General features: G+C 43.7%; 3 protein-coding genes across 6 annotated transcripts in view; all 3 read right to left on the bottom strand.

Moving 5' to 3' along the window:
• Positions 1-12609: 12609 nt before the first annotated feature.
• c14h11orf96 (chromosome 14 C11orf96 homolog) lies at positions 12610-13685 on the bottom strand. The gene has a single exon (XM_068046456.1). It carries the CDS (start codon positions 13578-13580, stop codon positions 13212-13214), a length of 369 nt encoding a protein of 122 aa, XP_067902557.1. The 5' UTR covers positions 13581-13685; the 3' UTR covers positions 12610-13211.
• A 16947-nt stretch (positions 13686-30632) lies between these two features.
• On the bottom strand, positions 30633-111564 carry alkbh3 (alkB homolog 3, alpha-ketoglutarate dependent dioxygenase). 4 transcript variants are annotated; one of them, XM_068046453.1, is made up of 10 exons: positions 111258-111564; positions 110119-110235; positions 106715-106812; positions 77933-77967; positions 74689-74736; positions 71314-71417; positions 66508-66596; positions 66189-66398; positions 39911-40009; positions 30633-33012 (listed from the first exon to the last, which is right to left on the bottom strand). In XM_068046453.1, the coding sequence occupies exons 2-10, from the start codon at positions 110195-110197 to the stop codon at positions 32926-32928; spliced, it is 849 nt and encodes a 282-aa protein (XP_067902554.1). In that variant the 5' UTR covers positions 110198-110235; positions 111258-111564; the 3' UTR covers positions 30633-32925. The 4 variants fall into 4 exon arrangements, with proteins under 4 accessions (XP_067902554.1, XP_067902553.1, XP_067902555.1 ...); XM_068046452.1 differs by having other exon boundaries at positions 111269-111564; XM_068046454.1 differs by having other exon boundaries at positions 111402-111564.
• Positions 111565-131962: 20398 nt separating this feature from the next.
• The window catches only part of LOC137377123 (very-long-chain 3-oxoacyl-CoA reductase-A-like), a 223261-nt gene continuing 211044 nt past the window's right edge, over positions 131963-144179 (bottom strand). The window contains exons 10-11 of the mRNA XM_068046451.1: positions 143571-143720; positions 131963-132277 (exon numbers count right to left, since the gene is read on the bottom strand). Of these exons, the coding sequence (XP_067902552.1) occupies positions 132164-132277; positions 143571-143720 (264 nt within the window). The 3' untranslated portion in view covers positions 131963-132163. The remainder of the gene's footprint in view (positions 132278-143570; positions 143721-144179) is intronic.

Here is a 144179-nt window from a genome sequence, read left to right as displayed (position 1 = left end):
TGTTTTGTTTTGAGGAGGGGTTAGTCATGGATATTTTGAAAGGGTAGGGAGAGTGCCCAAGGAACTGATGCCCTTGGTAATGTCAACTAGTATTGGGGAGAATTAGGACTTGATTAGAAGGAACTAATTTATCAATGATTATTAGATATGTGTAATAATTTTTAACTAAAGCATGGTGCATTGATAAACACCTTTAAAAAAGAACTGGATAGATACCTGGTGAAGAACAGGTCTGAAGATGAGAAGGGTACAAAATCATTTTTAAAACAGGGATTATAGTTCGTCAATGATAAATAATGTATGATATGGTATTGGCAAAATAGTCTTGGTGTTTTACTCAGTCTGAATTCAGAGGATTGTGGAGAAAGTTTGCAAGCATTTCCTCATTAGATTAAGTCGGGTGGAGTCCATGCGGCAGTGATTATACATGATGCATGGAAGGAACCGCTTGCTGAATTGAATGGTGGCACACACGAGCTGAACTTTGAGCGAGTGGAATCCATTTTGGTTGTGCTATAGGGCAGAGTTCACATGCAGTGCCTGCAAAGCGATGTGCATGCAATCAATGACACCCTGCACCACGGGGAATCCTGCAATCCTAGTGAAACCACGACCTCACTCAACCTGTTTCTGCCACACCACTCCCTGTAGACCTTGGTGACTTGAGACAACTATAGAAAGCACCAAAAATTTGTAGAATCAAAACAACAGACAGAAAAAAATCAAACAGCAATTAACTTCTAAGTAGTTGATAATCCCTTTAAATAGTGCTGGTGGGCATCCTTTCTGCTGCTGAACACATGTTCAGCTGTGTGAGTTTAAGAGGGAGCATCAGTTACAGCATTGAGCTCCAAAATGGCACGGCTGCCATCAAATTGGTATCGCACGCTGATTGATATCGTGATCTGCCTGCTCTGTGTACTTCCGGCGGCTGTTCACTATGCATGCGCTAACACTCATCAATGTGGCATCTGGTGTGTACACACGCCACAGACACCATTTTGGATACCCAAACTACGGGCACTCGTGATCTGAATTTCACGCCAAAGGTCTTTTCAATTATACACGATTATACACATGTACACATATTTCCAAACAAATAATATACAGAAACCTGGGAAAAATAAAACAAACTCAATTAAATTCAGCAATTCTGTTGGCTTGGGCTATGTTAATAGGATTAATGAATAATTTATGAATATGGTACAGTCAGGATCTTCCTTATCTTATGGATCTCAAAAGACTTCTAAGCCATTTTGCTCATTATGTGCTTTTAAGATTTAATTTTGAATTATTTGCCAATATCACTTATTAGCAATGCATTCCAAGTAGATGCAGATGCTAGTGAGAACACAAGTTGATTATATAAGTGATGCACTATAAAACTGATATATTGTATAAATAATGTATTATGTAAATGATCTATGTTATAATATATTATGTAAATTATTTATTAAATATATAATGCATTATATAAATGATTTATTCTTAAGAATATAATTATTGCAAGGGAAAATATTTTTATTTTAATATTGCTGAAAATAGAGACATGTTGTTGCAGCTTTTCTTCTTGCACTCATCAGGACAATTGCAAGATAACCAATGTAAAGGAAAACAACAACTTATACTGCATGAAAAGAGAATGCTGATTGGTTGGCAAGTGAATTTTGATTGGTAAAGGCGTTGCCATGGAAAATGTACCAGTTTATGGTGACTGACAGTTAACTGCCAAGCTTTGTTTGAAATTTAAACCAGGCAGCTTGACTCTGATTGGTCAAGGCATTGCCCTGAGGAATAAGCCAGTGAATGGCTGTCATTTATTTTGTTCAGCTGAAACAGGCGCAAAGTTGGTACATATTCTTTCTGGCTGAAAAGAACAGAGTCCTGTGTATTAATATATGTAGCTTCCAGTATGCGCAAATGCGTCATACTGCGAGCCCTACTATCTTAAATTGGTTGTCAGCCTAATTCTTAGCACACTGTGAATTATTTAGCAAATGTTGTCCAATTGCAGAATCACATCTAATGTTGGACACTGTGTTTTGAGTTTTGCAAGCATGGGCTGGTTGGGTATGGCCTGTACCTTGCCTGTTGCGAACAGCAGAAGGGACATGTTGTTTGATACAATCTGCCAGTCTTTGGGACATACGGCCTATACACCTAGCATCACACTGACATTGAAATTCATATATCACAATACTCATTTGTGTGATAGGCAGGACATTTCTTTGGCTTGACGGCAGCATCCTGTTAGTGGCGAACACCACATGTGTTGCTACTGCATATTAGCAGCGTGAAACAGCTAGCTTTACCTGTTGCTCAAAGTTTTGGGATATATTACCCTTCCAGGATAAGTTGAGGTAGACTGAGCATTTTTCAGGGCCAAAAAAGACGGCCTTAGTCCCATTCATAAGTTTGCGTGATATACAGCGAGAAATGATCTGTTCAGGGCAGCCATTGTCACACAGGATGTCTTTGATTCACCCTATTTCAGCATCAAGCTTGCATGGTGAGCAAATGGCTCGGGCCCTATTTACAAGGCTGCCGAAAAAACCAATCTAATAGCGCGTAGAGCTGTAATAATCCTAATGCGTGTATTGACCAATGAAGGTAGGTTTCCAGTACACTGTGGTAGAGAATCCCTTAACAGATTTCTCAACTAGTACGTCAAGGAAAGGGAACTCATTTGACTGCTCCATTTCAAAGGTGAATTTGAGCACAGGATGGAGCCCATTAAGACGTGTAAGGAAATTATTACATGCAGCTACGGATTCAAATATAGCAAACGTATCATCTACATATCGGAAATATGCAAGAGGTAGGAGGCTAGGTGTCATTCCATCAAAGACATGTTTCTCATGGAACCCAAGAAAGATGTTTGCGAGAGCTGGGCCTAGAGGGGATCCCATGGCAGCACCATCTATTTGGGCATACACATTGTCATTAAAACTGAACTCAATGGCACAAGTTGCCAAGTTCATAAGTTCAATGAATACTGATTCACACAATGGTGGTGGGTCTAGATCACGATAATATGTTGTTAACATTATAAGTTGTTGTTTTCCCTTACATTGGTTATTCTTGCGATTGTCTTGATGAGTGCAAGATGAAAAGCTTCGACAAAATGTCTCTATTTTCAGCAATATTCAAGTTCTATACTACTAAACAACTATTTTGTATTTTAGTTTTGCATCTTGTCTCTCCATTTCCCACCGATGAGCATTTCTAGCACATTTCATAAATGTATGAATGATGTCCCACGCATGTGCCACATAGCTTTGGATGATGTCAGTGGATGAAATGCACTGGCATGTAGCAATGTCCCCAGATATCATCACCGGCCCAGATTTTGTGATTATAATGATACTGAAACTATCAGCGGCCCCATTATTACTCTGTGAAACTGATAGCAAGTTCTGGCATCCATACATATGCAGTTAAACATGTAAATCCAGAAGTTGCTGTCTGTGATTCCCTTGCCCTCCGCAGTGTGTGCTGTTGAAGACCCCTTTGATTTGATGTGAACTTCCACTTTTTAGGCTATCAGTCTCACTGTAGAATGAGGTGTAATTGGCTCTTCACCTGTGCACTAAGTCACAATTATTGCTGAACAACCTCTCTGGCCCTGAAAAACTTACTTTATATTTGTGGAATATCAAATTTCTCTATTATGATAGAAAAATTCTATAGGTTTTTAAAGTAATATTTTTAAAGTTTGTTTATGGTATTTCAGCGTCTACCTTAATCCCATGAGTATGTTTCAAGTTTTATTTCACTTTCTGTAAAATGATTAAAAATGTAAGAATAATCAGTGCATTTTACTTCTTGGTTTGCTGTCTGTGAGAATTCTTCAATATAATTGACTGATTAACCCGCTTGGTGGCATCACTGTTGCTGGATGCCGGAGATCCTTATAGCTGCTGCCAAAATGAAATGTTGAGAAAGGGGAAATCTATGCCACAGACATTGCTGGATCTCTGTGGGCAGTATTCTTCGAGGTCCGCGGTGAGCGCCATCACTTTGCCACTGACCACAAAATCCGAGCCACTGCCTCAAAAAGCATCAAGCAGGATGTGTATCATAACGCAGTGTTCCTACTATTGTAGGAGAGCAGGGGCCGGCTTTAGCTTCATAGAACAAATGGCACAATAGGACTCAGGCAACAAGACACTACAACCTCCAAGATTAGGTGTTCCATAGATGTAAGATGAGAGAATAATACCATGATTTATTGCAACGTTTTATGTATCAAACTGACCAAATTTAAACTGTGATTTTCTTGACAGGTTAGATAAAAAGGATTTGCACTTATATAGCATCTTTCATGACCTCAGGAAGTCTCAAAGTGTTATACTGCCAGAGGTACTTTTGAAATGTAGTCACTGCTGTATTGTTAGAAACCTTCAAATTGTATGTATACGGTAGCTGTAAGGTGGAAAATGTACCAAAATGCTTTACAGAATGTGGGGAGGGGGTCGGTGGGGAGAGGTGTAAGGAGGACAGGAAGAAACCAATGCAGGGTCACTATGTAAATGATGGTTGGTCAAAATATTGGGTTGAAAGATGGCTTTTGAAGGTGTAAAGTTCTGAAGCAGAGACATGGGGGGAATTTTATGCTCTCTCCTGTGGCGACTTTGGAGGCCGAGAGAGCATAAATTGAGTGGGATGGACGCTTCCACCTAAACTAAGTCTGGGGCAGAAAAGCCTGTGAATGGCCTAGCCACCTCACTGTCAATTGAAGCCCTTAAATGGGCAATTAATACCCACCGATCCATCAGGCAGCGGTCTGCACGGAATGTCCTCAAGGCCCTACGGGAAAAGGAGACGGTGGATCCTGTCGGATGGTTCCCCGAGCAGACCGCCAAAGTCATTTGGCGGAATGCCTCATCACCAGAACTTTCAAACAAGATGTAGCTTGGCTGGTGGTGAGAAGGGTCCTCCCGTCAGATCCTTCATGCACACCTGAGGTCTCACCCCCTCTGCACAATGCCCTCGAAGTGGCTGTGGTGGGGAAGAGACGGTTGCCCACCTCCTTCTGGAATGTGTCTTTGCAAAGCAGGTGTGGAAAAAGATACAATGGTTTTTGTCGCGGTTCATCGCAAGCATCTCTGTAATACAGGAGTCTGTGCTCTACGGGCTGTTCCAGGGGACGCACACCGAGACAAACATCAACCGCTGCTGGAGGACTATCAATTCGGTGAAAGACGCCCTTTAGTCTGCCCAAAACTTGCTGGTCTTCCAGTGCAAAGAGTTGTCCACGACCGAATATTGCAGATTGGCACATTCCAAGGTCCAGGACTACGTGCTGAGGGACGCACGAAAGCTTGGGGCAGCCGCAGCAAAGGCTCAGTGGGGAAAGACCACTGTGTAAGGTCCCCCCATCAAGCTGAATGGAGGAGCTGGATCCCTGAAAAACCTCTCGAATTGTATCAGGAAAATTTTGAGTGCTGCAAAATGTAAAAATGTAAAAGGCATGACAAATGAAATGGAAGGGTTGTGAGGCAACTCACTCCTGTATTGAAGGAAACTGACCTCCTTTGCACTGTTTGTAATTTTTGACTTGGTGCTGTTTTGAACTGTTTTGTCATGTATTTTTTACAGATTTTTATGAATAAAGTATATTTTGGAAATGAAAAATTTTTTTTTTTAAATTGATACCCAATTAAGGGCCTCATCCCACCTTCACTGGCATTAGCCCAGTGGCGGGACGAGCCTATCACTGTGAGGGGAGCACGGCAAGCAAATCCATGCAGATTGCTTGCCAGCTCTGGTGGTGGAGGTCCCTCCAAAAGGCACTTAGTGCCTGATGGAGGGACTCAGCATCGGGAAGTGGGGGGCTGGCTAAGAGCCACCCCCTGCCCTTGCTGCTGATTCCCCCTACATTCCCCCTCCCCCGCGATACCCACCCTGCGAAACTCCTCCTGCCCTGACTTATCTGTGGCCTGGGTTCCTCGCCTCTGGTGAGTCAAGTACCGGCAGCAGCCACCACCTCCATGGTGGCGCTGCTCAGTTAAACAGCTGCCAGCCTCTGATTGGCTGACAACTATCAGAGGGCGGGACACCTGTCATTGGTCCTTGATCCCGGGGAAGGCCTGCTGCTGTCCACTTAAGTGTCTAAATGGCACTTGATTTGGTGGGCCTTCGCCAGAGCTGGCAACATGGGGCCCTCACCAGCGCTTTAGTAGTTGGTCGAAAACCCTGTCGCCAACATAAAATACCGGCCATAGGGATCTAAGCAAGGAATTTCAGAGATGTAGGGCCAATGTAGTTGAAGACTCTGCTGCCAATGGTGAGACAAAGGAAGGAAGGAATGCACAGAAAACAAACTGATGAGAAGGTGAGAATTTCTGCAGGACAGGATACAGACAGCTGAATTTTAGATGAATTGGAGTTTTTGCAGGGTGAAGGTTGGGAACATGGCAAGAGGATGTTGGAGAAATTGAGCCGAGAGCTGATGAAGGAATGCATAAGAGTTTCAGCATTTTTGGGGTAAGCTGGAGGAGAACACAACTAATATTGTCGTGGTGAAAGTAAGTGGAATTGACAATGGATATAATTAGTTGGTTAGAGAGCAAGTGGAGTCAAAGACAAGGGAACATAGTTCTCTGAGAGGATGGAAAATGTCACCTTTGGTCTTCCATTGCAAGAAATTTTAACTCATTGGTTACTGAATGTTAGACAGTATAGAGATGTTTGCAGAGTTGAGAGAAGTGGTGAAAAAGGTAGGCCGGGATGTTATCAGCAAGCATAGTAGTCAACAAAAGTAATTGAGTGGTCAGAATTTCAGTGGAGAGGGAATAGAGGGAGAAAGACATGTGCCTTATGGCAATGCTGAAATGATTATGCAGCATATCAGGAATTATATTGGAGAAATGGTATTGTAGTTCGCTATCCTCATTCAAGAGGCATAATTAAAAGTGATCTTTATAGTTCTGCACATAAAGCTATATCTTTTGCAGCAAAATATATTTGTTTGGCCATATACTCCTTGAAAGATTTTAAATGGGGTAGAGGAGCAAAGGGGTCCAGGGGTACATACACAAAAATCTCCAACACTAGAGACAAATAATGAGACCATAAATAAAAGCAAACAAAGTATTGGGCTAAAATTGAAGAACAGAGAAGTTATGTTAAACTTATTGTCATGCTAGGCCCCCACCTGACATGAATGAGGCACATTAATTTTGTCATGAAGATTGATTTTAAACTGTTACTGGAGTGAAAAAAGGATTTGTTAAACAGATCAGCTGTGGCTGGAAAAGACATTTGCATATTAACAGACGGTGATTGGAAGGACAAAGGACCATTCCCTGAAACGTTCAACCCACAATGGACCTTGATCACCAGATATTGTGTGTAAGAGGAGCATTCCAGAGACTGCTAAGGTGATACAATCCAAGACGTAGTCAGACCAGTTAGTCACATGACTAACCTGCTTGGCAATCTGGGGTTTTCTGAATTGTACAGACAGTTTGAACTGAGAGTGTCTGTTTGCTCCTGGACTGAGAAGATCTCTCCTGTCTGCTACCATCTCTTTCTCACATGCCTCTGAATCCACTGAAGACACATGAACCCCAAGAGAGAAAAGTCTCCTACAGCGAACGAGATTTAAGAGGAATACTGGGCCCCAACGAAAAGAAAAATCTACCTACAATCAAGGACTCTACAGTGAACTCAAAGAACCATAACAAAAACTCTTCAGATCCTGCCTCAAACTTTTCCACTTTATTTTTCTTCTGCTCGTTTCTGTCTCTATTTGCATGGATGTGTTGCATATGCATGCTAGCGTGGGCGCGTCGTGTATCAACCGAATTAGAGCTTAAGTTTAATAAATTTCAACTTTTCATCTTGAAACTTAAGAAAGCCTGTTTGTGCTGGTTTCTTTGCCTTGTAATTGGAAAGCGGTGAAAAAGGATTCACCGAGGAGGAGCTGAAAACACAGTGTGTTTAAAATTAAACCTGTTACGGTAAGACCAGGTGAAGGCTGACAGGGACCCCTACACACCTTTCTCACCAGGTTGTAATACTTACATAGAACCATGATTACACCACACTTGAAGTATTGTGCACAATTATGGTCTCCAGACCACAAGAAAGATTTAGAGACAGTGGAGAAGCTGCAAGATTTACAAGGATGATGGAACCAGAACTGAGAGGTTACACCTATCAAGAAAGATTAATCAAGCTGGAGTTCTTTTCTCTAGCGAAGAGAAGGCTGATATATTGGGTGACCTGATAGAGGTCTTTAAAATAATGGGTGTGCTAGGCTAGACCTGGAGAAAATATTTTCATTTGTGTGGGAGATCAAATCTATGATCCATAAATATAAGATTATCACCAATAAATCCAATATGGAATTTCGGGAGGAGCTTCTTTACCCAGAAACCAGTTAGAGTGTGGAACTTGCTACCACATTTTTAAAAAATTTGTTCACGAGATGTGAGCTTCTCTGGCAATGTCAGCATTTATTGCCCATCCCTAATTGCCCTTGAGAAGGTGGTGGTGAGCTGCCTTCTTGAACCACTGCAGTCCATCTGGTATGGGTACACCCACAGTGCTGTTAGGGAGTTCCAGGTTTTTGATTCAGTGACAGTGAAAGAACGGCGATATAGTTCCAAGTCAGGATGGTGTGTGGTTTGGTAAGGAACTTGTAAGTGGTGCTGTTCCCATGCAACTGCTGCCCTTGTTCTTCTAGGTGGTAGAGATCGTGTGTTTGGAAGGTGCTGTCTAAGGTGCCTTGGTGTATTACTGCAGTGCATCTTGTGGATGATACAGACTGCTGCCACTGTACACTGGTGGTGGAGGGAGTGAATGTTTAAAGAGATGGATTGGGTGCCCATCAAGCAGGCTGCTTTGTCCTGGATGCTGTTGAGCTTCATGAGTGTCATTGGAGGTGCACTCATCCAGGCAGTGGAGGGTATTCCATCACACCCCTGACTTGTGCCTTGTAGGTGGTGGACAGGCTTTGGGGAGTTAGGAAGAGTTACTCACTGCAGAATTCCTACCCTCTGACCTGCCCTTGTAGCCACAGTATTTATATGGTTAGTCCAGTTTAGCTTCTGGTCAATGGTAGCCCCCAGGATGTTGATGGTGGGGAATTCAATGGTGGTAATGCTGTTGAATGCCATGAGAAGATGGGTGGAAGCTCTCTTATTGGAGATGGCCATTGCCTGGCACTTGTGTGGAGTGAATGTTATTTGCCACTTATCAGCCCAAGTGAAGTAGATGAGGCAAATAGCATAGATGCATTTGAGGGGAAGCTCCACATTTGTTTTGCATATACCCATCAGTGAAGCACCTTGTGACTTTTTTTTTACATTAAACGGCATTTCTATAGAGGCAAGTTGTTGTTGACATGTTTGCTGGCTTGTGATGATACTGCATTATGCATTTTCATCAGCAAATTGTTTATCAGTGCTTCTCAGTTTAAATGCAATATTCATATTAATTTCTATGAATAACTTGCATAAATAAACAGAAAAGATATCAGGAATCCTCTGGATACAATATTTTATCCACTAGGCAAATCCCTAACAAAAACAATTGCAATGTTGGTGTATTTACATTAGTCAGATTTTCTTGTTTATTAACCAAACAGATCCCAAATTATTTTTTTGTTTTAAATACACTTGTATTGGGAAATACATTATTAAAACTATGTTATATTTTCACATACTAATGAAAGTGTAGCATAAAGAAAGGACAAGAGAATTTTTTGGACAAATTATTAAAATCATACTTTTTTCATTAAAAGCATACAAATATTATTAGCAAACTATGACATTTGGTAAATAGTTTTGCAAAGCAACCATAACTTACTTGTGATTTGCCACTCGAGTTGCTAGGTCCACATCACCTATGAAGTTTACTGTATAGTGTCATTAGTCATGACACAAGTTTGACTTAGAACACTCATGCACAGTAATAACGAAGTAAGTAAGCAATTATATTTCACAGATAACACATCACAGTCACAAAAATATAGTATACATGAGACATTTTTGTATGAAGAAATTACTTTTAAAAATGTGTTTAATGTCCAAAGTATGCAAAAAAAAACTATAAATAGAAGCTTATGGTAACCTTGTGATATAACAGATATTTCCAGTCACCGAGGAGTAATCTGCAATCTGCTCAGCCTTATATGTGGGCATATGTTTAATTACACAGCTGACTACAGGATATTTGAAGATATATTGGCTGAGATTGCAGAGTACTTTTCTAGTTTATGCATTTTACTAACAATTAATATATTTTTTTGTGAATTTACTTGTATTTATTGCTCAACTTAGTACATTTCTAAAAATAAGATACACCTACATACTTAACAGGTAAGTCTGTGAAATAAAATTCTAACTGCACAATTGATTACATCAATGCTGTCCAATGTAAATCACTGAATAGCCACAGGAATGGCTACAATATCTTTTTAGCCCCACATTCTAATTTTAGTAGAAAACACCATACCCACAACACAGGTAATTGTACCTTGTGTTTATTTGCTTAAGAAATATCTACCATCATTCAGTGCAAAACTTTGCAGTCTTTCTATTGCACCAAAGTTTGGAATTGTGGTATAAATTTAGCAGACACAGCACATCTTAGTGCAGCTTCTAGGTTTTGGCCAACAGTTGCAAACAATACTTTGACTTCAGGGATACGGAAAATATTGGCTCTCACAAGAGGCACCAGATCCACCCCTGCCCTCTGACTAGATTGGGCTTGGACACTGATTGCCCTCGTCATAAAATGGCATGTTGAAGCTTCTCATTATTGGTTGAACTGTTTTCTTTAGACAGACTGCAGTGGTTACTTGGATTGGTCATGCTGACCACAAGGATAGCTCCAATCTCCATACAATATTTTGGATGTTTCTATGGTGCTGAAGTCCGGCATTTTCACCCATGTCACACCATTTTTGCTGATAGCCAGTAAGCGGTAATCAAGGAAGTACAGCACACACAATCATCAAAAAGCACTTGCACGCTCTGCTTTTCTTTTTACCAACAAATGCATAAAAAAATGTTAAAGTAGATGTGCAAATACTGTAAGAGTATTGAGATCACATGCCCAACAACTGTGTCTATTAGTAGTTTATTTACTAATCAAAAGTGGAATTAGCCACATCTGTGTTTCCAATCAGGTGGCTAATAGCTAAAGCAATGGACAACACTGGATTACGCAATGGTTCTGTTTGAATCACATGATTTAATCAGAGGCCTCTTACTTAAATTGATAAAGAACCATTGTTCTCCACTGCATATTTAGTTTGAAAGTATGACAATCAAATTAAATTATACTGTAAACCATTACTAAGTAATGCATTCCAAAACAGCCGCACATCACAAGGTTCAGACAACAAAGTCTTGCATTTATATAGCACCCTTCACGGCCTCAGGACGTCCAAAGCCCTTTAGAGCCAATGCAGTACTTATTGAAATATAGTCTCTGTTGTAATGTGAGAAATGCGACAGCCAATTTGCGCACAGCAAGATCCCACAAAGTGCAATGCGATAACGATCTGTTATTATTCATGTACATTTTGTGAAAACGTACCATTATTTTAAAAAATGTTGGAAGTTTAGGTGGGTTCTTGCAGCAGTGCTCGTGTGTTGGAAATTGACATGTGATTTCACCATCAGAGATGATCCCCTCATGGCATTTCAGACACGCGTGATTCTGTAATTCCAGTAATGATCACACGGACGCACTTTATCCGGCGTCACCAGACATCGTGACACAAGGAAATGATTGGTGCCGATCCAAATTAGGAATAGTGTTTTGGGGATTGCTTGGTTGCGTACTTATTAAAACAAAAATCGAATATAGATAATATGATAGAAGTATAAAATTGACAGCAAATAGCCCTAGTGCGTTGCATCGGCCAAAGCGCTGCATCAGATGTTAATAGGAATTGCGGTTTCATTTATACAAACACTGGTCGTATTTCAATTGGAAATATAGCGGGGGCGATCAATTATAGCCCAACAAATGGGGCGGAGGCGAGAAGGAAATCAAATGCAATCGGTGCACGTAACGGCGTTCTAGCTTCTTTATAACACGTGGGAAATGAGTTACAATCACGGCTCCTGAAGACTGCAGCAGTGGCAACCTCCCATTAAAAACTGACTGCTACAGAAACAGGCTATTCAGGCCAACAGGTCGATGCTTCAGCCCAGTCTCCTCGCACCTGCTTTCAGAGAAGCGAGGGGATAGATAGTAACATTAATTAATGTAAAATAGAAACTCAGGATTTTTTTTAAAGGGGAAAAAAGTCGAAGTTATCTAACCATTTGGGAGTACGTGCAGACTCGAGGGGGCAAACAAAGCACATGTATCAATTCTAATGTTATTTATTGACGCGAAGTGGAAAACGCAAATCCGGCACAATATGATCTAACTGCTGGCTCTACAGGAAGAGAAAATACCCTCGTGATTACATAAACATGAAACCAAACCCAGCTAGGCCAGGTTGAATAGACTGGTGGTTGAGATACATTAAAATTAAAACGAATGGGACGGTAATCACCATTATTGGCAGGCTTCACGGTCATGTGAAAAGCTCAAGCCAAACAATTGAAAAAAACATTTAAAATAATTAAAAGGATGCTAAGTGTACATTGATTTTATTAATCGCAAGGCATTACAATTTTATTTTTTTGCAACTATCACAAAAGTACAAACATATAAATTACCGATTTTAAGTATTAAAAGCATTACATAGGTGAAATTTGGCAAGAGTCCGGCCGTTTTTAAACTCAACACTTCCAGCATCTGCTGTCCGATTCGGTAACGTGTAAGAAGGAAATTTACTGGAAATAACAACATCTTGCATTTTAATTATTCTGAAAGCAGAGTAGAAAACAACCGGTTAAAAAATTAAGTTGCATTTTACATCCATATCCCAACTTCAGCGATGTCCAAAAAAGGCATAAATTGCCAGTTCGCTCGTTAACATTTCGCTCTCCAGTCACTTGGATAAACAGAGAGGGGAAAAGGTTCTGCAAAGAGCTTTCATCCACAACTTGCAAAAATCCAAGCACAAAATGACATCTCACATCAGAACTTATTCCTGGTTTGCACGAGTCAAAGCATAAAAGGTTCCCTTTTGAAAATAGACTTTTTTTTTAAACAAAATACAACTTAAAAAAACTTCATTATGAAGCACAGTACTTTTGTTTGGGGGGCGTGTGGGCCGGTGAACATGCTGATCAATGGGCCGAATCCGAGTCGCTGGAATCCAGGCTGTACCTCAGCTTTGAGTTGCTTAAACTTGACTTGTGAACTCGGGAGTTCTGCGCGCTCCTTCGGAGACACTCCAGCGACTGCAGAAAGGATTTCTTAGCTTTCTCCTCCTCCAGGGCTGACACCCCTTCCTCTTCCACCTCCTGGATTTCATCAAAGGTGACGGGCTGGGTCTTAAACCTGGCCTCCCGGGGTCTCCTCTGCTTCAGTTTGGTTTTTTGCAACTGGCGACGCAGCGACTGCGGGAATTCCTCTGTTATTCCGGCGTAGCTGGGCATCACCGCCTGGTAGCTGGTGCAGATGCCCACCACCTCGCCCTGCTTGCCCGCTGCCATCGCGCTGCCTTCTGACCGTTTCTAAACAACAACCGCACTCTCCAAGTTGACGCAACTTTGAGTCGCTGGTTACTGGAGAGGCAATTTATATATTCAACTCCTGCCCACGTGTGCGCAGGCTCCGATGACACTAGTTGCCATTTAAAGCAATCCTGCTTTTTTGGGGGGGCTGACGTACATGAAATAAAAATTATTTCATTAATGGTGTGCTACTTTATCACCGGTAGGAGTAAGTTCCGGCTGCAGCTCCCGCTGGCCATCAGCATGGAATTACTGCAATGCCGGGGTTTACTACACTTACAGAGCACAGCGTTTGCAAAGACGAATTTGCAACCTTGATGTGTCGCCCATCAGTTTTAATCTACATTCAATAAATCGGTGTATCTCATGTGGAAATGACTTTATTTTCTATTAGTGGCGCACGTTGCATGGCTGTAACGTGGGAAAGAGCTGAAATAATGGCAACAGCAAGAGTCGTACCAAGCTCAAACAACATCAGAACACGCTGGAAATACTCAACAGGTCAGGCAGCATCTGTGAAGAGAAAAACAGAGTTCACATTTCAGGTCAATGACCTTTCATTAATTATTTGTTTTGGATTTCCAGCATCCGCAGTATTTTGTTTTTGTATCAAGCTCAAGGTGCATTACTGGCTGGGAGCACACCAGACTGTGTTATGTACATTCAGATTATGGTTTCCTGTGCGTTTACCGCTAGGGGATGTCGTGGCTGAAAAGAATGGGCGGTGAATTCCCCTGATTGAATTGCATGGCTTGAGCTGAAGTCGGATATGATTTGAACATCACTGGTAAACGGAATGATTTCACTGCAGGGGAATGTTTAATTGTGTACCAGCAGATCTCTCCAAACACTGCTCACTGCAGGTCAGAGAGTTTGCTGTTTTATAATAACAGGAGCATTTTTCCATTTGAAAATATATATTATTTTGCTGTGAAAGTTCTAATGTGTGTAACCCAGTTGTCCCTCGAAGGTCACAAGTATAATTGCCGTGCCTGCCTGAGTTAGAGACTACATTTTCTTACGCTAATCCTCAGGTCAACCTGAAGTGCTGATTTTCAGTTCCCTCATGCCCATAGGACAGTGCAGCTGGAGCATAATAGTGTAAATTTGGATTTATGTAAAATAAACTCTTGCCAGTTTTGTTGAACCGGAGCATATTCCATTTTATTTATGTTAAATCTAGGAGTAGGAGTATTGCAACCACGTGGTGAGGGGTTTGGGTCCCCACTGTTCAACTTCCATCTGACCGCAGCAAATGGTTTTGTTATTAGGGTTTTAACCCCTTTATGTTTTACTTGTCAAATAGATAGTGACAGGTTTTCTTGTAGGTTTAAAAACAGAAAATTAATTATTTATTGAGCAATGTGCCTTATCCCAAAATTGTTGCAACTGCACCCACTTACGCATTTACTCACGCACAACACACAAGAGGCAGACAGGAAAAGGGGTAAGTGGATACAATACTGTGCTTCCTTCCAAGTCATTGCCCAGCAATCAGCTGATCCCCTGCATGAGTAAGCTTGGAATGAGCCTGACCGTCACTACCCCAGTGATCAACTTACTCTGCAGATAAACTTTTACTAAGGGAACTTACAAGCATTTGCCAGTAAGCCCTTTTACCAATACCATGGTATTTGTTCTACTTTCAGGTGGCATTTCTGTAAACTTGGCTGCCAGTAGGGTTTGAAAACAACTGATATCCCTGAGGATGGTTATATCTTTGCCGAGTGCCTGGGATACAAAAGAAGCCACTTTTCCTTTTGGTAAAATATTCTGGTATGTGCTCTGTTCTTGAGTTATTGTGGAACACATGCTTACTACTTTCATAGCTTCAAACACTGGCTTGACTGCAGCACCTTTTTTTTTGGATTTGTGTGGACATACCTAGATTTGCCATACTGGAAACACATCAGATATGCCCCTACTGGTTTATCACCTGAGTTCCTTCTTTTCAAAGTTGAAGCCTGATCTGGCTTTCCTTCCCTACTTTCCGTTTCTCTCTTCACCTGCATCCCTTCTATCTCTCCCTAGCCTGTAAGAGTTACTAGATCCAAATTTGAGTTAGGAATTTGTGTATTAACTCATAATTGTCGTCCATTTCTGCTGCTTCTCTTACCCTTTTAACTCTTGTTCTTTAATGTGGGTCCTTATACTAACTGGATGCTATTTTTAAATTCTTCCAGCAACATCACTTCTCTCAAATTTTCATATGAGGGTTCTAGCTTGAAAGATCGTATCCAGTGATCAAAAGTCATATGTTTAATTCTTTCAAATTCAATTTAAGTCTGTGTAGGTCTTTTCCTGGTGTGTCTGAATTTCTGTCTATAGGCTAAAGGTACTAACTCATATGCATTTAGAATTGCAGTTTTAGTTTGTTCATAGTCAGAGGAACTCTCTTATGCTAACAGAGAAAAAGCTTCACGAGCCCTATCCACGAACTTGCCTTGTAAAAGGAGAGTCCAAAATTCTTTTGGCCATTTTAGCCTGGTAGCTATTTTCTCAAATGAGATATAATATGACTCAACCCCCTCATTAAATTTTGGCATTAACTGTGAATGTCTCAGTACATCAAAGCTTTGCTCTGAATTAGGGATAAGGTTTGAGTGATTGGTAGCATTTTCATTTTAGGTTTGCAGCCTTGCTAACTCCAACTTTCTCCTTCTGAAACTCTCTTTCTTTTTCCTTTTGAAACTTAAACTCCCTTTCTTCCTTTTCCTTTTGAAACTCTCTTCCTTTCCTTCTGAAACTGCATCTCCTCTCTCTTCAACTGCAACTGTATTTCTTCCCTTTTCATCTGCACTGGATTCTAGCCTCTGATTCCATGCTTTCTTCTTCGGGTTCAGGGGTAAGTTTAAAATAGTTAGCTAGACTCTTCCCCAGTTCAGGTTTCTTAGCTTTTTGTTTGAAAGTGATTCCCATCTCTGTAGCTAAGCTTTTAACATCTTCAATACTTAACTTATTTAATTTATCATGGAATATGTCTCTCTGTTCTACAAACTCCTTAGTACTTATGTGGGCGTTTCTTTTGTTTCTAGCACCATAGAGAAAAAACAGAATACAAGAAAACTTGTTTGTTTACTTCTCCACAATTTTAGGTCAACTTTCCTCTCATTTTCAAATCTCTCATTTGTCTGCTTATTCAGATGCTGTCCTCGAGCCCCCAGTTTGTTATGGCCATGTGGTGAGGGGTGTGGATGGTCCCCACTATTCAACTCCCACCTGATCGCAGCAAATGTTTCTGTTATTAGGGTTTTAATCCCTTTGTGTTTTATTTGTCAAATAAAGGCAGCTTTCTTGTAGTTTTAAAAACAGAAGATTAATTATCTATTGAGCAATTTGCCTTATCCCAAAATTGTTGCAACCGCACCCACTCACGCATTCACTCTCTCTCTCTCACACAAACAAGAGGCAGATAGAGAGGAAAAAGGGTGAGTGGTTTGAAGTGAGGCAGGGTTTCGGGGTTCATGGTAAACCTGTTGAATTTTCTCAGAGGTCATTTTCTCTTTAGTTGCAGGCCTGGGGTGTTTGTAGATTTCTCTGTTGGTTGAAAGTTCAGTTTGAAGACAGGGGTTCACTTCCAGTTCTCTGCTGCACAAGTTGAAATGTAGAATTCATTGCAGGGCACCTTCCTTTTAGGCTTGCTGGATTTTTTCCCAGCCCACAGCTGGACAAGCTTTGGTGATGCTTTATTCTGGGTCTCTCCCTCTCTCCAGAGAGCTATCTTTGGAGCTAAACATCTCTCACATCTTGCTTCTGTTGGGAGACACAGCTCTTCCGCCCCGTGGTGACCAACAATGGCGCAAGATGTGGCTACTTCACACCTTCTTTGTTTCAGAAGAACCTATGCAATTCAAAAATGTCTCTTGATAAGTTTAGGATGGGTGCAATTGACATCCCTTATCTTGGAATGTATTTTTTTGTTCGTACCAGACAGTTTGAACATACAAGGCCAGGTCTTTTGACCTTCAGTGGTCATTTTGAAGCACATTGTCCACTTTTCTTTTGTCAATTTTTATAACTCTTCAGGTCGAGTTCTTGTATTTTCAATTGCTGCACTTTACGAGAGCATAACAAGGAGAAATGAGGAAATGCCAGGCGTGATATTGCACAATGGTGCCCACCAAACATTACCCTACCATGTGCAGATCACAGGCAGAGATGTACTTACCTTGATTTGCCAGAGGAAATCTCTCTTCATAAGCTGAGATTCACCAGTGTGACCATAACAGAGTTGTATCAAATGTAGAAATGTGACCTCTAACCAAACTTCACCATGAGTAATGTGGTGCCAGTGGCTGTCAAGATCACTTCAGCCCTTTTAGGAGGCTTCAGATTCACTTCAAGCAACATGTACTGCTATGGGGAGGGCACCCTCAGGTACCAAAGAAGACAGCCAACCTGCACCTAATTCATTCATCATTACCGCCACTTGAATAGCCATGGAACAGATGACTTGATGCTAGGCAGCTCAGTAATTTGTCCACATAGTCTATTTTGTGTCTTGTCATTCGATTTTCATTTTTGCTTTTTGAGTCTACAGTCAGCAAATAATGTCACATTTTGTATTTTATATGAACTGAAATAAACAACTGGATGAAGACTGCCAATGGCATTTAGAGAACTCGACAAAAATGAGATGAAGAAATGGGAACAAATTAAGTGGGAGAGAGGAGGAGGTGACATTTGTGAGTCAGGAATAGTTGGGGAAAGGGTAAATGGCATTGGTGCTTAGAGGGGTACAAGAGAGGTGATTGTGTAGAGAGGGGATGTTGACTACCTCAGAGATGGAATTAGGAGGTCCTGGAATCAAGTATATAACTGACAGAAAAATATTTTTAAAAAGTGAAGAGTTACACAAGACATATATATATATATCTCAATAAAATAAACAAAAGCTACCATAAAGTTAGCTATTTAATGTTAGAATTACCTTCTTCAATTTTCTTCTTTACAGTCCTGTTCTCTGAGACCTAGTACTCATGTAATGTTCTACTTCTGGAGCCGGTGCACTTTCCCTAGGCCTTCTTATTGATATTTCACAACCTACGTGAATGCACAAGGTTCAGTGCCCTCTGAAAGGCTCTTTGGAAGGTTTTTTAGTATCAGTTTGTACATTTTGAAGCCTTTCTTCTGCATTTCTCATTTGCATATGCAGATTTCAGCATCTTGATTATTAAATCTATTTTTATCCATCATTATTTACTCCTTTTTCCCATTCCCATCAATCTGAAAATTAAGGCAACCTAACTGTTGTTTATGTTTTCTTTCGTCGTTCCTTATAAAGATTGAAAGGTGTCACATGGAAGTGAGTTTCAGGAAGGCATTATCTTTGTATTCATACTACTGACCTCCACTCTTCACTCAGGGTTCTGACTCCATCAGGAAACCAGAGGTGACGAGAATGTAGCAGCATAAATACACAAGCACAATATCAACTGCAAAGACTGGAATGTCTTCATACTAGAAAACATTAGGAAAAGACTAGTGCAATAGGTCGTTTTTTAAAACTTCTGCCACAGAATAATGAAATCAGCCCAGTTGCACCTCTGCAACTACAAAATTAGTTCAGTAAATCCATTATGATAGAGATTGGGTGATCATGACACAAACAATTTTTGCTAAATAATATTTTGCTGCATAAGAAGCACAAGCTAGTCCAAATTGCTGGTTCTCTGAATTTTGTAGTATCATGGTGTCATGCTAGACCCCCACCTACCAAGAATGGCATATTTATTTTGTCATATGAACATTGATTTGAAAACTGTTGCTGAAGTGAAGAAAGGACTTGTTCAAAAAATCACCAGGCTCCTGGCAGGAAAGACATTCGCATATTAACAGACAGTGCTTGTGGAGACAAAGGGGTTACTTCCCTGATCCAATTTAACCCACAACGGACTTTGAGCACCAGGCATTGAGTGTAAGTAGAGACATTCCAGGGTCATCTAAGACCAGAGAATCCACAAACAGATGTGGTCAGACCAGCTGGTCACTGACTAGCCTGCTTGGCAACCTTTTTTTTCGGAATTGTACAAACAGTTTGAACTCAGAGTGTCTGTTTGCTCCTGGACTGAAAAGACCTCTCCTGTCTGCTCCCATCTTTTTCTCACAGAACTCTAAAGCCACTGGAGACACATGAACCCCAAGAGAGAAAAGTCTCCTACAGCGAACAAGGTTTAAGAAGAATACTGGGCCCCAATGTAAAGCAAGATCTACCTACAATCAAGGACTCTACAGTGAGCTCTAAGATACGTAACAAAAACCCTCTTCAGAGATTGCCTCAAACTTTTCCACTTTATTTCTTCTGCTCTGTTCTGTCTCTATCTGCATGTGTGTATCGCGTATGATGGGGTGGAGGAGTGGGGAAATCAATTTTTATTGGATGTGTGTATCCGTAAGTGTTAACGGAATTAGAGTTTAAATTCAATAAATTTCAACCTTTCTTCTTTAAACCTAAGAGAACCTGTTTGTGCTGGTTTCTTTGCCTTATAATTGGAAAGCATTTAACAAGGATTCACCAAGGGGGAGCTAAAAACATGGTGTGTTAAAAATTAAACCCTGTTATGATAAGACCAGGTGGAGGCTGAGAGGGATCCCTAGACCCTTTTCTCACCTGGTTGTTAACAATGGCAATACATTTTTTATTTGCTATTGTCTATAACAGTATGCAAAAAAATAAATCTGGAAACTAGTATTCAATGAAGCTCTGGCTGCTGTTTTTAAATGGTTTCAATAGATCATCAAAACTTGTGAGTAACCATGGCAAATCCTGTTTATGACTATTATTAGTTATTAGGTTTTCTAGCTTCATATCCTTACAACATGTAGGAACATTTTATAATTACCAAGATTATAAAATCTTTTGATTACAAGTAAATAGATCAGAATAATATTCAAGCAGTTTAAGCTAAATGACAAATGTTATTAACTTCATTATAAAGTGCTGCTTTGAAAAGTAGAGTTTGCTCATAAAATGAGTGTTACTGTTAAAAAACAGTTTACAGACTGATAAATTTCATATTTGTCTCAATACAGCATCCACAAAAAAGAATTCCTCAGAACATTCAAATGTTGGTTTATTTCCTTCATACCATTTTTTTAATTGCTAGTTATTGATGGTAATAGAAGCATTTTTTTGAGGTAGACAATAATTATTAATAAACCTGAATTAGGAGCATTTATTTCCTGTTAGGATTGTGTCCTTATCCAGCCCACTGTCAGTGAGGAGGAATGTGCAGCTCAGATAGCCATGCTCGAGATTTGTCAGCTTGGTAAGCCTACCTCTACACTTACATAGGCATCACATTACCCAAGGAGATCACCCCAATTACTGTAATAGTGTCAGCATCTAAAATTAATACTCTTACAAGACGACATCTGGGGACTTTCTTAGTTACATCATTGTCTCAATGCCAGTAAATATTTTATCTGCAGAATAAATCATTAAAAATACAACACTGATCTGCAAAGGAGAGTTTTAAAAAATGAAAATATTAATTTGTGCCCTTTTCAGTCAATCGAACAGTTAACATTTTGAATTAATTTTTTTAAAGACACAAACGACAAGATCCTTCGAGATAATGTTATACTGTTTGTAAGTCAAAATAGATTTCAGTAATGCACAAGGAAAACAGTTTTTTAATAGGACATTGGAATGATCAGTCTTTAAAAAAAGAACATTTGTAATGATATATCAGCTACATTTAGATATTTTCTGTATATAGGATATCTTTATAATAGTTTTTGTTGCACAAGATTTGCCAAACTTTTAAAATAAATTTTCCAAATTCTTTCTGCGGTAGATGTTTAATAAACCTAGTTTAGAAAACAGCTCCATCTGTTCTTTAATGAGAAAGAACACATCTTTTCTAAGGGTGCAGAAGCACTATTGCGATCATCCTCCATAACTCAGTTAACACTCTAAACAATTGCAAACAGTATTTCTCTTTCTTTGCCTCTGATGCATTTACAACCTGTTTTGAAGCAGAGAAACATACAAGGCCATGGGAGAAAGCAGGGCAGCGAGTGTAGTTTTGCATTGCCTTAGCAACTAGCCAGCACAGACATAATGGCCTCCTCTGTGCTGTAAATCTCTATGGTAGTAATATAAAACAATTTACTGTTTTGTATTTTCTAAAAGTTTATCCCTGTAAACTGCACATTGGTAAATCAGAAAGTGATGATCATTTTGTGACTTAGAATCATTGACCTGGCTGATTTGGGCTGTTTCAGGATTGTGGCTGGGGAGGAATCCCAATAAGAAAGTTTCAAACATGGAATTACAAGAAAGGTGGGAAGAGGTTTGGGAAATGACAACATATTCAAGGACTTTGCCGCTAACCACGAAATCTGGGCCATTGACGTTTTTTTATCCTCAGAGATGATGAGGATTGCCATGTATTTCCAGCATTTTTGTTTCATCAACTGAACATTGCTACTAGATTGCTTAACGGAACAGTCAACTCTCATTAAATTTCAATTGATAGCTCATATCAATTCTAAGTAATATATAACATTAAATAAGCGGTTCTATTTATTTCATCCATTTTTTTGTAAGCTTTTTTTTCTTGGCTTACCTATCTTATCTCAACTGAAAGAAAGCACCGATGACCTGTTTCCAGGCTAAGAGGTATCTCGCCTCTTCCCTCTTTATCTCTTCAATATCCTCCAGCATTTAACCCTTTGAGATAATTGCAGTCCTCCAATTCTGGCCTCTTGTGCATTTGCGATTTTAATCACTCCACCATTGGCAGCCGTGCCTTCAGCTGCCAAGGTCCTAAGCTCTGGAATTCCCTCCCTAAACCTTCCTGTCTCTCTTTCCTCCTTTAAAACACTCCTTAAAACCTACCTTTCATCTGCCCTGATATCTCCTTGTGTGTTTCAGTGTCAAATTTTGTTTGATAACGTTCCTATGAAGTGCCTTGGGCCATTTTACTATGTTAACGGCACTATATAAATGCAAATTGTTGTGTGAGAACATCCTCTAATGCTTTCTTCCTCAGGATAAATGTCTCCACAAATTGTCACTGCCTCCTTCAGGGGAAGGAGAGGGCAAAATGAACTCAGAAAAGCTCTCCCCATATGGCTGTAGAGGAGGATGGAATGGATAACGAGGGCAGAGAGTTTATGATGGGGAATAAGGATGATAGCTTCGGTCTTCCCATGTTTATCTAGAAGTTGTTGCAGCTCATCCAAGACTGGATGTCAGACAGTCTGACAGCATAGATGCAGTGGAGAGGTTGAGAGAGGTGGTGGAGAGGTAGTCTTCATTGTACATGTGGAAGCTGACTCTGTATCATCAGATGAGGTTGCCAAGGAGCAGCTTGTAGATGAGGAGGGGACCAAGGATAGATCTTTGAGGAACCCTGGATGTAATTATGCACAGTTAAGAGGAGAAACCATTGCTGGAGATGTTCTGGCTACAATTAGACAAGACTGGAAGCCAGTGAGGGCAGTCTCACTGAACTGGACAGCGAAGGAGAGGTATCAGAGAAGGATGTTGTGGCTGAGTATTGTCGAAGGCTGCAGAGGGGGCAAGGAGGAAAAATGACCAATATTCAGTCACAGATCATGTAATTTATGACTGATTTGGGCTGTTTCAGTACTGTGGCTGGGAGGAATCCTGATTAGAAAGCTTTAAACATGGAATTGCAAGAAAGGTGGGCAGAGGTTTGGGAAATGACAACATATTCAAGGACCTTGCCACTAACCACAAAATCTGGGCCATTAATGTGTTTTTCTCCTTACAGATGATGAGGATTGTCACGTATTTCCAGCATGTTTGTTTCAGATTTCCAGCATTCAGAATTTTTTTATTCAAAGATGAATTTCTCCACAACTTCAGTTATAGTGTGGTTCCCACAATCGCCACAGGACATAGTCCTGCTGTTGGAGTCACCTGCCATGTCAGCTTTTCCAAATCTGGAGGTGAAATGCTGCATGATTTAGGGGCACCCCTGTTCATGTCAAGGACTAACCGTAGCTGTCAGAGTTAAATGTCAGCCCTGAAAATTAAGCCTATAGCCACTGGGTCCAGCTTTCCATTAATCAATCTAGTAAGTAACTGGAGCTGGCTACGGCTGTAACATTTCACAGAGTCACAGAATAATACAGTGCAGAAGAGGCCCTTCGGCCCATCGAGTCTGCACCGATGTATTAAAGACACGTGACCTGTCTACCTAATCCCATTTGCCAGCACTTGGCCCATAGCCTTGAATGTTGCGATGTGCCAAGTGCTCATCCAGGTACTTTTTAAAGGATGTGAGGCAACCCGCCTCTACCACCCTCCCAGGCAGTGCATTCCAGACCGTCACCACCCTCTGGGTAAAAAAGTTCTTCCTCAAATCCCCCTTAAACCTCCTGCCCCTCACCTTAAATTTGTGTCCCCTCGTTACTGACCCTTCAACGAAGGGGAACAGCTGCTCCCTATCCACCCTGTCAATGCCTCTCATAATCTTGTACACCTCGATCAAGTCACCCCTCAGTCTTCTCTGCTCCAGCGAAAACAACCCAAGCCTATCCAACCTCTCTTCATAGCTTAAATGTTCCATCCCAGGTAATATCCTGGTGAATCGCCTCTGCACCCCCTCCAGTGCAATCACATCCTTCCTATAATGTGGCGACCAGAATTACACTCCATCTGTGGCCTTACCAAAGTTCTATACAACTCCAACATGATCTCCCTGCTTTTGTAATCTATGCCTCGATTGATAACGGCAAGTGTCCCATATGCCTTTTTCACCACCCTATTAACCTGCCCTTCTGCCTTCAGAGATCTATGGACAAACACGCCAAGGTCCCTTTGTTCCTCGGAACTTCCCAGTGTCAGGCCATTCATTGAATACTTCCGTGTCACATTACTCCTTCCAAAGTTCACACTTTTCAGGGTTAAATTCCATCTGCCACTTTTCTGCCCATTTGACCATCCCGTCTATATCTTCCTGTAACCCAAGACACTCAACCTCACTGTTAACCACTCGGCCAATCTTTGTGTCATCCGCGAACTTACTGATCCTACCCTCCCCACATAGTCATCTATGTCATTTATATAAATGACAAACAATAGGGGACCCAGCACAGATCCCTGTGGTATGCCACTGGACACTGGCTTCCAGTCACTGAAACAGCCGTCTGTCATCACTCTCTGTCTCCTACAGCTAAGCCAATTTTGAATCCACCTTATTAAGTTACCCTGTATCCCATGTGCATTTGCTTTCTTGATAAGTCTCCCATGTGGGACCTTGTCAAAGGCTTTGCTGAAATCCCTGTAAACTACATCAACTGCACTACTACCTCTCCAAGTGGAGATAATTTCTCTCCTTCAGACTTTTCTCCAATAGTTTCCCTACCACAGACGTGAGACCCACTGGTCTGTAGTTCCCTGGCTTATCTCTACAACCTTTCTTAAATAGTGGGACCACATTAGCTGTTCTCCAGTCCTCTGGCACCTCCCCCGTGGCCAGAGAGGAATTAAAAATTTGGTCAGAGCCCCTGCAATCTCCACCCTCGCCTCCCACAGCATCCTGGGACACAAATTGTCCAGACCTGGAAATTTGTCCACTTTTAAGCCTACCAAAACCTCCAATACTCCCTATGACAATTTGCTCAAGAACCTCACAGTCTCTCTCTCCAAGTTCCATATCTACATCTTCATTCTCTTGGGTGAAGACAGATGTGAAGTATTCGTTGAACACCCTACCAATGTCCTCTGGCTCCACCCTTGGTCCCTAATGGGTCCTACTCTTTCCCTGGTTATCCTCTTCCCATTGATATACTTATAGAATATCTTGGGATTTTCCCTACTTTTACCAGCCAGAGCTTTCTCATATCCCCTCTTTGCTCTCCTAATTGCTTTCTTAAGCTCCATCCTACACTTTCTGTATTCCACTAATCTTTCTTCTTTTTTCTTTGGCCTCCTTATCTCGAGAGACACTGGGTAAGCGCCTGGAGGTGGTCAGTAGTGTGTGGAGCAGCGCCTGGAGTGGCTATAAAGGCCAATTCTAGAGTGACAGGCTCTTCCACAGGTGCTGCAGAAAAATTTGTTTGTCGGGGCTGTTACACAGTTGGCTCTCCCCTTGCGCTTTTGTCTTTTTTCCTGCCAACTGCTATGTCTCTTCGACTCGCCACACTTTAGCCCTGCCTTTATGGCTGCCCGCCAGCTCTGGCGAACGCTGGCAACTGACTCCCACTAATGCTTCCGTTGATTTTCTCTCCTTGTATTTGCGAAAAGCCTCTCTTTTCCTTCTCATCGTACCCTGAATGTTTCTGGTCATCCATGGTTCTCTGGGCTTGTTGCTCCTACCTATTACCCTAGAGGGAACATGTTGGGCCAGTACCCTCCCAATTTCCTTTTTGAATGCCCCCCACTGCTCTTCTGTAGATTTCCCGACAAGTAACTCTTTCCAGTCTACCTTGGCCAGATCATGCCTTATTTTACTAAAATTCGCTCTCCCCCAATCCAGAACCTTTTTTTGCAACTTGTCTATTTCTTTCTCCATAACAAGCTTAAATTGTACCATGTTGTGGTCGCTATCACCAAAATGCTCTCCCACCAACACATCAACCCCCTGCCCGGCTTCATTCCCCAGAATTAGGTCCAGCACTGCACCCTGCCTTGTTGGATCCTCTATATATTGAGCTAAAAGGTTCTCCTGTATACATTTTAAGAACTCCACTCCATCTAAGCCCTTAACACGATGACTATCCCAATTAATGTTGGGAAAGTTGAAATCACCTAATATAATTACCTTATTATTTTTACACACCCCTGCGAATTTGCACACATATTTGCTCCTCAACTTCCCACTGACTATCTGGGGGTCTATAATAAACACCTAGCAATGTGGCTGTCCCTTTTTTATTCCTTAGCTCTACCCATAAAGCTTCATTTGATGCCCCCTCCAAGATATCATCTCTCCTTACTGCAGTAACTGACTCCTTAATTAATATTGCAATGCCCCCTCCTCTTTTAACTACTCCTCTGTCTCGCCTGAAGATTCTATATCCCAGGATATTGAGCTGCCAATCCTGCCCCTCCCTCAACCATGTCTCCTTGATGGCTACTATATCAAAATTCCACGTGTCAATCCTTGCCCTTAACTCATCCGTTTTACCTGTAATACTCCTGGCATTAAAGTAGAGGCCATCCATCCTGGTCTTACTCCCTTGAAACATACTTCCGCTGTATTCCCTCTGACTTGTTTGCTTTCCTGTGTTTAGTTGTGTCCCTATACTGCTAGGAGTCTGCGTCCCCTCCCCCTGCCAAATTAGTTTAAACTCCTCCCAACAGCACTAACAAACCCTCCAGCAAGGATGTTAGTCCCCCTCTGGTTCAGATGTAGACCGTCCCGCTTGTACAGGTCCCATCTTCCCCAGAAACGGTCCCAGTGGTCCAGGAATCTAAAACCCTCCCTCCTGCACCAACTCTTAAGCCATGCATTCATCTGTGCCATTCTCCTATTTCTATACCCGCTAGCACATGGCACTGAGAGTAATCCAGAGATTACAACCGGAGAGGTCCTGTTTTTTAGTCTACTGCCTAACTCCCTGAATTCTTGATGCAAGACCTCATCCCTCTTTCTACCTATGTCATTGGTACCAACATGTACCATGACCTCTGCCTTATCATCCTCCCCCTTCAGGATGCCCTGCAGCTGTTCAGTGACATCCCGGACCCTGGCACCAGGGAGGCAACACACCATCCTGGAGTCACGTTGACGGCCACAGTAGCGCCCATCTGTTACCCTGACTATAGAATCCCCTATTACTATTGCTCTTCCTCTCTTTCCCCCTTCCTGTGCAGACAGGCTGCTTGCGGTGCCAGAAGCTTGGCTCTGTCCGCACTCCCTGGAGGAAACAGCCTCATCAGCCTCCAAAATGGAATACCAATTTGCAAGCGGGACCCCAGGGGACTCCTGAACTACCTGCCTGTTTCTCTTGGACTGCCTGGTGGTCCCCTTCCTTCCTCAAGTCCCTTCAGCTGCGGTGTGGCCACCTCTCTAAACGTGCTATCCACGATGCTCTCAGACTCGCGGATGCTCCACAGTGTTTCCAGCTCTGAAACCCAAGCTTCCAGGAGCTGCAGCTGGACACACTTCCTGCACACATGCTTGTCCCGGGGACTGGAAATGTTCCCGGATTCCCACATGCAGCAAGAGGAGCAAACCACGGCTTTAAGCTCTCCTGCCATGACTAAACCCTTTAAATTTAAAACTTTAGAAGACTGTTATAATAAAAAAGAATATATCAACTAAATCTTGCTAAAACAATGACTTACAGTTCAATCCAGTTTGAAAAATACCACCAGGACTTACTCACCAGTCAGCTGTGCTCTTTGAAACTCTCGGCTCCCCTCATGCTCTTTGAGGACAGGTAGGAAATGAAAGGAGCTCCTCGCTCCCTCCTCACCGAACTTCCTCAGTCACAAAACTCCCACTTTAGCACTCTAATGCAGCCCCAAGTCAGCACTCCAGTGCAAACTAAGTCAGCACTGTAAGATGGCCCACTTTTATACTGTCTGACTCTAGCCCCTGAAAACTGGTTTAAGCCAGTTATCGAATTAACAAGGTGCAGCTGCAAGCAGAGCCTGAGTGAACTCTGTTTAAAGCTGGTCTAAAACTCACCTTCTCCAACCCAAACAGCAACTGTTAAGTTAATTTGCTAAATAAAAGACTAGACTTTAGATAAAACTAACCCTTAATTACCCTCAGTCACAAAACTCCCACTTTAGCACTCTAATGCAGCCCCAAGTCTGCACTCCAGTGCAAACGAAGTTTGAATATTACAAGTACATTGATGTTACAAAACCACTTGCTTCTAACATTTGATGTTACAGATTTCAATAAAATTACACTATTAAGCAAATATCTGAAATTGCGATCTCATTACAGATTTGTCTTCATAAAGCTTAACACTCTCAAATTTTAGCTATGTATTAAATTTACATTAGTAATAAAACTAAGCTTCATGTTAACATTAACATCAGTCTTCCAGGCTATTAGAGTATAACATATTAATAGTATGAAAAGGCCTGAAGATCTGAGGAAAACAGGCTCTTTAATCACATAATCTATCAATATTTTTGAAAATAAAAATCATTTGAAGTCGACAATAAGGAAATGAAAATGCAGGTCTCACTGGAGATTTAGACTTTCATTATTCCCATTAGGCTACAACTTTTTTTTAAAAATCACAGATGACAAAATATACATCAATTAAAGGCACTGGCAGAGTTTCATCCAATCAGCATCTTCCTTTATAAATAGCACATAATGTAGCATTAAATTTGCCAATAACACTTCAGTACTGATGGAGTGCTACACTGTTGGCAGCTTTGAGAAAACACTAAATTGAGGGGTTATCTGCCTGTTCAATAATAAAAGATCAAAGAGGTATTTTTCAAAGAGGAACTGGGGATTGTCCTGATACATTGCCCAATATTTATCACTCAATCAACATCACCAAGAACAGATTAAATGCTCAGTTCTCAATGCTGTTTTTTGCACAGTGCTATGCACAAATTGGTTGCTGCATTTGCCTGCATAACAAGACTGACTACACTTGAAAAGTAATTCATTGGCCTTGGGACATCCTGAGGATGTGACAGGTGCTATATAGAAGCAAGTTTTTTCTTCTTCATAAATAAAAACCGTAAATTTAGGACAGAACATACTGAACAACCTGTTGCCAAACAGCAAGGAATTGTTGATGCTGCAGTGTGACTCCATTGAAGTAGTGTTTTCCCATTAACTAGCTAAGATCCTGAATCTGCCAAACTGGAAAAGCTGCCTTTTCTAGCAAAGATTGATCTGCCAGTTGCAAATACATCATATATTATAATAATTTTACTAATGCAGCATATACAATATTCCTGTAAAGAGTTGAATCACTATTTTACATCATAAAAACACATCTACATATGATGGGCTCAGTTGACCCGTTAAAGCACAGCTGCATGTAACATATGCATTTATAGAGTACATAGGGTGGAAAATAATCCTAGTCTGTGTTATAAATAATATTTCCATTATATCAACAGTGTTCAAATGGAAACATTTAACTACATTCTTACCTCATTTACAGATCATTGCATCAAAAAGCTGAACAAACTGCTCCCAAGGACTCCACCAATGTAACTCTGAAACCATCTGTAATGAGGCATTCGACAGCGACTGGAGTTGACTGTCCTAATTTCTTTTCATCCTTCCTGGAGGAGAACACCAGTAACCTTCAGCACCTTTTCATTGTGCCATAGCTGAGATCTGTAATTCAGTTTATGGGCAATAACAAGCACAAATCTGTAATCCAGCTTTGAATTGTCACATGTTAGGGGTCTGCCGAGTTGTCCTTGAGCTCATTGTTATGAATAAAATCACCACATAGTGTTTAAGGTGAAATATGTGACTCGCTAAATGAAGAAAAAGCCTAGATTTAAATTGTGTATTTCATAGCCAGATGATTCAACAGAAGAGTGATCAACACATGGAATGGACTTTTAGGTAGAGCAGTGGGGTGAAAGCCCTGGAAAGATACAAAGAATTGAATGAACATTGTAATGGGTGACTTTATCATTCTGGATGGTAGAATTAAGTTGGGTTGAATGACCTTCCTCATCTGTAATGATCTTATCAGCTGTTAGTCCTAGTTAGGTGATAGTTTTGTTGCATACAAGAAATAGGGTGTTCTCGAAAAAAATAACCTTTAAGGTTAAAGAAATAGTTCAGGAAGCTGCTGTGGATTTTGAAACTCAAATCCCAGTGTGATGGAATCCACAGTATGAGACCGGTGGAGGAGCATCTGCAGACCATTATCTGAAGAAATTACTTGCTAAATGAACTTTTAGGTGCAATGACTTTGGATTCAAAGCTTATGTTTTTTTCTGAGACAGTCATTTACTGGAAAACAAAACTAAAAGTTTCAGAGGGCGGCACAGTGGCGCAGTGGTTAGCACCGCAGCCTCACAGCTCCAGGGACCCGGGTTCGATTCCGGGTACTGCCTGTGTGGAGTTTGCAAGTTCTCCCTGTGTCTGCGTGGGTTTTCTCCGGGTGCTCCGGTTTCCTCCCACAAGCCAAAAGACTTGCAGGTTGATAGGTAAATTGGCCATTATAAATTGTCACTAGTATAGGTAGGTGGTAGGGAAATATAGGGACAGGTGGGAATGTTTGTTGGGAATATGGGATTAGTGTAGGATTAGTATAAAATGGGTGGTTGATGTTCGGCACAGACTCGGTGGGCCGAAGGGCCTGTTTCAGTGCTGTATCTCTAATCTAATCTAATCTAATCAGACCAAATGGGTCCTATCCAGTTTAAAGCACAGGTCACAGAATGATGTGAGGGAGGTGTGGCCAGGGCTATTAATGGCTCAGATTACAGCTCAGCAGAACTGAAACAGACTGCTGTGTGTGCGTATGGAAGAAAACAGCAAGTAGTTGTTTTAAAAATAACAGGCTATAGGCTGAGGAATCAGACTCTGAGAGCTGACCATTAGCAAATACGACGTAGGGGAGCTGTTTTTGGTTATCGGTAGAACTAATTGATCAGCAGTTCTCTGGAGTACAGACCAATAAATGTCCACTGGAACTAATTGCAGTAAACAGTCAGATAACAGCTTGGTTTAACAATTTTCCCATTTATTTGGTGTGTACCAAATGTGCATCATTATATCACAAATTCCACCAATTTAACCTGTTGCAGTGCATAATATTCTCTTTGACTAGTTTTATAAAATATATCCAGTCAGCAATTTCTTCTTCTCGCCAATTTTTCCTCTCCAACTCTGGTTCAAGTTACAATTGTTCATGTGCGAATCTCAACACTAGCTGGCAACAGGCAATTCAACCACAGGGGCATCACGGTCAAACCGGTTTCTGACCTCAACAGAGCTCCACAAGTGCAATTCTGCAGGGGGCGCTTCACAGAAATTTGGAGTGGGAAGCTCAGCCAATTTTCCCCTTTCTAATCCAGACTGAGGCCATCTGTGATTTCACTAATATATCCTGGCTGAGATCAGCTAACTCAACACAGACCAGGAGCAAAACCTTTTCTGGTCTGCATGCTCACTGAAACATCAGGTGATAGCATTTTGTTTGAAAATGCTAAAGTAATACTATTTTATTGCTGTACAAAAGACATCTCCAACAAGAAAACTCAGCAATATACTTTAAGAAGTCATTGTGGGAGAAAAAAAATCTTTCCAATAAATAAATTCTTGGAGAAAAAAAAAAGTTCCCTTGACTTAATCCTTTAGTAACAGACACTGCTTTTAATAGTGGTCTTCCTTCATGTGTTTACTTACAGTCTGTTTCATTTTCTTAAATTTACTTTGAAAGTACACAAGAAAATGATAAATGAATGTTCAAACTTAGGTATTCACTACCAGTTTTTGGTTGCCAAATCTAATGCCTTCGGAAGTCTAAATTTATTGAAAAGGTGCAATAAACTTTGATTCCTTTCAAATGAAGCAAAGTAACGAACCTATTGCATTGCAGTTCTTAACCAAGTTTGACATTGCTCTATGTTCAACTACTGCAACTTTTTTTAAATAGCATACCCCTTTTAACCAGTTGTCCAATGAAGAGAGTAATTTTTGCCACTAAAATCTACAGCTGAATTCTTTTTTTTACAATTTAGTCCATACTTTTAAGCTTCTGTGAAAGTCATCTTGATAAATTTACTCAATACCAACCACTGACTTAGATTTTTGTTTAACATAATTTATATCAATCTTTGCGTCTTATTTTTCAAGTCTTTTTCCAACACTTGACATCATGCTTGATGTATCTTTCAATCAGCAGCACAAGGGGCAAAGCCAAAGTATGTATTTCAGCTATGCTAGTTTGTAAAGTCAGCATTTGTTCTTATTTAGAATAAATTTCTAAGCCTTAAAACAATTGGGATAGGAACCAAGCACTCAAATGTATATTACCATACAACAACTCTTCATGGATTGGTAAACATAATTTGAAAAATGTTTTCCAACACTATTCGCAACTTTGTTGAATCCATATTCCAGAGATCAGCTTCCTGACTGCAGATAAATTACAGGGGATCCAAACTGGGCTTGTAATAGTGAAACTTCCAGATACTCAACTTTAAAGTACGAATCCAAGGCTTTAGAATTACACTATGTCCATATTAGCAGACAAACTCTTAACACATTTGTATAAATTTCTGGGGCAGTTTTTAAACAGAAACAATGACCTCCTAACTGTACAGCCCAAAAGACCTACTTTCAAACAAAAATTAACAAAGCCGAGTTGAGATCACTTGTTCTTTCACATGTTTTTACACCGTTGTGTTCTATGTGCATTTCATTTTGTAACACTATCTTCAGTTCCATCGTGCCTCAGGGTAAATTGTTCGAAATGTCAGGTTTATTCGTGGATTTCTGTCATGGTATTCTTTTGGCACTCGATGCTGAAAACAATGATAGTAAAATATATTGAAATATCTGCAGTGCTGACTCCAAGATTCTAAATTTATATATCCTTTTCAAATAGCATCTCCACTCCCTCCCACTCTTGGATAGTTCCCATACTATGGGCTGAATTTTACCAACTCCTCGACGCCGCAGATTACTGGCGGTGGGGGGGCATCGGTGCGGCGCCTCCGCCGCACGGCAGCAGCACCACAATTAGAATATGTTAAACGGTACTCACCTCTGCAGATTATGCAGCCCGCCACCTCTCCATGGACATCTCCGGATTTTTCGCTGAACGGGCGGCCGTCACTTGACGTCCCGTTCATGATTGGAAAAGCCGGCGGGTCCTCAGCTGCAGAAGTTGTTACCAGCAAGGGTAAGTTCTGTTATTCAGGGGTCTCACTCTGCATACTAGAAGGGAGGAGGGAGGGTGTCTGGGATTACTGGAGGGAAAGCTCTGCAGGCATGAAGTGAGATACTGTGTACCTTCTCTCCGTAAACAATGTATGCTCTGCGTTTATTTGTGTTTGTGAAGGAGCAATGGCACTCTAGTCACCCTGTGTGTGGGGAGGGTGCCAGAAAGGGTAGGAGCATTAAGGTTATATGGATGGTGGGGGCAATCGATTCAGCTGGTAAGATCTTGAGATGGTCATGCTGTGCCACTCAGTGATGGCCAAGATGGGCAATGTCACGGCACGCCACATAGCTGATCCATGAAAGCAGCTGATGTACCCATCAACACCAATCCCTGCCCTGTTAGGAACATATGAAAACATGAAGGGTTCAACTTTTTTTTTATCACATGGAAATAGGTATGGCTCATCCTACATTGCGTGATCCTCTGCTCCTGAGGATCCGTATGCGTTAGAGGCAAAATCAACAGGCAGCTGTGATCCACGTAGAGGCCTGTGCCCTGCTCAAAGATGACCTGCAGCCCATGGGCTTCAGTGGACAACCTATGCCTTTGGTCCTCGTAGTGGCAGTGGTTCTCAAGCTCGACACCTATGCAGCTTTTCAGGGGCCCATCAGAGACCTTTGTCACACAGTCAGCAGTGCCCCGCTGCATCAGGGAGGTCTGATGCCCTACACCAGAGGGCGACTGAGTATGTTCAGGACCAACTCTCACACCAGGCCCAGAGGGCCATCGGTTTTGGCACCATTGCCAGAAAACCATAGGTTGTAATGTTCATAGACTGCACTCACGTGGCCATCAGGCCTCCCTCCAGGCTACCACCTGCCGGCGTCACCATTAAAGGAATCCTCTCAATTTAGGTGAAGCTGGTATGTGATCACCGCAGATGCTTCATGCAAATCTGTGACTGCTTCTCAGCCAGCTATCATGACACCTGGGACCTTCGCCAGTCCCAGCTGCTACTACTGCTCACTGAACTGGCTCAGATGGAGGGGTGGCTTCTTGGAAATAAGGGCTATCCCTTGCAGACATGGCTCCCGACACCAGTGAGAGACCCCACCACTGCTGAAGAAGAGAGATACAGCCATTCAGCTACCACTGAGCAGGAGATCGGCATGCTGAAAGAGCACTTCCAATGCCTGGATGGATAGGGTGATGCCCTGTATCATGGGCCGAAAAGGCTCGCTCCTTTCTTTGCTGCTCTACACAACTACGCACACAATAGGGGCCAGGCCTGGCATGATGAGGACAGACATCAACAGGATTCCTCCTTGGACTATGAGCACACTGAGGACCTACAACATGGAAGACGCATGGGAGGGCAGATGGCCACTCAGACTCTGCACGCAGGACTAGCAGTGAGCTAGGGATGTACGGCAGTGGCTTATCAAAGACTGTCTGCTCAATAGGAACCGACATGAACTCTGCAAGCCACACATCACCCTCACTCACCTGCTGTGCACCAGTCCACATCTGCAGCATCTCTGTGTAAATCATTAGAAGCAGCAGCTGACTGAGCCAATGTCCATGTCACTGCATCCGTGGAGACACTCAAGAGTAATGGTGGCATGGCAATAATGATATTGCATACTGAAGGGCCAATGGTGCAAAGGGATGTGACATTGGCGCTACATGCTGGCACACATCATTCACACAGAGAAAAGGTCACACATGTTGGTGAGGAACATTTACTGATAGATGTATTTATATTGCTGTGACACCCGTGCCTTCCCATTTGTGTCAGTGTGTTCTCTGTAAACCTCTGTAAGACCTTTCATGTTATATTTAAGTGTCACGTCCTGCAACGTGCAAAATTAAGATTATTCACCCAGGTGTGGCACGCTACAAGAAGGAATGTTACACTTGAGTGGAAGAAGAGGATCGCAACTTCACAGGCCACTGGGGCACAGCATGTAAGTATGTGGCAGCAAAGCAGAAAGTGCTGGGGTAAATCAGCAGGTCAGGCAGCGTCTGTGGAGAGAGAAGCAGAGTTAACTCTCAGGTCTGTGAACCTGGACAAGTTAACTCTGCTTCTCTCTCCACAGATGCTGCCTGACCTGCTGGATTTCTGCAGCACTTTCTGCTTTGCTGCCAGATTGACAGCAGCCCCACTCTTCAGCAGTCAAGTAAGTATTCATTGACAGCTGTCAGGAAACAAGTGCTGGGGCACCTAAAATAGGGCCCAACACCTGCTGCACAGCTGTCAAAAGGTCTCTCACTGCGCCGAATGTCCCGCCTCTGCCCACGTAATATGGGGAGGGCGGCTTGGTGCCATGATGCTAATAAGCCCCCGCGTGTAATATCGTGAGGGTTCTGTGGCGGCCGCTAAATGCGGGCACCCTGCTGAGTTTAAAGGGCGCTGCCACACAGCGTGGCGCCCGAATAAAAGTCAGCCCTATGACTTACTAACTTCCACCCTAAACTTCTCACTGAGATATCCTCACTCCTTTCCTCCCTCAGCTTCTGCACTGAGTGACTGCTCATCCTTGATGATTTCAATCTCCATCTCAACTCACTTTCTTCAATAATTTCACAGCCCTCCTGTTCTCCCTTAACCTCTCCCTCCAGGAAAATTCTCTTACCCATATTCATGCCCACCCCCTCAGCCTTGATATCTCACATGGCCACTCTATTCACATCATCTAGATGACAGACAAGGCCACTTCTCATCCTTGTATCCCTCACAACACATGTCCCCCTACCTCCCTACAACCCCACTTACTTCTGAACCTAGCCCTGAAAAAAAACCTCACCCCACCCCCACCCCAACAAGTTATTTACAATTTCACTTTGAAACTCCCAAATGTTTAGACTTTTCCCCCAATTCTAACAACAACTGGGATTTATATTAGGGCCGTTAATCTCCTCAATCACTCTCTCATTTTCACCTTTAACGCCATTCATCCTAATAAAACTCTTACCCTCACAATTCACATGTAAATTGGCCATACGCAGCTCTACCGCCCCACCACCTCTTTCAACCCCTCCACTACCTGTGTTGTCAGCCTGCCTGTCCAACATCGAGCGCTGGATCAGGTGGAAATTTATCCAGTTAAACATTGGGAAGACCAAAGCCATAGGGCTGCATTTTAAGAGTCTGCCACCAAAGTAGATGGCGGATGTAAAAATATTCGGCCCACCCGCATGGGCGCCACGTTACGGAGCCGCCGTGATTTCAAACGGGTGGCTCATCTGCAAGGCCACGGCACCCGACTCCCATGATGATGTGGAGGGGGCAGGTGAGCTGTCACAGGCAGCGGCATCAGCACCAATGTGCTGGCGCCGGCGCCATTTTTAAAGGGCTTACAGCCCTTAATGGACATTTAAAAATTAAAGGTCTAGGTAAGTTCCATTGCAATAAAACAGAATTACATGATCTTTGAATGCATTTTCCCAAACCCCCTCCATGGCATTTCTGACCATTCATGCCCTTTTCCCCCCTCAGAATGCGAATAGTGAGAATTTGTCCTATAACTCCTCCAAAGTTTGGCAACTTTGCCCTTTACCCCTTCCCATCACTCCCCTGACCAATCTACATCGTTTTAACCTTTCTCTTCCCCTCCTGCGCACAGAAGAAATCCTCCTTCCCCCCTCCCCACAGGTGTTGCGCCACGTTTCTCCGAACGGGGAGTCGAAGGCGTGGCATTGTCAGCCGCCCGAATGAAGATCAGTGTGGCGATTTAGGAGGCAACAGGACCCTCATAAAATCAGGTATGTAAGTTAGTTTACATATTGAAATGGGGGTCCAGTCACTGAGCTGCGGGGCAGTCACCACACTGATCTTCATTGCCCCCTCGCCAATGTTCCCTATGACAGAGGGGCTTTAAAATCCAGCCCACAGTCTTTGGCCTTCAAACAAACTTTGTACCCTTACCACTGATTCCATCTCCCATGCCAGGCACTGTTTCAGGTGGATGTCAACTTTTCGCAATCTCACCCTCCTATCTGACCCCAAGCTGAGCTTCCAACCACAGATCCCCTCCATCATAAAAGCTGCCTACGTCCAGTGCTGTAACATCATCCACCTATGCCCCTGCTTCAACCATTTGATGCTGAAACCCTCATCCACCCCTTTTTCACCTCAAGACTTGACTATTCCAATGCTCAACTGAATGGCCTCTATAAACTTCAGTTGATCAAAAACTCTGCTGCCTGTATCCTAAAGCTCACTATGTCGCAAATTGAGAGGTGCTGTTGAAGATGCCGTGCTGTTGAAGATGCCTTGCTGAATTGCTACAGTGCATCTTTTAGAGAGTACATACGGCAGCTACAGTGTGCAGGTGGTGAGGGAGTGAATTTTTAAGATGGTGAATGGGGTGTTGATCAAGTGGAATACATTGTCCAGGATGATGTTGAGCTTCTTGAGTGTTGTTGGAGCTGCAAGGATTCAGGCAAGTGGAGAGCATTCAATCACATTCTTGTGCCTTGCAGATCGTGGAAAGGCTTTGGAAAGTCAGGAGGTGAGTCACTCGCCACAGCATACCCAGTCTCTGACCTGCTTTTGTAGCCACAGTATTTATGTGGTTGGTTCAGTTAGGTTTCTGGTCTATGGTGACCCCCGGGATGTTGATGCCGGGGGATTCAGCAATGGTAATGTTACTGAATGTCAAGGGGGTGTGGTTCGAGTCTCTCCTATTGCAGATAGGATAGATTAATACAGCACAGGAGGAGTGCATTCGGCCCATCGAGTTTGTGCCAAATCAGGCCTTATTTATCCCGTATTCCCTTTGCCTCACCATTGGCGGCTTTGCCTTCAGCCATCAAAGGCCTAAGCTCTGGAATTCCCTCCCTAAACTTCTGTCTTTCTCTCCTTCTTTAGGACCCTCCTTATAAATTACCTCTTTGATCAAGTTTTTAGTCATCCCTCCTAATATCTTCTTTGGCTTGCTATCAATTTTTGTCTAATTATGCTTCTGTGAAGTGCATTGGGATACTTTACTACACTGAAGGTGCTGTATAAGCTATGGCTGCCAAGTGACTAAAAAAAAAATTGTGATTAATGTCACAATTATAATTTTTAATCTCAGTTAATCTTTAATCAGTTTTAATTGTGGCAATACTCTACTCTGCAGGCCATGAAAGTGGATCCATGGAGCAGCAGGGCCTTGCCGGGGCCCAAGTCTGAGGGAGAGACAGCCTGCGGCTGGCCTCAGGATCTATGACGAACATCACTGACAGACATTGCTACACTCACACTCTGCTATCTCCAATGGCAATGCAACATATGCACAGTAGTTAAGTTTCCCACATGTCCAGAAGTTTACGGTGTGTTGTACTGAAGGTTGCAGACAGTTCTGGGATATTCTCTGCATAACTCCCACTTTTAGTTTGCATTAAAAATATTAATTTAAAGAAAAATGACTGCATTAATTACAGCAGTTAATTGCAATTAATTGGCAACCCTAATAGTTGTTGTTGTTCAGTTGTGAGGATGAATAACTGGAGTTGGGATTTCACACAGCTTTCAGTCTGTGCCTAGCAAACACAAGGTACATTTGAGTTGCTTACTTAGTCAAATTCTTTGAGATGGGACATTCCTGATAGTATTAGCGAAGAACTGACTGTAGATCAGACACAGACATGATTGGAGGAGCAGAGTTTGAGACACCTGAATTCATCAACGCAATAATAGTAATGAAGCATCTTAATTGCTATTCTTTGAAGTTCGCTCGGCATTAAATTCATTGAAAACACTTTGTTGTTCACTCAAACAATCTATAAAATGTTTTAAAAAGACTTATTGTTGCAGATAAGGTAATTAATATGTATAAAATCAAACCAAATGTACTATAATGCTTCTCTTGGGGCACAGAAAATATTAAATAAAGTTACACTTAATACAGAAAAGTATGCTTTGCAGGCACTGAAACAAATCATTGCTAGGAGGCAGGATGAATTTCTCACTTACTTTCCTACATCCGTTTATCTTTAATAGGTGCATGTGACCCAGTCACTGCATTGCAACAGTGACTACACTTCATAAAGTACTTCATTGGTTGTAAAGCGCTTTGAGACATCCAGTGGTTGTGAAAGGCGCTATATAAATGGAAGTCTTTCTTTAAAGCTAATTACAATGTTCTGCTGACACATGGTAAATTAAAACTAAGGTGAGATAAATTAGGATAATCAGACATGCATGAGAAACCCCAGTCCTCCTCATTCTTTTTCCACACTGCTGTTTATGGGACCTTGTTGTGCACAAATTGGCTGCCACATTTCCTACATTACAAAAGTGACTACACTTCCAAAAAAAACCTCTATTATCTCTAAAGTGCATTGGGATATCCTGAGGTCGTGAAAGGCATTATTTAAATGCAAATCTTTCTTTCTATCCCCCTGTAAAAGTGCAACCACAGAATATTGGTATTGAGCCCCCTTGCTAGCAAATGCTGATTCATGTTAGAGAAAACATTTTAATTTCAGGAATATCCTGTACTGGAACATCCACTGTATAACTTAGGGGATCTTAGTATTTTTCTCACCTGCCAATCCTTCTGGGTTTCCCCTTCCATAACCAACAAACACCCGTTGTTCAGTGGGATGCGAATTCTTTCTGCATATGTATAATCTCCTTTCTCTTCCTGGATGGAACAAAAGAGAGATGATGAAACAATTAAAGAATATTATAACTATTCATGAATATATATGTTACTGCTGTGCGATGGGTTGCCAACTCTGATTGGAAGTATTCCTGAAGATTTAATCAAATGATTGTTCATGTCCAACCAGCCTGCACAGTCCAACAGCCTTTTTTTTTGCCATTTCCTATACTTTTAAAAGTAATAAAAGTATTCAAAGAAGATGAAAAAAGGCGCTCATTTTTCTCAATGCCCCTTTAACTTTTCTCCTGGATTGTTTGCAGTTGTGTCCCGGAGATTAGTCTTTAATTCTTGGATACTTCAGGGCAATCCTAGAGGGTTACCAACCTTAGATCCAACCCCTGGAAACTTTATGAGAATCCAGAGCAACACAATGTTGATGATAGCACCCACCCTTGACTCTCTCAGCCTACAACCATATCGCTCTGTGTGGAACTTGTTATTTGTCTAGCCTAACCTCACTGACAGAACTCCAATCAGTCCCCTCCACCATCAGTTTCCTGCTTGGTACTGCATCCCACACTCAGCAGGCAGCTGAAACTGCACTCAGAGGGATAAATAAGGTGAATGCTGTGCTCAGACAGGCCAACCAGGACAAACCAAAATAATGACAAAGAACACCTCCCGCTTTCATGATAAAGACAGAGTGGCAAGCTAAAAAATTGCCCCTCTGACTCACAAACTCACTCCTCTACTTGTCGGCATTCTAGCACTTTGGAGCCTCAAAGGTGCCAGTCTGGAGTGCCTGCAATGACTGCTTGAGGGAATGTGTAGGAAGGCTTGAGCGCCATAGATTCTACTGTGGAAGCAACAAAAAACAAGTGGAATCAGGATGGTGAGGAGAAAAACAGAAATTGGAAAACAGAAGCAGTAAGGCTGAGGAAGAAATCATATGACAGAGGTACCTCAAAATGATAAAATCAATGGAAAACGAGATGGAAGCAACAGATAGCAAGAATGAAAGAGATATATGACAAAGTCAAAGAGAGAGAAAGCTGTGGTCAGATAAAGTAGGAAATTAAGTCAGAGGCATTGGACAGAGAGATCAGTCTTTGAGCACATGAGACAGAGAGAGAGATCAGGCGATGAGAAGCAGAATAGGTAATTATGTAAACATAAAAGTCAGATGTGTGCTACATTTCCTATAAACTTATATTTTTACTATTAGTTTTCCAAACTCAAGAGATTTGTGTCTGCAAGCAATTAATACTATGTTCTGCAGTACCACTGGCTTCATGTTCCTTTTCTCGCCAGGAGGAATTGCCTCCCACCCACATTGCATCCATCCATGACCAATGCTGTAGCCCTGCAGTCAGAGCCCAATCTTTCCCCCGTGCTCCCCCACCAGCTTCCAGTTACCATCAGCAGCCAGAAAAGCACGCACCCCACACTGGCCTGATGCCTTCCCTATCGTCAATATCTCTCACTGACTAAATAGAGAATAAACAGGCAAAAGAACAAAAGAGGGAGAAGATATACAAAAGAGGTGAAAAGCAAACAAGGTAGAAAAGAGCATAAGAGAAAGAGAGGAGGTGGGGAATGAAAGATAGAACTCGAAGGTGGTAGAAGAAAGAGAACAAGCCAATGTGAAAATGACACAAGAATGACACAGACAGGTACGACAGATCTCCTACATTTCAACAATGATTACACTTCACAATTACTTAAATAAAAACAAAGTGCTGGAAATATTCAGCAGATCTGGCAGCATTTGTGGAGAGAAGAGCAGAATTAACGTTTCAGTTCTGTGACTTTTCATGAGTTCTGATGAAAGGCCACAGACCTGAAACGTTAACTCTAGGAACATAGGTGCGAACATATGAATTAGGAGCAGGAGTAGGCCACTTGGCCCCTCGAGCTGCTGTCATTCAATAAGATCATGGTTGATCTGACTGTAACCTCGACTTCACATTCCCTCCTACCCCCGATAACCTTTCACCCCCTTGCTTATCAAGAATCTATCTACCTCTGCCTTAAAAATATTTAGACTCTGCTTCCACTGCCTTTTGAGGAAGAGAGTTCCAAAGACTCACACTCGGAGAGAAAAAGATTCTTCTCATCTCTGTCTTAAATGGATGACCCCTTATTTTTAAACAGTGAACCCTAGTTCTAGATTCTCCCACAAGGGGAAACATCCTTTCCACATCCACCCTATCAAAACCCTTCAGGATCTTATATGTTTCGATCAACTCACCTCTTACAATTAGCTTTCCTAATTACTTGCTGAACCTGCATACCAACCTTATGTGATTCATGCACTAGGACACTCAGATCCCTCTGCATCTCAGAGCTCTGCAATCTCTCACCATTTAGATAATATGCTTCTTTTTTCATCCTTTCTGATAAAATGCACAATTTCACATTTTCCCACATTATACTCTATTTGCCATATCTTTGCCCACTCACTTAAACTATCTGTATCCCTCTGTAGCCTCCTTATGTCCTCTTCACAACTTACTTTCCTACCTATCTGTGTCATCAGCAAATTTAGCAACCATACCTTCGGTCCCTTCATCCAAGTCATTTATATAAATTGTAAAAAGTTGAGGACCCAGCACTGATTCCTGTGGCACACCATTCGTTACATCTTGACAAACAGAAAATGACCCTTTATACCTACTCTCTGTTTCCTGTTAGCTAGCCAATCTTTTATCCATGCCAATATTTTACCCTCTACACCATGAGCTTTTATTTTCCACAATAAGCTTTGATGAGGCACCTTATCAAATGCCTTCTGGAAATCTAAGAACAGTACAACTCTGTTCCTCTCTCCACAGATGCTGCCAGACCTGCTGAGTATTTCCAGCACTTTCTGTTTTTATTTCAGATTTAGCATCCTCAGTACTTTGTTTACTTCAAAATTACTTCATTGGCTGTAAAGTGTTTTGACATGTCTGGTGGTCATGAAAGGTACTATATTAATGCAAGCCTTTTTTAATAGCTTATCCTGCAACATCTGGTGAGCTAAGTGCTGCAGGCTGCTACCTGCCTGGTTTGTGAAGCATTCTTCAATTATAGGCAGGCAGCAGTCTGTGGCACTCTCTGCCCCCAGGGAATCAAGTTAAGTTTGTGTAGCACTGCTAGAAGTGGCACGACGTGATCAAATTTCTCCCCCAGTGATTCGCTTCAGTGGGGACACTGCCCTGATATACAACCAGATGCATTAAATTCTGTAAGCAGTAGCTTATACATTACAAAAAGACTGTCATTTTAAACTAGAAGAACAATGGATTTTTCTGAACAGTCATCCTGGTTCAACTGTAAATTACAACTTAAGCTGTGTAGTATCAATGTCTTCATTTCTATGAATCATCAAGTAAAAATATTAATTCAGTAGTTTTAGCCTGTTTGAAATGGGTTTGCCATACTATTTTCTGGCTTTCAGTTCAACATGAGATGTATTGGGAATATAACAATCCACAGTATTACTGATAAGTGGACTAACTGTTAGCCTGAGGCTATCTTAACTGAGTATAGCAGACAACGAAAAATACAGATCGTAAGTTGACAGATGTCAAGCCATTTGTGCAAGAAAATGGCATTGGTTAAAAAGAACAAATCATAATACATATTCATACATTTAAAATGGTGGACCAACACCAATCTCACACTTTGTCACTGATGCAAAACATCCCCTAAAAAAAGAAAAATGGACTTGATTCTGGTCTGTAATGAAAACATTTGAAGATAGTTAGGTTCTGTGGTGATGCGATGCATGGCTTTGTGCCCTTGGCCTCCACATGTATGTCCCCATTCTCAGCCATTCTGCTGTGGTGAATGGCACACTGAAAATCAGGCAGTTCTTAAAAAGGGAAGAGTTAAAATGCAGTGAGAACCACTGCCTGGCTGCTCTTGTGACTTCAACAGAGGGTTTCAGAATTACACTGGGAAAGGCTTAAGAACAGGATCCTGCCCTCCCAGTCACAGATGATGCATGTTGCAGGAGACCCAACAAAGGGTACAAAATAATTATTTGAGGGAGTGTCAATCTAAAGAACATGAATAGAAGTTTGGAAATGAAATAGAAATATGTTACAAGCTTATTTAGTCTGTAACATTTTTCTGTATTACATTTCCACCATATTTTCCCTTTAATTTTCTCTACATTAAAAATATGCTTAGCATACTGAGCACAACCACGAGCTTTTTACAGTGCGAAGCTGGAAAATTTTATATACCGATATTAAAAATGTCATTTGAGAAAGTGTTTAGAAGAAGGCAAGCTTAAGTCTGGAAATTACTGTGAGCGTGTTAAATAAAATTCCTCTCTGCTATTTTAACAGAAGTATTAATACATTTAAAATAAACAGATTAATACATTTTTTACAACAGCGATGATAAATTTCTAGACTTTAATAACATACTTAAATTTTTTCACCCCTTCACATTTGAATGTTCGATTGAAATCAGATTGCATTTTAACATTACTCAGAATAGCTTGAAGCTGCCTCGCCTCGTAGACATGATTGATTGAGTAGATGGGAAATAAGTCTATATCAAGAAAGCGATGGAAATATTAGAGAATGAATCAGCACAAGCAAGCTTGGCTCAGTTGGTAACAGTTTTACCCGTGAGTTAAAAGGTTGTGCGTTCAAATCCTACTACATGACTTAATATTGGCTGACAATTCAATGTAGTACTGAGGAGTGCTACATTGTCAGAGATGCCATTTTTAACATCAGAAGTTAAACCATGGTCCTGTCACTTGTTCAGGTGCATGTAAAAGCCAATGGTACTATTTGAGGAGCAAAGGAGCATCTTTGATGTCCTGGCCAATATTTAAACTTCAACCAAAACTAAAACTGATGCTGTGTGGCCTTACTGTGCACAAACTGGTTGCTGCATTTGCCTACATAACAGTGAATAATGCAATGGGGCGTCCTAGAAATAGGCAAGGTGCAATATGAATACAAGTTCTTTCTAGCAGCAATGGCAGAAATCTAAGGACTGAATGCCTTTTCGCCCACAGTAGAAATATGAGTATGCTTGGAGGCAATATAAATACAAAACAAAATGGTGATTCATTTAAATGAAGAACGATATTGTGGCAAACTCTTTGCCTCGTTCTGGAATATATATTATACAAGACAACCAACTCACTATCAAACTAGAGTGAGAGAAGAAAGCTTCTTTCATAGCCTTGCCAGTCAAAAATAAGTTATGCCTTTGCATCACAAATGCTAATGCACTCATTGCTAAACAAGGAGCTTAGAGACTAGTGGATCACTGAAATTCGATCTTGCATCAAAAACATCTGAGATTGTACATAACCAGAATGGTACTATTTCGTACTGTGGCCTGTGACATGACTCATCTCTACGTCACCCCAAGGAAAAAAAACTGCCATAATGTGTCCCAAAAAGCTAATGTAGATCAAACATTCAGCAAGCTTTAAATGTCATGAACATATGGCTCACTACCAAAACTAATTTTTGCATTACCCAGGAGACAGAAGTCAGTCAATAACAAGGGCATGCTTCTATCAGCAACAGGTCTGGGAACAGTTTGCAGTGTCCCCAACCTCCCCTCCCCCATGTCCCCTTCAACATCGGAAATCCTGCACAGTAGTCAGTACTATGTATTTCCCTTTTCCTTTCCAATAATGGAATTCTATTGAACCTAGTTCATAGAGGTACTCCAATCATGTAATGGCAAGTTTTACAAAACATATTCAAATAATAAAAATGAATATCTGCATGCCATGCTTCCTCATAAAGCAACTGCATTGTGAATACAAATTTTTAGCACACTTATCTGGTAAGTTTTCCTTAAAATAGACCTCCAACCATTTTAATTGCAAAACTAAATAAATGCTGTTTGTAATGCAATACCTAAGGTCTTAGTATATTACTGTTATTGATTTATCCATGGGAATGACATATTTTTTATTTTTTTTCCTCCAGGAAGGGTATTCACAGATGCATGATACATATACTTTAAGCCAGCACTTTCATGCAGTTGCTATGGGAACCTTCAGCACCTCAAGTTAGATTTTCCCTGCACTGTCAATGCCACCCACACAATTTTCAGTAGCACCACTGCCATCCACAGGCAATCATTTCAAAAAGCTATAGATTCTCCGTGACCTTTTGGTCAGCTATGTGGCCTGGTCCAATCTAGACCTCCTTTGTTATCTCTTGCCCCACCCCCACCTCACTTGCTTATAACCTGTGACTTTTCTAATATTTGTCAGTTCCGAAGAAGGGTCACTGACCCGAAACGTTAACTCTGCTTCTCTTTTCACAGATGCTGCCAGACCTGCTGAGTGGTTCCAGCATTTCTTGTTTTTATTATAGATTCTTCAGATTGTTTTTAAAGCAGTTTTGTCATGAACATGGAAGTTTGACGCTTTGATCTAATAAGATTTTCAGAATGGGTTATAAATATAGATTCTGAAACTATGTGAATCAATTTAATCTTCACCTTTGATTTTATGCAGTTATCCTATAACATCAGAACGATTAGTTGATGCCAAGTGTTATGACCTCAGTGAGATTGTTAACATGAAAAATACGAGATATGAACCCCCCCAGACCAATTTAAAGAATTACATAACCAAATTTCACATTTTAAGACTTTTAATATAACAACTAAATTAAAAGAAATTCCCATTAACTGAACAGTACATTGTGAGTCAAAAACAAGAAATGCTGGATTCACTCAGCAGGTCTGGCAGCATCTGTGGAAAGAGAAGCAGAGTTAACGTTTCGGGTCAGTGACCCTTCTTCGGAACTCAATAGTGCATTGTGAGTAACTGACACCCCAATTACAAATGTCCTTTAGGGAAGGAAACCTGCGTCCTTACCTGGTCTGGCTTACATGTGACTCCAGACCCACAGAATGTGGTTGACTCTTAACTGCCCATGAAATGACCTAGCAAGCCACTCCATTCAAGGGCAATTAGGGATGGGCAACAAATGCTGGCCTGCCAACGATGTCCACTTCCCATGAAAGAATTTTTAAAAACTACTTCTTAAAATACTTGAAAACCTCACACCACACTTTTTATGGCAAAATTCTTTGCAGTTAAAAGTACCAAATTCCTCCCAGTTGCAATGGGTTGGATCTCCCCAGATTTTTTCAAAAATCATAGGAACATAGGAGCAGGAGTATGCCATACAGCCCCTCGAGCCTGCTCCGCCGTTCAACTAGATCATGGCTGATCTTCAACCTCAGTGCCATTTTCCTGCACTATCCCCATATCCCTTGATATCTTTAATATCTAGAAATCTATCGATCTCTGTCTTGAATATACTCAATGACTGAACCTCCACAGCCCTCTGGGGTAGAGAATTACAAAGATTCACCATCCTCTGAGTGAACAAATTCCTCCTCATCTCAGTCCTAAATGGCCTACCTCTTATTCTGAGACTGTGTCCCCCTCCCCCCCCGCCCCCAACCAGCCAGGGGAAACATCCTTCCAGCATCTACTCTGTCAAGCCAATGTCCTCTTCGCTCACTTCTGACCTAGACGTCCATGAATAAGGCGTTTTCAGGTGATCCTGCTGGTCTCCTACTTCTCCACAAGCTTCAACTTTCGAAACAGGTTCAACTCTTCGCAGCCTTTCACTGTATCAGGCTTCCGAGCAGGTGTTCCCTTTCTCTCTCTCTCGAGGCCACCACTGCTAGTTGCCTTCCTTTCTTACAGGCTCCTGTGAGGCAGTAACCATCGAGTTCCCTTCTTATAGCCTGTCTGCCTTCAGAAAGTCTGTTAAATTTATCTGGATTCAAAAGTCAATAGCTTATTGACCTGTTCTAATATGCAGAGTGCAAAAGTCTGGTTTCACAGAGCCACTTGGCCATACATTCTTCCCAGGTGTTAACAGCTGTCTGAAACATTTGCAGCTTCCAAATTACTGACTCCTTGTTTTATGATCCGTAAGTTTGGGAGGGCGAAACCCATTGTTCTTCAGGTGCTAGCCCTGCAGTCTCTGTTTTTCAAAAGAAATTATTTGATCTGTATTCTCTGCTCTCCTGGTAACCAAGACTTATGTCTTGTCCTTTTGCAGAGTGGATGTGAGGTCACTTGACCTTCCGGACTCCATCTTGAACTTTTAAAAATCACAATTTTCTGACATGCAAGTAGTCCAGTGAAATTTTACTTCGGAGCCCCTGGCAAATGATGGAAATGCTGTATCTTCAGTAAGACATTCAGTCTTCTGATCTGGACTAAAAAAATGGGGTAGATTGCAAAGATTTCCCTAACGACAGAATTTAGTAATGTAAATACTGAAACGGTTAAATGACAGAAGCAGAGAAAAGCCAGATTTATTTTGTATTACCAAAGACAAGGTGAGCTTTTAAATCAATTCTTATTTTAATACTCTCCAAAAACAGAAGCAGCGTTATGCAGAGATGGATAGGACCTCTCAGTAGTGCACCCATTCAAGTCTCATCAAAAATAATACCCAGTGGGAGTGAGACATTGTTGGCATTCTAATAGGTTCAAGTAACCTGATCTCGACTGTTGCTGTCCTGCAACATTCACAAAGAAAAGTACAGGGAACCCATTCAACCTACCTAAACTTATCCTTCCAGACACCCTTTCCATCACAGCATCCAACAGTCTCTTTAGTGATCCAAAAGCTTTTGCCTCCAGTACCTTTCTTGCAAAATGCTCCAACTAGTGATCACTTTTTGTGTGAAGTGCTTCACTATTTAAGTCTTGAACTTGCCTTATAGCAGTGTAAATCTTGTTTTCCTCATCTTAGTTATAATGTAACTTGAAATAGTGCTCCAGATTAACACTTTCTATTCCACTTAGTATCACATATCTATATAAAGGATCCCCTGCCATTTGCTTGTTTTCAAGGCTGAAGAAGCAGATTTTTATAAAAACCTTTCCTCACAATTCAATTCTCTGGTACTAGCGTTTTGCCTTCTGGTCCTTCGCTGCATCATTTCCAGATTGAATATTTCCCTTGTTTCTCAGTTGAGGGCAGTATTCAAGCTACGGCCTGATCTCAGATTTATATTCTATTGATTTGTTATATAACTAAGCATTGCTTGCTTTATTGACTAGTCTTGCAAATATCTAAATATACTTTCCTCCACTTGAAAATTTTGTCTCACAACAAACAGCAACCCTCATTTACAAAATGACAGATGGAGTATAATGTAGGAAACTGTGGACTTGTCCACTTTGGCGGAAAATAGAAAAGCAACATATTATTTAAGTGTAGAGCGATTGCAGAACTCTGAGATGCAGAGGGATCTGGGTGTCCTAGTACATGAAACACAAAAAGTTAGTATGCAGGTACAGCAAGTGATTAAGACGGCAAATACAATGTTGTCATTTATTGCGAGGGGAATGGAATCTAAAAGTAGAGATGTTTTGCTACAGTTATGCAGGGTATTGGTGAGACCATATCTAGAGTATTGTGTACAGTTTTAGTCTCCTTACCTAAGAAAGGATATAACTGCATTGGAAGCAGTTCAGAGAAGGTTCACTTGACTGAGTCCTGGGATGAGAGATTTAACTTATAAGGAATGGTTGGATAGGTTGGGTTTGTATTCATTGGAATTTAGAAGAATGAGAGGTGATCTTATTGAAACATATAAAATCCTGAGGTGACTTGACAGGGTTAATGTTGAAAGGATGTTTCCCCTTGTGGGAGAGACTAAAACTAGTGTTTAAAAATAAAGGGTCTCCCATTTAAGACAAAGATGCAAATTTCTTCTCTCAGAGGGTCGTGAGTCTGTGGAACTCTCTTCTGCGTACAGCGGTGGAGGCAGGGTCATTGAATATTTTTAAGGCAGAGGTACACAGATTCTTGACAAATACGGCAGTCAAAGGGTATCAGGGTAGGCAGGAAAGCAGAGCTGAGTCCACAAACAGATCAGCCATGATCTTATAGAATGGCGCAGCAGGCTTGAGGGGCCGAATAACCTACACCTGCTCCTACTTCATATGTTTGTATGTACAAAATATCTGCAATATAGTAAAATGCCCCAAGGGTGCTTCAATGGGTGAGTGGCGGAGGTGGGGGGGGGAGAGAATGAAGAGTGAGAGAAAGGAGAATTAACATTATGCAGGAGTTGGGAGGCACCTGAAGGTATAGTTGGAGAGATAGATTGTCAGAAGGATGTTGGAGAGGGAGAAAGGGGAAAGAGAGAAAAACAGAAAATATTGAAAAGAATATGGGAAAAGACAGAAAAGGAGAAAAGCAAAACAGGACAGAAAATAAAGAACAAAAATGTAGAAAGAGAAAAATAGATATAGGACATAAGCATATGTGTGTGCATGTGTAGCGAAAGAGAATGCCAGAATTCAAGTCATTGCTAATAGCTCTACGGTCAACTGGGTGAAGGGTCATACAAGACAGTGTCAGAAAATTGGAGGATATCAGCTGAGACATGGAAAGGTTGTAGAAACAGGATAGAATGAAGCAATGAAAAGATCTATAAACAGGATGAGGAATCTGAAATCAATGAGTTGGCAAATGGAGTCAGGATATGGACAGTCAAGTTTTGAACTGATAGCAGTTTGTGTTGGGTGGGGATCAGAAGGCTCGCAAGGTGAAAACTAAACAGACTGAGCATGGAGGCAACAGGACTAAATGAAAGTCTCAGTGTTAGTGAAGGTTAGCTCATAATGGATGTGGCTGGTCTTAAGGTGAATTTGGCAATCTTCTTGATGGTCAGGTGTAGGTTTGAAGTTCACCCCAGAGGAGACCGCGGTCGAGCACCACTGGGTTTAAGCAAGCGGCCAGGGAGCAGAAAGGAGTCAGATGTTAGGCTCAGAGCTTCCAGTATATAAGTCAAGCATATGGCTTTGACCTGTTTTATAAATGTTTTAGGATTTTAAAAAGTGCGGTTTAAAACCTGAAGTGTAAACCTTACACTTGTAACTGTTCGCTAGGTTAAACAGAGTGCAACTGTTATTTCATCTAAGTTTTATCTAGAACCTTGATGATTACTAAAATACATGGACAAGAAATGGACCAGGATGTGGCCTTAACACTGAATCAGTGCTGACAGATTACTACAGTGATTGGTGAGGCAATATATTAAATGTGTTGTGTGTGAAACTTTTTTTTTTAAAGGGGAAGGTCATTACAAGATATACAGAGGACAATTACTGTACCAAAGTTCATATGCCATTCACATTGTTCAAATATATTTGTTGTAATCTAAAAACAAAATGGAGGTACACTGAATTCTGATATTCCCAAAACAATCACTGTTCACATTTCCACATCATTCTAGTTAGTAATAAAATTACAGACCAGCTGAATCAGTAAAGCCTGCCAAGACCACTTGATATTGCAGAATGGCCATGAAATCTTGTAGCCAGTTTTGTAAAACCCGTGTGCATACGAGGATGGATCATTTTAACTATATTTGAAAATTTAAAAATTACAATAACATTGGCTACAATTTTTATTACTGTATTACAGTGTGAAGTGTTGCACTATGCTTTGTAAAGTTCTTACCAACAGCATCAGTCAATAACAGAAAGCTTGTAAGCCCCTTTAATTGCTAGAAATACAGCTGGACTACAATGAACTTTTTGCAAGTCTTCCATTTTAAAAATCTGTAGCACAAATTTTGGCTAGTTTCCTCTCTGTGGCTCTTTAGAAAGGGTTGCACTATTGGAAATCTTGTTTTCTCTAAAAAAAAACATTTTATAACATTAGCATTCTTTGCTCTCCTCTCTATTTGTCTATTTTGGGTGGTGTTTAAAATTTAAGTCCTCATGACATTGCTGCTCTGGATAAGTTACCAATCAGTGTGAAGGAGCTGAACTATAAAGAAGCAAATAATGTAGGATATTTCAGTAATCTAGTCAGTTCAGGTAAATTCAGCTCCCACACATCAAATTCAATTAACACCTCTTCGCTGGTTCTTCTAGTCATCAGCTTTCATGGCTTTGAGACAAAATCATTCCAAAAGATTCAATGCAAGAAAACAATGACATGTTTAAAACAAAATCTGATAAAGAATGAACTTGAAATTATATACTTCTTTTTTACATCTTCAGGGCATCACTAAGTAACCAACCAACTTCACAACCAGTGAATTAATTCTGAAGTATAGTCACTGTTATGCAGACAAATACAATCATAAATACACAGTAATATCCTACAAAGAGCAAATGAGACCAGGTAATCATTGTTTTGTTGCTGCAGGTTGAGGGAAGAATGTTGTCCAGGACATTAGGAGAAATTTCAGTTCTTCTTTGAATAGAGCTATGGGATCTTTTATGTCCACTTGAACAGGCAGACAGGATATTGGTTTAATGTTACATCACTGTCTGCACCATTCTCTTTGAAATGTTTGCTTAGATTATGTGCTTAAGCCCTTGAGTGGGACTTTGATAACAGGATTTCCTTTTTAATACATGGAGTAGAAGCCATTAACATTAACGTTGTTCTGCGGCACCCACACAATAAATTCTAGACATGAATTATTGAGGGAAAATAGTACACAAAACAGAAAAACAGAAAATGCTGGAAACAGATCCTTCAGCTTCAGATAAAGAAAAACATATTTAACTTCTTTTCAGATGCTGATGGACTTGTGTGTTTTCTGAATTTTCCGTTTTTATTTTGAGTTGTTCATTGGTCAGCATCTGCATTTTAGGGACTGTGGAAGGAAATCCTTCTTCCTCATCCCCACTATTGTGATGTATTTTAAATGTACCCCCTTTCTCATGGCTTACCTGGCATAAATATCAATTCTAGGCCTCTCCTTGTGCCTTTCTCAAACTAACGACAATGGGGTATGAAATTACCCAGCCTCCTGTCTTCTCTCCTCTCACTTCTATTTTTAGGTTTTTCTAATGCAACTTTATTCTAGCTTTTCCATATTGTTTTTGCATTTAAAATAACATTAAGTTAAAACTACATACTTTATTTTGTTTGCATTCTGGGCTCATCCTCCATTTTGGAGATTGAAGGAGCATTAGAAAACAAATTAACACCGAGAGAAGGAGCAGGCTGTTGTCAGCGTATGTGTAGAAACTAACACTGTGGGCTGGATTTTACATTGGGCGGATGGGAGCTGGCCACCGATCATAAAGGTCAGTGGCGAACCTGCTTCCGTCTAGCATGGGGATCCGTCCCGCATTTTACGGGTCCCCAGGATTTAATTGTTCTAAGGCGGGACTTCCACCTGCTTGAGGGAGGAAGTCCCGCCTCATTGAGCTGCCGGCCAATCATCGGGCTGGCAACTCTTAGGCTCAGTATTGCCACCTGGAGAGGTGGCCACTGCTGGGACTCCAGCCCAGCTGAGGACATGGAGCCAGGAGTGCAGGTAAGTTTGGGTTGCCTCGCCGGGGGTAATCAGTCGGGCCCCGGTAAGGCAAGGGTGGTCGTTTGGAGGGTGGTCGGGGAAGCGGCGGTGGACCTCAATCAGGCGCCCTGTGCCCATTTGTCAGGGCCCATCCCCGGGGCGCTGAGAGGCTGCCAGCTTTCACCGGGTGGCCTTTCCTGGCTCCAGGATGCGGGTAAAATCCCCATGAAGGCAGGCAAAGGCCCTTAATTGGCTGTTAATTGGCAACTTAAGGACCTTGATTGGCCTGGGGGGCGTGCAGCCCATTTTCCATCCCCCCCCCACCCCACGTAAAGTGGGGCGGGAGCGGGTCGGGAAGGCCTCCCGGAGCCTTCCGCTCCATTTTACGCCACCCACCCCCGCCACCATCCGGCTTGCTGGGATGGCGTAAAATTCCGGCCTGCGTCTATGGGCAATGTTACCAGGGAACAGCATATAGATGGGAAAGACATGGTTGTTGAAAATAAATCCTTACAATCCGGAGTCAGGAAGAGAAACCATTGCTGGAGATGTGCTGGCTACATTCAGACAGATAGGAGGGAAGTATGCAATTCTAATCCCACACAACTGGAAGGTGGAGGATGATGGTTTTATCAAACACTACAGTGAGACTGCAGACAAGATTGGATAAGAAGTTCACTGTCATAGAGATGTAATGTGCACAGAAAAGAAGTGAGCCAATGAAAATCTTGACAGCCACCATCTTTATTTGGATAAATACACTCTGGCTTGCCACACATGCAGAGGTCAGCAATGTGTCCATACATGGATACCAGTGTCTGTGGTAAAGGATTTTGGTGCCCGTGACTGATAATTTCAGGGATGAGAAATTTCCTGTTGACTTCTTCTTCCAAGCCAGTCTGATTTTTAAAAAATCGTAGCTGTCACTTTCACAGCTGACAGGTGCTTGAGCAGAAATAGCGCTTCCAATTCGGACAAGTTCGCGCTTCTCTGGCTGGTTCTGATTTTTTTTAAAAGCCTACCGAAAAACCCGAACTTGTCTGAATTGGAAGCCTGTTTCTGCTCAATCACGAAAAAAAAATTGACCAATCACAAAACTGGTCTACTGAGTTCCCGCGCTCTGCAACTGTCAGAGAGGAACAGAAAGAGAGAGAGGGCAGTGGACAGAGAGAGAGAGGAAGAGAGAGGGCAGTGGACAGAGAGAGAGAGAGGGAGAGAGAGGGCAGTGGACAGAGACAGAGAGAGGGAGAGAGAGGTAGAAACAGAGAGAGATGGACAGGGAGAGAGAGAGATGGACAGGGAGAGAGAGAGAGAGGGGGGACAGAGAGAGACACAGAGTGGGGGAACAGAAAGCGAGAAAGAGGGAGAGAGTGAGAGGGGGGACAGAGGGAAAAATGGGGGACAGAGAGAGAAACAGAGAGAGAGGGAGGGAGAGAGAGAGAGGGAGGGACAGAAAGAGTGACAGAGAGGGGTAGAGAGAGGTGGGATGAGAGAGGGGAGAGAGAGAAAGGACAGAGGGGAGAGAGAGAGGGGATAGGGGAGAGAGAGAGAGGGGACCGGGAGACAAGGAAAAGAGAGAGAGAGCGGGGAGAAAGAGAGAGAGGGGACAGGGAGAGAGAGAGAGAGGGGACAGGGAGAGAGAGAGATGGGACAGGGAGAGAGAGAGAGAGGGGACAGGGAGAGAGAGAGAGGGGACAGGGAGAGAGAGAGAGGGGACAGGGAGAGAGAGAGAGGGGACAGGGAGAGAGAGAGAGGGGACAGGGAGAGAGAGAGAGGGGACAGGGAGAGAGAGAGAGGGGACAGGGAGAGAGAGAGAGGGGACAGGGAGAGAGAGAGAGGGGACAGGGAGAGAGAGAGAGGGGACAGGGAGAGAGAGAGAGGGGACAGGGAGAGAGAGAGAGGGGACAGGGAGAGAGAGGGGACAGGGAGAGAGAGGGGAGAGAGAAAGAGAGGGGGACAGGCAGACAATGAGGAGGGACAGGGAGAGAATGAGAGAGAGGGGGACGGGAGGGAGGGGGGGTACAGGGACAGAGAGGCGGGGGGACGGAAGACGGAGGGGGGCAAAGCAAGGACAGAGAGAGGGCAGAAATAGAGATTGGGGAGAAAAAGAGCAAGAGAGAGAGAGGGACAGAGGGAGAAGAGAGGTTGAGACAGAGAGAGAGGCAGAGACAGAGAGCGAGAGTGACAGAGAGAGAGGGACAGAGAAGGAGGAGGGAAAGAGGGAAAGAGGGACAGACACAGAGGGGGAGAGGGGGGATCGAGAGAGGGGAGAACAGGGGGAGAGAGAGAGGGGGGGGATGGGGAAGAGAGAGGGGAGACAGGGAGAGAGTGGGGTGGAGAGAGAGGGAATGAGAGAGAGGGGATAGGGGAGAGAGAGAGAGGGGGGACCGAGAGACGAGGAAAAGAGAGGGGGAGAGGGGAGAGAGAGAGAGGGGGGGGGGGAACAGGAGGAGAGAGAGGGGGAGGGAGAGAGAAAGAGAGGGGACAGAGAGCGAGGGGGGAGACCGAGAGAGAGGGACACAGAGAGACAGAGAGACAGAGAGAGGGGGGGGGGGGACAGAGAGAGAGAGAGGGGGAGAAGAGAGAGAGAGAGGGGGGGAAGAGAGAGAGAGAGGGGGGGAAGAGAGAGAGAGAGGGGGGGAAGAGAGAGAGAGAGGGGGGGAAGAGAGAGAGAGAGGGGGGCGGACAGAGAGAGAGAGGGGGGCGGACAGAGAGAGAGAGGGGGTCGGACAGAGAGAGAGAGGGGGTCGGACAGAGAGAGAGAGGGGGGCGGACAGAGAGAGAGAGGGGGGCGGACAGAGAGAGAGAGGGGGGCGGACAGAGAGAGAGAGGGGGGGAACAGAGAGAGAGAGGGGGGCGGACAGAGAGAGAGAGGGGGGCGGACAGAGAGAGAGAGGGGGGCGGACAGAGAGAGAGAGGGGGGCGGACAGAGAGAGAGAGGGGGGCGGACAGAGAGAGAGAGGGGGGCGGACAGAGAGAGAGAGGGGGGCGGACAGAGAGAGAGAGGGGGGCGGACAGAGAGAGAGAGGGGGGCGGACAGAGAGAGAGAGGGGGGCGGACAGAGAGAGAGAGGGGGGCGGACAGAGAGAGAGAGGGGGGCGGACAGAGAGAGAGAGGGGGGCGGACAGAGAGAGAGAGGGGGGCGGACAGAGAGAGAGAGGGGGGCGGACAGAGAGAGAGAGGGGGGCGGACAGAGAGAGAGAGGGGGGCGGACAGAGAGAGAGAGGGGGGCGGACAGAGAGAGAGAGGGGGGCGGACAGAGAGAGAGAGGGGGGCGGACAGAGAGAGAGAGGGGGGCGGACAGAGAGAGAGAGGGGGGCGGACAGAGAGAGAGAGGGGGGCGGACAGAGAGAGAGAGGGGGGCGGACAGAGAGAGAGAGGGGGGCGGACAGAGAGAGGGAGGGGGGACAGAGAGCGGGAGGGCGGACAGAGAGCGGGAGGGCGGACAGAGAGCGGGAGGGCGGACAGAGAGCGGGAGGGCGGACAGAGAGCGGGAGGGCGGACAGAGAGCGGGAGGGCGGACAGAGAGCGGGAGGGCGGACAGAGAGCGGGAGGGCGGACAGAGAGCGGGAGGGCGGACAGAGAGCGGGAGGGCGGACAGAGAGCGGGAGGGCGGACAGAGAGCGGGAGGGCGGACAGAGAGCGGGAGGGCGGACAGAGAGCGGGAGGGCGGACAGAGAGCGGGAGGGCGGACAGAGAGCGGGAGGGCGGACAGAGAGCGGGAGGGCGGACAGAGAGCGGGAGGGCGGACAGAGAGCGGGAGGGCGGACAGAGAGCGGGAGGGCGGACAGAGAGCGGGAGGGCGGACAGAGAGCGGGAGGGCGGACAGAGAGCGGGAGGGCGGACAGAGAGCGGGAGGGCGGACAGAGAGCGGGAGGGCGGACAGAGAGCGGGAGGGCGGACAGAGAGCGGGAGGGCGGACAGAGAGCGGGAGGGCGGACAGAGAGCGGGAGGGCGGACAGAGAGCGGGAGGGCGGACAGAGAGCGGGAGGGCGGACAGAGAGCGGGAGGGCGGACAGAGAGCGGGAGGGCGGACAGAGAGCGGGAGGGCGGACAGAGAGCGGGAGGGCGGACAGAGAGCGGGAGGGCGGACAGAGAGCGGGAGGGCGGACAGAGAGCGGGAGGGCGGACAGAGAGCGGGAGGGCGGACAGAGAGCGGGAGGGCGGACAGAGAGCGGGAGGGCGGACAGAGAGCGGGAGGGCGGACAGAGAGCGGGAGGGCGGACAGAGAGCGGGAGGGCGGACAGAGAGCGGGAGGGCGGACAGAGAGCGGGAGGGCGGACAGAGAGCGGGAGGGCGGACAGAGAGCGGGAGGGCGGACAGAGAGCGGGAGGGCGGACAGAGAGCGGGAGGGCGGACAGAGAGCGGGAGGGCGGACAGAGAGCGGGAGGGCGGACAGAGAGCGGGAGGGCGGACAGAGAGCGGGAGGGCGGACAGAGAGCGGGAGGGCGGACAGAGAGCGGGAGGGCGGACAGAGAGCGGGAGGGCGGACAGAGAGCGGGAGGGCGGACAGAGAGCGGGAGGGCGGACAGAGAGCGGGAGGGCGGACAGAGAGCGGGAGGGCGGACAGAGAGCGGGAGGGCGGACAGAGAGCGGGAGGGCGGACAGAGAGCGGGAGGGCGGACAGAGAGCGGGAGGGCGGACAGAGAGCGGGAGGGCGGACAGAGAGCGGGAGGGCGGACAGAGAGCGGGAGGGCGGACAGAGAGCGGGAGGGCGGACAGAGAGCGGGAGGGCGGACAGAGAGCGGGAGGGCGGACAGAGAGCGGGAGGGCGGACAGAGAGCGGGAGGGCGGACAGAGAGCGGGAGGGCGGACAGAGAGCGGGAGGGCGGACAGAGAGCGGGAGGGCGGACAGAGAGCGGGAGGGCGGACAGAGAGCGGGAGGGCGGACAGAGAGCGGGAGGGCGGACAGAGAGCGGGAGGGCGGACAGAGAGCGGGAGGGCGGACAGAGAGCGGGAGGGCGGACAGAGAGCGGGAGGGCGGACAGAGAGCGGGAGGGCGGACAGAGAGCGGGAGGGCGGACAGAGAGCGGGAGGGCGGACAGAGAGCGGGAGGGCGGACAGAGAGCGGGAGGGCGGACAGAGAGCGGGAGGGCGGACAGAGAGCGGGAGGGCGGACAGAGAGCGGGAGGGCGGACAGAGAGCGGGAGGGCGGACAGAGAGCGGGAGGGCGGACAGAGAGCGGGAGGGCGGACAGAGAGCGGGAGGGCGGACAGAGAGCGGGAGGGCGGACAGAGAGCGGGAGGGCGGACAGAGAGCGGGAGGGCGGACAGAGAGCGGGAGGGCGGACAGAGAGCGGGAGGGCGGACAGAGAGCGGGAGGGCGGACAGAGAGCGGGAGGGCGGACAGAGAGCGGGAGGGCGGACAGAGAGCGGGAGGGCGGACAGAGAGCGGGAGGGCGGACAGAGAGCGGGAGGGCGGACAGAGAGCGGGAGGGCGGACAGAGAGCGGGAGGGCGGACAGAGAGCGGGAGGGCGGACAGAGAGCGGGAGGGCGGACAGAGAGCGGGAGGGCGGACAGAGAGCGGGAGGGCGGACAGAGAGCGGGAGGGCGGACAGAGAGCGGGAGGGCGGACAGAGAGAGAGAGGGCGGACAGAGAGAGAGAGGGCGGACAGAGAGCGGGAGGGCGGACAGAGAGAGAGAGGGCGGACAGAGAGAGAGAGGGCGGACAGAGAGAGAGAGGGCGGACAGAGAGAGAGAGGGCGGACAGAGAGAGAGAGGGCGGACAGAGAGAGAGAGGGCGGACAGAGAGAGAGAGGGCGGACAGAGAGAGAGAGGGCGGACAGAGAGAGAGAGGGGGGGGGACAGAGAGAGAGAGGGGGGGGGACAGAGAGAGGGGGGGGGGGACAGAGAGAGGGGGGGGGGACAGAGAGAGAGAGGGGGGGGACAGAGAGAGAGGGGGGGGACAGAGAGAGAGAGGGGGGGGACAGAGAGAGAGAGGGGGGGGACAGAGAGAGAGAGGGGGGGACAGAGAGAGAGAGGGGGGGACAGAGAGAGAGAGGGGGGGGACAGAGAGAGAGAGGGGGGGGGACAGAGAGAGAGAGGGGGGGGACAGAGAGAGAGAGGGGGGGGACAGAGAGAGAGAGGGGGGGGGGACAGAGAGAGAGAGGGGGGGGGACAGAGAGAGAGAGGGGGGGGACAGAGAGAGAGAGGGGGGGGGACAGAGAGAGAGAGGGGGGGGACAGAGAGAGAGAGGGGGGGGACAGAGAGAGAGAGGGGGGGGACAGAGAGAGAGAGGGGGGGGACAGAGAGAGAGAGGGGGGGGACAGAGAGAGAGAGGGGGGGGACAGAGAGAGAGAGGGGGGGGACAGAGAGAGAGAGGGGGGGGACAGAGAGAGAGAGGGGGGGGACAGAGAGAGAGAGGGGGGGGACAGAGAGAGAGGGGGGGGGACAGAGAGAGAGAGGGGGGGGACAGAGAGAGAGAGGGGGGGGGACAGAGAGAGAGAGGGGGGGGACAGAGAGAGAGAGGGGGGGGGACAGAGAGAGAGAGGGGGGGGACAGAGAGAGGGGGGGGGACAGAGAGAGAGAGGGGGGGGACAGAGAGAGGGGGGGGGACAGAGAGAGAGAGGGGGGGGACAGAGAGAGAGAGGGGGGGGACAGAGAGAGAGAGGGGGGGGACAGAGAGAGAGAGGGGGGGGACAGAGAGAGAGAGGGGGGGGACAGAGAGAGAGAGAGGGGGGGGACAGAGAGAGAGAGGGGGGGGACAGAGAGAGAGAGGGGGGGGACAGAGAGAGAGAGGGGGGGGACAGAGAGAGAGAGGGGGGGGACAGAGAGAGAGAGGGGGGGGACAGAGAGAGAGAGGGGGGGGACAGAGAGAGGGGGGGGGGACAGAGAGAGAGAGGGGGGGGACAGAGAGAGAGAGGGGGGGGACAGAGAGAGAGAGGGGGGGGACAGAGAGAGAGAGGGGGGGGACAGAGAGAGAGAGGGGGGGGACAGAGAGAGAGAGGGGGGGGACAGAGAGAGAGAGGGGGGGGACAGAGAGAGAGAGGGGGGGGACAGAGAGAGAGAGGGGGGGGACAGAGAGAGAGAGGGGGGGGACAGAGAGAGAGAGGGGGGGGACAGAGAGAGAGAGGGGGGGGGACAGAGAGAGAGAGGGGGGGGGACAGAGAGAGAGAGGGGGGGGACAGAGAGAGAGAGGGGGGGGACAGAGAGAGAGAGGGGGGGGACAGAGAGAGAGAGGGGGGGGACAGAGAGAGAGAGGGGGGGGACAGAGAGAGAGAGGGGGGGGACAGAGAGAGAGAGGGGGGGGACAGAGAGAGAGGGGGGGGGGACAGAGAGAGAGGGGGGGGGACAGAGAGAGAGGGGGGGGGACAGAGAGAAGAGGGGGGGGACAGAGAGAGAGAGGGGGGACAGAGAGAGAGAGGGGGGTGAAGTCATCCTGCAGTGTGATGCCAGTGAAACAGGACGTGGAGCGACCCTTACGCAGCAAGGACAACCAAATGCATTTGCATCCAAAGCATTAATGCAAACTGAACGACGCTATGCACAAATCAAGAAAGAGTGCCTGGCTATCGTCCTTGCTTGTGAACATTTGAACCAGTATCTGTTTGGGAGAGAGAAATTGATGGTAGAGTCTGACCACAGCCATTTCAAAGTATTCTTCTCAATCCGCTTCTATCTGCTCCAAAGCGCTTGCAAAGGATGTTACTTCGTTTGCAGAGATATAACTTGAAGTGAAGTACAAGCAAGGGAAGCAGATGTACATTGCCGACATGCTGTCAACAGCTCTCCTCCCTTTGAAGGAAGTTGATGATGCTAACACAGAGTGTAAAATCTTCCAGATTCAACAAGAAGCATCAGAACAACATGCTCTGGAATTCATCAACCCAGCAGAGACATTCAATCTGACAGACAAGCAGCTTGCTCAGATCAAGCAAACTCGCAACAAGATAGAACTCTTCAAGTGCTACAAGAAGTTGTAATGAAAGGATGGCCTGAAACCACCAAGGACATACCTGTTGCTGTAAGAGAGTATTGGGCATACAGAAATGAAGTGACTGCCCAAGATGGTATCTTGTACAAAGGGACTAGGGTCATTAACCCATCCACACAAGCCATCAGGGAATCGAATCTTCGAATCAAAGACAACAGAAGTGTTTAACTGGCCAAACATGAGCAATGAGATTAAAAACCACATCAGCCTGTGCAGTGCTTGCAATGAGCATCAAGCTGAGCAAGCTAAAGAGCACCTCATGACTTGTTGAAAACAGGAAATTACAAAAGTTAACTTGCAAATAAAGTAACTCTCATGGATGTGGATTAATTTGCAAACAATTTCTGCATGCAATTTTTTATGAAATGTGGGGCATTTGGCTAAATACCTTTGTACACTCTGGCTTACTGTATATATGTAACCTCTGATGTCAATGCATGCAAATAAAGGCTTTTGCTATTTTGATGCATCTGGAACAGTATGCAAATACAGTATACTACAGCCTCCACATCCAAAGGATTATCCTCTGCCATTTCCACCACCTCCAGCGTGATGCCACTACCAAACGCATCTTCCCCTCCCCTCAGCATTCCGAAGGGATCATTCCCTCCCCAACACCCCGGTCCACTTTTCCATTACCCCCACGGCACCTTCCCCTGCAATCGCAGGAGGTGTAATACCTGCCCATTTACCTCCTCTCTCCTCACTATCCAAGGCCCCAAACACTCCTTTCAGGTGAAGCAGCGATTTACTTGTACTTCTTTCAATTTAGTATACTGCATTCGCTGCTCACAATGTCGTCTCATCTACATTGGGGAGACCAAATGCAGATTGGGTGACCGCTTTGCGGAACACCTCCACTCAGTCCGAAAGCTTCTGGTTGCTGGCCATTTCAACATTCCCCCCTCCTCTCATGCCCACATCTCTGCCCTGGGATTGCTGCAGTGTTCCAATGAACATCAATCCAAGCTCGAGGAACAGCAGCTCATTTACCAATTAGGCACACTACAGCCTGCCGGACTGAACAATGAGTTCAAAAATTTGAGAGCATGACGGGCCCCCTTTTTTATTTTTAGTTATTTTTCTTTTTTATGTGTTTATTTTATTTTAGTTTGTTTCTACTGTGCCTACCTACTGCTTTTTTCATGTTTGTGCTAGGGGCCAGGCTGTTCAGTTTTCTGTCCATTAACACCCTCTCTGTACTATCGCTTTGTCTTTCAGCACACCATTAACATACCGTTTGCCTCTACTCCATGACCTTCTGGTCAGTTATTCTCTGTGACCTTATCCCATCAACACCCTCTCTTTTGTTATCTCTTGCCCCACCCCCACTTTACTTGGTTAAAACCTTTTACATTTCCAATATTTGCCAGTTCTGATGAAGGGTCACTGACCTGAAATGTTAACTCTGGTTCTCTCTCCATAGATGCTGCCAGACCTGCTGAGTATTTCCAGCATTTCTTGCTTTTATTTTATATGAAAATGATTACTTACTTGTGCAATTACATGCAGAATTTATTTATTTATTTGAGTTTGATAAACTGTTTAGGAAACAAATCTTTATCTGTCTCCAGTTGGTAAGGAAAACACCTTGGGCTGGATTTTAAAGCCCTTCTGCCATCAGGAACAGTGGCTTGGGGGCAATGAAGATCGGTACGGTGAAGGCCCGCCACTGACCCCGATGGCGGCAGGCCCCATACCAATCTCGGCGGCAGCAAGGCCTCGTGGCGGCAGCTCCGCCGCTCGACAACAGGATCCCCATTTCAATATGTAAACTAATTTACATACCTGATTTAATGAGGGTCCCGTCGCCTCCTTAATCGCCACACCGATCTTCATTCGGGCGGCTGACAACGCCGTGCCTTCGAATCCTTGTTTGGGGAAACGTGGCGTGACACCTGTGGGGAGGGGGCAGGAGGATTTTTTCTCTGTACGGGACGGGGGGAACGGGCGGACAAGACTGCGGATTGGCCGGGGTGGATGATGGGAAGGGGCAACGGGCAAAGGTGCCGTACTTTGGAAGGGGGAAAAAGGTCAAATTCTCAATATATGAATTCCGGGGTGGGGGGGGGGGGGGGGGGCGGTGGAGAGAAGGGCAGGAATGTTTTGAATTGCCAATGGGGGAGTGGGAAAATGCGTAGAAAGGAAATGTAATTATTTTTTGCGAAACGTTCACTTATCTGGCCCTTTAAAATTTTAAATGTCCATTGAGGGATGTGAGCCCTTTAAAAACGCACCAGCGCTGGACGCCAATGCCTGTGATGGCTCTCCCGCCCCCTCCATGTCATCACACGGGGCGGGCACTGTGACCATGCAAATGAGCACGCGCTGGCTCTCTGACATGGTGCCCGTGCAGGCAGCTGCATTATTTTACGTCCGCCGCCTACTTTGGCAGCGGGACTCTTAAAATGCAGCTCCATGTCTCACAAACCAAGCCAAAATCACTGTCTGTCACAATCTTATCAAATTTGTACTGTGGTGATGTACACCCTCTCCCATTCTCATATCTGGACATCTGGAAGCTTACAAGGCAAGTTAAAACAGACAAAGAAAGCTTACGACAATCACAAAAATCTTAATACTTTAGAAAGCCGAGAGGAGTGTAGAAAGTGCAGGGGTGAAGTAAAAAAGGAAATTGGAAAAGCAAAGAGAGGACATGAAAAATTATTGGCAGGTAAAATCAAGGAAAACCCAAAGATGTTTTATCAGTACGTTAAGAGCAAGAGGATAACTAAGGAAAGGGTAGGGCCTATCAGAGATGTACAAGGGAATTTTATGCGTGGATGCCGCAGATGTGGGGAGGATTCTTAATGAGTTTTTTGTCTCAGTCTTCACAAAGGAGAGAGTTAATGCAGATATTGTAGTAAAAGAGGAGGAGTGCAAAATATTAGATACAATAAGCATAATGAGAGAGGAAATACTAGAGGGTCTGGCATCCTTGAAAGTGGATAAATCGCCAGGGCTGGATGGATTGCATCCCAGGTTGTTAAAGGAAGCCAGGGAGGAAATAGCGGATGCGCTGAGGATCATCTTCAAATCCTGACTAGATACAGGCGAGGTACCAGACGATTGGAGGTCTGCGAACATTGTACCATTGTTTAAAAAGGGTGCAAGGGATAGGCCAAATAATTATAGGCTGGTCAGTCTGACCTCAGTGGTGGGTAAGTTGTGAAAATCAATTCTGAGGAACAGGATAAACTGCCATTTAGAAAGGCACGGATTAATCAGGGATAGTCAGCATGGGCTTGTTAAAGGAAGGTCATGTCTTACTAACAATTGAATTTTTTGAGGAAGTAACAAGGAGGATTGACGAGGGTAGTGCAGTGGATGTGGCATTTGGCAAGGTCCCGCATGGCAGACTGGTCAGTAAAATGAAAGCCCATGGGATACAGGGGAATGTGGCAGGTTGGATCCAGAATTGACTCAGTGACAGGAAACGAAGGGTAGCAGTCGACAGATGTTTTTGCGAATGGAAAGCTGTTTCCAGTGGTGTTCCACAGGGTTCAGCATTGGGTTCCTTGCTGCTTGTGGTATATATTAATGATTTGAACTTAAATATGGGAGGCATGATTGGGAAATTTGCTGATGACAAAAAAATTGGCCGTGTAGTTGACAGTGTAGAGGATAGCTGTAGGTTCCAGAGTGATATCAATGGTTTGGTTGAGTGGGTGGAAAAGTGGCAAATGGAATTCAATCCACAGAAGTGTGAGGTAATGCATTTGGGGAGGGCAAACAAAGCGACAGAATACACAATAAACGGGAGGATATTGAGAGGGGTAGAAGAAGTGAGAGACCTTGGAGTGCATGGCCACAGGTCCCTGAAGGTGGTAGGACAGGTAGGGTGGTGAAGAAGGCATATGGAATGCTTTCCTTTATTGGCCGAGGTATAGAATACAAAAGCAGGGATGTAATGCTGGAACTGTATAAAATGCTGGTTAGGCCATAGCTGGAGTATTGCGTACAGTTCTGGTCACCACATTACAGAAAGGACGTAATTGCTTTGGAGAGAGTACAGAGGAGATTTACAAGAATGTTACCAGGGCTTGAATGTTGGAGCTATGAGCAAAGATTGGATAGGCTAGGGTTGTTTTCCCTAGAACAGAAGAGGCTGAGGGGTGACTTAATTGAGGTGTACAGAATTATGAGGGGCCTAGATAGAGTAGACAGGAGGGACCTGTTTCCCCTAGCGGAGAGGTCAATTACCAGGGGGACAGATTTAAGATGATTGGTAGAAGGATTAAGGCGACATGAGGAAAATCTTTTTCAGCCAGAGGATGGTGGGTGTCTGGAATTCACTGCCAGGAATGGTGCTGGAGGCAGAAACCCTCAATTCTTTTAGAAGGTACCTGGACATGTACCTGAAGTTCTACAACCTGCAAGGTTATGGACCAGGTGCTGGAAGGTGGTATTTGATTGGATGGCTAGTTTGTTCGGCTGGCACAGACACAACGGGCTGAATGGCCTCCTTCTGTGCTGTAATTTTTTCCATGGTTCTGAGCACTCAGCCATTATAACACCATAACCTCTGACCTACCATAGGAGATCTATCAGTATTATAAATTACCTGCAACCTGTTTTGTTCTGTAATATAGTGAAACATTAATTATCCACACTCCAATTATCTGACCCCTGATTATCTTAAAACTTTTGCCAGACAAAATCACGAGACATTTCCTCTTTAAACAATCAACCTAATGTTTCTTCAGTTATTTCCAGTTTACCTCCTTTGATTAAATAAACATAATACTTCTTTTGTCTGCATTTTTATTACAGTGTTTATAGTTTTGCTGTATTATATGTGCAAGACCAACTCTTGCCTTTTTTGTCAATTACCATTAACTACTGGTGTTTCCCTCTATTACAGGTAATAACTGAGATTTAACTGTATCCATAGTTTGCACACTTAACATTATCTGTGTAAAACAAAGAAATACAATTAAAAAGTGATTTCCTTTGACTTTAAAGCAATTTAAAATAAAAAGTCATACTTACTGGAGGTGGTTTTTTCCTCATTTCAAAGTTCCTGGTTTCCCCAAAGCTGAGTGATGCAATAATAGGTTTTCGTCCCAACGATGGTTCATCATCACTGTGCCAATCAATGCTGTCTTTGCCATTTCGGTATAGATTACAAAGAAGAGAATTAAATGTGTATCCAGTTACTTCCTCAATGTGATCCTTCAGCATTGTCAGCAGAGGGTGCCACTAAATGGAACACAACAGCTTATCAACAGGTCATTAAAAAAAACCCTGGTGGATCCAAGAACAGCAGTAGAGATGGGTAGTTTGCTTTAAAGAAGGTGAAATAACATACATGAGGGTTTGATTTCATAGATGTGCGGGAATATGTGTAAGGGAGGTCTCCATACCACGCTGTGAGTCGCGGCTCCTGATATGATCTATCTGTAGCACATAAAACATTCATAGGTAAAAATAAGTCCTTTTGCCAATAGCCATTGTACAGTTCCAAATATACCATTCCCAAATCAAGCAAAGGTTAGTCAAAAAGAGAATCAGCCACAATTCTCACTTTTGAGTGCATCCTATGACTCTGCTGGAAAGTGCATTAGTATGGATGGCTGGTGTGGAAAGGATCGAGTTTGGCTGTGATGCCCCTCACAATCAAATAGCCTGTGGATACTACAAGGCCCCAGGAGCTGGCAATGACCATGAAACCAGTACAGGTCCCTTCAGGTTCTGAAGAGGAGTCATATCTGATTCTAAACGTCAACTCTGTTTCTCGCTCCACAGATGCTGCCAGACCTGCTGAGTATTTCCAGCACTTTCTGTTTATATCCCTTCAGGTAGGTTGACATTTTTAAAAAAGTCTGCATTACTCTTTTATCATTTTAGATATTATCGTGCTTACTTCAAACATATCAGGTTTGGAGTCACACCACAAAACACAAAATAGAAGCAACTGATCTATCAGGATAATTTCACTGGGTTCACTTCCCCTCCTCTCCCGAATCATTAAGGCAACGTACCCTTTTGAATAGTGTACCCATGTTTCATATTAAAAGGAACATTACGGAAAATTTTCTTTAAAATGCTAGGGCAACTGAAATTATTCGCAAAGCATTTGTGAAATGCTGAAAACAAAGCACAAAATGCTAAGTTTGTTTTATGGAACATTTTTATGTTGAATAATAGAATCTTGCTTCAAAACAGAAATCAAAAGTTGGCAATCAGTTTATAAAAGGGAGCGACAATTTAATTCACCAAAGTGACACCAAACTGCACAGTGGACGGTATTTAACTAAACAGTTTAGGAAACACCACTGTTTCAATAAGTGAAAAATGTGGTTAATTCCAATGTTGTACTGCAGTAAATTGGTTTAATTTAGCAGAAAGACATAAAACATGATGAAAAACACAGAGCTTATTGGAAGGTTTGGCCAATTCAGATAAGTGTGTTGGTGGCACGCTCATCTTTACAGAACTGGTATTACTCTACGGGGTAGGGTGGGGAATGAAAAATAGCTATAAAATAGAGCAAATTTCAATACCCATGTTATAAGTAACAAAGAAATTTAGAATATTTATTTAGTACGACTATGCAATAAAAACAGATACATTGCAAAACTAATATTGTCCCGTTCTCAACAAGAGAAAAGTTAAGATTGATATAGGAAGGTAGAGAAACGAATATCAAAAAGTAAGGGACTAGGACAATCCTCATTCTAACCTTCCTATATGTATGGCAAGTTAATTAGGTATGTTTGAATGATGACTTGGTAGCACTCCTGGAACTGCATTCTTGGAAAGAGATCCTACCTTTAGGAACTTTGCCTGATTAGGATGGATTGAATACATAATTTCCTCCAAGGGTAGAATTTGTCAGAACCAATGGAAAAACACAACCAATATAAGCATTTAAGTAGCATACAAAATGAATCAACCACGCATGCTGGAGTTCAGGCAACTGCAATGGCAAATGACCTTGAGCAGTGAACAGGACTGCATGGGGAAGGTATCGATGTCTGAAAGGAATGAAGCTCCATTTTCTTATCTTCAACCCAAGCAACATTATTCTCTCTTGTTCTTTGTTACATCAGAACTGGATCATTGGATCCTAATTACTCCTTTCATTATTTATACTAGTACGAAGACCAAATTGGTTCCAACGAGCATTAGTGCTATAATCAAGGTACAGATAGATCTGCGAGCACTTTGAGGAAGGAAGACTGCATTCAGAGGGCAGAATTTAATGCGGCCGGAGGGGGGGAGGGTGGAGAATTGCATTGGAAAAGCCTGCCCACAAATCCAGCATCATGACATCAGTTCCAGATTTTGTCAGCGGCGGAAAAGCACCAAGGCGGCACTGCCGCCCCAACGCGACTAGATTCTATTTTCAATTGATGAGAAGTTGTTTGTAATGTATTTACAGGTAGTTAACCTTGATTTAATGGTTGGCTTGTAATTGAGTGGAAGGCAGTGGCACTCACGTACCTTTGGGTTCATGACTGTTAAAAGCTGGCGGCACCAGGCAAGAGGCTTCAGTGCCAAGATGGGGAGGCAGCCACGAATAGTGCTGCAAAGGGGAAGAGAGTGTTCAGAGGCGATTGCTGTCAGACTGTATTGTTGTGTACTCTGCAGGGGAGTGGTGGGTGGGAGAATCAGGGTCTCGGGGTCTCAGACAGGGGGGTGGGGTCTCAGGGACCCTGCAAGAGGGGGGAAGGGGTCACGGTCTCGGCGGCTCTGCAAGGTGGGGGGAAGGGTGGGGGGGGAGAAGTCAGAGTCTTAGACAGGGGGTTCTGGGTCTTGGGAACTCAGACTGGGGGGGGGGCGGGGTTCTCGGCGGCTCTGCAAGGGGGTGGGGGGGAGGGTGGGTGTCTTGGGGTCTCAGTGGCTCTACAAGCTGGGGAGCTTGGGTTTGGGGGGGGGAGATTTTGTTACTGCCTCTTTTCATGAATATAGGATTTCTAGAGATCTTTCTGCAAAAGCACTTGAGGCACTGACATTTTGTATATTTACCAAGTGATAATTAGGATATTCTTGTTTGCTAATCACATAGCAAGGAAACATGTATTTCATTGTATATTTATACGTTGTATATCAAGGGCTATTCACGTTTTAGTCCAGGTATATATTAATCAGTTATGAATGATAGTAGATTTATAATGTGGTTGGAATTATCACGAAATCAGATTATGTATATATTAGTATTATAATCAAATAAGAATTAGAGTTTTACAGCCAAAACAAAACCACCACAGAGAATACAATATACAATTACTTTCACAAGTAAGTTATTCTATAGAATGATAGAAGAGTGATTATTAGGGCCTGTACCCAAGTTTGCAGGATGAGAAAACACCTAACAGAACTCCAAGTGTTTGGAGTTTCGTGTTCTTTAGTGTTTAGTGTTCTGAACATATATGGATTTGGCACAATTAGCATGCAAATCTGTTCTAATTTACCACACAAAGTGCAGTAAAAGTGTGTCTGTAGCATGTTGGGTAAAGGTAAGAAACATCAATGTTACATAGATTCAGTTCCTCTACAGAGAATAGCTGACCTCCAACTGTAAAACTATTAAAATCTTGCAGACTCTGAACTTCAGTATTAATGCTCCAACAAACACTTGAGCTATCAGCTCATTTGAAATAAACTGCTGAGTAAGTTACCATCATAAAAATTAATAACCACAGAATCAATCAGTAAGCAAGCTTTTAAATTACAAATGAAATATTGAGTATTAGCATTTTTGATCCGTCATAAGTTTGTAGAAACTATTAGAATAAAAAAGTTCCATTAACCATTAAAATAGCAGATGTTCTGTTACCATTTACTCAGTAGACATTTTCTGTAAGTACCAAGAGCATTATCATCCCAATGAAGCTGTAACTTTATCAATGGAAGCTGCAAATAAGGTGTCACTTAAATTTAAATGAGATACTGCGCAAGTTAAAAGGGCTTTGAATTAAGCTCTAAAGGTTACAGTGTAGACCAAATTTGACCTATAGTCGCAAGTAACAGTTCATCATTGATCATGTATGATAAGCATAGGGATGCTAATCTAGTTTAAAAGTAATTTTTTTGGTTGATGTTAACATAATTTTTGACTGCAACTACTCCTACCTGCAGATGCCAATGGCTAGGGTGCAGATTTCACTTAGAGTCCTATAAATCTGACAGGAAGTACTTTTCTGTAGACTGAGATGAGTCCTGCTAGGTTTCTTTCCCCAGTGGACTCAAAAGATACTAGTGTCGTAAATACCTATATGGCTTGCGCGAATGGAGTCCAAACTATCAGTTAAAATGGCCATAATGGTTTGTAGCTTATTTAAAAATTCCTCTCAAGTGACTGCATGTTGCACATCTTGAGCTAAATTCAAAGTCCCTGCTTCCTTCCCCACACATCTAGGTTGAGAAATTCCTGAGTTGGGAGAGGACGCAAGTCCCACCTCTGCCCAGATCCGTTAAGAATATGGGTTGGAATCAGCTCTGCTGGGATTCCATATTGTTAGACAAGACCTTAAAATTCTGAATTCTGGTTGGGGGCCCACCACCAGCTACCCACATATGTAAAGGGGTGACCTTGGGGTGCAGTAGATTGTGGGGCTTCACTGAGAATTTCTCTCTTTACATTCCTGAAAGGCCGCAAAAGAACTTATGTCAGTTGAGACTTGGCTTCCTGAATTCCCCAAACATTCACGGAAGAGGGCTGATCATCTTCTGTAGTGGTATAATGGCTCCAGTGGGAGCCAAAAACAAAATAAACATTTGTTGGGCCCATTTGGATCGTGGTAGGAACCTCAGGTGACATGGCAAGGTGCTAAAGATTTGAGATGACATAGTGCAATACTGTTAGGACATTAAGAATTTTAAGAAAGACGTACTTGAAAGACATGCCTTATTGAGGTTGGAACTCCAGATGAAGAAAAGTGAGAATTCACATCACTCCCACTTTCTAGTGACTGGTTTATGAGTGGCATTGACAGAAACCTAGACACAGTTCACTTGCAAGGGGAAAATAATTTGAAAAAAGGAAACAAAACAAATGCTTATATTTTATAAATTTGGGACATTAGATTTAAACTTTAAATACTTAGAACATAGAACCCACAAGTACAATATGCTAGAAAACTGCAAAAAATTCTTGGATGAAACAAACTTTCTCTGACGTTAGATTTCTGCTGCCAGGGTATTTCCATACACAGCTGTTCAAACATCCAATCAGCTTCCTTTGGGTCAACAAAACCAGGTTTCAGATGCAGTCTGATAATGGGAAAAAAGGAAAAAAAGTTAGAATAGATTATTTTAAATATTTCTCTGTAAAACCTAGACATTTTATATGATTTCCAGAAACATTTTTATTCATTCATGGGATGTGAGTATTGCTGTCAAGGCCAGCATTTATTGCCCATCCTTATTGCCCATGTGAAGGTAGTGGTGACTTGGCTTCTTGAATACAACTGAGTGGTTTGACAGCAGTTACGAGTCAACCACATTGCTGTGGGTCTGGAGTCACATGTGGGCCAGATCAGGTTAAGGATGGCAGATTTCCTTTCCTCAAGGACATTAGTGAACCAGTTAGGATTTTTACAACAATCGGTAGTTTCATGGTCACGATTACTGATACTAGCTTTTTATTCCACTGTGAACATTTATTTGAATGATGAAACTCTACAATCCGATTTATGATGCAGTATTTTCAATTTTTAGGTTTTTGTTTTGGTAAGTACGGAGGATGAAGAGTGAAGCAATAAAAAATAAGACCAATTGTCCTCCAACCCCCCCAAGTCTGGTATGGATATAATTAGTAGCACCAGAAATGCAGTCTGCTGGGCCGAGGAACTGAACACCTAAACTCTTTCATATCCCTAATTTTTGGCAGAAACAGGTGCTCAGGAAACATCTAGATGAATGACTTCAGCCATTGCCTCCAAATAAGCCATATCACAAAGGAGCGGGTGGTACAGTACTAAACACTGCCTTCATCACTAGGTGTAAGAGGTAGATGAGTGGAGTGATGGCACGGTAGCTAAATTTGCAGATGACACAAAGATAGGTAGGAAAGTATGTTGTGAAGAGGACATAAGGAGGTTGCAGATCGATATAGATAGGTTGAGTGACTGGGCAAAAATCTGGCAGACGGAGTAAAATGTCGTAAAAAGTGAAGCTGTTCACTTTGGCAGGAAGAATAAAAAAGCAGAGTATTAATTAAACGGAGAACGAATGCAGAATTCCGAGGTGCAGAGGGATCTAGGTGTTCTAGTGCATGAGTCACAAAAAGTTAGCATGCAGCTACAGCAAGTAATAAAAAAGGCTAATGGAATGCTATCTTTTATTACAAGAGGAATTGAAAATAAAAGTAAGGATGTTTAGCTTCAGTTATACAGGGCATTGGTGAGACCACATCTCAAATATTGTATGAAGTTTTGGTTTCCTTATTTAAAGAAGGATGCAATTGCTTTGGAGGCGGTTCAGAGGAGGTTTACTAGATTGATACGTGGAGTGAGCGGGTTGTCATCTGAGGAAAGATTGGACAGACTGGGCTTGTTTTCACTGGAGTTTAGAAGAGTGAGGGGAGACTTGATTGAAGTATATAAGGTCTTGACAAAGTGGATGTGGAAAGGATGTTTCCTCTTGTAGGTGAGTCCAGAACTAGGGGGCACTGTTTTAAAATTAGGAGTTGCCCTTTTAGGACAGAGATGAGGAGAATTTTTTTCTCTCAGAGGGTTGTGTGACTTTGTAACTCTCTGCCTCAGAAGGTGGTGGAGGCGAGTCATTGAATATTTTGAAGGTGGAGGTAGATAGATTCTTGTTAGGCAAGGGAAATTAAAGGTTATCGGGGGTTGATGGGAGTGTAGAATTCGAAACACAAACAGATCAGCCATTATCTTATTGAATGGCGGAGCAGGCTCGAGGGGCCGAATGGCCTACTTATGCTCCTAATTCATATGTTCGTATGTATGTTCATAATACCATTCTGTAATAAGTACAGAAGTGTCAAAGCCATTTTTTAATTCAAAAAGCCAAAACTGAAGACATTCTTGTCAGCACGAGCCTATCCCTTAAGATAAATATCACCTAAATGGCAGTTCTAGAATCATTAGCACTGTCTTCCTGGCAGCAATTTGCCCTTGAACTGCACCCGGTGATATTAAAGAAAGCTTAACAGCACAGGTCTCTGATATTCATTTTCATGAAATTCATATTGCTGTTTTCTTCAGAATACTATGGAGGAAGTACAGTGTTATAAGGGCCAAAATGGGAGGGAAAGGTCCGCATTGTATCAATTTTGGAAGCAGGGTAGTGGGACATCAGCCCAATGGTGTATGCAGAAAACAATGTCAAACTGAATGGTATAGATTGGGGAGCAGAGAGGAAGGTACTGATCACTGGAATATTGCAGCAGAAAATGGAACTACTGCAAGGCACTACAAAACAATCCAGCTAACATATCAACTTAAGGTTGGCAGATTGGAGTGCATGAATACCTTGCAATATAAATACTTTTCCTGCTAGATTGCCAGAATAAAAGGTTTTGGTAATCATATCTTTGCTCATAGTGTAACCATTCATAGCAGCACGCTGCATCACTGAAATGACAGTAGGAAATGCTACATCAAAAAGGAAGATCATGTAAGTTTTTTCCTGTGAGACTAAGACGACTCGAACTGTTGGGGCAGTTGACTTGAGCATTATAGTTGTGCAATTCTAGAACCTTAAATATTGCAAAACAATAGAACTGCAGTTTCATTTTTTAAATAAAGATTTGATTTCTTTTAAATAAAAGTTCTCTAAAAACATACAGCTCCTTCAATCTAGTTAATTTACAACTGAAGAACAAAACGCAGATTTATTAAGGATTTAACAATGGCCAATTAACCATAATTTAGCAAGAGAAATTCTATATCGCGATGACTGCTGCCATTTTGGCTATTCATGACAAAAAACACCCACTTTGATGACTCACTGGATCAGTAAACTACCCAAAGTGGTTCTTGAACCATACAGACTTGGAAGCTGCAAGAATTGATCCCGAGTCTGTGCAGAATTAGCTAACCTCAAATCGAAATGGTAGTAAGGGTGTTGTTACAAGTGGCCTTAGTGCCCCTGAGCTGGAGAGCAAAAAAGTCCACCTTAATTCCAATTACTTTACAGTGATTCCTGTTGGAAAAGTTTGTATGTGGAGAAGGTCTGGATGTGACTGTGCTGCCTCATGGTTGAACAATCATTGACTTGATTTTCGCATGAAGCAATAAAGCATAAAGTACCAGTGGGCTCCCAGCAGCACTGGAATTATATCTTAACTTGATGCCATGCTTTTCAGGAGCTGTGACGATCAGGGAGCAGAAAATAATTCACTTAAATTTTAATGTCAATTTTCATGATTCAGCCTTTAAATCACTAAGTCCAGGTGCTTGTTATACAAAATTATTATTCACAAAGAAAATGTACAAAGATAAGCAAATCTCCAAAATTAGTCATTCTACCCTGACTTTTCACACATAGAACAGGAGCAAAAACCTTCATTTCTTACCTGGAAACTCCTGTTGGCCCACTGCTGATTTCATATAAACCTTCTTTGCTTAAGAACAAAAAAAATGGTTTAAAATCTCAGGAAGAAATCTCCAAGACTGGTTGGATACAATACGGAAAATAAAGCCCCACTCCAGAGTCTGCAGCAGATAATCTAAACTCTCATTTCAGTGCAGTATGAGCTGGTGCTGAATTTGTTTATTTGGGTAAGTGGCCTATTGTTTTACACTCAGGTAGTTTTACATGCCATTCATTTTGTTATTTTCACGATGGCTTTTTTGGAGCACTATGTTTGGGATGCAATGGTCAGCAAAATAGAGGAGAGAATAAAGGACAACAAAGGACAGAGAGCACGTTATGATTGCATGAGTGACCAAGTGACAATGCAACAGAGGAAAGACCGATGCAGAACTGATATGGACATAATAGGCTTTCCAACAAAGTTGAAGCCCATGGAAAAAAAAAAGACAACAACAGCACAGATACAGGAAACAGAGAGTGGTGGTGAACAGTTGTTTTTCAGACTGGAGTAAGTATATAGTGGGGTTCCCCAAGGCTTGGTACTAGGATCACTGTTTTTCTTGATATATATCACTGACCTCGACTTGGATGTAGAGCGTACAATTTCAAAATTTGCAGATGACACCAAACCTGAAAGGATAGTGAATTTTGAGGAGGATAGTGATAGACTTCAAGAGGACATAGACAGGTTTGCGGAATGGGAGGACATGTGGTAGATGAAGTTTAATGCAAAGAAGTGCGAAATTATACATTTTGATAGCCAGAACAAAGAGAAGAAATATAAAATAAGAGTATAATTCTAAATGGGGTGCAGGAACAGAGAGATCTAGGAGTATACATGCACAAATCATTGAAGGTGGCAGGGCAGTTTAAGAAAGTCGTTAAAAAGGGTTCCTGGATTTTATAGAGACATAGGCCGGAATTTTACGCCCCCCCCCCCCTCCAAAAGAACAGGATGGTGGTGGGGCGGGGGTGGGTGGGATGGTGGTGGTGGGTGGGGGCGTGAAATGGAACAGGAGACTTGGCCCGCTCCCGCCGCCACTTTAGGTAGGGCGGTGGTGGCAAAAAACGGCCCGTCCATCCCAGGCCGATCAAGGCCCTTCAGTGGCCAGTTAATGGGCATGTAAGGGCATCCGCCCGCCAACTCAGGGATTTTACCGTTGGCCGGTTGGGCGGCCCAGGCTCGAGAAAAGCCACCTGACAAAAGCAGGTACTTTCTGACTGCTTGGGTGGGGGTGCCCTCATGATCAGGCACCCTGTGCCCTACAGAAGGCTGCTCCCAAACACCCCCAACACCCAACACGTCCCCTGTCCCCTCAATCAACCACCCTTGCCTTGCCAGACCCGACGGATCACCCCCGGTGAGGCCCCAAAAGCTTACCTTCGTTCCGGGGCTCCCCGACATCTTCCTTCTCCTGGCTGGGTTGCAGCCCAAGCAGTGGCCACCACTCCAGGTGGCGATGCTAGGACAGAGATCTGCCGGCCCGCTGATTGGCTGGCAGCACCATTTGGCGGGACTTCCTGCCTGAATGAGGCTGAAGTCCTACCTCAGACCAATTAAAGACCTGGGGATCACAAATATTTGCGGATCGGATTCCCAGACCAGGCAGAGACAGGTTTGCCACCGACTTTTCAGTCGGTGGACGGCTCCCTTCCGCCAAGGGTAAAATTCTGGCCTTGGAGTACAAAAGCAAGGAAGTTATGATGAATCTTCACAAAACACTGGGTCGGCTTCAACTGCAGTATTGTGTCCAATTCTGGGCACCACACTTTAGGAAGGATGTGGAAGCTTCAGCGAGGATGCAGGAAAGATTTATGAGAATGGTTCCAGGGATGAGAGACTTTAGTTACATGGAGAAATTGGAGAAGATGGGGTTGTTCTCCTTAGAAGGTTGAGAAGAGATTAGTTAGAGAAGTTCAAAATCAGAGTAGATGAAAACTTTTTTCCATTGGAGGAAGAGTCGAGAACCAGAGGATACCAATTTAAGGTGACTGGCAAAAGAACTAAAGGCGAGGAAAAACTAAATAACACAGCAAATGATTAGGATCTGGAATGCACTGCCTGTGAGTGTGGAGATGTATTCAATCATGGCTTTCAAAAGGGAATTGGATAAGCACCAGAAGGGAAAAACCTTGCAGGGCTACAGGGAAATGGTGGGGGAATGAGAATGAGTTACTCTTGCAGAGAGCTGGCATGGACACGATGGACTAAATGGCCTCCTTCTGTGCTGTAACCATTCTAACGCCTCTACCAATCAGAGTTCACTTGCCAACCAATCAGCACTCTCTTCTCAAACAGGTAAAGTTGTTGCTTTCCCGTATATTGGTATCCTTGTGGATTGTTCTGATGAATGCAAGACGAAAGGCTTCAACAACATGTTTCTATTTTCAGCAATACTCTCATTTTTTATATTGTAACTGCACTCCTGTGACGACTTGTCAGCCAAGCTTGCCACAAAAATGCAGCCATGCATCAGGAAACTTTTTACCTACACTGAACATCTCAAACCATCCTGAAAAAAAATCAAACTTCCAATACAAAATCTGAAATGATATACGGAGATAGAACAAAATTCCTTTAATATAGCACCTTCCATATCATGAAGAAGTATATGCACAAGATAAAAAATTAGGCCAAAATAGCAATCATTAGTATTAGTCTGCATTAAAAGGATTAACCTTGATGTGTGAGATAATCTAGTAGTATGTAATATACCTATTTAATTTACAGTTTAGGCATATGTATCAATGAAAATAAAGAAGACCTGAAAGGGAAACTAGTGTTTACTGGAGAAAAACATCGCTGCAGTTGATCCATAAGCAGCAAAATAAACTTGGAATTTAGATGATGTCACAAGCTACTGTTTAAACAGTTTAGAGCTGACATGTGAACCCTGGGATTATTACCAGTATTGGTTATTTTCTATGCAAACTAGAATTTTGCACCTGTGGTATCTGTTATTTTTTCCTATGGGAAAGAAGCAGTGACACTGACTTTATGGCAAAGATTGAGGACTTAGCTTTTCGGGAACTGGACAACGAATTGCTGATGCAGGTAGACATATGCTATTTTAGGTCTTCTCTGGACAGTTTGCATTCATTACTTTTGCAGCATAGACAGAAGATGAAAGCTAATGATAGCATTCTGCCTCAGTATGGGAAACATTACAGTGCAAGACTTTAAGTCTTTTTAATAAGAGCGATACAGCATTTTGTATACTTACTCAATAGTCCTTTCTTCTGGAATTTTACGCTGAGCCTAGTGAGGAAACAAGTTACACAAGAGAATAACGGACCTGCACATTTGATTAAAACAGTCAGATCATTGAACTAATGTTATACAATCAGGAAAGACTTTTATCAGAAGGAGAATACATTAAAAATCTTTTAAAGACATTAGAACAGAAATTCACGCTATTCACCACACATCTATAATTATCTGGCAATGGCAACAATCAGTTGGTAAAATCCATTTTTGGGTGGTTAGGAAGAGATGAGAGGCTAGGCTGGCACCTGTCTGAGGCTGAACCAGACTGTTCACAACCTTGATGCTATATGTGACCCCAACATGAGCTTTCAACCATATATCCGCACCATCACTAAGGTAGTCTATATCCACTCCTGCAACATTGCCGTCTCTGCCCCTGCATCAGCTCTTCTACTGCTGAAACCCTCATCCGTGTCTTTGTTACCTCCAGACTTGACTATTCTAACGCAATCCTGGCTGGCCTCCCACATTTTATACTCCGTAAACTTGAGGCCATTCAAAATTCTGCTGCCCGTATCCTCGCACCAAATCCCACTCACCCATCACTCCTGTGCTCGCTGACCTATACTAGCACCCGGTTAAACAATTCTTCGATTTTAAAACTCTCATCTTTGTTTTCAAATCCCTGCATGGCCTGGCCCCTTCCTATCTCTTCTCCAACCCTACAACCCTCCAAGATATCTGTGCCCTCTAATTCTGGCCTCTTGAGTATCCCCAATTTTAAGTGCTCCACCATTGGTGGCCTTGCCTTCAGCTGCCTAGGCTCTAAGCTCTGAAATTCTCGACGACTCTCTTCCACACTTCCCTCCTTTAAGAAACTCCTTAAAACCTACCTTTTTGACCAAGCTTTTGGTCATTCTTATATCTCCTTATGTGGCTTGGTGTCATATTTTGTGTTATAATGCCTGTGTGAAGGAACTTGGGACGTTTTATTTTGTTAAAGGTACTATGTAACTACAAGTTGTTGTTGTCTCCACCAGAAGCACGAAACAGGCCAATAATGAATCTGCTGTGATGGAATAATGGATTAAGCCAAGGGAAAGGGCAATCAGACATGGTGTAAGGTGAGTTGTCAATTCGCCATAATCCCATTCCGCACTACTGGTGAAGACCAATTTTATCCCTCATCTTTTTAACAGCAAAGAAACCATTTATGAATGTTCAAAAGGATACAGAGAATACGACATTCGCATATTAATCATTTATTTTACACAATTTGTGTATACTTTAGAACAAAGAACAAAGAAAATTACAGCACAGCAACAGGCCCTTTGGCCCTCCAAGCCTGCGCCAATCCAGATCCTCTATCTAAACATGTCGCCTATTTTCTAAGGGTCTGTATCTCTTTGCTTCCTGCCCATTCATGTATCTGTCTAGATACATCTTAAAAGACGCTATCGTGCCCGCGTCTACTACCAACTCCGCTGGCAACGCATTCCAGGCACCCACCACCCTCTGCGTAAAGAACTTTCCACGCATATCCCCCCTAAACTTTTCCCCTCTCACTTTGAACTCGTGACCCCTCGTAATTGAATCCCCCACTCTGGGAAAAAGCTTCTTGCTATCCACCCTGTCTATACCTCTCATGATTTTGTACACCTCAATCAGGTCCCCCTTCAACCTCCGTCTTTCTAATGAAAATAATCCTAATCTACTCAACATCTCTTCATAGCTAGCGCCCTCCATACCAGGCAACATCCTGGTGAACCTCCTCTGCACCCTCTCCAAAGCATCTACATCCTTTTGGTAATGTGGCGACTAGAACTGCACGCAGTATTCCAAATGTGGCCGAACCAAAGTCTTATACAACTGTAACATGACCTGCCAACTCTTGTACTCAATACCCCGTCTGATGAAGGAAAGCATGCCGTATGCCTTCTTGACCACTCTATTGACCTGCGTTGCCACCTTCAGGGAACAATGGACCTGAACACCCAAATCTCTCTGTACATCAATTTTCCCCAGGACTTTTCCATTTACTGTATAGTTCACTCTTGAATTGGATCTTCCAAAATGCATCACCTCGCATTTGCCCTGATTGAACTCCATCTGCCATTTCTCTGCCCAACTCTCCAATCTATCTATATTCTGCTATATTCTCTGACAGTCCCCTTCACTATCTGCTACTCCACCAATCTTAGTGTCGTCTGCAAACTTGCTAATCAGACCACCTATACTTTCCTCCAAATCATTTATGTATATCACAAACAACAGTGGTCCCAGCACGGATCCCTGTGGAACACCACTGGTCACACGTCTCCATTTTGAGAAACTCCCTTCCACTGCTACTCTCTGTCTCCTGTTGCCCAGCCAGTTCTTTATCCATCTAGCTAGTACACCTTGGACCCCATGCGACTTCGCTTTCTCCATCAGCCTACCATGGGGAACCTTATCAAACACCTTACTGAAGTCCATGTATATGACATCTACAGCCCTTCCCTCATCAATCAACTTTGTCACTTCCTCAAAGAATTCTATTAAGTTGGTAAGACATGACCTTCCCTGCACAAAACCATGTTGCCTATCACTGATAAGCTCATTTTCTTCCAAATGGGAATAGATCCTATCCCTCAGTATCTTCTCCAGCAGCTTCCCTACCACTGACGTCAGGCTCACCGGTCTATAATTACCAGGATTTTCCCTGCTACCCTTCTTAAACAAGGGGACAACATTAGCAATTCTCCAGTCCTCCGGGACCTCACCTGTGTTTAAGGATGCTGCAAAGATATCTGTTAAGGCCCCAGCTATTTCCTCTCTCACTTCCCTCAGTAACCTGGGATAGATCCCATACGGACCTGGGGACTTGTCCACCTTAATGCCGTGAAGTTAACAACAACGTGTAATTATATAGAATAAAAACAAGAAATGCTGGAACCACTCAGCAGGTCTGGCAGCATCTGTGGAAAGAGAAGCAGAGTTAACGTTTCGGGTCAGTGACCCTTCATCGGAAATGACAAATATTAGAAAAGTCACAGGTTATAAGCAAGTGAGGTGGGGGTGGGGCAAGAGGTAACAAAGGAGGTCTAGATTGGACCAGGCCGCATAGCTGACCAAAAGGTCATGGAGCAAAGGCAAACAATATGTTAATGGTGCGTTGAAAGACAAAGCATTAGTACAAATTAGGTGTTAATACACTGAATATTGAACAGCAGCAAGTGCAAACCTGAAAAAAACAGTGAGTAAGCAAACTGAACAAACTAAGATGAAACGAAATAAATGCAAAAAAAAAACTGTAAAAAATGTAAAAAAGAACGTAAAAAGAAAGAAAAAAAAATCACTAAAAATGAAAGGGCGGCACAGTGGCGCAGTGGTTAGCACCGCAGCCTCACAGCTCCAGCGACCCGGGTTCAATTCTGGGTACTACCTGTGTGGAGTTTGCAAGTTCTCCCTGTGTCTGCGTGGGTTTCCTCCGGGTGCTCCGGTTTCCTCCCACATGCCAAAAGACTTGCAGGTTGATAGGTTAATTGGCCATTATAAATTGCCCCTAGTATGGGTAGGTGGTAGGGGAATATAGGGACAGGTGGGGATGTGGTAGGAATATGGAATTAGTGTAGGATTAGTATAAATGGGTGGTTGATGGTCGGCACAGACTCGGTGGGCCGAAGGGCCTGTTTCAGTGCTGTATCTCTAAACTAAAATGGGGGGCTGTCATGCTGTGAAATTATTGAACTCAGTGTTCAGTCCGGCAGGCTGTAGTGTGCCTAATCGGTAGATGAGATGCTGTTCCTCGAGCTTGCGTTGATGTTCACTGGAACACTGCAGCAATCCCAGGACAGAGATGTGAGCATGAGAGCAGGGGGGAGTGTTGAAATGGCAAGCAACCGGAAGCTCAGGGTCCTGCTTGCGAACTGAGCGGAGATGTTCCGCAAAGCGGTCACCCAGTCTGCGCTTGGTCTGCCCAATGTAGAGGAGACCATAATTATATAGAGTCTTTAATGTAGTAAAATATCCCAAGGCAAAATTTATCAAAACACATAAGGAGATTTAAGGGTAAATGACCAAATGCTGAGTCAAAGAGTTAGATTTTAAGGGGTGGCTTAAGGAGGAGAGAGAGGAAGACAGGTAGAGGTTTAGGGAAGGCATTTCAGAGCTTAGGGCCTTGGTAGCTGAAAATACAGCCACCAATGATAGAGCAAGTAAAATCAGGGTTGCACAAGAGGCCAGAATTGCAGAAGTGCAGCTATCTCAGAGGGTTGTAGAGCTGGAGATAATAATATGAAAACAGTATTATAAGGGCTAGAACAAAATACCTTCTCATAATTAACATTTAAGTGGTTTTCTGCATTGATTTAGAACAAATGTTTACTCGGAATAAGGTAATTTGCTGAATTAGTACAAATTAAAAAGATACAGATTAAGCAGTATAATACAAAAGCAATATACTGCTGATGTGGACGAAAGGTCACAGACCTGAAACGTTAACTCTGTTTTTCTCGCCACAGATGCTGCCTGATCTGCTGAGTATTTCCAGAATTTTCTGTTTTATTATAGGTTAAACATTTTTGGCCAAGTACATGATATAGTACAGGATAAAGCGTTAAAATAGCTTGAACATGTATTTAATTCAAAATAGTTTATCTCAGAAAGGTTATCTTTGCAATTGGAACGGCTACTATTACACAATTTTACAATGAATTAGATAGAATATACAGCACAGAAACAGACCATTCAGCCCAACTTGTCCTTGCCTGCATTTATGCTCCACTCGAGTCTCCTCCCATCCTTCCTCATCTAACTCTATCAGCATAACCCTCTATTACTATGTTGCTCATGTTATCCAGCTTCCCCTTAAATGCATCTATACTAATTTCCTACTCCCTGTGGTAATGAGTTCCACATTCTCACTACCTTTTGGGTAAAGAAATTTCTTCTGAATTCCCTTTTTGCTTTCCTAGTGTGTTATGATCCCCATGGAGATCAACAAACCAAAAGAACCGAATTTACCATATGACCCCAATAAAAACCCAAGGGCAAGATTTCACTTTTATAACTTTTACTTAACAATTAAACCAAAATCAACATAAATTAAAGATGAATTAACAGACAAATCCCTGTCAGTTTGGGTTCCGCCAGGGCCAATCAGCTCCTGACCCCATTACAGCCTTGGTTCAAACATGGACAAAAGAGCTGAACTCAAGAGGTGAGGTAAGAGTGACTGCCCTTGACATCAAGGCAGCATTTGACCGAGTATGGCATCAAGGAGCCCGAGCAAAACTAAGGTCAATGGGAATCAAGGGGAAAACCCTCCGCTGGCTGGAGTCATACCTAACACAAAGGAACAAAAACAAGAAATGCTGGAATCACTCAGCAGGTCTAACACAAAGGAACTTGGTTGTGATTGTTGGAGGTCAATCATCTGAGCTCCAGGACATCACTGCAGGAGTTCCTCAGGGTAGTGTCCTAGGCCCAACCATCTTCAGCTGCTTCATCAATGACCTTCCTTCAATCATAAGGTCAGAAGTGGGGATGTTCACTGAAGAATGTACAATGTTCAGCACCATTCGCAACTCCTCAGATACTGAAGCAGTCCGTATAGAAATGCAGCAAGACCTGGACAATATCCAGGCTTGGGCTGATAAGTGGCAAGTAACATTCGCGCCACACAAGTGCCAAGCAATGACCATCTCCAAACAAGAGAAAATCTAACCATCTCCCCTTAACATTCAATGGCATTACCATCGCTGAATCCCCCACTATCAACATCCTAGGGGCTACCATTGACCAGAAACTGAACTGGAATAGCCATATAAATACCGTGGCTACAAGAGCAGTTCAGAGGCTAGGAATCCTGAGGCGAGTAACTGACCTCCTGACTCCCCAAAGCCTGTCCACCATCTACAAGGCACAAGTCAGGAGTGTGATGGAATACTCTCCACTTGCCTGGATGGGTGCAGCTCCAACAACACTCAAGAAGCTCGACACCATCCAGGACAAAGCAGCCCGCTTGATTGGCACACCATCTACAAACATTCACTCTCTCCACCACCGACGCACAGTGGCAGCAGTGTGTACCATCTACAAGATGCACTGCAGCAATGCACCAAGGCTGCTTAGATAGCACCTTCCAAACTCACGACCTCTACCAACTGGAAGGACAAGGGCAGCAAATACATGGGAACACCATCACCTGTGAGTTCCCGTCCAAGTCACACACCATCCTGACTTGGAATTATATCGCCGTTCCTTCACTGTCACTGTGTCAAAATCCTGGAACTCCCTTCCTAACAGCACTGTGGGTGTACCTACCCCACATGGACTGCAGCGGTTCAAGAAGGCAGCTCACTACCACCTTCTCAAGGGCAATTAGGGGTGGGCAATAAATGCTGGCCTGGCCAGCGACACCCACATCCCATGAATGAATATAAAAAAAGTCCTCGGGTGAAGGTGCTAAATTGGGGGAAGGCTAATTATAACAATATTAGGCAGGAACTGAAGAATTTAGATTGGGGGCGGCTGTTTGAGGGTAAATCAACATCTGACATGTGGGAGTCCCTCAAACGCCAGTTGATTAGAATCCAGGACCAGTGAGGAAGAAGGATAGGTTTGGCAAGTTTCAGGAACCTTGGATAACGAGGGATATTGTGAGCCTAGTCAAAAAGAAAAAGGAAGCATTCGTAAGGGCTAGAAGGCTGGGAACAGATGAAGCCCTTGAGGAATATGAAGAAAGTAGGAAGGAACTTAAGCAAGGAGTCAGGAGGGCTAAAAGGGGTCATGAAAAGTCATTGGCAAACAGGATTAAGGAGAATCCCAAGGCTTTTTATATGTATATAAAGAGCAAGAGGGTAACCAGGAAAAGGGTTGGCCCACTCAAGGACAAAGGAGGGAATCTATGCGTGGAGCCAGAGGAAATGGGTGAGGTACTAAATGAGTACTTTGCATCAGTATTCACCAAGGAGAAGGACTTGGTGGATGATGAGTCTAGGGAAGGGAGTGTAGATGGTCTGGGTCATGTTGTTATCAAAAGGAGGAGGTGTTGGGCATCTTGTAAAGCATTAAGGTAGATAAGTCCGCAGGGCCTGAAGGGATCTACCCCAGAATACTGAGGGAGGCAAAGGAGGAAATTGCAGGGACCTTGACAGAAATCTTTGTAACCTCATTGGCTACAGGTGAGGTCCCAGAGGACTGGAGAATAGCCAATGTTGTTCCTTTGTTTAAGAAGGATAATCCAGGAAATTATAGGCCGGTGAGCCTTACGTCAGCGGTAGGGAAATTATTAGAGAAGATTCTTTGGGACAGGATTTACTCCCATTTGGAAACAAATGAACTTATTAGCGAGAGGCAGCATGGTTTAATGAAGGGGAGATCGTGTCTCACTAACTTGATTGAGTTTTTTGAGGAATTGACGAAGATGACTGATGAAGGAAGGACACTGGATGTTGTCTATATGGACTTCAGTAAAGCCTTTGACAAGGTCCCTCATGGCAGACTGGTACAAAAGGTGAAGTCACATGGGATCAGAGGTGAGCTGGCAAGATGGATACAGAACTGGCTAGGGTCATGGAAGACAGAGGGTGGCAGTGGAAGGGTGCTTTTCTGAATGGAGGGCTGTGACTAGTGGTGTTCCGCAGGGATCAGTGCTGGGACCTTTGCTGTTTGTATTATATATAAATGATTTGGAGGAAAATGTAGCTGGTCTGATTAGTAAGTTTGCGGACGACACAAAGGTTGGTGCAGTTGCGGATAGTGATGAGGATTGTCAGAGGATACAGCAGGATATAAATTGGTTGGAGACTTGGGCGGAGAAATAGCAGATGGAGTTTAATCCGGAATAATGTGAGGTAATGCATTTTGGAAGATCTAATACAGGTGGGAAGTATACAGTAAATGGCAGAACCCTTAGGAGTATTGACAGGCAGAGAGATCTGGGCGTACAGGTCCACAGGTCACTGAATGTGGCAGGTGGATAAGGTAGTCAAGAAGGCATACGGCATGCTTGCCTTCATCGGTCGGGGCATAGAGTATAAAAATTGGCAAATCATGCTGCAGCTGTCCAGAACCTTAGTTAGGCCACACTTAGAATATTGCGTGCAATTCTGGTCGCCACACTACCAGAAGAACGTGGAGGCTTTGGAGAGGGTACAGAAGAGGTTTACCAGGATGTTGCCTGGTCTGGAGGGCATTAGCTATGAGGAGAGGTTGGATAAACTCAGATTGTTTTCACTGGAATGACGGAGGTGGAGGGGCGACATGTTAGAGGTTTACAAAGTTATGAGTGGCATGGACAGAGTGGATAGTCAGCAGCTTTTTCCCAGGGTGGAAGAGTCAGTTACTAGGGGACATAGGTTTAAGGTACGAGGGGCAAAGTTTAGAGGGGATGTGCGAGGCAAGTTCTTTACACAGAGGGTGGTGAGTGCCTGGAACTTGCTGCCAGGGGAGGTGGTGGAAGCAGGTACGATAGCGACGTTTAAGAGGCATCTTGACAAATACATGAATAGGATGGGAATAGAGGGATACGGTCCCTTGAAGTGCAGAAGGTTTTAGTTTAGACAGGCATCAAGATCGGCGCAGGCTTGGAGGGCCGAATGGCCTGTTCCTGTGCTGTACTGTTCTTTGTTCTTTGTAAAGGAACCTGACAAAAAGAATTGTACTCAACTACAATCTGTAAACTCATGGCCCAGCATATACCTCACTCTATCATTACCATCAAGCCAAGAGGCCAACCCCACTTGTTCAACAACAAGTGTAGGAGAGCATGCTAGGAGCAGCACCAGGCATACCTCAAAATGAGGTGCCAACCTGGTGAAGCTACAACACTTGCATGCCAAACAGCAGAATCAGCATGCTATAGACAGAGATAAGCAATTCCATAACCAATGGATCAGATCAAAGCTTTGCAGTCCTGCCACATCCAGTCGTGAATGGTGGTGGACAAATAAACAACTAATCAGAGGAGGTGACTTCACAAATATCCCCATCTTCAATGATGGGAGAGCCCAGCACATCAGTGCAAATGACAAGGCTGAAGCATTTGCAACCATCTTCAGCAAGAAGTGCAGAGTGATGATCCATCGGCATCTTCCTGAGCTTCCCAGCATCAGAGATGCCGGTCTTCAGCCAACTCAATTCAATCAACCTAAAATTGAGAAATCGCTGAAGGCACTGGATACTGCAAAGGCTATGGGCCCTGACAACATCCCAGCTGTAGTACTGAAGACTTGTGCTGCAGAACTAGTCACGCCCCTAGCCAAGCTGTTCCAGCACAACTACAACACTGGCATCTACCCGACAATGTGGAAAATTGCTGAGATATGTCCTGCCACAAAAAGCAAGACAAATCCAAGCAGGCCAATTACTGCCCCTTCAGTCTACTCTCAATCATCCGCAAAGTGATGGAAGCTGTCATGCACAGTGCTATCAAGCAGGACTTAGTCAGCAATAACCTGCTCAGTAAAGCTCAGTTTGGGTTCCACCAGGGCCATTTGGCTCCAGACTTCATTACAGCCTTGATCCAAGCATGGACAAAAGAGCTGAATTCAAGAGGTGAGGTGAGAGTGACTGCCCATAACATCAAGGCAACATTTGACTGAGTGTGACGAACCCTAGCAAAATTGAAGTCAATGGGAATCGGGGGGAAAGCTCTTCACTGGTTGGAGTCATATCTAGCACAATGGTTGTTGGAGGCTAATCATCTCAGCCCAAGGACATTGCAGCAGGAGTTTCTCAGGGTAGTGTCTAAGGCTCAACCATTTTCAGCTGTTTCATCAATGGTCTTCCCTCCATAAGGTCAGAAGTGGAGACGTTGCACAGTGTTTAGTACCATTTGCCACTCCTCAGATACTAAATCAGACCAGCCCTGCAAGCAGCAATAATTGCACAACATTCAGGCATGGGCTGATAAGTGGCAAGTAACATTCACGCCACACGAGTACCAGACAACGACTATCTGCAACAAAAGAAATTCTACCAATCTCCCTATGATGTTCAACAGCATTACCATTGCTGAATCCTCCACCAAAAACATTCTGGGGGGTTACCAATGACTAGAAACTTAACTGGACCAGCCATATAAATACTGTGGCTGGAACAGCAGGTCAGAGGCTGGGAATTTTGCAGCGAGTAACTCACCTCCTAACTCCCCAAAGCCTGTCCAACATCTACAAGGCACAAATCAGGAGCATGATGGAATACTCTGCTTGGATGAGCACAACTCCAACAACACTCAAGAAGCTCAACACCATCCAGAACAAAGCAGCCTACTTGATCGGCACCCCATCCACCATGTTAACTGCTTACTCCCTCCACCACTGGTACACGGTGGCAGCAGAGCGTACTATCTACAAAATGCATCAGCAACTCGCCAATGCTCCTTCGACAGCAACTTCCAAACCCACGACCTCTACCCACTGCGTGAACAAGGGCAGCAGGCACGCGGGAACACCACAACCTGCAAGTTCCCCTCCAAGCGACGCGTCATCCCGACTTGGAAATATATCGCAGTTCCTTCACTGTCGCTGGGTCAAAATTCTGGAACACCTTCCCTAACAGCACTGTGGGTGTGCCTACACCACATGGATTGCAGCAGTTCAAGAAGGCAGTTCACCACCATCTTGTCAAGGACAATTAGGGATGGGCACTGAATGTTGGACTTGCCAGTGACACTCACAATCCATGAATGAATATATTTAAAAAAGCCTTTTGGAAATCTAGATATATTACACCTATTATATTACCTTTATCCACTCTGTTACCTCTTCAGAAAATTCAAATAGGTTGGTCAAGCAAGACTTTCCCTTTTGAAATCCATGTTAACTAATCATTATGACATTGTTGATTTTTAGACATTTTTATATTTTCTCCTGAAGACATGAAAATGTGATACTTTGATATTCAGTTTCCAGCATCTCTTGGTGCTCCCCTAAAATGAGCAACTGGAAGGGGACACAAGTTAATTAGAAGTCAATGCTAAGTGCCAGATGCCTTCAAAACAACTCTTAAAATGGTGGCACCGATCAGGAAAGCAGTTACTATGGAGGCCAAAATTTGGACTTTTTCGCCCTTTCAGCAAGGTATAACATAATAAAGAACCAGTACATGGTCTTATTGCAGCAGAGCAGTGAAGAACCACATTTATTCCATGTCACAGATGTCAGACTCTAGGAGATGCTGAGCAATTGCTGGAAACTTCTCCATCACGACTGGTGGGGCACGAGGGAAAAGAGGAAATTTATTTGAGCTGAAAAAAAGGAGGAAAAATCATAAGGCCTCTTGTAAGATTTCAGTAAAGCAGCACAGGGTAACAATGCTGGAGCCATGAAAAGTGGCTTATTGACACTGTCTCCTGTCTACAGGTGGCAAGTGAAACTGGAAGAAAATGCAATAATCCAAACAATAAAAATATTGAAAATAATTAAATTGTCTCTCTTTTCTTACGCATTGGGCTCGGGAGGCGAGTCAGTGACTCTGGCCTCAGATGACTCTGGAGCAGGTGCTGGTGCCATATTTAAAGACATGCCAGACCGGCATTTACTCTTGCCTTGGAGTTATTTGCAGCTTTGTGCAGCCTAAAACTCTGCCTGACTGGTTCCTGTACACTCCCCCCCACCCCCATCCCTGCAAGGAGGGCAGAAGATGATGGCCGAGGCAAGACACAGGGTGGCCCCATGGTTCAGTGATGCCTCCCTGCAGATTCTCCTCCAGGCTGCAAGGGAATGTTGCGAGGTTCTCCTCCCCAGCAATGGCAAGAAGAGGTCCTCCTGCCTGACCAAGCAAGCCTGAGTGGAGATCGCAGAGGAGGTTAGCAGTTGTGGGGTCACCCAATGCAACTGGGTCCAATGCAGGAACAGGGTCAATTACCTCCTGCACTCTGCCAAGCTGAGTGCTCCATACCAATCGCCTTATTAAGGATTGCATGTGACTATGCGAGAGTGTGCGTGACATGGGTAAGGTAGCATTGCTACCTCTGATAAAGAGGACCACTAGGAGGATGCCTCATCCTATGACTCTCTTGCATCCTCCACCAGCACAGATATTTTCACCTCGATGGGTACCCGCTTGACATTAGAATCAAGGTCACAAGCTGGTGAGAGCACCGCACACACACCCGTGCAGCTGGCTGAGGTTGAGACAGGCGAAACCTCCAACAGTAGGAGGACTGTGGATGGCCAGGCCCATGTTGAGCCCCAGGATGATGACGATCCTCTGGTGTTGACAGCACAGGGCACGCTGGAGTTGCAGAGAGAGGTAAGGCAACATCTGGCAGAGATGTCAGAGGTTATACGCAGGCATGAGCGGACAATGGAGGAATCCATCCATGCCATGACTGCTGCCCTGTCTCAGGCCTATGGGCTTCCCCCATTGAGAAGTTGGCGACCCTCATGGAGAGCCAAATCCCACAAATGCATGCAGACCTGAACATTATCACCTTGGCCATGAGCTCAATATAGCAGTGGCAAGGCGTGAGGAGGAACAGGAGCCCGGAGGCTTCTCCAGCTCCTGATCCTTCTCTGGTGGGCAGAAAGGCTCAAGAAAGCCTTCAAAGGGGGGAGGAGAGGCTGCCATCCACATCTGAGGGCTCCCCTCAGGGTGTTCCGAGTATGGCCACTGGCTCCTCAGTCCCTCCGCCAGTGAGCCTAGCTCCAGAACTGCGATGCTTGATGAGAGTACTGCACCAGTCCAGAACACCCCGAGACAGCCAGGGCCTTCCAGGCCTCAGACAGCCAAAGGATGCTCATCAAAGTCATCACAGGCCAAGGGGCAGGCTGGTAAGGAGCCTGCCTCCAGCCCAGCTGCTGCCGCAGAGATCACAATGCGTAGGAGCACCGGCAAACGTATTAAGAACACTTAACCACACTTTGGGTCTCACCGGTGTAGCATATATATGTTTTGTGTTAATTAATTAAAATATTCTTTGTTCAAATCATTAGGCATCATTGTCTGAAAGCCATGTGCCATTATGCCTTAACTGTGAGCTGCCTACCTCCCTCTTCCCCCTTTAGGGCTATGCCAATGTGACAACTGCCCTCGTTAACATATGATCTCCCATGGAACGAGCGCGCATTGCAGCCGTTCGCAAGACAGGGACCACAAATGGGACGGAGGCAACAGAGTTCAGGCATTAAGGTGAGCCTTTTATTTCACCAGGATGGCTGTAAACGAGCCATTAAGAGGTTGTCTCTTGCCTCCTTTGTGCATTGCTCAACCCGTCTGGTCTCCTGTCTTGGCATCTGAGGATGTGACAATTCTGTCAGCAGAGTCACTGATGGACCTCAGTACCCAATCTTGATGATGGCCCACCTTCAGTGCAGCAGTGTGAGCAAGCAAACACATCACACAGCAGTTTGCAACCCAATACTGACACCCTCACACAAACTCACACTTGGCCCCCTTGCACAGACCCCAGAACCTTGAACCCCAGAGCTCCTTGCAGAGACCCCAGGACCTCGGACCCCCTTGCTGATCATGCAGCGCAGTCCCACAATGGCCTCCAAACCCCCCTCTTCCCCATGCAACAATGGTCAAGGCTGCCTGCCCATCTCGGCAATGTGGCCATTCGCCTCAGTGCCACCAGGTTTTACCGGTCATAAATTCGGAGGCACGAGTGCCACCCACCATTCACAGAATCATTCACCAATGGTTATATCGTTTTTAATTATATTGCAATGCATGTAAATTGGCATTTCATCAAATTAAAATAGGTTCCCGTCGTGTTGCGGCGCAATATCACGATCGTGCTTTCCTGCCAATGACAAAATCAGGAACTGATGTCAGGACACCGGAGTTCTGGGTGGACTGTTGCATTGCCATTCTCCATCCCACCATGCCACCATACACGCCCTCGACGGCCGCGTTAAATTCAGCCCAAAGAGAGGGAAAGAAAGATTGGATTGAGAGTAAAGAGACAGAAATGAAAAGTAAGAAAAGATCTAAAAATGTTAAACTTTAAAAATCTTTATGAAAGAATTATTACATGCAAGAATTGGTACAACAGTTTCAATTATTCCCTTTCTGGGCCAGAGAAACTGACTTTTTTATCCGTTCGTTGAATATGAGTGCTGTTGGCAAGGCCAGCATTTATTGTCCATTTCTAATCGCCTTTGAGTAGCTGGTGGTGAGATGCTGACAACTGAATGGTTTGCTCGGCCATTTTAGAGGGCAGTTCAGAGTCAACCACATTGGTGTGGGTTTGGAGTCACATGTAGATCAGACCAGGTAAGGACGGCAGATTTCCTCCCCTCAAAAACATTAATGAACCAGATGGGTTTTTACAACAATCCAGTAGTTTCATGATCACTATTAATGTGACTAGTATTTCATTCCAGATTATTAATTAATTGAATTTAAATTCCTCCAGCAGACGTGGTGGGATTTGAACTTATGTCTCCAGAGCATTAGCCCAGGCCTCAGGATTACTAGTCCAGTAACATAACCACTATGCTACTGTTCTCCTATGGGGATTGCATTAACAATGATCATCTCGCTAAAAAGGTTCTTACACTGTTAATTATGAGCCGTAACTTCCTGTGGCATGTTTAACAGGCAATTAAAGCACAAATTCAGCAAGTTCTTAACGTGGAGGCTGAGGGTGAGATGCCATTTGTGCAAGGTAAATGGCGAAATGGCTTAAATTGACAAGCAAGTTTGGAGATCACACAACTCACAGTGTATCTCTTCTTTAACATGCCATTACTTCTCCAGGATGATTTGATCTTGTGGATATGTAATTTTTTGTTGCATTTTCAAGGTTAAGGTCACAGTGGCGCAGTGGTTAGCACTGCAGCCTCACAGCTCCAGGGACCTGGGTTCGATTCTGGGTACTGCCTGTGCGGAGTTTGCAAGTTCTCCCTGTGTCTGCGTGGGTTTTCGCCGGGTGCTCCAGTTTCCTCCCACAGCCAAAGACTTGCAGGTGATAGGTAAATTGGCTATTGTAAATTGCCCCTATGTAGGTAGGTGGTAGGGAATATGGGATTACTGTAGGGTTAGTATAAATGGGTGGTACTTGGTCGGCACAGACTCGGTGGGCCGAAGAGCCTGTTTCAGTGCTGTATCTCTAAAAAAAAAGTTCTTAACCAGATGCATGTCTAACTTTCCCAAAAATGACAACCTGAATCTACACCTTTTCTAGAATAAGTACTTCAAAAAAATTACTAACTATGTCTGATCCAATAATTTGATTTTTTAAAAATTCGTTCATGGAATTTGGGTGGCGCTGGCTAGGCCAGCATTTATTGCCCATCCCCAATTGCCCTTGAGAAGGTGGTGGTGAGACGCCTTCTTGAACTGCTGCAGACCTTGTGTAGGTACAGCCACAGTGCTGTTAGGGAGGGAGTTCCAGGTTTTGACCCAGTGACAGTGAAGGAACAGTGATATAGTTCCAAGTCAGGATGGTGTGTGGCTTGGAGGGGAACTTGCAGGTTGCGGTGTTCCCATGCATCTGCTGCCCTTGTCCTTCTAGGTGGTGGAGGTCACAGGTTTGGAAAGTGCTGTTGAAGGAGTCTTGATGAGTTGCTGCAGTGCATCTTGTAGATGGTACACACTGCTGCCACTGTGTGACGGTGGTGAAGGGAGTGAATGTTGAAGGTGGTGGATGGGGTGTCAATTAAGTGGCTGCTTTGTCTTGGATGGTGTCGAGCTTCTTGGGTGTTGCTGGAGCTGCACCCAGCCAGGTAGGTGGAAGTATTCCATCACACTTCTGACTTGTGCCTTATGGACAGGCACTGGGGAAACAGGTAGTGAGTTACTCACTGCAGAATTCCTAGCCTTTGAGCTGCTCTTGTAGACGCTGTATTTATGTGGCTGGTCCAGTTCAGTTTCTGGTCAATAGTAACCCCCAGGATGTTGACAGTGGAAGATTCAACGATGGTAGTGCCATTGAACATCATGTGGGGATGGGTAGGTTCTCTTGTTTGAGATGGTGTTATGAAAGTACTTCCTTTTTTAATATTTTGTAAGGACACGTGTTTTCAAATTGTAGAAATGGATTCCTTCGGAGGTCTGAACAGATTATATAGATGCTGGACTTTGTTTTTTTAAAAAAAGGTCACTGGAAGGACTTTGGGACTTGGTTTACAAACACATTTACTGGAAATCACATGTCTTCAGCTAAGTAAAGAGCAAGAGCCTTGGTGACTAGGGGGAGTTGTTTACAGGGAAGTGACGTGTCAAGATTTATGGTGGTCAAGAGTTGGTTTTGTTTCAGATATTGTTTTGAGTCAGTTGGGGGTCAGCCTGCTAAGAGAGATGAAACCAGCTCATTCTTTTTCCACCTCTTTGAGAAACCCTGAGAATCCAGTGTGTGTGTACTGGAGAAATTGATTCCCCATTTCTCCTGAAACGCCTGCCAGACTAATCCTCTATATCACCTGAAAAGAACCACTCCGAGTATCCGAACACCGGAATTTTAAAAAGGCCAGCGGACAACCTCGCATATCTTATCCTCTCTTTCTTCAAGAATTAACAAGTATTTGGCCAAAGTTTTTTTTTTGCCTTTTTTGTGAAGAGATCTCTGCAGAGAAAACTTGTTTAATTTTTCTTAACTGGTGTGTGTGTGTGTGTTGGGCTAATTTAAAAGGGAACTTTCATATTTCAATCTTTGTGTTAATGCTTTGCATTTTTACTAAATATGTCTTGTTTTATAATAAATTAATAATTTTGCTGTTTATTAAAAAAACCAGGTTGGTGGATTTTATTCTGAAATAAAAATAGAGTATATAGTTTTAGCCGTATCGGTAACTGGGTAATCATTTAAAAATAAGTTGTGACCCATGAAGAAGTGGAACTAGAGAAAGACAGTGCACTCCTCCTACCTCGGTCATAACTATGGTCATTGCCTGGCACTTGTGTGGCACGAATGCAACTTGCCTCTTATCAGCCCAAGCCTGAATGTTGTCCAGGTCTTGCTGCATTTCTACACGCACTGCTTCAGAATCTGAGGAGTCGCAAATGTGCTGAACATTGTACAATCATCAGCGAACATCTCCACTTCTGACGTTATGATGGAGGGAAGGTCACCAATAAAACAGCTGAAGATGGTTGGGCTGAGGACATTACCCTGAGGAACTCCTGCAGTGATGTCCTGGGACTGAGATGATTGACCTCCAACAACCACAACCATCTTCCTTTGCGCTAGGTATGACTCCAATCAGCAGAGAGTTTTCCCTCTGATTTCCATTGATTCTAGTTTTGCTAGGGTTCCTTGATGCCATACTCAGTCAAATGCTACCTTGATGTCAAGGGCAGTCACTCTCACCTCACCTCTGGAATTCAGCTCTTCTGTTCATGTTTGGAGTAAGGCTGTAATGAGGTCAGGAGCTGAGTGGCCCTGAAGGAACCCAAACTGAGCATCAATGAGCTGGTTATTGATGAGTAAGTGACCCTTGATAGTACTGTTGACAATCCCTTCCATCACTTTGCCGATGATCGAGAGTAGACCGATAGGACAGTAATTGGGCGGGTTGGAGTTGACCTGCTTTTTGTGCATAGGACATACCTGGGCAATTTTCCACATTGCCGGGTAGATGCCAGTATTGTAGGTGTACTGGAACAGCTTGGCTAGGGGCGAGGATATTCTGGGCATAAATCTTCAGTACTACAGCCGGAATGTTGTCAGGGCCCATAGCCTTTGCAGTATCCAGTGCCTTTAGCTGTTTCTTGATATCACGTGGAGTGAATTGGATTGGCTGAAGACTGATGCGAGGAACCTCAGGAGGAGGCCGAGATGGATCATCCACTTGGCACTTCTGGTGAATATGGATGCAAATGCTTCAGCCTTGTCTGTTGCATTGATGTGCTGGGCTCCCTCCCACTGTTAGCTGTTTGATTGTCCACCACCATTCATGTCTGGATGTGGCAGGACTGCAAAGCTTAGATCTGAAATGTTGGTTGTGGGATCGCTTAGTCCTGTCTATCACATGCTGCTTCCGCTGTTTTGCAGTTTTGCAGCTTCACTAGGCTGACACCTCATTTTTAGGTATGCCTGGTGCTCCTCCTGGCATGTCCTCCTGCACTCTTCATTGAACCAGGGTTGGTCTCTTGACTTGATGGTAATGGTAGAGTGGGGGATATGTTGGGCCATGAGGTTACAGATTGTGGCTCAATACAATTCTGCTGCTGCTGATGGCCCACAGCACTTCATGGATGCCCAGTTTTGAGTTTCTAGACCTGTTCACAATCTATCCCATTTAACATGATGGTTATCCCATTTAACATGATGGTAGTGCCACACAACACGATGGAGGGTACCTCAATGTGAAGACAGGACTTTGTCTCCACAAGGACTGCGCGGTGGGGTCACTCCCACCAATACTGTCATGGACAGATGCATCTGCGACAAGTAGACTGGCGAGGATGAGGCCAAGTAGGTTTTTCCTTCTTATTGGTTCCCTCACCACCTGCCGCAGAACCAGTCTAGCAGCTATGTCCTTTTTCCAGCTCGGTCAGTACTGGTGCTACCGAACCACTCTTGGTGATGGACACTGAAGTCCCCTGTCCAGAGTACATTCTATGCCCTTGCTACCCCCATCAGCCGAGGGAAGGGCAGTAGATGGTAATCAGCAGGAGGTTTCTTTGCTCATGTTTGACCTGATGCTATGAGACTTCATGGGGCCCAGAGTCAATATTGAGAACTCCCAGGGCAACTCCCTCCCGACTGTATACCACTATGCCGCCACCTCTGGTGGGTCTGTCCTGCCTGTGGGATACCGTATGACTATGTCAGGCTGTTGCTTGACTAGTCTGTGGGACAGCTCTCCCAATTTTGCACAAGCCCCCAGATGTGAGTAAGGAGGACTTTTCAGGGTCAACAGAGCTGGTTTTGCTGTTGTTGTTTTCAGTGCCTAGGTCAATGCCGGTGGTCCATCTGGTTTCATTCCTTTTCTTGGACTTCGTAGTGGTTTGATACAACTGAGTGGCTTGCTAGGCCATTTCAGAGGGCAGTTAAGAGTCAACCACATTGCTGTGGGTCTGGAGTCACATGCAGGCCAAAGGATGGCAGATTTCATTCCCTAAAGGACATTAGCGAACCAGATGGGATTCTACAACAATCAACAATGGTTTCATGGTCACCATTAGAATTGCTTTTCATTCCAGATTTATTAATTGATTTCAAGTTTCATCATCTGTCGTGGTGGGATTCGAACCCATTTCCCCACAGCATTAGCCTGGATCTCTAGATTACTAGCCCAGTGACATTACCAGTACACCACCGCCTCCCAGCAGCATAAGTACTCAACAAAGTAAGAAGTTAGTGCTAAAAAGTTTGAATGATTAGAATTTAAACTAAATGACTAACTCATTTTATTTTTCCATTTTAGATTCCTTCCATGCTATACACCATTCCCCTGTGGAGAGGACTGATCCGAACGCTGCTTTTAAACTGACCCATTGTGCACTTGTTTACATATCAAATTCTCAATTTTGCTCAGGTCACAGAAGCCAAATGGAAGCCAGGTGCTTCCTCACAGAGATGAAGGATGTTAGCTACCACGTCATCTCAAGTCACACATTTCCTAACAACCTGGGAAAAACCAGAGAAGAAAACTGAGAAGTAAAATTGAAAAACAAATGTAAGGTGGTCAAGAACTACATCACATTTGGTACACTACCAAGCACAGCACAGTGGTTAGGATGCAGATTTACACTCACAGTTCCCTCAGCTGTACTAATGGGGTGGGTATCAGACCTTTCCCAAACAAGGAGAAAAGAATTTTCAGGGTGAGTTGCAAAAACAATTTCAACAGTTGCACCAATAAGAGGTCACGTGTGTGCTCTTGAAACAAAACTTCTTCTGAAATTAACAGTTGTGCTAGTTAAGTTGCATATAGAGGATTTTTTTTAAATTCTGTTTTTACAGAAACATTAGGAATAGAAATAATTTTGAATGTCATCTCAAGGAGAAGTGACAGAAAAAAAAATTACCTGTACTAGCCAAGCAGTCCTCAAAACATAACTATATTCTCTCTATTCTGAATCATAGGTAAATAAGTCACACATAGTCTGCCGCCCACAAAGTCACCTCTCCAATGCATCACTAACGCCCACGCTGTCACACGCCCACACAACATAGTTACTCACTTAAAGTTACCTATGCCCAAACTCACCCAATCATCACAACAATGTACTTAAACATTAATTATCCACATTAATCGCAGTCTTTCATCACAGTGTAGGCACCACTTCGGAAGCAAAATAAAAAAGGCAAGATAGCAATCTAAGAATGTCTGATTCAATAATTCTCAAAATTCATATTGTTAATGTATGTTCTGTTTGAAATTAGCAATATGCCTAGTCTATGGGCTGAATTTTACAGACCCCCCAACATCGGGGGTCGTGGCGGGGCAGGGGAGGGACCGTAAAATGCTCTGTGAGAGGGCCACCACGCACTCTGACGCCGGGAAGGCCTGGTTCGATATTACCGGTGGTGGCGAGGCCTCATGGCAGACCCACCCGCCCCGCCGCGCGGCAAAGTGACTGTCCATTTAAATATTTAAATTAATTAAAATCAATGAATTAACGAGACCTATATTCTTGCCGTCTGTCCTGGTGTGATCTTTGTGCCGCTGGCCGGCACTCCCACACCTTCGGATCCCTGTCGAGGAAACTGAGGTGGAACACTGGTGGGGAGAGCGGAGCAAGTAAGTTTTTCAGTGCGGGGGTGGGGGCGAGAGGGGAGGGCCAGGGAGCGGGGTCAAAGTATTATTATTAGTAGTGGATGGTGGGAAGAGTTACTGTTTAAAGTTTATGTACTTTGCGGAGGGGAGGAGATCAGGTGGACAAGTTAAGTGTTTAGGGGGGTGGGGGAAGAGGGCAAGTAATTAATTTAATTGTTATGGGGGGGATGGGAAAGGGGCATGTATTTAATTTTTTTAATTAAATGTATCTTTAAATATTTAAATGGAACCAGGCGGACTTGAAGCCCTTTAAAAATGGCATCAGCGCCTGCACAAAGGCAGCTGACTCCATTGCCAGGGATGGACGGTCCGCCCCTCCATGTAATCGGTGGGGGGGGGGGGGCGGGGGGAGCAGCCCGCCCCAGCTATTTAAATGAGCCACCGTGCTTAATATTGCAGCAGCTCCGCAACGTTTGCCCGCTGCCAATTTCGGCGACGGGAGTATAAATTTCAGCAGCTTGAAATAGGTAAAGAAATAGATTAGTGCTGTAAGGTTTGTTTTACTGGAAATTGCTTCAGGTTTTGTTTCTCGTGGAATAATTATTCTCAGATGTTGACAGCTGTACCTAGCCTGAAAAGTAAATATATAAAACAAACAACCATACTGCAAAACTGTGTTTACATTTAACCTTACTTAATTAGGGCTCTGTTGGAATGTAAGTTAACTAATGTGTGGAAGTAGAATAGAACTTATTTTAATGCATCACTCCTTTGTTTAACCAATTTGATAAGAAATAAGAACAGCCAATTTGAATGGCTGTTATTAACAGCTTTTTAACAGACCTTATGAACAGTCTTAGACATAAATAAAGAGTGATAAGACAAATACGGATAATGAAACTTTTAGGAATTAGTTTGACACCAGATTTGCAATGTTTCTGGGGAGGATGGAACTAGTCAGGGAGAACAGCTTGAGATACGATGAGGAATGGATGAGGTAAGAGTGACTGATCAAGGTCAGAAGGTACATGCAAAGGCTCAAGCTAATGGCAGGTGAATTACATTAAAGGCAGGATTTTCAACCTATGGTTTAGACAATGAACTCAATGTTTACAGGGTATTTCAAAATAAGGTAAATCCTTAAAGGGTGAAAGGACCTGGTCAATAATCCATCCAGGTGTCCACCTCTAAAAATGGCATAAAATAAGAGACTTTGGGAGATCTCAGTGCAGTATTCCACTAAAGTTAAATAGCAACAATGTTAAGGTAAACACTTTCATTACAGCAAAGAAACCAGGTATTTGTTCTAAAGTTTGCAGGCCTTATTTGCTCCGTGGAGAAGAACTGTTAAGGAAGACTCCGGTCCAAAACTCCCGAGTGGTTTGAGAAGTCAAGACGACTTGGGGCAACAAGGAGAAAAGTGGAAGAAGAGCAAGCTGTTTGCGCAAGCCAGCAGTCCAGCCTGATCTGGAGCGGCACTCGCTACTTGTCATTATTGTATGCATAACTAGTGTGTTATATCCTGTCTTAAACTGATTAACCATATTGGTTACAGTTGATCTTGATTACAAGGTTAAAATCACTACAGTTCTAATGACTTTTTTGGTTTTAAAAATCAATAAAATCATCCAGCACAGATTGTAATAGCTCCTTTATACCAGGAACAAATTAATCCATTCATTTGACTGTTTTACCACTATTAATGTAGTGGTTTTGTTCCCTTCGACTTAGGAGGAGCCTTCAAACTGGCTTACTGAATATCAGAAGCATAAAACCAGGTTTTGCCTTTGTCTTCAGTATCAAAAGCCAAGGCAAAGACTGTAAAAAGGGTCACTGACCCGAAACGTTAACTCTGCTTCTCTTTCCACAGATGCTGCCAGACCTGCTGAGTGATTCCAGCATTTCTTGTTTTTGTGTAAAATAAATATATGTCATAGAGTCATACAGCACAGAAACAGGCTCCTCGACCCACTGTGGCCATCAAGCACCTATTCTAATCCCATTTTCCAGAACTTGGCCCATAGCCTTGTATGCTATGGCGTTTCAAGTGCTCATCTAAATACTTCTTAAATGTTGTGAGAGTTGCTGCCTCTACCATCCCTTCAGGGAGTGTGTTCTAGATTCCAACCACCCTCTGGGTGAAAAAACGTTTCCTCAAATCCCCTCTAAACCTCCTGTCCCTTGCCTTAAATCTATGCCCTCTGGTTATTGACACCTCCGCTAAGGGAAAACGTTTCTGCCTAGCTACCCTATCTATGCCTGCTCATAATTTTGCATACCTCAATCAGGTCCCCCCCTCAGCCTTCTCTGCTCTAAGGAAAATAACCCTACCTTATCCAGTCTCTCATCATAGCTGAAATGCTCCAGCCCAGGCAACATCCTGGTGAATCTCCTCTGCACCCTCTCCAGTGCAATCACATCCTTCCTATGGTGTGACGACCAGAACTGTACACAGTACTCCAGCTGTGGCTTAACTAGCATTTTATACAGCTCCATCATAACCTCCCTGCTCTTATATTCTATGCCTCAGCTAATAAAGGCAAGTATCCCATATGCCTTCCTAACCACCTTATTTATCTGTGCTGATGCCTTCAGTGATCTATGGACAAGTACACCAAGGTCCTTCTGTACTTCCTAGAGTCCTACCCATTGTATATTCCCTTGCCTTGTTAGACCTCCCAAAATGCATCAGCTCACATTTCTCAGCATTAAATTCCATTTGCCACTTATCTGCCCATTTTACCAGCCCATCTATATCATCCTGTAATCTTAGGCTTTCCTCCTCACTATTTACGACACCACGAATTTTCGCGTATCTGCGAACTTACTGATCATACCTCCTATATTCACATCTAAATCATTAATGTACACTACAAACAGCAAGGGTCCCAGCAACGATCCCTGCAGTACACCACTGGTAGGCTTCCACTCACAAAAACAACCCTCGACCATCGCCCTCTGCCTCCTGCCACTAAGTCAATTTTGGATCCAATTTGCCAAATTGCCCTGGATCCCATGGGCTCTTACCTTCTTAACCAATCTTCCAAGTGGGACCTTATCAAAAACCTTACTGAAGTCCATGTAGACTCACAGTGGCACAGTGACTAGCACCGCAGCCTCACAGCTCCAGCAATCCGGATTCAGTTCTGGGTACTGCCTATGTGGAGTTTGCAAGTTCTCCCTGTGACCGCGTGGGTTTCCTCCGGGTGCTCTGGTTTTCTCCCACATGCCAAAGACTTGTGGGTTGATAGGTAAATTGGCCATTGTAAAAATTGCCCCTAGTGTAGGTAGGTGGTAGGAGAATTGAGGGAAGGTGGGGATGTGAGAGGGAAAAAATGGGATTAATGTAGTATTAGTATAAATGGGCGGTTGATGGTTGGCGTGGACTCGCTGGGCTGAAGGGCCTGTTTCGGTGCTGTATCTCTCTATGCCTCAATGACATCAACTGCTTTACCCTCATCTACACATCTAGTCACATCCTCGAAAAATTCAATCAAGTTTGTTAGACATGATCTCCCCCTGACAAAACCATGCTGACTATCCTTGATTCATTCTGCTCCTCAGAATTGTTTCCAATCATTTCCCTACCACTGACGTTAGACTCACCGGCCAGTAATTACCTGGTTTATCACTGCTACCCTTCTTAAATTCTTTCTTTCTTTTTTTCTTTTTCTTTCTTTCTTTTGGGCCTCCTTATCTCGAGAGACAATGGATACGCGCCTGGAGGTGGTCAGTGGTTTGTGAAGCAGCGCCTGGAGTGGCTATAAAGGCCAATTCTGGAGTGACAGGCTCTTCCACAGGTGCTGCAGAGAAATTTGTTTGTTGGGGCTGTTGCACAGTTGGCTCTCCCCTTGCGCCTCTGTCTTTTTTCCTGCCAACTACTAAGTCTCTTCGACTCGCCACAATTTAGCCCTGTCTTTATGGCTGCCCGCCAGCTCTGGCGAATGCTGGCAACTGACTCCCACGACTTGTGATCAATGTCACACGATTTCATGTCGCGTTTGCAGACGTCTTTATAACGGAGACATGGACGGCCGGTGGGTCTGATACCAGTGGCGAGCTCGCTGTACAATGTGTCTTTGGGGATCCTGCCATCTTCCATGCGGCTCACATGGCCAAGCCATCTCAAGCGCCGCTGACTCAGTAGTGTGTATAAGCTGGGGATGTTGGCCGCTTCAAGGACTTCTGTGTTGGAGATATAGTCCTGCCACCTGATGCCAAGTATTCTCCGAAGGCAGCGAAGATGGAATGAATTGAGACGTCGCTCTTGGCTGGCATACGTTGTCCAGGCCTCGCTGCCGTAGAGCAAGGTACTGAGGACACAGGCCTGATACACTCGGACTTTTGTGTTCCGTGTCAGTGCGCCATTTTCCCACACTCTCTTGGCCAGTCTGAACATAGCAGTGGAAGCCTTACCCATGCGCTTGTTGATTTCTGCATCTAAATAATTAAATAATGGTACCATATTCGCTGTCCTCCAGTCCTCTGGCACCTCTCCTGTGGCTAGAGAGGATTTGAAAATTTGTGTCAGAGCCCCTGCTATCTCCTCCCTTGCCTCACATAACAGCCTGGGATACATCTCATCTGGGCCTGGGGATTTATTCACTTTTAAGTTCGCTAAAACCTCCTCCCTTTCAATGCTAATTTGTTCGAGTATATCACAATCCCCCTCCCTGACTTCTACACCTACATCGTCCTTCTCCATAGTGAACACAGATGGAAAGTAATCATTTAAAACCTCACACACAGGTTGCCACTTTGGTCCCGAATGGGCCCTACTCTTTCCCTGGTTTTCCTCTTGCCCTTAATATACTTAAAAAACGCCTTGGGATTTTCCTTTATCTTGCCCGCCAGTTTTTATCATGCCCCCTCTTCGCTCTCCTAATTACTTTTTTAAGTATTCCCCTACACTTTCTATACTCCTCTAGGGCCTCCACTGTTTTCACCCCTCTGAATCTGCCATAAGCCTCCTTTTTTTTCCTTATCCAATCCTCTATATCCCTTGACATCCAGGGTTCCCTTGACTTATTGGTCCTACCCTTCACCTTTGTGGGAACATGTTGGCCCTGTACTCTCTCTATTTCCTTTTTGAATGACTCGCATTGGTCTGATGTAGACTTTCCTACAAGTAGCTGCCCCCAGTCCACTTTGGCCAGATCCTGTTTCATCATATTGAAATCAGTCTTCCCCCAATTCAGGACCTTTATTTCCTGTCCATCTTTATCCTTTTCCATAACTACCTTAAATCCTGCAGAGTTATGGTCACTATCCCCGAAATGCTCTCCCACTGACACTTCTACCATTTGTCCGGCTTCATTCCCTAGGATTAGGTCCAATACCGCCCCCCTTCTCTTGGAGGACTTTCTACTTGCTGGCTCAAAAAGCTCTCCTGTATGCACTTAGAATTCCGCCCCCTTTAAGCCTTTTGCACGAATACTATCCCAGTTAATATTGGGGAAGTTGAAATCCTCTACTATTATTACCCTATTATTTTTACACCTCTCTGAGATTTGCCTACATATCTGCTCCTCTATCTCTCCCTGACTATTTGGACGCCTGTAGTACACTCCTAGCCAAGTGACTGCCCTCCTTTTGTTTTTAAGTTCTACCCATATGGCCTCATTTGAGGAACCTTCTAAGATATCATCCCTCCTTACTGCAGAAATGGACTTCTTGATCAATAGTGCAATACCACCTCCTCTTTTACAACCCCCCGCCACCCCACCCCCTGTCACGCCTGAAGATTCTATATCCTGGAATATTGAGCTGCCAGTCCTGCCCTTCCCTCAACTATGTCTCTGTGATAGCAATAATATCATATTCATCTGCCTTACCTGTAAGACTCCTTGCATTAAAATAGATGCAATCCAGCCTTGCATTATTCTCTTGTGCCTCAATAGATCTATGTTTGCTCTGCCTTCCAGACTGACTTAATTTCCCTTCTATATTTAGCTGTGCATCACTCCCTACTGTATCTTCACTCTGTATCCCATCCTCCTGCCAAATTTGTTTGAACCCCCCCCGCCTAGCAACGGCACTAGCAAACCTCCCAGCAAGGATGTTGGTCCCATTTTGGTTCAGGTGCAATCCATCCAACTTGCACTGGTCCCATTTTCGCCAGAAACAGACCCAGTGATCCAGGAAACTAAAGTCCTTCCTCCTGCACCACGTCTTCAGCCATGCATTCATCTGGTCTATCCTCCTATTCCTATACTCACTAGCACGTGGTACTGGGAGTAATCCAGAGATTACAACCTTTGAGGCCCTGCTTTTTAATCTGCTACCTAGCTCCCTAAATTCTTGTTGCAGGACCTCATCCCTCTTTCCACCTACGTCGTTGGTACCAATGTGAACCATGACCTCTGACTGTTCCTCCCCCTTCAGAATGTCCTGCAGCCACTCCATGACAATCTTGACCCGAGCACCAGAAGGCAACATACCATCCTGGAGTCAGGTTTGCGGTCACAGAAACACCTATTTGTACCCCTTACAATAGAATCCCCTATCACTATAGGTCTCCCACTCTTTTTCCGCCCCTTCTGTGCAGCTGTGTCACCAGTGGTGCCACAGACTTGGCTCTTGCTGCCTTTCCCTGAGAAGCTATCTCCCCCAACAGTATTCAAAACAGAATATCTGTTAGAGAGGGAGATGGACCCAGGGGACTCCTGCACTACCTGCCTAGTTCTTCTACTTTGCATGGCAGTCACCCACTCCCTTTCTGCCTGAGAAGTCTTTATCTGTGGTGTGACCACCTCCCTGTACATGCTATCCACGTTGATCTCAGCCTCGCAGATGCTCCATAGTGTCCTCAGCCGCCGCTCCAGATCTGAAACGCGGATCTCGAATAGCTGCAGCTGGAGACACTTCCTGCACACGTGTTCACCCTGAACACTGGAAGTGTCCCTGACTTCCCACATTGCACATTGCCGAGCTGCCCTGCCATGACTTACCCTTAATTTACTCCCTTAAATTATTCAAAATTTGAGATTATTTACACTATGGGCCTTGATTCCCTAAAAACCACTACTTACTATATAAAAAAGTAACAATTACTGGTAATTATTAATAAATTACACTAATTAATTGTGCTGTGATTCTTAGTCAAACAACAAAAATCCTATTTATCAGAACAATTTCCAGAAACAATTCTCTACTACAGAAGGCTGATAAGATCAAGAATCTTCAATAGCTCCAATAAATAAGTCGCATTTGTGTTATCATGCATGTAATTCCAGCTAGTAAGCCTCTTAGATGTTTTGAAAAAAACACATGGCTGGAATGAAACATTCTACATCCACCTGGATTACAGCTGTTCAGGTGTGAATGAACCTTTAAAACATACTGCGACGTGCAAAGCTAAGCACAAAGCATTCACTCATTTAGGATGCACATCCTATGCCCTTTAAACACATAAAATAAAAGCAAAATACTGCGGATGTTGGAAGCATTTGTGTTCCGGAGAAGGGTCACTGACCCGAAACGTTAACTCTGCTTCTCTTTCCACAGATGCTGCCAGACCTGCTGAGTGATTCCAGCATTTTTTGTTTTTGTGCCCTTTAAACACATGACAGGAACTTGTACACTGATGGAATTTACAGTTGCCATTTGTTGACAACAAGAAAATTGTGGAGCAACAAACATACATCAGGAATTTATACCACCAAATGTTCAGCATTTTGTAATATACCAATGTCATTGGCTAACATTTAAATCAATGTTCATCAGCACTGTGACTTAATAAATAGTAAAAAGCATTGAATTGTCCCAGGATTAATACATTAATACTGTGCTTTGGGACTGAAAGAGTGCATGGAATACTGCTTTTTAAAACATGTTCTTAATGCATTAAACTATGTTCAAGGATGATCACACCATGAGAAAAGTGTAACTGCACTGCAAAGATCATTCTGCCTGAGGAAGTATGTACTTCACCATCCTTAATGTTCCATGGTTTACCTGTGGAGTGAATGCAGGGATTTGTCTTTATTTTCGATAAGTCTGTTGCTGGTCTGTATCAAGCAAAACATATCGTTGACCTCTACTCATGAACAGCACATTTGATTCTTGTGCAATTTAGATATTAGTGGTACGTACTGTACGTCAGTGGATTGCACCATACTGCCTGTAAAATTGGACGCAATGTACTGAGCAAGATAGGATCACATACTTAAAAAACATTCAATTCATTATATTACCTCTGTTGGATCTTGAAAGACAAATCTTCTATCAGCTGCAGCCTGTTCCTTCGGTAGCCAGTGTGCTCCAGCAACATTTTCTGAAGAACATCTGCTAACTAAAAGTAAATGGGTCACATAGACTTCAAAATGCATATATTACAAACACAAAATGCTCCTTATATTCTAAATCAACATTGTCTATTCAAAATACACCAAAGATATAGGGTGGCCCATCAGTGCAACAGTTCAAAAATCTGAAGTTTACATGCACTCACCAGTTAAGATGTATATTCTAGCAAGACTACATTTCTAAGAAGGCATTTGAATTATTTTGACATCTATTTCCCAATCTCGTATTAAAGTTTCTACCAGAACATGTTTTTACTTTAAAAGGGTCTCTAGTAATTATTGTGATATCAATAACTTGCTATCATCTCATTAGGCTATTCAACTACTGTTTTTGTGGGAGAACATAGCCTCTGTGAGGTGGAAAAAATACAGGCAGCTGAATAAAGGACAGTGGAAAGGACTTAGTCACATCCTCCTTCATCGACCTCTTACCCACACAACAATGCCCCCCCACCTCCTCCACTTTTTACTTCCTTCCCCTCTTCAGGTTCTTCCTCTACTACATTCAGGCAATTCAGTTTGACCTCTGCTATTACTGCTCCTGAACTTGCCTTCGTGAACTGCAGAAGAGCGGTCCTGGGCAACTCTGCTTTCAATAGTCATAACTGGCAAATCACAGTGTGGGAAATCATGGCTGCCAGTTTACGTCCTATATTAACGCTAATATCATCAGATTCCTTTATTTTAAGTAAGGGAAAACCAATAAGCTTTTGAAGAATCCTGTATGTCAGCAGTGTGTTATCTTGCATAGATAGCACTAAGGTGGGATATGACTTCACATCCACAATAGCACACATTGTTGCATACATGTTCTGATCTGTCATACAGTGAATAAATGCTGAGAAGAGTCCAAGTACCTAATCACAGAGAGAAGAATCCTTCTTTTGGTGGTCTTAAATAGTAATGAACAGATGCAGAGAAGTATCGCTAACAGTCTGGGTGGAACTCAAATCTCTCAGCCATGGACACTGGCAGGGAGAGACTCAATTAAGGAAAGAAAACAAGTGCTTTATGTGATAGGATGGTAGATCTCCCAACTCCTGGCACTGTTCCACTAACCAAAACAAAAATGGCTATTTCAGGCACAGCAGTGTCTGTCTCATACACACAAGCAATGAGCAGCATCCAACTGTTCAAAAATTATGATTTGGAAATTCTGTCACTGGTGTTGTTAAACACTTGGTGCCCTCATCTGGACATGTACTGTAATCATGCAATGAGCAAATATAAGGACCATTCGCAGTTTCCATCATTTCCACAGCCCAAATGGTAAAGGGATTATTATGCATTCTAAAAAGGAAAAAAAAGTAAATATTTCTTAAATGAGCCTTAACTCAATAACATCTTGCAATTATATAGTACTTTTATTTCAAATTGAAGTCAAAATGTAAGTTTTATGAATGTCCCACAGTAACTAGATGAAATATCACATCATGCTATAGAATTTGTTGATCTACCTGATAAGTGGTCGACCTTTTATGATTCTATTACATAATCCAAGCAAATACATGGAGGCTATGGCAGGATTTGAATAACAACTCGCATTCACTTCACTGACATTTACCAAAAAAATCACAAAACAGCAAAAACTTCAAATACTGGTAATAGGAAATACAAATATAAACATGCTGAAAATATACAGCTTATTCTTCAGTATCTGAAGATAGGTCAAGGGTTCAGCTGTAGACTTTGTCAGAACTGATATTATGATACATACAAATGACTGAGTGATTGGGCACTGCAGAAAATCCTGAGGGAACATTCTTAATCTAAGTGAGTCTTTGGAATTCCCTTCCTCAAAAGACAGTGGAAGCAGAGTCTTTGAATATTTTTAAGGTAGAGGTAGATTGATTCTTGATAAGCAAGGGGGTGGAAGGTTATCGGGGTAGGTGGGAACGTGGAGTAATCAGTTCAGCAATGAACTTATTGAATGGCGGAGTAGGCTCGAAGGGCCAAGTGGCCTACGCCTGCTCTTAATTCGTATGTTCGTATGTATCAACATCAATGCCATGAAATGGTAGAATAAAAGTTCACACTTGCAATTCCAACTCAAAATGTAATTGGTGAAAGAGTACCAAGCAAAGGCTAACCATCTCTCTACAGGAAAAATCAAAGTGAATCATTCCAGACTACATACTAGCTGGCTTAACAGCAACATTGGCAGAGGGCTGAAACAGAGCACTTGTGTGGGAGGCCCAAGGAGAGAGGGAACAAAATCTAAAAAAATATGATTTGACATACAATTGTTGTGCTAAATAATATGAAACATAATTGAAAATTGAGAAAACAATTGCATTCTTTTGATAAAATGTTCTATTTTTCATTATGCAGAAATTCTATTGAGTCTACAGAGGATCCATTTGTGTGTCATTTGGACCCCTGGATGGTGTTTCCATCTCATTTTTTCAAAACATGACACTTAATAGCATTTATGTGGTCCCAAAAGCAATAAAAAAAAACTTTACATTACCCCAGTAATGACAGCACAATAAAGCATTGACGTCACTAACATTTTACATACTAACAGAAAACATTAACTATCAGGGTACCGAAACCCATCAAAATACATACCTCTTCTGGGTAGCTTATGCAGGTTAATATCCTGTACACTTATCATAGAATGTTAGAAAATTTTAATCTTAAATTTGCTTCAGTCATTCCTTTACCTTCTCCACGATCAGGAAGGCTGAATGTTCCATCCTGTGCACATTGTTCCATATAAATGCTTCAGTGATTCTGGCAAGTTCTGCCCTTAAGCAAAAAGAGGAAGGAAAAGAGACTCCCTCTTCCCTTGGTGATCTGAGCAAAACTGGTGAACTCAATGGACAAGCCGCAATTCCAACTATCAATTGAGACTGGGTGCAAATTTGGATGTCCTAATTCAGAATCTGATACTCAGACTGCACAACTCGCAGTACAGCAGCAGTGCAGCAATCTTAAAGTGCTGTGAACATAGGTTTCCATAGCAGCAGCTCAAAACTTGATTATTAAGATTCCATATCTCTTGACATTTTAAAGAATTAAAATGAAATGACAAAACTTCATTAGATGCAGCATGTAAACAAGATAGGACATTGGGACTAGGTAGTTAAATAAAGAAAACATTGGGCAAAACTCAGATTTTGCATTCTCTAGTTTTGGTAAACCATAAGTCCATTATTCATTCTAATATGTAAACACTGATATACATTCTGATTCCCCACGATAGCAAAAATCCTAATTTTCTGCTTCAGTAATAATATACCAGTTCTAAAAATGGTGATTATTTCAAAATTTCTGTCTGCACGTCATACCTTGAAGTGAGCTTTCTGCGGTCTTACTGGGGCCTGCCCATGCACCCTGCACTCTTGCTCGCTGTCTTTTGTCTGCCATGAATCTTGCAAATTTCACTTCTTCACTGCCATAACACACTAAAAGTATAGGAACACAAAATTGAGTTGTCATTTATATACTGTCTTCAACGTAACATAATATTCTAAATGCACTTCACAGGTGTGTTTTGAAGCAAAATTTGACACTGAGCCACAAAAGATGATTTTAGGACAGGTGAGCAAAAAATTGGTCAAAGAAATAGACTTTAAGGAGTCTCTTAAAGGAGGAGATAGTGAGGAGAGGCTGAGGGAGGCAATTCCACAACTTAAGGCTCAGGCAGCTGAAGACAATACCACTGGTGGAACAATTAAAATCAGGGATAAGCAAAAGGCTGGAAAATGGAGGAGTGCATAGATCTTGGAGGGTTGTAGAACTGGAGGCGGTTGCAGAGATAGGGAGAGGCAAGGCCATGGAGGGACTTGAAAACAAGGAGAGTTTTAGAACTGAGGTGGTGTCAAACAGGAGGGCAATTCAGGTCAGCAAGCACAGAGGTGAACGGGACTTAGTGCGACTTAAGATACGGGCCGCAGAGTTTTGGATGAGTTCGAGTTTATGGAGCTTGGAAGATGGGAGGTTGGCCAGTAGAGCTTTGCAGTAGTTAAGTCTAGAAGTAATAATGGCATGGAATTGGTTTTCAGAGTAGATGAACTGAGGCAGAGATGGAGATGGACGATGTTATGAGGGTGGAAGTCGGCAGTCTTGGTGACAGGTTGGTATCTGTTTAGAAGCTCATCTCAGGGTCACATAGGACGCCAAGATTGCAAACAGCCTCAGACAGTAACTGGTTTAAGGGATGGAGTCGGTGGCAAGGGAATGCAGTTTGTGGCAGGGACCGAAGACAATGTCTATATTGACCAATACTAAAACCATATCCATGCCCGTCTGTATGCACATATTATTGTGGGGAATTAATAAGGAAGTCGGATTTTTACCAAGTCCAAAACAGGGTAACGGTGGAAGATGGGAATGGATCAGAAAGTGGGATAGGGATTTCAATTACTATTTTGTCAGCAAGAAAATCCGAAGAACGCAAATTGAAAAAAAAATTTTAAAAATTGACCTCCGGTTTACATTTTAGAAATTTTCAGATAATCCACTTAAAAAACAGACGAGTGCCAAACCTAAGGGACTTATTGCATAATGTTAGCAAAAGCTTATTCGGGCTGCGATATGACTGAAATGCGGGGTTTCGCGCAGTAAGTACATTTACTCGGCTAGTTTGCCAAGACCATTGCCACGAAAACCCAGTAAAATGAATCTTTCTAGTGGGTGGCACTGCAAGTTTACTTTCCGGTCGCTGTTAGCTATTCCTGTGGCAACATCCAACAACACTAACTCTACAATAAACGACAGCAAAAGGCAAGGAAAACTTTCCTATAGCGTGTTTTGATCGCAGAACCTCTTCCTGTAACACGTTACACAGGAACAGTTACAACTTCCGTTACTGCGTGCTGTTTCTGCAGTACTCTAACATGATAGATGTTTTACTGCGGTTAGAGGAGCAGGTAGAAATCGCTGACTTTGGATGTGTCGCAGCTCAGCACCATAAATGCGTCGTTTGTAGATGTGCACACCTACTGAAATGAGATGTGTTTGTAGCTTTAAGGATGCACATAGAAAGCAGAAAAAGTGAATTTATGTAGCTCCTTTCACGTCTTCAGGGCCTTCCAAGTGCAGCCAAGTAAATTACATTCATTACTGTTATCGAAGCAAATTTGCATGCAGTAGGAGCCAACAAAAAACGAATGAATAACGTGATAATCTGATTTGGGCTTGATGTTGGCTTGGATATCACTTTTCAAATAGCGCCATTTGATTATTTATATTCATCGGAGCAGGCAGACAGAACCTTGATTTAACATCACAATTGAAAGGCAGCATCTCTGATAACACAGCAAGCTCTCTACATCACACTGAAGTGCCAATTTAGTTTAAACACTCAAGTTCGTAGTGGCGCTTAAGGTACAAAAATAAGACATAGAAGCAGGAATAAATCAGACCACTGCTCGAGCCTGCTCCGCCAGACATAAGATCACGACTAAACTTATACATCAAATCCACTTTCCTGCCTATCCACATAGCCATTGATTCCCTTAGTACCCAAAAGTCTATTGATTTCAGTCTTGAATATACTCATCGACTGACCATCCACAGCCCTCTGAAGGAGAGAATTTCAAAGATTCACAACCCTCTAAATGAAGAAAGTTTTTTTTTCATCATGGGATGTGGGCGTCACTAGCTATGCCAGCATTTATTGCCCATCCCTAACTGCCCTTGAGAAGGTGGTGGTGAGCTGCCTGCTTGAACCGCAGCAGTCCATGTGAGGTAGGTACACCCACAGTGCTGTTAGAAAGGGAGTTCCAGGATTTTGACCCAGCGACAGTGAAGGAATGGCAATTTAGTTCCAAGTCAGGATGGTGTGTGACTTGGAGGGGAACTTGCAGGTGGTGGTGTTCCCATGCATCTGCTGCTCTTGTCCTTCGAGGTGGTAGAGGTCGCGGGTTTGGAAGGTGCTAGCTAAGGAGCCCTGGTGAGTTGTTGCATTGCATCTTGTAGATGGTACACACTGCTGCCATTGTGCGTCGGTGGTGGAGGGAGTGAATGTTTGTGGATGGTGTGCCAATCAAGCGGGCTGCTTTGTTCTGGATGGTGTTGAGCTTCTTGAGTGTTGTTGGAGCTGCACCCATCCAAGCAAGTGGAGAGTATTCCATCACACTCCTGACTTGTGCCTTGTAGATGGTGGACAGGCTTTGGGGAGTTAGGAGGTGAGTTACCCGCCGCAGGATTCCTAGCCTCTGTCCTGCTCTTGTAGCCACGGTATTTATATGACTACTGCAGTTCAGTATCTGGTCAATGGTAGCCCCTAGGATGTTGATAGTGGGGGATTCAGCGACGGTAATGCCATTGCATGTCAAGGGGAGATGGTTAGATTCTCACTTGTTGGAGATGGTCATTGCCTGGCACTTGTGTGGCGCAAATGTTACTTGCCACTTATCAGCCTAAGCCTGGATATTGTCCAGGTCTTGCTGCATTTCTACACGGACTGCTTCAGTATTTGAGGAGTTGCGAATGGTGCTGAACATTGTGCATTCATCAGCGAACATCCCCACTTCTGACCGTATGATTGAAGGAAGGTCATTGATGAAGCAGCTGAAGATGGTTGGGCCTAGGACACTACCCTGTGGCACTCCTGCAGTGATGTCCTGGAGCTCAGATTATTGACTTCCAACAACCACAGTTATCTTCCTTTGCGGTAGGTATGACTCCAACCAGCAGAGAGTTTTCCCTCTGATTCCCATTGACTCCAGTTTTGCTAGAGCTCCTTGATGCCATACTCGGTCAAATGCTGCTTTGATGTCAAGGGCAGTTACTCTCACCTTACCTCTTGAGTTCAGCTCTTTTGTCCATGTTTGAACCAAGGCTGTAATGAGGTCAGGAACCCAAACTGAGCATCACTGAGGAGGTTATTGCTAAGCATGTGCTGCTTGATGGCACTGTTGATAACACCTTCCATTACTTTACTGATGATCGAGAGTAGACTGATGGGGCAGTAATTGGCCGGGTTGGACTTGTTCTGCTTTTTGTGTAGAGGACATACCTGGGCAATTTTCCACATTGCCAGGTAGATGCCAGTGTTGTAGCTATACTAGAACAGCTTGGCTAGGGATGCGGCAAGTTCTGGAGCAGAGGTCTTCAGTACTATTGCTGGAATATTGTCAGGACCCATAGCCTTTGCAGTATCCAGTGCCTTCAGTCGTTTCTTGATATCATGTGGAGTGAATCGAATTGGCTGAAGTCTGGCATCTGTAATGCTGGGGACTTCAGGAGGGGGCCAAGTTGGATCATCAACTCGGCACTTCTGGCTGAAGATAGTTGCAAATGCTTCTGCCTTATCTTTCGCACTGATGTGCTGGGCACCCCCATCATTGAGGATGGGGATATTTGTGGAGCCACCTCCTCCAGTTAGTTGTTTAATTGTCTACCACCATTCACGACTGGATGTGGCAGGACTGCAGAGCTTAGATCTGATCCGTTGGTTATGGGATCGCTTAGCTCTGTCTATTGCATGCTGCTTATGCAGTTTGGCATGCAAGTAGTCCTGGGTTGTAGCTTCACCAGGTTGACACCTCATTTTAAGGCATGCCCTCCTGCACTTTTCATTGAACCAGGGTTGGTCTCCTGGCTTGATGGTAATGGTAGATATGCCGGGGATATGCCAGGCCATGCGGTTACAGTTCGTGGTTGAGTACAATTGTGCTGCTGCTGATGGCCCACAGAGCCTCATGGATGTCCAGCCTTGCATTGCTAGATCTGTTCGCAATCTATCCCATTTAGCATGGTGATAGTGCCACACAACACGATGGACGGTATCCTCAATGTGAAGGCGGGACTTTGTCTCCACAAACACTGTGCAATGGTCACTCCTACCAATACAGTCATGGACAGAAGCATCTGCGGCAGACAGATTGGTGAGGACAAGGTCAAGTATGTTTTTCCCTCGTGTTGGTTCCCCCACCACCTGCTGCAGACCGAGTCTAGCAGCTTTTAGTTATCGGCCAGCTCGGTCAGCAGTGGTGCTACCGAGCCACTCTTGGTGATGGATATTGAAGTCCCCCACCCCGAGTACATTTTGTGCCCTTGGCACCCTCAGTGCTTCCTCCAAATGGTGTTCAACATGGAGGAGTACTGACTCATCAGCTGAGGGAGGGCGGTAGGTGGTAATCAGTAGGAGGTTACCTTGCCCATGTTTGATCAGATGCCATGAGACTTCGTGGGGTCTGGAATCGATGTTGAGAACTTCCAGGGCAACTCCCTCCCTACTGTAGACTACTGTCCCGCCACCTCTGCTGGGTTTGTCCTGCCGGTATAACAAGGGATAGTGATGGCAGTGTCTGGGACATTGTCTGTAAGGTATGATTCCGTGAGTATGACTATGTCAGGTTGTTGCTTGACTAGTCTGTGGGACAGCTCTCCCAATCTTGGCAGAGGCCCACCGATGTTAGTAAGGAGGACTTTGCAGGGTCGACGGGGCTGGGTTTGCCGTTGTCATTTCTGGTGCCTAGGTCGATGCCGGTTGGTCTGTCCGGTTTCATTCCTTTTTATTCGGTACAACTGAGTGGCTTGCTAAGCCATTTCAGAGGGCATGTAAGAGTTAACCACATTGCTGAGGGTCTGGAGTCACATGTAGGCCAGACCAGGTAAGGACAGCAGAATTCCTTCCCCTAAAGGGCATTAATGAACCAGATGGGTTTTTACAACAATTGACAATGGCCATCATTAGACTAGCTTTTCATTCCAGATTTATTAATTGAATTCAAATTCCACCTTCTGCTGTGGTGGAATTCGAACCCATGTCTCCAGATCAATACCCTGGGTCTCTGGGCTACTAGTCCAGTGACAGAACCACTATGCCACTGCCTCCCCAACTGTGCCAAGCTGACACTTACCCTCCATACAGCATTTCTATAACAAAGATCCATATTAATGTTATTTTCACAAATGTTAATATTGAGAATCACATTCAGAAACAAAGGTATAGACTCCAAGATTGCCAGAACATCTGAATACATCAATTAAAATGATACAAACTTTCAGAAACAATAAACTGACCATGTATATAAACACGTGTGTGTTGTATATTTGGGGCGAGAGGAAAAAGAAAGGGAATGTGTGAAAATTCAGTTTCTGCTACTTTGGAAATTAGCCTTCAATTACAGAAGTGCAACTGGTTATTGCCATAGATTTGTAACAATTTTAAAAGTCTGGGTCATATTTTACAATATAAAACATTGCATTTTGAAAATCTGGCAATTTACTTTTTAAAAAAAACTCAAAGCAACTTTCAAGCTGTTGGCTGATATATATTTGTATCAAAAATAACTGCCAACAAAAACTTGCATTCATATAGTGCCTGTAACACAGAAAACTGTCACAAAGTATTTGATAGGAGCCAAAACTAGGCAAGAGGACCTGTCTGGGGACCATCAGGAACTAGGAACAAAATTAAAAAACAGGTCCTCAAGGGTTATAATCTCTGGATTATTACCTGAACCACGTGCAAATTGGCACAGGGATAAGAAAATTAGGGAAGTAAACACGTGACTAAAGGAGTGGAGTGGGAAAGAGGGGTTCCATTTCATGGGGCACTGGCATCAGTATTGGGACAGAATGGAACTGTACAGTTGGGACGGGCTCCACCTGAACCAGCGGAAAGGATAAATAGGGTGGTCACAAGGACTTTAAACTAGTAAATAGTGGGGGGGGGGGGGGGGGGGGAACGTGGGAAGGTGTCAGGGGAAGTTAATACAGTTTCAAAAACAAGTAACAGGGCAGAGAGTAAAGAAACAGTCAGGAACCCTACTTCAGGAACTGCAGGTAATAGCAAAACTGGTTGAACCAGAAAAGAGAAATAATAAACAGGCAAATAAAGCATCAGTGCTGAGGGACAGGTTAGGGGGTATAGCCCAAATAAGAGTTCTATATACAAATGCATGAAGTGTAAGGAATAAACTAGATGAGCTGCAGGCGCAAATTCAAATGGAGGATTATGATGGGTGGCCATTCTGGAGATGTGGCTGCAGGACGGTCAGGACTGGGAACTAAATATACCTGGTTATAAAGTTTACAGGAGGGACAGGGAAAAGTGGCAGAGGGGGTGGAGTAGCCTTGCTGATTAGAAATAATAGCACCTCATTGGTGAGGGAGGATATAATGTGGGGAAAGCATCCAGTGGAGACCTTATGGATGGAGCTGAGGAACAGAAAAGGATTGAAAACTGTTCTAGGTGTTGTGTATAGACCCCTGGCAGCAGTTCCGAGGTCTTAGATTGTATAAATGCACAAATTAGGCAAGTGTGTAACAAAGGCAGAGTAGTATTAATGGGGGATTTTTAACTTACACATAGATTGGGAGAGGCAGACTAGCACCTGTCAGAAAGGTAGTGAATTTCTGGAATGTGTCTGGGATAGTTTCCTGCAGCAATATGTCCTAGATGTAACAAAGGGACAGGCAATATTAGATTTAGTTATGAGTAATGAGCCAAATTTAATTAGTAGCCCAACTGTGCGTGAACATTCATCAAATAGTGATCACAACATGATCGAATTCAAGGTAGCGTTTGAAAGTGAAAAGCACAAATCAGCTACTAGAATTTTAGACTTGGGTAAAGCTGACTTTACCGGGATGAGACAGAGACTGTCCATGGTAAACTGGGAAAATCTGTTAATGGGACAAACGACTGAAGAACAGTGGTGAATATTTAAAGAAACATTTAATGAAATACAGTGAGTATATACCCGAGAGCAAAAAGCTCCACTTCACAGAAAAAACAGCCATGGACAACTAAAGAGATTAGGGATGGCATAAAACTAAAAGAAAGGGCTTGCAAAAATGCGAAACGCAGCACAGATCCAGCCGAATGGGATAGATACAAAGACCAGCAAAGGGTTACAAAGCAGCTTATAAGACCTACTAAAAGGGATTATGAAAGGAAACTTGCAAGGGACATCAAAATCAATTAGAAGAAATTTTATACTAAAAGCTGAAAATTGAGACTTTTTCTTTAATAATGGAGAAATGGCAGACATGTTGAACAATTACTTTGCCTCTGTATTTACAGTTGAAAAGGATAACTTGCCGGAAGCCCCCAAAAAATTAATAGCCGATAGGGGACAGGGACTCAATACAATTAATGTAAATAAAACATCAGTAACAAGGAAATTAATGGAACTAAAGAGTGAGAAATCCCCAGGACCTGACGGTTTCCATCTGAAGGTGTTAAAGGAACTAGGGGAGCACATTGTAGATGCCCTAATGATAACTAACTTTCAGAGTTCCCTAGATTCAGGAGTGGTCCCTCTGGTTTGGAAAGTTGCACATGTCACTCCACTTTTAAGAAGGGTGAAAGGGGGAACCAAGGAAATTACAGACCAGGTAGCCTGACATCTGTGGTGGGGAAGTTTCTGGTGTCTATAATCAAGGATAGGGTGACTGAACACCGAGAAAGATTTCAGTTAATCAGGGACAGCCAGCATGGATTCATGACAGGAAGGTCATTCCTGACAAATCTCATTGAATTTTTTGAAAAGGTGACTAAGGTAGTGGACAGAGGAATGCCAATGGATGTTATTTATATGGACTGCCAGAAGGCATTTGATAAAGTCCCACATAAGAGACTGTTAACTACGGTTAACTAAGCCCATGAAGTTGAGGGCAAATTATTGACATGGTTGGAAGTTGGTTGAGTGGTAGGCGACAGAGAGTGGGGATAATGGGTAAGTACTCTGATTGGTAGGATGTGACTAGTGGTGTCCCACAGGAATCTGTGTTGGGGCCTCAATTATTCACATTATTCATTAACGACTTGGATGATGGCATAGTAAGTCATAAATCCAAATTTGCTGATGATACAAAGTTAGATGGCATTGTAGACAGTCTAGATGATAACATAAAATTGCAAAGAGATATTGACAGACTATGTGAATGGGCAAAACTGTGACAGATGGATTTCAATGTGGACAAGTGTGAGGTTATCCATTTTGGACCAAAAAAGGATAGAGCAGGGTACTTTCTAAATAGGAAGAGGTTAAGTACAGTGGATGTCCTAAGAGACTTGGGGGTTCAAGTGCATAGATCTTGAAAATGCCACGAACAAGTGCAGAAAATAATCAAAAAGGCTAATGGAATGCTAGCCTTTGTATTGAGAGGACTGGAGTATAAAGACACAGAGGTTATGCTGTAGCTGTACAAAACCCTGGTTAGACCCCACTTGGAGTACTGTGAGCTGTTCTGGGCACCATACTTTAGGAAGGATATATTGGCCTTGGAGGGAGTGCAACGTAGGTTTACAAGAACGATACCTGGACTACAGGGGTTAAGTTACGAGGAGAGATTACACAAATTAGGCCTGTTTTCACCAGAATTTAGAAGGTTAAGGGGTGATCTGATTGAAGTCTTAAAGATATTAACAGGAAAAGACAGGCGAGATAAAGTAAACTATTTCCACTGGTTGTAGATTCTAAAACTAAGGAGCACAGTCTAAAACTTAGGGCCAGACCGTTCAGAAGAGATGTTAGGAAGCTCTTCTTCATGCAAAGGGTAGTAGAGGTTTGGAACTCTCTCCCACAAACAGCAGTTGAAGCTGGAACAGTTGTTAATTTTAAATCTGAGATAGATAGATTCTTGTTAAGCAAAGATGTTAAGGGACATGGGCCAAAGGCAGGTATACGGAGTTAGGCCACGGATCAGCCATGATCTTACTGAATGGCAGGACAGGCTTGAGGGGCTGAATGGCCTATCTTCCTATAACGAAGTTAAAGAGAGGATGTCAAACCAAAGGGACAGACGGAGAAGAGTGCGATTGGGGAAATGGAAGCATGCGGTCTTTGTGGTGCTGTGCTCGAGTAAGCCTGAAGCACAGGCCATGAAACAGGGAGCGAAGGCTTTGAAATTATTCATTTTATCAACTGGAATGATCATAGGAAGCTGCAACTGATCCGAAACTGTATATTGGACCAGCAACTTACAACATAGTATCAGTAGGGGAAATCAGAAAAGGCAGCCAGGCTCTCCCGGGAAGTGCAGATCCATCGCTGGTTGCTAGGGAGCGGGCTCGCTCTGCGGTTGCTATGGGAGATGCGCTACTCGCGCACTCTCCGCTCCCACCAAACTCCAGCTCTGACTTTCGCTGTCACAGTCTCGCGGACCGGCCTGATTTCAGCACCAAAGAATTATGCCGACTCGTCACCCACCCCCGCACTTCCGGGCCGCCTTCAGGCGAATAACGAACGGAGGAGTAATTCAAACATTTTATTTCAATATATGTCACATTGGCTTCGGTCGAGTAGTAATTTGACACCACAGTGAATCCACCCAGCAATGGAAGGAGACAGTTAACGCACGCAATGAATGGAAAAAAAAGGGGGAAAAGAGGAGGGGGGGGGGGGGGGAAACGAAAAGAGAGAGAGAGAGAGGGGGGGGAAAAAGAAAGAGAGGGGGGGGGAAAAAGAAAGAGAGGGGGGGGAAAAAGAAAGAGAGAGGGGGGGGGGGAAAAGAAAGAGAGAGGGGGGGGAAAAAGAAAGAGAGAGGGGGGGGGGGAAAAAAGAAAGAGAGAGGGGGGGGAAAAAGAAAGAGAGAGGGGGGGGGAAAAAGAAAGAGAGAGGGGGGGGGAAAAAGAAAGAGAGAGGGGGGGGGGAAAAGAAAGAGAGAGGGGGGGGAAAAAGAAAGAGAGAGGGGGGGGGAAAAAGAAAGAGAGAGGGGGGGGGGAAAAAGAAAGAGAGAGGGGGGGGGAAAAAGAAAGAGAGAGGGGGGGGGAAAAAGAAAGAGAGAGGGGGGGGAAAAAGAAAGAGAGAGGGGGGGGGAAAAAAGAAAGAGAGAGGGGGGGAAAAAGAAAGAGGGGGGGGAAAAGTGTAGGAGAGAGGAGAGGGGGGGGGAAAGTGTAGGAGGGAGGAGAGGGGGGGGAAGTGTGTAGGAGGGAGGAGAGGGGGGGGAAGTGTGTAGGAGGGAGGAGAGGGGGGGGAAGTGTGTAGGAGGGAGGAGAGGGGGGGGAAGTGTGTAGGAGGGAGGAGAGGGGGAAAGGGGAGGAGAGGGGGAAAGGGGAGGAGGGAGGAGAGGGGGAAAGGGGAGGAGGGAGGAGAGGGGGAAAGTGGAGGAGGGAGGAGAGGGGGAAAGTGGAGGAGGGAGGAGAGGGGGAAAGTGGAGGAGGGAGGAGAGGGGGAAAGTGGAGGAGGGAGGAGAGGGGGAAAGTGGAGGAGGGAGGAGAGGGGGAAAGTGGAGGAGGGAGGAGAGGGGGAAAGTGGAGGAGGGAGGAGAGGGGGAAAGTGGAGGAGGGAGGAGAGGGGGAAAGTGTGTAGGAGGGAGGAGGGAGGAGAGGGGGAAAGTGTGTAGGAGGGAGGAGAGGGGGAAAGTGTGTAGGAGGGAGGAGAGGGGGAAAGTGTAGGAGGGAGGAGAGGGGGAAAGTGTAGGAGGGAGGAGAGGGGGAAAGTGTAGGAGGGAGGAGAGGGGGAAAGTGTGTAGGAGGGAGGAGGAAAGTGTAGGAGGGAGGAGAGGGGGAAAGTGTAGGAGGGAGGAGAGGGGGAAAGTGTAGGAGGGAGGAGAGGGGGAAAGTGTAGGAGGGAGGAGAGGGGGAAAATGTAGGAGGGAGGAGAGGGGGAAAATGTAGGAGGGGGAGAGGGGGAAAATGTAGGAGGGGGAGAGAGGGAAAATGTAGGAGGGGGAGAGAGGGAAAATGTAGGAGGGGGAGAGAGGGAAAAAGTGGGAGAGGGAGAAAGTAGGAAAGAGACAGAAGGAAAACTGGGAGGGAGGTGGGAAAAAGTGGGAGGGGGAAACAGTGGGAGGGAGATGGGTAAATCAAGATTGCAGAAGGTGCACGTTGGCAAAGTCAATGGCATAACTCCAACAGCTGCGAAATTAAAGGGAAAACTCCTCAAAGCAAGAGCCCAGAAAAGTATCCTGTCAGACTCGTCAAAGCCTTATCAGTGTCTCTGGATATGGATATTTAATTTCAATTGCACTGTCCCTGCAACTGCGTCTTGACTACCTAAAATTAGCACAGGCAACCTTAATACTTTAAATGTTAGTGTGTTGAATGACAAGTGTATATTTAGCACAAACTAAACAATAAACAAAAGGGATAGGGCAGAGACGAGTGAGGGATAGAGAGAATGGCAGGAGAGTTGAAGAGAGACTGAAGGAGGGGAAAGGATAGGGAGGGGAGTTGAGAGGATGGAAGAGGGGAGAGATGGGAGAGCAGAAAAAGCGAGAGGGTGAAGGGAATGGAAGAAAACAAAGAAATGGGAAGGATGGAGGAAAGGGGGAGGTGAGGACAGCAGACAAAGGGACAAGATGAATCAGGGAGGGAAGATGAGAATAAAAGGGGATAGAGGAGTGTGGGAAGAGGAGAGCAGATCGGAAAGGGAGCGAGGAAGTCACACTAATTTTTCGTACTACACTTTTATAAACATTTATTGAATTTTCCCTGAATAAATTTTTGACATTTGTCCTTTGGCTTTAATATCGCAGCAGTTGAGCTGACTGAACAATATAATGATGCATCCTGAGAAATTGGCATTTGCTGAAACTGTACAATTCAAATTCAGTTGACAGCTTTACAGGGTGGGCTAAAACATCAGCCTAGGATTTTGGGGGTGGCCGAATGAAGGCAGTTAAATATAGATTGTGAAATACGCAACACGTAGAATGTTTACTTTCTGCCCCTTATTTGGGACATTGGAAATTTCAGTTGCTGAGAAAAATGGCAGAAAAAACATAAATCATTGAGAATTGTGGGAAAATATAATCTGGTGCCACCTATTGGCCAGATTTTGCAACAATTAGGTGATAAAAAATAGTTAACTCCAGTGTGACAGCTAGTATGGCTGTGGAGAGACAGGCAGGTCGAAGATTTTTAAGAAGGAATATTGATATACTACACATGCTGCAAACATTGAGCTCGTGGAATTTTGCTTAGATTTCTTTTTAAACAAATTGTGATGAGGTTTATGCTTAAGGGGATCAGCATCAGTACTGGAGAAATGAATTTGTTCCACTTTTGGCAACCAGCCTCTGCTTTAAACCATTTCATTCAGACACAACCACGTTAGATGTAAGCTTGGGTAAACTTATTTGAAGATCCAAGAACCTTCTCAGTTAAGATTATTGCAGCTCTTAAGACAATGTAATTACACCTTTGATATCCTTGTCCTCAGCAAAATCTTTACTCTCCTCCCTTGTTCGTCTTGGTACGGCCCCCCATCTTCACTGTCTCAAGTTTAAGGGGCACTGACTTGAGAATATCTGCTGCACAATTGGTTTAGCTATCCAGCTGGCTAGGTTACATCAAGCAGATTTGGGTCCCATTCCCCTTTATCCAAAACATGCACCATCAGCTTGGAGAGCAAAAATAGCCAGCTTTTCTCCACTACCAAATGTCCCCTTAAACCCCTCAGCACTGCCCTCTTATCTCCAATAACTATGAGTACCATATTAATTTCTTTTTTCAGATTGAGACCACCTTTTCAGCTACCAGCTGCTTCCCTCCCCAGCCCACTTAACCAAATCTCTCCCCACCCCAACTTTTGGCTGTTTAGTCCCTCTCCAATCTGGCCTCCTGTCCATGCAACCCAACTTTTCCTTCCACAATTCCCATTCCCACAAAACTGCTGGTTACTTAACCTCTCTTCTTGGCGCCCATGCTAGCTGACATTGTAAATGGTCCCCTTTCCTTCAGTATTATCCTCCCTTTAAAAACCACTATTACCCCCTCCTCATAAAACCCACTCTGTCCAAAACTACTGTCTCAGCTTCAATCTCCTTTTCCTCCAGTTCTTGAATATGTCAGTTCCCAAATCTGTTTCCTTCTTTCCCACAACTCCATATTTGAAGCTCCTCAATCAGATTTCTACCCTACCAATGCACTGAAAAAAATCATAATCAGTTATAAATTATATCCTCTGTGGTCATAACTATGGTACATTAACCCTTCTCTTCTGCAGCATTTAATATGGTCAACCACACATCCTCCTTCAATGGCTCTCCTTCATTGTTCAGCTTGGTTCCAGACATACTTAGCTCCTGCTCAGCAGTGGTTTGTTTTCTAGCCACCACAGCGTCTCCTTGGGAATTTCCCAAAGATCAGTCCCTGGCCGCCTTCCTTTCCCTTACCTACACATTAGCTCTTGGCAACATTATCTACAGTCAGAATCGGTTTCCACATGCACACTGACAACACCTAATTTTACCTCTTCCTCACCACTTTTGATCGATACATACCACGGTGTGTTACGATCAGGTGAGGAGGGGTCAAATGGCTTCCCTCTTTTCCCTCTCCTTGTTTGACCACACTAGGTTTAATTCTTTCTTAAAGTGGATGTACTAGCCAATTCAGTAAGTGTTTGATTACTTACTTGCTATGATCCTAACAAGAACCAGACAGGTTTTCTTGAGTTTAAGGGATTAACTTTATTGTACCTAAAATAATAAACAATGTGTCAACTTGCACTCCCAGACACACTAGAGGTTTACAAACACAAATAGCTTAGAGTGGGGAACAGTACATTGGTAGAGTTAGAGTCCAGAGGAAAAAAAAAGGTGTAAAGTCTTTGGAGTTTGGGGATTCAGCTGGCTTCTAGCAGAATTTGGTGGTTGAGGTTTTTAGTTTGAAGAGGTTGATTTGGTTGGTCTCTTGGAGACAGCAATGTGGATGATTTCCTCCAACGAGGTTTCTGATTGTAGCTGGACTATGCAAAATCGGTCAGTCAACAGACAGGATTTGAAAGCGTTCAAGCTGGAATAGAGAGAGAGAGAGAGAGAGAGAGAGAGACCTTCCCTTGGGTCTGCATGTGCCAGAGTCCAGATGCTTCTCCTCTCTTTGCTGCAGAAAGACACAAGCTTAAAACCACAGATGGGGCGGTGCCTGTCACATGACAATCACTCTGTTTCAAAACATAGCAGTTAACAGGATTTGTCTCTTGCTAAAAAAAACAAGCAGTTCCCTTAAATGTCCTGGGTCTTGGTTCTTTCTGGGGCATGAGCAAACATTCATCTTCCTCCTCACAAGCATTGCAGTGTAGAATACAGTGTTGCAAATTAGATAGCCATCTTAAGATGCCAGCAAAGTCATTCTTTTAGTTGGTCTTTTTAAAACGTCTTTTAAAAAATACAATTTCAGATCTCCAGTCAGTGGATTCAAGAAAATTATCATTTAACAAAGCAAATTGGTTAACAGTTGTTTACTTGGTTGTCTGACATCCAGTCTCGAATAAGCTGCAATTTCCTCCAGCTAAATATTCGTGAAATTAAAATCATTGTCTACAGCCCCTACCAAAAACATTGTAATTGAATCTATCCCCTCCCAACCCAAAGACTGAACCAGACTGTTTGTAACCTCTGAACCCTATTTGACTTTGAGCAGAGTTTCTGACCGTGTATCCTATCCAACATGTATTTATATAGCACCTTTAAGGTAATAAAACGTCCCAAGGTGCAAAACAGGAGCATTATAAAGCAAAATTTGATACCAAGCCACATGAGATTTGAGGGCAATGTGGAAAATTGCCCAGGTATGTCCTGTACACAAAACGCAGGCCAAGTCCAAACTGTTATTACTGCCCCAGTCTACTCTCAATCATCAGTAAAGTGATGGAAGGTGTCGTCCACAGTACTATCAAGCAGCACTTGAGGTCATCCAAAACTCTGCTGCCCAAGTCTTAACTTGCATCAAGTCCTGTTCAGCTATCACCCCACTGCTCACTGATCTACCTTGGCTCCCGGTCAAGCAACATCTTGATTTTAAAATTCTCATCCTGGTTTTCAAATCCTTCAGTGACGCTCAGTTTGGGTTCCAGGGCCACTCAGCTCCTGACCTCATTACTGCCTTGGTTCAAACATGGACAAAAGAGCTGAACTCCAGACGTGAGGGGAGAGTGACTGCCCTTGACATCAAAGCAGCATTTGATAGAGCATGGCATCAAGGAGCCAGAGCAAAACTGGAGTCAATCGGAATCATGGGGAAAACTCTCCACTGGTTGGATTCGTACCTAGCACAAATGAAGATGGATGTGGTTGTTGATCAATTATCTCGGCTCCAGGACATTGTTGCAGCAGTTCCTCAGGGTAGTGTCCTAGGCCCAACCATCCTCAGCTGCTTCATCAATGACCTTCCTTCAATCATAAGGTCAGAAGTGGGGATGTTCAGCACCATTCGCGACTCCTCAGATACTGAAGCAGTCAGTGTAGAAATGCAGCAAGACCTGAACAATATCCAGGCTTGGGCTGAGAAGTGGCAAGTAACATTTGCGCCACACAAGTGGCAGGCAATAACCATCTTTAACAAGAGAGAATCTAACCATCTCCCCATGACATTCAATGGCATTACAATCGCTGAATCCCCCACTATCAACATCCTTGAGGGGGGGGGGGGGGGGGGGGGTTACCATTGACCAGAAACTGAACTGGATAGCCATATAAATACTGTGGCTAAAGGAGCAAGTCGGAGGCTAGGAATCCTGTGACAAATAACTTTCCTCCTGACTCTGCAAAGCTTGTCCACCAGCAACAAGGCACAAGTCAGGAGTGTGATGGAATACTCTCCACTTGTCTGGACGGGTGCAGCTTCAACAACACTCAAGAGGCTCGACACCATCTAGGACAAAGCAGCCCGCTTGATTGAGACTCCCTCCACCAACAAACAGTGGCAGCAATGTGTACCGTCTACAAGGTGCACTGCAGCAACGCACCAAGGTTCCTTGGACAGCACCTTCCAAACCCACGATCTCTACCACCTCAAAGGACAAGGGCAGCAAATGCATGGGAACACCACCACCTGCAAGTCACACACCATCCTGACTTGGAATTATATCGCCGTTCCTTCACTGTCGCTGGGTCAAAATCCTGGAACTCCCTTCCCAACAGCACTGTGGGTTTACCTACCCCACATGGACTGCAGCGGTTCAAGAAGACAGGTCACCACCACCTTCTCAAGGGCAATTAGGGATGGGCAATAAATGCTGGCCTGGCCAGCGTCATCCACATCCCATGAGTGAATTAAAAAAAAAAGTAGGCAGCCTTTGCTTGCTGATAGTGGACCTCCAGTAAGCCCCTAAATATCAAATTTTAAAAATCAGGCAAAAAGCACATCCACCTGCTTGATTTTGATGATGATTCTGGTGAGGGAGACCTGGCCAGTGGTGCAACTCTGGGTCAGTACCTCATCAATTAAAATAATGTACACAAATAAGCTTCATTCATTCTATTGATTATATATGCTTTGCAGACATTAAATATGTTGCAGTATCTAGTGTGCTTGGAAAATGCAGTATCTACATTTTGTTTCTTTTGATTTATCTAGTAATTGGAAGTATCACAGCTGTTGTGTGTATGTCTATGTATGGGGGAATTCATGTAGGCATGTGCTGACAGTTTGAAAACTTAGAATTACAAGAAACAAAATAATCTTTGGTTATTTGTCTCATCTTAGTTTAGCGTGTAGAAAGAAAATCTGTTTTTTATGCATAGATTGCAACACCTGCTCAATCTTGGTGGCCCAAAAGTGTTCACAATTTTCTATGCTTATATGAAGCATAGTTTGCTGTTGTGTTACAGCGATTTTTTAATTAATTACAATACTGCAATATTTTAAAAATTATCTTAGAGGCAGTGAAATTCTGTTATAGTAGATCTGAATGCAAATAAATTACATTCGATGGATGAGAAGGTTCCTATTGTCTTCACATTGACATGGACGCAGACATTCAATATCAGTGATTATTGTCCTCTAACTTCATATTCCACGACTGCAGGTTGCACTATTGCAACAAATTTAAACCTAATAGATGCATGTACATTGAAAAACTAGATCATCTTATGGTAAATTAATTCAAATGCACTCCCCTCAACCCCTTGCTTCCTAGTTGAGGATTTCAAATTAATCAACATGTAGACATGTACAGAAATAATTAGAATTTCAAAAGCAGTATTTCACAAGTTTTACATTTTTTACAATCTTTTTTTGCATTTATTTCATTTCATCTTAGTTTGTTCAGTTTGCTTACCCACTGTTTTTTTCAGGTTGTTTTTCTTCAGGTTTGCACTTGCTGCTGTTCAATATTCAGTATATTCACACCTAATCTGTACTAATGCTTTGTCTTTCAACACACCATTAACATATTGTTTGCCTTTGCTCCGTGACCTTTTGGTCAGCTATGTGGCCTGGTCCAATCTGCACCTTCTCCTTTGTTATCTCTTGCCCAACCCCCACCTCACTTGTTTATAATCTGTGACTTTTCTAATATTTGTCAGTTCCGAAGAAGGGTCGCTGACCCGAAACGTTAACTCTGCTTCTCTTTCCACAGATGCTGCCAGACCTGCTGAGTGATTCCAGCATTTCTTGTTTTTGTTTCAGATTTCCAGCATCCGCAGTATTTTGCTTTTATTTCACAAGTAAGCTGTTTTATTTGTTAGACACACCTACGACCAGAAACTCTTCCAGTTGGTGAAAGCAATCAAGTTCTGCAATACTAGTTAACACGCAACTTAATGGAAAACCATTCATTTCAATTTTTCTCTTGCACCTTTAACACCAACAAAAACATCACAATCCTATATTCAACTTACCAAATCAGGACACAAGCTTTGTACTTAAACCAGATCAACACCATTATATTGATATTGTATATTCAAAAATATCCCAAACTTGCAATGCCACCAGATTTTCTTAATTTTTATACCAGAAAGCAAACCATAATAATCCATTTTAAATTGTATGCTTGTGCTGATCTAATGCTAGGGTTATCAGTTATACATAAACACCAATTCTACTACTTATGTTTACAATTAGTAGCAGAATATTGTATTTTATTTTAAAATCAGAGCCCCAAAAGCCCATCCAGAAATTGGGTAATAAACACACTCAAATGAATTAAGTGCTATATGACAGATTATTTTATGTTCATTGACTACAGAAATCTAGTTTAAAGTATGCAGAAGGTTGAGAGTGATATGTACACCTGGATGAAGGTCCCCATAAAAAATGTTATAATGCTTGCCATTATTCATGTTCTCTTACCTTCATTTTAACTACGAGAGATTATAAAATGCATTCACTAACTTTGGGGGTGGGGGGGGGGGGGGGGGGGGGAGATAAGCAGTAGTTCCATCATCTAAGTGCTTCCAGCATTTAGGATAACAAGCAAAACACACAAATAAGTTGTTAAACATTGGAAGTAAGCTATTTTAGAGACAATTTACACGACAGCTGAAACTTTGGGTCAATGCAGTTACTAATGCATTAATCTGGGATCATGATGCAATGTGATGCCAGAGTGAAGTTTTTTTTGTAATCATTCAGGTCTTGATACCTGATTTACACTAAACAAGTTTAGCAATGTTGCAAAGCTGAAACTGCTTTGCACTGACACTAAACTCGTGGTATAAATGGATCCTTAGTCTTTATACAAACAGGAAAACTCATTCTGCAACCATTAGATCCTGACTGATTAATTGGAAAAAGTTTGCATAAGCATACAACACTTTATTGCATGAGCCACTTTTGATCCTAAATATCTGTGAAACAATTGGTCCATTGCAGAATCTACATTTTAATCAGATAAGACCTGGGACTAAATGTAGCCAGGAAATAAAGGCATGCAAAATAAGAAATCAGTTTCAGTGGTGTGGTGATGATTTATAAAAACTATTTCAGCACAGAACAGTTATGCCACCTGCCAGAGTAGCTTTTTCCCCCCCCAGTGGATAGAAATCACAACACAAACCCCTTCTGTTCATTTCTCATAATTCCAGATTTAATTCATTAAAATGAGCAGTATCTATTTGGAAACTGGCAACAGAATTAAGAATTGGTGCCTCGCTGACATGACAAGATTTGATCTCCAGCTAGTAAATGGTTTTCCTGAAAGATAAATACAAAGCAACCCATCTGTAACCATCACCATTCATCCTGGAGTTGCCACCAAACAAGAACTCTGTACAGGTAGAATTCTCAATCATTGCATGCTGAATTTGTAAAGGCTTCTTTAAACTTTGCTCCCCATATTTATGAAAGCTATCAATAACTCAGTAGCAAACAAATCTGAAATGCATGTGATTTTACTTTTATTACTGGCAACTGAAACTGCAGAGATATAGATGACCCTGAATGCTTCCAATTGGCATTTTGATAAAATAGAACAAAAATTTCCTCCATGATTTTGTAACCTAATTTCATTCTACTAAATTCGCGTGCAGAAACTTACATATCCATACAATTGATAGAAAAGCAGCTTGATGCTACTACAAAACTATCAGTGGAGTAAGTTTTGGCTACTGCAAACCAGCTTCTGTTTTAAAAGGTACATTTTAAGTCCAATACTTTTTAAAATCCATTTTCATGCACGTTTGGATCAATACAAATATCTAACATTAGTAATTGCAATGAGGGGGTTGCACACTGGGCTATACTTGCTGTGAAATCTATCAAAGCACAGATAACCTGGGCATCCTGATTTCCAACTTAGTTTAAAAGTCACATTTGGGAACATCCATGGCTGGGAACGTTTTACATACCAATGACATTTCTCTTGGCATTACTCTTCAGATACAGCTCTACACTTCTGTTATGGAGCTAATGAAGTTGTATTAAAAACTTGAACTGTTTCACAAGCATCTGAGTAACATCTGTGAAAATAAACACTCAGATTCTTCCACTTAATGTTATTTTGCCCCGAACTAACTTTCAAAATCATGTCAGACAGCAAGTTCAAACTAAACAACTAAAAGATTCCAATTGCCAAATCAGATGTGTTGAAAGATAATTTTTAGACCTACCCAAGGTAGATCAATGAGTAAAAGCAAAATACTGCGGATGCTGGAAATCTGAAACAAAAACAAGAAATGCTGGATTCACTCAGCAGGTCTGGCAGCATCTGTGGAAAGAGAAGCAGAGTTAACGTTTCGGATCAGTGACCCTTCTTCGGAAACGTTAACTCTGCTTCTCTTTCCACAGATGCTGCCAGACCTGCTAGATCAATGAGTAACTGCCCAGCCTCAATAGTTTAAATACAGTTGACAACCAACTGTACTGAAGGCAGATACACTGTTTAGTAAAGTTATGCCAACAGCTGTTTGTGACCACCTCTGAATAACGTAAAAGAACTTTAAGGAATTAAGTCATGGCGGTCTATGCACATTTTCAGGTTTGTTCTTTGTGGGTTTGACTCATTTCGTACCAGACACACACTTGGGACACTTACAAAAGAAAACTCAATAATGGAATAAAAATTCTGCCTTGACACCAACACATGGTGGCAGTATATATTGTGCAACTCTGACCCATGATTTTTCAACCATTAAAAATGAATGGATGGAAACTCATAGGCTGGCAGTGCACAAAAAATTGCGATGAGCATTCAGCATGTGCCAGGAGCAGAGGAATATTTAACCCAATATATGAAAATGTATTTTAAGGTACATGTTCATTAGGAGTTAGCTACAATGTTTTTTGAAAAACAACTAGCGATTAGAAGTATGGAGCCAAAGGCGTAACAACATATTGTACATGCATCTGGCGTGAATGCTGTTGTTTACATTCCAAGGTGTTGAAAAACACGTGTAGTACTTTGTCCTGGGATTATCAATGTTACTCTGTTGAACAGGATTTTTCAGATCAAGTCACGGTTTATCAGAATAGTTGCAAGAGGTTACCTCTTCTGACTAAACTTGCAACAACACATTCAATGTTGTGAATAACCCCATCTTTATATAACTTGAATCTGCAAAGAAGGGTAGTCATTTACATTCGCTGTCAATCTCATAGGTAGTATTTACATTTTAGGAAAAGGAATTACATAGCTTGAGTCCTATTCTCGTAACTGCATTATTTTATTTTTTATCATTACTCAAATGTGGTCTAAAACAAATTATGCATTTGTCTAGCAAGCGACTCTTAAGCATATGCCTTTCTAAGCATCTGATCTCAATAGTGAAGATTAAGAGAAAAATGAAAATTAAAATCTTCAACGGTAGTTTTAATCACGATTTTATCTGGCCAGCAGCACAATTAATGTTGCAGTTATGGTGCACGTACTGTTTAAAATTGGTACCAGCTTTCAGAGTGGTGCAAATCAACTTTCATTAATTTTGCCAGCTCAGGGCAGAACAAAGCTTTATGCTCAGTTACTTAAATGCATACACAGAACTCTGCTTACCAGTGTAATGTTAGTGAACAAGAGACACTCTTAATGGGTCTATACTAAAAGTAAGAATTTAAACATAAGCTACTGGACCCCAATGGGAATTTTTTTTTAATTAACACAACTGCCAATGCAAAACAACATTTGTCAATCTCCTGACTTGATCCTTATGAGAACAAAGAGTTTCAGTGAATCTTGGTTCATGAACCCCCCCAAAAATGTCCAAGAATATTGTTGCTTCACATTTTTTTCCTCGAGCTTGACTTGATCAGCATGCAAATCATGGTCAATCCCCTTTTTCCTTCAGCTTCTTAAAGTAATGAGCGCGGAAACCCTCGTTCACCTTCATGGACTGCTTAATGACCAGAGAGACTGGAAGCAGGGATGTAGTAATCCAACCCTAAAGAATATTTATTAGGAATAATTAGAATGCATGTTAATATTCCATTTATTTTTATTTATAAGGTTTTTCCACTTAAAGTCAAAAATCTAAGCTATCAAGCTTGAATTTCAAAGCAGCTGCATGAATTTGTTTAGATATATATTCAGAATAAAGTTTTTCCATTATGAAAGTACAAACAGGTTTCTACAATAATGGTAAAATATGAAAAACTCAAAATCCAAATGGCTAGATATAGACAATGGCACACTGCGGATAATACAAAACTTGGAAGCGTTGTGAACGATGAGGAGAGTAATGCAGAACTTGAAAAGGGCATAGACAGGTTGGTGGAATGAGCAGACAAGCAGCAGACGAAATTTAATGCAGAGAAATGTGAAGTGATTCACTTTGGTCGGAAGAATGCAGAGAGGCAATATAAAATAAAGGGTACAATTCTAAAGGGTGTGCAGGAGCAGAGGGACCTGGGGGTATACATACATAAATCAATGAAGGTGGCAGGACAGGTTGGGAGAGTGGCTAATGAGCATACAGCATCCTTGGCTTCATCAAAAGAGGCACAGAGTAAAAAAACAAGCAAGTTATGTTAACCTTGTATAGAACACTGGCTCAGTTGCAACTGCAGTACTGTCTCCAGATCTGGGAGCCACCCTTTAGGAAAAATGTGAAGGCACTGTAGAGTGCAGAAAAGGCATCGATGTTGGAACTAAACCTAAACCCCAAGCTCTTAATGGAAGTTTGGCGTTGGGGAAAGAAGCTTAATAGATTACATTAGACAATTTATGGGCAAGTTAAAGTACTTTTTGTAATTTTAATCACATTTTTACAAATTAGTAATGCTATAAATTGTTTATTTCACTTACTTTTGGCAGGCTGTGAAAAAGCTGCTTTGCTAACTTAAAGCAGGTTCCTGGTCATAAGCAAAAATGTAGTGGTTGTCAGCAGAAGTGTGAATGACGGGGGCATAAAGGTGCAAACGCAGACAGCAATGGGACTTGGGGCAGCAGTTGGACTTGGGGAAAGGGTTGGCAGCAGGTAGCACAGAAATTCAGTGATGGGAGCATCCAACAGCTAATTTTTTTTAAATTTAGCAGCCCTGAAATGGATGGCAATGTGCTACAATACCATCAGGAAGGTTGCTAACTTGTTGAAAGGTTTAAAGAAAAAATACAGGCTATGCTCAAGAAAATGTGGAACAGGAAATTTAAGTTAAGTAAATTTTTAGTATATTGGCTGATTTGGGAGAGGGCTGTGAATTCATGAGTGTCTTGAAACATAGCACAAGTGATGTGGACTTTGGAAGCAGTTTGGCAGATGTTCACTGGGGACCCCATAGTTTAGCATCATGAGGGTTTGCAAGTGGAGTTTAGCCGGCTGGGAAGGTTCTTGGGGTCTGGAAGTACTAAGGAGGTTTGGTGGCGAGTGGGGGCACAGGGTGGGGCGGGTGCTGGTAGCAGTTCCAATGTGTGGTCCTGCTTTGACAACAATGTGAAGGGGTTCTTGGTGCCTGGGATTACTTGCAGAGAGCAGGATGGCCTGGAGTTTGGAATTACTGGGTGGGATAGCAGGTTATGGCAGCACTAAGGAGTGGGATCTCAGGGTCTGCTAGCAGTAGCAAGGGTAGCCTGGGCTGTGACAGCATTGTAATGTATAATGCATTTACCAGCTATACACAGTACATGTACTTTAAAAAACAGAATGTTTGTTCCCCACTCAACACAAACAGGCACAAAGCTCAGTCACTTTGCCTAAGTAGTTCAAATGGGGCCAGGTGCAACAGGTAGGGGTGGCAGTAACAACAGAATGGTTTGATGGAAATAGAATAGTCATTCAGACAAGGTGGATTAATTAAGGAAAGCCAGCACAGATTTGTTAAAGGCAAACTGTGTTTAATTTAATTGCGTTTTTAAGATGAGGTCACTGACAGGGTTAATGAGAGTAATGCATTAGATATGGTGTATATGGACTTCTAAAAAGGCGTTTGGTAAAGTACCACATAATAGGCTGATCAGTAAAGTTGAAGCCCATGGAGTAAAAGGAGCAGCGCAGCTTGGATATGAAGGTGGCTGAGTGACAGGAAACAGAGTGTCGTGGTGAAAATATTTTTCAGACAGGAGGAAGGTATATCATGGGGTTCCCTGGGGTCACTACCAGGATTACTGCTTTTCTTAACATATATTAATGATTTAGACTTGGATGTACAGGGCACAATTTCTAAACTTGTAGATGACAAACATGGAAGTATTGTTAACCGTGAAGAGGATAGCGATTGACTTCAAGAGGACATAGACAGGCTGGGTAGAAACGTGGCAGGTGAAATTTAATGCAGAGAAGTGCAAAGTGATTAATTTTGATAGGAAGAACGAGGAGAGGCAATACAAAATAAAGGGTACAATTTTAAAGGGGGATGCAGGTGCAGAGGGACCTGGGGGCATATGTGCACCAATCATCGAATGTGGCAGGGAAGGTAGAGAAAGTGGTTAAAAGGCACACAGGATTCTGGGTTTAAAATAGAGGCATAAAGTTAAAAAGTGAGGAAGTCATGATGAACCTTTATGAAACACTGGTTTGGCCTCAACTGGAGTATTGTGCCCCAATTCTGGTAACTGCACTTTTGGAAGATGTGAAGGCTTTGGAGGGGGTGCAGAAAAGATTTACAATAATGTTTCCAGGGATGAGGAACTTCAGTTATGTGGATAGGTTTGAGAAGCTGGGGTGGTTGTCCTTAGAGAAGGTTGAGAGGAGATTTATTTGAGGTGTTCAAAATCATGAGGAGTCTAAACAGCATAGATATAGAGAAACTGACCCCAATGATCAAGAACCAGAGGGCGCCAATTTCAGGTGATGGGCCAAAGAACCAAAGGTGATGTGAGGAAAAACCTTTTTACGCAGCAAGTGGTTACGATCTGGAACGCACTGCCTGAGAATGTGGTGGATGCAGATTCAACTGTGCCTTTTAAAAGGGAATTGGTTAAACACGAAGGGAAAACATTTGTAGGGACTAGCGGGACTTGCAGACAGCCGGCACAGTCTCGACAGGTTGAATGACCCCCCCACCATGTGTGCTGTAACAATTCTATGACCAGAAGATTGCCACAGGAAATAAATAAATTACAGGAAATGTGTTATATGTAAAACTTAATAAATTTATAGAATGACTCCACATGTGAAGATACAGAAAATGATAACTTCACATTCCCAGCTCCAGTTTCAATTGGACAATTAAAAACACATTGCATCATGGGCAGAATATCTATTAATTCTGCAGCCAGATGATCAAGTGCCTTCAGGAATAGCAACAAATAAAAACTATTCTTTAAAAGATATGTTTTAAGTTGTACATGTTGTACAACTGGAACACATCAGGAACTACTGGCTTATACTGAATTACAAGCAAAATTGAGTTATTTGATCAACAGTCTCAAAGATTTCTTTTCCATAAATGACTGGACATCGATGTGAATAAATCCCATAATTATTGGTGAGCAAATGTACACTAGTTTCTAGATCATCTAACACTGTTGGGAATTAAGAAACAGAGGCAGTAAAATTCATCAATGCACAGACAAGACCTGAGGTGCAAAAGTGGTAGTACTGGGAAGTCGTTTCACATTCCTGGTTGAGAGAACAGCATTGTGAAATTAATTTCATCATACTAGACATGAAAACTATTTAAACAATTTCTGCTAATGCAGTATACAGCATCAGAAACAAACATTCAATCCCTGGTCTGTACTGATTTGGCAGAAATCAGTTGAGGTCACGGAGGGGAGATGCAGAGCATTTCAGAACCTTAGGTTTGGATGGTTGAGGAAGGGGATGTGCTGTGGGGGATGGGGAGGGGGCGGTGGCAGTGAAACTATCGACAGTTTTTGCCATGATCATTATTTAGTGCCTACTGTTAAGTGCATTTGTAGCAACATTAGGGTCAAGTGGGCTGAAAGGCACCCCCCAGTATTGTTATCAAATAGCTTGCCAACAAACACTTGGCTCACACATTAATGGGCCACTTGTGCAAGTTAGACAAGAGGCTGCCAGTCAGAGTCATTTATGGTACAGATGGAGGCCATTTGTCCTATTGAATCCATGCCAGCTTTCCATGGAGCAATCTAGTCAGTCCCACTCACCTGCTCAATCCCCGTAGCCCTGCAAGTTTATTTCCTTCAAGTGGCTATCCAATTTCCTTTTGAAATCATTGATTGTCTCTGCTTCCACCACCCTTGTGGGCAGCAAGTTCCAGGTCCTTACCACCCACTGCATAAAAAAGTTCTTCCTCATATTTCCCCTGCATCTCTCGCCCAATCTGTGTCCCCGAGCCTTTGTAACATGGGAACAGCTTTTCTTTGTATAACTCATCTTAGTCTGTCAATTTTGTATCGATCTATTAAATCTCCTCGTAGTCTCCTTTGTTCTAAGGAGAACAAACCCAGCTTTTCCAACCTAACCTTATAACTAAAATCCCCCAACCCTGGAACCATTCTGGTAAATCTCCTCTGCACCCTCTCAAAGACCCTCACATCCCTCCTTAATTGTGGTGACGAGAACTGGACACATTACTCCAGTTGGGCCCTAACAAGAGCTTTATAGAAGTTCAGCATAACTTTCCTGCTTTTGGACTCAATGCATCTGTTTATGAAGCCCAAGGTCCCATATGCTTCACTAACCCCTCTCTCAAAATGTCCTGCCACCTTCAAAGATCGATGCATATGCATCCACTGTTCCTGTACACTCTTTAGAACTGTGCCATTAAGTATCTATTGCCTCTCCCTATTCCTCTGCCAAAATGCAACACCTCACACTTGTCAATATTAAATTTCATCTGCCACCTGTCTGCCCATTCTGCTAGCCTATGTCCTGTTGTAGGCGGTTCATATCATCCACGCTGTTTGCCACACCTCCAAGTTTGATGTCAGCAAATTTTGAAATTCTACTCTGTATTCCAAAATCCAAGTCATTTACATACAGCAAAAAAAAAAGCAGTGGCCCCAGCACCGACCCTTGGGGAACACCACCATCATCATCCAGTATGAAAAGCAAGCATTTACTACAACTTGCTGTTCTCTGTCCTTAAGTCAATTTTTTATCAAATTAGACACTGACCCTCCTATTCCATAAGCCTCAATTTTGTTAAGATACCACTTAAAAGGCTGGTTATCAAAGGCTTTCTTAAAATCCATAAACATCCACCACATTCCCTTCATCAATCTTTTCTGTTACTTCAACAAAATATTCAATTAGATTAGATTAGTCAAGCAAGATCTTCCTTTTACAAATCCATGCTGGCTCTCCTTAGTTAACTCGAATCTCTCTAAGTGTCTAATTTTTTCCCCGATTATTGTTTCTAAAACCTTCCCCACCATTGATGTTAATTTGACTGTCCTTACATTCTTTCTTGAATAAGGGTGTCACATTCACCATTCTCCAATCCTCTGGCACCTCCCTCATATCCAGGGAAGATTGGCACGGCCTTTCACTATCTCCACCCCCACTTCCTTTAGCAACCTAGGATGCAAGCCATCCAGATCAGGGTGACCTATCTACCCTAAGCATAGCCAGCCTTTTTAGTACCTCTCCACTCCATTTTTACCCCATCCACTGCCTCTGCTCTCTCTGCTTCTACCAATATTTTGTCAGATTCCTCTTCCTTAGTGAACACTGATACAAAGTACTCATGAAGTAGATTAGCCTTGCCCTGCATCTCTAAACATATATTACCCTTTTTGTTCCTAAAAGGCCGCACTCCACCTCTTACTACCCGCTTACTATTTACATGCTGGTAATTATTGGGTTCCCTCTTATGTTGACTGACATTCTAATCTCATGTTCTCTCTTCGCCAGTCTTACTTTCCTCTTCACCTCCCCTCTCAACTTATGGCATGGTTCTCATTTGAAGAATTCACCTGGCGTGCATCATACATCTTTTTTATTATAATCTCTATCTCCATCACCCAAGGAGCCCTATTTTTGATTCCATACCTTTCGCCCTTGTTGGAATGTATCTAGCCTGTACCTGAAGCATCTCTTCTTTAAAGATAACCCATTGTTATGATACAGCTTTTCCTGTCAGTCTTTGGTTCCATTTTATCCTGACTAGATCCCTTCTCATCACGTTGAAATGATCCCTCTTCCAGTCTAGACATTCTACCTTATTTCATTCCTTGTTTTTCTGCATTACTAGTCTAAACCTAATGATACAATGATCACTCTTATGCAAGTGCTCCCTGCCAGACACTTGGCCCACATCGTTTCCTAGCACCAGATCCCGCAATGCCACCTTCCGAGTTGGGCTGAAAATATACTGATCCACGAAGTTCTCCTGAACACATTTCAGAAGTTCCTCCCCCTCCTTACCTATTACTGTAACATTATCCAATTGATATTTGGGTAATTAAAGTCCCCCTATATCACTACTCTCTAGCTCTTGCACATCTGATTTCCCTGCCTCTATCTCTCTCACTATTTGGAGGCCTATAGAATACCCTTAGTAGTGAGATCATACCGTTTTATAGAGTCAGAGACATACAGCATAGAAACAGGCCCTTCGGCTCACCGCGTCCATGCCGACCATAATGCTCATCTATACTAATCCCACCTGCCTGCATTAATTCCATATCCCTCTATGCCTTGCTCATTCAAGTACCTGTCCAGATGCCTCTTAAATGTTGTTACTGTTCCTGCCTCCACCACCTCCTCAGGCAGCTCATTCCAGATACCCACTATTCTTTGTGTGAAAAATTTACCCCTTTGATCCCCTTTAAACCTCCTCCTTCTCACCTTAAATCAATGCCCTCTAGTTTTCGTCAGACTCTGGCTACCTACCCTATCTATGCCTCTCATACTTTTATATACCTCTATCATGTTCCCTCTCAGCCTCCTTCGCTCCAGGGAAAACAGACCCAGCCTATCCAATCTCTTTATAACTCAAGCCCTCCAAACCAGGCAACATCCTTGTGAATCTTTTTTGCACCCTCTCTAGCTTAATCACATCTTTCCTGTAGTGAGACGACCAGAACTGCACACAGTACTCCAACTGCGGCCTAACCAACGTTATGTACAACTGAAACATGACGTCCCAACTCTTGTACTCAATGCCTCGGCCGATGAAGGCAAGCATGCCATACGCCTTCTTCACCACCCTGTCTACCTGTGTTGCCACTTTTAGGGAACTATGTACTTGCACCCCAAAGTCTCTCTGCTCAACAACACTCCCCAGGGCCCTGCCATTCACTGTATATGTCTTGCCCTGGTTTAACTTCCCAAAATGCATCACTTCACACGTGTCTGCATTAAATTCCATTTGCCACTCCCTTGCCCACTTTCCCAGTTGATCTATATCCTGTTGTAACTTTAGACAACCTTCTTCACTGTCCACTATACCATCAATTTTGGTGTCATCTGCAAACTTACTAATCATGACCCTTACATTCACATCCAAGTCATTAATATATATGACAAGAAACAGAGGGTCCAGCACCGACCCCTGCAGCACACCACTGGTCACCGGCCTCCAATCTGAAAAACAACCCTCCACTAGCACCCTCTGCCTCCCATCACCAAGCCAATTTTGTATCCAATTTGCTAGCTCACCCTGGATCCCATGTGTCTGAAACTTCTGGACCAGCCTACCACGCGGGACCTTGTCAAAGGCCTTGCTAAAGTCCATGTAGACAACGTCCATTGCCCTGCCCTCGCCAATCCTCTTGGTCACCTCCTTGAAAAACTCAAATTCCTGAGACATGATTTCCCATGCACAAAGCCACGCTGACTATCCCTAATCAGACCATGCCTTTCCAGATGCATATAAATCCTGTCTCTCAGAATCCCTTCCAATAACTTTCCCACCCCTGATGTAAGGCTTATCCCTGCTGCCCTTCTTAAATAAAGGCGCAACATTTATCTATCCTCCAGTCTTCTGGTACCTCACCCGTGGCTAACGATGATATAAAAATCTCTGCCAGGGCCCCAGCAATCTCCTCCCTTGCTTCCCATAGCATCCTAGGATACACCTGGTCAGGCCCTGGGGACTTATCCACCTTAATGCACTTCAAAACCTCCAACATCTCCTCCTTTGTAACGTTGATATGCTCCAGGATATCAGTGTTCCCTCCCTTGAGCTCACTAGCTTCCATGACCTTCTCCATGGTAAATACGGACGAGAAATATTCATTTAAAACCTCGCCCATTTCCCGTGGCTCCACACACAGATTGCCACACTGATCCTTAAGGGGACCTACTCTCTCCCTAGCTACCCTTTTACTCTTAACATACTTATAGAATCTTTTAGGATTCTCCTTTATCTTATCTGCCATGGAAATCTCATGGCCCTTTTCGCCCTCCTAATTTCCTTAAGTGTAGTCCTACATCCCCTATACTCCTTGAGGGACTCGCTCGATCCCAGCTGCCTGTACCTGACATATGCCTCCTTCTTTGTCCTGACCAGACCCTCAATATCCCTAGTCAACCAAGGTTCCCTAAACTTGCCAGCCTTGCCCTTCCATCTAACAGGAACATGCCAGCCCTGAACTCTTCCTATCTCACTTTTAAAAGCCTCCCACTTGCCAGACGTCCCTTTAACTGTAAACATCCTCTCCCATTCAACTTTTGAGTTCCTGTCTGATGACATCGAAATTAGTCTTCTCCCAATTTAGGACTTCAACCCGAGGACCAGTCCTATCCTTTTCCATAACTATCTTGAAACTAATAGAGTTATGGTCACTGGTCCTAAAGTGCTCCCCCACTAACACATCAACCACCTGCCCATCCTCATTTCCTAAGAGGAGGTCGAGTTCCAGTCAATATTAGGGAATTTAAAATCACCTACGATGCCAACCCTATAATTCCTACACCTATCTGTGATTCCCCTACACATATGCTCCTCCACTTCCCTCTGACTATTTTAGGGCCTATAGTATAATCCCATCAAAGTGACCACCCCTTTCTTATTTCTAAGTTCTACCCATATGGCCTAGCTGGACATCCACCCCCCCCCCCCCCCCCAACACAGAGATATCCTCTCTAAGTACTGCCGTGATGTCCTCCCTAATCAACAGTGCAACTCACCCTCTCCTCTCTTACCTTCACCTCTATCACGCCGGAAAGATCGGTACCCCGGAACATCGAGCTGCCAGTCCTGCCCATCCCTCAACCACGTTTCCGTAACAGCACATCCCAAGTACCAATCCATGCTCTTGAGTTCATCTGCCTTACCTGCAAGGCTTCTTGCATTAAAGTAAATGCAGTTTAGCCTACCAGACCTTCCACGCTCCCTGTCCTGCCCCTGCCTGGCCTGCCTACTGGACTTGCTTGCTTTAACCTCTACATTTGCCTCAACTATCTCATTGGAGAGACTACTACTTTGGGTCCCACCCCCCTGCAAGCCTAGTTTAAACCCTCCCGAGTAGTGCTAGCAAACCTCACTGCATGGATATTGGTCCCCCTCCAGTTTAGATGCAACCCGTCCTTCTTGTACAGGTCACCTCTACACCAGAAGAGGTCCCAATGATCCAAGTAGCTGAAGCCCTCCCGCCTACACCAGCCACGCAATCATTTGCCTAATCCTCCTATTCCTACCCTCACTAGCACGTGACACAGGGAGTAATCCTGAGATTACAACCCTGGAGGTCCTGCTTTTTAACCTTCTACCTAACTCCCTATATTCACTTTGCAGGACCTCATCTCTCTTCCTGCCTATGTCGTTAGTACCAATATGGACCACGACCTCTGGCTGCTCACTCTCCCCTTTCAGAATGTCCTGCAGCCGCTCCGAGACATCCTTGACCCTAGCACCAGGGAGGCAACATACCATCCTGGAGTCTCGTTTGTAGCCACAGAAACGCCTATCTGCACCCCTTACGATAGAATCCCCCATCACTATAGCTCTTCCAACCCTTTTCCTCCCCTGCTGTGCAGCAGAGTCCTCTGTGGTGCCACGAACTTGGCTGTTGCTGCTTTCCCCTGGGAGGTCACCCCCCCCAACAGTATCCAAAGCGGTATATCTGTTTGAGAGGGGGATGGTCACAGGAGACTCCTGCACTACCTGCCTGCGCCTACTACTCCGTCTGGTGGTCACCCATCTCTTTTCTGCCTGTGCAGCCATTACCTGCAGTGTGACCACCTCACTAAACGTGCTATCCATGTCTTACTCAGCATCGCGGATGCTCCACAGTGAATCCACCTGCAGCTCCAGCTCCATAATGCAGGTCGCCAGTAGCTACAGCTGGGTACACTTACTGCACACATGGTCACCAGGGACACTGGAAGCGTCCCTGATTTCCCACATAGCGCAAGAGGAGCATATCACTGGGCTGAGCTCTCCTGCCATGACTTACCTTTAGGTTAATTAGTTACTCCCTTAATTAAAAAATACTAATTATACTAGGGGCCTTGTTCTACCCACTCTAATCTAAAGTTCTTTAAAAAAAAACACTTTAGTAGTACTCAACTTATCACCAGAGGTTTTATTTTCAACAAAAAAAAAACATACCCCTTTTTTTTTTAAAAAGATATTCTAACAACTGCTACTCACCAATCACCTTGCAGCTCTCCTGTATGTCACGGTTGGCTTTTTTTTTCAAACCTCAGGCGCTCTGTCGCTGTTCTTTTTAAACACCGCCGGTCTCATTCAGTCTCTGTTTTTCTTCTCAACTCTAACCAAATGGATTCTGCCCTTGCCCCCTCAAGGACATGCCTTCCTCCCTTTCCAACACTACAATGGCTTCCCTAATCGGTACTGCCACCCCACCACCCTATTTTTTCTGAACACGTTTTATCCTTGTATATTAAGTGCTCAGTCCGTGCAATTTTTAAGCCACGTTTCCGTTATTGCCACTGCATCATATTCCCATACTGCTATTTGTGCCTGTCACTCACCCACTTTATTCATCACACTTTGTGTGTTTAAACACATGCATTGAAATCCTGTCTTTGCATTCCTCATAGTCCTTCTCGGGCTGCTCCCATCTAATATGGAACTACACCCCCCTCTAGTACTGTCTAATACTCACACATTATGCACCTTATTCCTCTTTTCTACTTCTAAACTGGTGCCGAAGCCATGCCAATTTAGCTTAAACCCTCCCCAACCACACTAGTGAATCTCCCCGCAAGAACATTGGTCCCAATCCTGTTGAGGAGCAATTCATCCCTTTTGAATAAGTACCTTCTGCCTCAGAACTGATGTAACCATATCCAAAATATGAGTGAGCGCTCTTATTAAAAATAAGAGAAAACTTGGAGATGCACTAAAAGCAATTGATAAGTTAAATAACTGATGAGGCAAAACATGCATACTTACCATTATGGCATGTGGCAGATAGCCATTTGTTTGCATCTGAAGACCAACAGTGTTTAAGGCAGCTTTCACATAGGTCTCCGGGCTTGGTTTGTCCAGAGTTGGCTTTCGGATCTTACTCAATTTCGTAGCCACAAAGAATGGCATCACGCTCTGTAATAAAGGCAAGCGCAAAGAGTAAAATACAGTAACGTTATTGCTCAGAAACGATTACCTATTGTTCATAAACACAATTTTCTCACATCTTTGTATCATTTTGTTGCTAGTTTATGACTTGATTTTAATAGTGCACAAAACTTAAATCCAAATGTATATATATTTCAAAATTCTTTACTTTTGAGTCTTGGTTCCCAAGGTGATGCCTACTTCTACTTAGTCGTCTAGTACACAAAATCACAGAATTGTTACAGCGCAGGAGGCTGCCATTTGTGTCTGTACCGGCTCTCCAATTGAGCATTTCACCAAGTGTCACTCCCCCAACTTCTCCCCACAACCCTACACATTCTTCCTTTTCATATAACAGTCTAATTCCCTTTTGAATGCTTCAATTGAACCTGTCTCCACCACACTCTCAGGCAGTGCATTCCAGACCTTAACCACTCACTGTGTGAA

Source organism: Heterodontus francisci, chromosome 14 (assembly GCF_036365525.1).
Source record: "Heterodontus francisci isolate sHetFra1 chromosome 14, sHetFra1.hap1, whole genome shotgun sequence".
Lineage (NCBI taxonomy): Eukaryota > Metazoa > Chordata > Chondrichthyes > Heterodontiformes > Heterodontidae > Heterodontus > Heterodontus francisci.
This window is presented reverse-complemented; position numbering and strand designations above follow the sequence as displayed.

What these genes read in the sequence shown, in the direction of transcription:
- c14h11orf96 (XM_068046456.1), bottom strand. Translation starts at nt 13,580, where the DNA reads ATGGCAGCGGGCAAGCAGGGCGAGGTGGTGGGCATCTGCACCAGCTAC.
- alkbh3 (XM_068046453.1), bottom strand. Translation starts at nt 110,197, where the DNA reads ATGGCAGACAAAAGACAGCGAGCAAGAGTGCAGGGTGCATGGGCAGGC. An exon ending in CGCAGAAAGCTCACTTCAAG is followed by an intron (nt 106,813 to 110,118) that starts GTATGACGTGCA and finishes ATTTACTTTTAG; the next exon opens with TTAGCAGATGTTCTTCAGAA. An exon ending in CTATGAAATCAAACCCTCAT is followed by an intron (nt 66,399 to 66,507) that starts GTATGTTATTTC and finishes TGTTCCATTTAG; the next exon opens with TGGCACCCTCTGCTGACAAT.